At 42.1% G+C, this 121896-nt stretch overlaps 1 long non-coding RNA gene and 81 other non-coding genes across 82 annotated transcripts; all 82 read left to right on the top strand.

Moving 5' to 3' along the window:
• The first annotated feature begins 712 nt into the window (after positions 1–712).
• LOC117345867 lies at positions 713–3069 on the top strand. Its single transcript, XR_004536522.1, has 3 exons — positions 713–829; positions 1349–1492; positions 2641–3069. It is a non-coding gene; the product is annotated as an uncharacterized LOC117345867 (long non-coding RNA).
• An 18284-nt stretch (positions 3070–21353) lies between these two features.
• Positions 21354–21435, top strand: TRNAS-GCU. The gene has a single exon. It is a non-coding gene; the product is annotated as a tRNA-Ser (tRNA).
• An 851-nt stretch (positions 21436–22286) lies between these two features.
• TRNAT-AGU lies at positions 22287–22360 on the top strand. The gene has a single exon. It is a non-coding gene; the product is annotated as a tRNA-Thr (tRNA).
• A 585-nt stretch (positions 22361–22945) lies between these two features.
• On the top strand, positions 22946–23027 carry TRNAS-GCU. The gene has a single exon. It is a non-coding gene; the product is annotated as a tRNA-Ser (tRNA).
• An 850-nt stretch (positions 23028–23877) lies between these two features.
• TRNAT-AGU lies at positions 23878–23951 on the top strand. Its single transcript has one exon. It is a non-coding gene; the product is annotated as a tRNA-Thr (tRNA).
• Positions 23952–24538: 587 nt separating this feature from the next.
• TRNAS-GCU lies at positions 24539–24620 on the top strand. The gene has a single exon. It is a non-coding gene; the product is annotated as a tRNA-Ser (tRNA).
• An 848-nt stretch (positions 24621–25468) lies between these two features.
• On the top strand, positions 25469–25542 carry TRNAI-AAU. The gene has a single exon. It is a non-coding gene; the product is annotated as a tRNA-Ile (tRNA).
• Positions 25543–26128: 586 nt separating this feature from the next.
• TRNAS-GCU lies at positions 26129–26210 on the top strand. Its single transcript has one exon. It is a non-coding gene; the product is annotated as a tRNA-Ser (tRNA).
• Positions 26211–27058: 848 nt separating this feature from the next.
• Positions 27059–27132, top strand: TRNAT-AGU. The gene has a single exon. It is a non-coding gene; the product is annotated as a tRNA-Thr (tRNA).
• A 586-nt stretch (positions 27133–27718) lies between these two features.
• On the top strand, positions 27719–27800 carry TRNAS-GCU. Its single transcript has one exon. It is a non-coding gene; the product is annotated as a tRNA-Ser (tRNA).
• Positions 27801–28647: 847 nt separating this feature from the next.
• TRNAT-AGU lies at positions 28648–28721 on the top strand. Its single transcript has one exon. It is a non-coding gene; the product is annotated as a tRNA-Thr (tRNA).
• Positions 28722–29306: 585 nt separating this feature from the next.
• TRNAS-GCU lies at positions 29307–29388 on the top strand. Its single transcript has one exon. It is a non-coding gene; the product is annotated as a tRNA-Ser (tRNA).
• Positions 29389–30235: 847 nt separating this feature from the next.
• Positions 30236–30309, top strand: TRNAT-AGU. The gene has a single exon. It is a non-coding gene; the product is annotated as a tRNA-Thr (tRNA).
• A 584-nt stretch (positions 30310–30893) lies between these two features.
• TRNAS-GCU lies at positions 30894–30975 on the top strand. Its single transcript has one exon. It is a non-coding gene; the product is annotated as a tRNA-Ser (tRNA).
• A 733-nt stretch (positions 30976–31708) lies between these two features.
• Positions 31709–31782, top strand: TRNAT-AGU. Its single transcript has one exon. It is a non-coding gene; the product is annotated as a tRNA-Thr (tRNA).
• Positions 31783–32276: 494 nt separating this feature from the next.
• Positions 32277–32350, top strand: TRNAT-AGU. The gene has a single exon. It is a non-coding gene; the product is annotated as a tRNA-Thr (tRNA).
• A 586-nt stretch (positions 32351–32936) lies between these two features.
• TRNAS-GCU lies at positions 32937–33018 on the top strand. Its single transcript has one exon. It is a non-coding gene; the product is annotated as a tRNA-Ser (tRNA).
• A 2940-nt stretch (positions 33019–35958) lies between these two features.
• TRNAT-AGU lies at positions 35959–36033 on the top strand. Its single transcript has one exon. It is a non-coding gene; the product is annotated as a tRNA-Thr (tRNA).
• A 2859-nt stretch (positions 36034–38892) lies between these two features.
• Positions 38893–38965, top strand: TRNAT-AGU. Its single transcript has one exon. It is a non-coding gene; the product is annotated as a tRNA-Thr (tRNA).
• A 586-nt stretch (positions 38966–39551) lies between these two features.
• Positions 39552–39633, top strand: TRNAS-GCU. The gene has a single exon. It is a non-coding gene; the product is annotated as a tRNA-Ser (tRNA).
• Positions 39634–40491: 858 nt separating this feature from the next.
• On the top strand, positions 40492–40565 carry TRNAT-AGU. The gene has a single exon. It is a non-coding gene; the product is annotated as a tRNA-Thr (tRNA).
• A 584-nt stretch (positions 40566–41149) lies between these two features.
• TRNAS-GCU lies at positions 41150–41231 on the top strand. Its single transcript has one exon. It is a non-coding gene; the product is annotated as a tRNA-Ser (tRNA).
• An 857-nt stretch (positions 41232–42088) lies between these two features.
• TRNAT-AGU lies at positions 42089–42162 on the top strand. Its single transcript has one exon. It is a non-coding gene; the product is annotated as a tRNA-Thr (tRNA).
• Positions 42163–42750: 588 nt separating this feature from the next.
• On the top strand, positions 42751–42833 carry TRNAS-GCU. Its single transcript has one exon. It is a non-coding gene; the product is annotated as a tRNA-Ser (tRNA).
• An 853-nt stretch (positions 42834–43686) lies between these two features.
• Positions 43687–43760, top strand: TRNAT-AGU. The gene has a single exon. It is a non-coding gene; the product is annotated as a tRNA-Thr (tRNA).
• A 581-nt stretch (positions 43761–44341) lies between these two features.
• Positions 44342–44424, top strand: TRNAS-GCU. The gene has a single exon. It is a non-coding gene; the product is annotated as a tRNA-Ser (tRNA).
• Positions 44425–45936: 1512 nt separating this feature from the next.
• TRNAS-GCU lies at positions 45937–46018 on the top strand. The gene has a single exon. It is a non-coding gene; the product is annotated as a tRNA-Ser (tRNA).
• Positions 46019–46870: 852 nt separating this feature from the next.
• Positions 46871–46945, top strand: TRNAT-AGU. The gene has a single exon. It is a non-coding gene; the product is annotated as a tRNA-Thr (tRNA).
• Positions 46946–47531: 586 nt separating this feature from the next.
• Positions 47532–47613, top strand: TRNAS-GCU. The gene has a single exon. It is a non-coding gene; the product is annotated as a tRNA-Ser (tRNA).
• Positions 47614–48465: 852 nt separating this feature from the next.
• On the top strand, positions 48466–48539 carry TRNAT-AGU. Its single transcript has one exon. It is a non-coding gene; the product is annotated as a tRNA-Thr (tRNA).
• Positions 48540–49125: 586 nt separating this feature from the next.
• TRNAS-GCU lies at positions 49126–49207 on the top strand. Its single transcript has one exon. It is a non-coding gene; the product is annotated as a tRNA-Ser (tRNA).
• An 847-nt stretch (positions 49208–50054) lies between these two features.
• TRNAT-AGU lies at positions 50055–50128 on the top strand. Its single transcript has one exon. It is a non-coding gene; the product is annotated as a tRNA-Thr (tRNA).
• Positions 50129–50711: 583 nt separating this feature from the next.
• Positions 50712–50793, top strand: TRNAS-GCU. Its single transcript has one exon. It is a non-coding gene; the product is annotated as a tRNA-Ser (tRNA).
• An 848-nt stretch (positions 50794–51641) lies between these two features.
• TRNAT-AGU lies at positions 51642–51715 on the top strand. Its single transcript has one exon. It is a non-coding gene; the product is annotated as a tRNA-Thr (tRNA).
• Positions 51716–52301: 586 nt separating this feature from the next.
• TRNAS-GCU lies at positions 52302–52383 on the top strand. The gene has a single exon. It is a non-coding gene; the product is annotated as a tRNA-Ser (tRNA).
• A 2775-nt stretch (positions 52384–55158) lies between these two features.
• TRNAT-AGU lies at positions 55159–55232 on the top strand. The gene has a single exon. It is a non-coding gene; the product is annotated as a tRNA-Thr (tRNA).
• A 585-nt stretch (positions 55233–55817) lies between these two features.
• Positions 55818–55899, top strand: TRNAS-GCU. The gene has a single exon. It is a non-coding gene; the product is annotated as a tRNA-Ser (tRNA).
• Positions 55900–58840: 2941 nt separating this feature from the next.
• Positions 58841–58915, top strand: TRNAT-AGU. The gene has a single exon. It is a non-coding gene; the product is annotated as a tRNA-Thr (tRNA).
• A 2873-nt stretch (positions 58916–61788) lies between these two features.
• On the top strand, positions 61789–61862 carry TRNAT-AGU. The gene has a single exon. It is a non-coding gene; the product is annotated as a tRNA-Thr (tRNA).
• A 586-nt stretch (positions 61863–62448) lies between these two features.
• Positions 62449–62530, top strand: TRNAS-GCU. The gene has a single exon. It is a non-coding gene; the product is annotated as a tRNA-Ser (tRNA).
• Positions 62531–63383: 853 nt separating this feature from the next.
• Positions 63384–63457, top strand: TRNAT-AGU. The gene has a single exon. It is a non-coding gene; the product is annotated as a tRNA-Thr (tRNA).
• A 585-nt stretch (positions 63458–64042) lies between these two features.
• TRNAS-GCU lies at positions 64043–64124 on the top strand. The gene has a single exon. It is a non-coding gene; the product is annotated as a tRNA-Ser (tRNA).
• Positions 64125–64976: 852 nt separating this feature from the next.
• Positions 64977–65050, top strand: TRNAT-AGU. Its single transcript has one exon. It is a non-coding gene; the product is annotated as a tRNA-Thr (tRNA).
• A 585-nt stretch (positions 65051–65635) lies between these two features.
• TRNAS-GCU lies at positions 65636–65717 on the top strand. Its single transcript has one exon. It is a non-coding gene; the product is annotated as a tRNA-Ser (tRNA).
• An 853-nt stretch (positions 65718–66570) lies between these two features.
• TRNAT-AGU lies at positions 66571–66644 on the top strand. Its single transcript has one exon. It is a non-coding gene; the product is annotated as a tRNA-Thr (tRNA).
• A 586-nt stretch (positions 66645–67230) lies between these two features.
• Positions 67231–67313, top strand: TRNAS-GCU. The gene has a single exon. It is a non-coding gene; the product is annotated as a tRNA-Ser (tRNA).
• Positions 67314–68159: 846 nt separating this feature from the next.
• Positions 68160–68233, top strand: TRNAT-AGU. The gene has a single exon. It is a non-coding gene; the product is annotated as a tRNA-Thr (tRNA).
• Positions 68234–68815: 582 nt separating this feature from the next.
• On the top strand, positions 68816–68897 carry TRNAS-GCU. Its single transcript has one exon. It is a non-coding gene; the product is annotated as a tRNA-Ser (tRNA).
• An 851-nt stretch (positions 68898–69748) lies between these two features.
• Positions 69749–69822, top strand: TRNAT-AGU. Its single transcript has one exon. It is a non-coding gene; the product is annotated as a tRNA-Thr (tRNA).
• A 587-nt stretch (positions 69823–70409) lies between these two features.
• TRNAS-GCU lies at positions 70410–70491 on the top strand. The gene has a single exon. It is a non-coding gene; the product is annotated as a tRNA-Ser (tRNA).
• Positions 70492–71345: 854 nt separating this feature from the next.
• On the top strand, positions 71346–71419 carry TRNAT-AGU. The gene has a single exon. It is a non-coding gene; the product is annotated as a tRNA-Thr (tRNA).
• Positions 71420–72007: 588 nt separating this feature from the next.
• TRNAS-GCU lies at positions 72008–72089 on the top strand. The gene has a single exon. It is a non-coding gene; the product is annotated as a tRNA-Ser (tRNA).
• An 850-nt stretch (positions 72090–72939) lies between these two features.
• Positions 72940–73013, top strand: TRNAT-AGU. Its single transcript has one exon. It is a non-coding gene; the product is annotated as a tRNA-Thr (tRNA).
• Positions 73014–73599: 586 nt separating this feature from the next.
• On the top strand, positions 73600–73681 carry TRNAS-GCU. The gene has a single exon. It is a non-coding gene; the product is annotated as a tRNA-Ser (tRNA).
• An 850-nt stretch (positions 73682–74531) lies between these two features.
• TRNAT-AGU lies at positions 74532–74605 on the top strand. Its single transcript has one exon. It is a non-coding gene; the product is annotated as a tRNA-Thr (tRNA).
• Positions 74606–75193: 588 nt separating this feature from the next.
• On the top strand, positions 75194–75275 carry TRNAS-GCU. The gene has a single exon. It is a non-coding gene; the product is annotated as a tRNA-Ser (tRNA).
• A 2775-nt stretch (positions 75276–78050) lies between these two features.
• On the top strand, positions 78051–78124 carry TRNAT-AGU. Its single transcript has one exon. It is a non-coding gene; the product is annotated as a tRNA-Thr (tRNA).
• A 585-nt stretch (positions 78125–78709) lies between these two features.
• TRNAS-GCU lies at positions 78710–78791 on the top strand. Its single transcript has one exon. It is a non-coding gene; the product is annotated as a tRNA-Ser (tRNA).
• A 2941-nt stretch (positions 78792–81732) lies between these two features.
• On the top strand, positions 81733–81807 carry TRNAT-AGU. Its single transcript has one exon. It is a non-coding gene; the product is annotated as a tRNA-Thr (tRNA).
• Positions 81808–84666: 2859 nt separating this feature from the next.
• Positions 84667–84740, top strand: TRNAT-AGU. The gene has a single exon. It is a non-coding gene; the product is annotated as a tRNA-Thr (tRNA).
• A 586-nt stretch (positions 84741–85326) lies between these two features.
• On the top strand, positions 85327–85408 carry TRNAS-GCU. The gene has a single exon. It is a non-coding gene; the product is annotated as a tRNA-Ser (tRNA).
• An 850-nt stretch (positions 85409–86258) lies between these two features.
• On the top strand, positions 86259–86332 carry TRNAT-AGU. Its single transcript has one exon. It is a non-coding gene; the product is annotated as a tRNA-Thr (tRNA).
• A 585-nt stretch (positions 86333–86917) lies between these two features.
• TRNAS-GCU lies at positions 86918–86999 on the top strand. The gene has a single exon. It is a non-coding gene; the product is annotated as a tRNA-Ser (tRNA).
• An 851-nt stretch (positions 87000–87850) lies between these two features.
• On the top strand, positions 87851–87924 carry TRNAT-AGU. The gene has a single exon. It is a non-coding gene; the product is annotated as a tRNA-Thr (tRNA).
• Positions 87925–88509: 585 nt separating this feature from the next.
• On the top strand, positions 88510–88591 carry TRNAS-GCU. The gene has a single exon. It is a non-coding gene; the product is annotated as a tRNA-Ser (tRNA).
• An 851-nt stretch (positions 88592–89442) lies between these two features.
• Positions 89443–89516, top strand: TRNAT-AGU. Its single transcript has one exon. It is a non-coding gene; the product is annotated as a tRNA-Thr (tRNA).
• A 585-nt stretch (positions 89517–90101) lies between these two features.
• TRNAS-GCU lies at positions 90102–90183 on the top strand. Its single transcript has one exon. It is a non-coding gene; the product is annotated as a tRNA-Ser (tRNA).
• An 847-nt stretch (positions 90184–91030) lies between these two features.
• Positions 91031–91104, top strand: TRNAT-AGU. The gene has a single exon. It is a non-coding gene; the product is annotated as a tRNA-Thr (tRNA).
• Positions 91105–91689: 585 nt separating this feature from the next.
• TRNAS-GCU lies at positions 91690–91771 on the top strand. Its single transcript has one exon. It is a non-coding gene; the product is annotated as a tRNA-Ser (tRNA).
• An 849-nt stretch (positions 91772–92620) lies between these two features.
• On the top strand, positions 92621–92694 carry TRNAT-AGU. The gene has a single exon. It is a non-coding gene; the product is annotated as a tRNA-Thr (tRNA).
• A 796-nt stretch (positions 92695–93490) lies between these two features.
• TRNAS-GCU lies at positions 93491–93572 on the top strand. The gene has a single exon. It is a non-coding gene; the product is annotated as a tRNA-Ser (tRNA).
• Positions 93573–94423: 851 nt separating this feature from the next.
• TRNAT-AGU lies at positions 94424–94497 on the top strand. Its single transcript has one exon. It is a non-coding gene; the product is annotated as a tRNA-Thr (tRNA).
• A 585-nt stretch (positions 94498–95082) lies between these two features.
• On the top strand, positions 95083–95164 carry TRNAS-GCU. Its single transcript has one exon. It is a non-coding gene; the product is annotated as a tRNA-Ser (tRNA).
• An 847-nt stretch (positions 95165–96011) lies between these two features.
• On the top strand, positions 96012–96085 carry TRNAT-AGU. The gene has a single exon. It is a non-coding gene; the product is annotated as a tRNA-Thr (tRNA).
• A 586-nt stretch (positions 96086–96671) lies between these two features.
• Positions 96672–96753, top strand: TRNAS-GCU. Its single transcript has one exon. It is a non-coding gene; the product is annotated as a tRNA-Ser (tRNA).
• Positions 96754–97602: 849 nt separating this feature from the next.
• TRNAT-AGU lies at positions 97603–97676 on the top strand. The gene has a single exon. It is a non-coding gene; the product is annotated as a tRNA-Thr (tRNA).
• A 586-nt stretch (positions 97677–98262) lies between these two features.
• On the top strand, positions 98263–98344 carry TRNAS-ACU. The gene has a single exon. It is a non-coding gene; the product is annotated as a tRNA-Ser (tRNA).
• An 848-nt stretch (positions 98345–99192) lies between these two features.
• On the top strand, positions 99193–99266 carry TRNAT-AGU. The gene has a single exon. It is a non-coding gene; the product is annotated as a tRNA-Thr (tRNA).
• A 585-nt stretch (positions 99267–99851) lies between these two features.
• On the top strand, positions 99852–99933 carry TRNAS-GCU. The gene has a single exon. It is a non-coding gene; the product is annotated as a tRNA-Ser (tRNA).
• An 851-nt stretch (positions 99934–100784) lies between these two features.
• Positions 100785–100858, top strand: TRNAT-AGU. Its single transcript has one exon. It is a non-coding gene; the product is annotated as a tRNA-Thr (tRNA).
• A 585-nt stretch (positions 100859–101443) lies between these two features.
• Positions 101444–101525, top strand: TRNAS-GCU. Its single transcript has one exon. It is a non-coding gene; the product is annotated as a tRNA-Ser (tRNA).
• An 848-nt stretch (positions 101526–102373) lies between these two features.
• On the top strand, positions 102374–102447 carry TRNAT-AGU. Its single transcript has one exon. It is a non-coding gene; the product is annotated as a tRNA-Thr (tRNA).
• Positions 102448–121896: the final 19449 nt, after the last annotated feature.

Here is a 121896-nt window from a genome sequence, read left to right as displayed (position 1 = left end):
GGTTTTTTGACCTGTTCCTTGGGTTATTTGAGGCGCTGATTCAGAAAATTGTATTGGATAGACCGCATCAGATCTATTTTCTTAGGTGTGGTTATGGGATAGTAGAGATGCCTTAGGAATAGTAGAGCCAAATATGAACATTGGGCAAAAAGAGATTGGCATCTGAGAGAATATATAGTGGTTGGAGGACAAAATATAATCAACGAACCTTTGGTAATACAAGATAAAATCATACTGCCACTACTACATATAAAACTAGGCCTGTTGAAATAATTTGTAAAGGCTTTGAATAAAGACGGTTCATGCATTGAATACATAGCACATATGTTACCTGGACTTACCATGAAAAAACAAAAAAGCAGTAATTTTCGATGGTCCACAGATCAGACAACTTATAAATGACCCATATTTCATAACATCAGTGAATGAAATCGAATCATGTACCTGATCTTCATTTGTTCTTCTTGTGAAAATCTTTCTTGGCAACAAGAAGGCAGACAACTACACACAATTAGTAGAGGATATGCTCTTTCATTTCAACAGGCTTGGCTGTAACATGAGTGTTAAAGTCCATTATCTGCTCAGTCAGTTAGATCGCTTTCCAGAGAACCTTGGTGACTTAAGCGAAGAGCAAGGTGAAAGATTTCACCAAGACATAAATACAATGGAAGCCAGATACCAAGGAAGATGAGATGCACCCATGATGCCAGACTATTGTTGGAATTTGATGCTGGATTGTCCTGGCAGTTCCCACTCACGGAAGACTTACAAAAGGAGTTTCTTGTATGTCAAATGACTAGAAAGTTTGCATCATCAACTTGTGCTTTCGGTATGAAATAAGTAGATTTTCATATTGTACACTTTTCTTTTAATTTCTAAATATGTTTCCTCCATGCTTAAAAGATATTAATTTAAACACTACATTAAAATATCCCGATTTTTTAATGGGTGAGCAGAGTGAAGAGTGGTATATGGCACATGTTCTGAATCTCAAATACTAGAACTGATAGGAGAAAACTGGTACCATTTTTGGAATCAGCAGGTCAAATTTACCCAGAAACAGGTCTAACATTTGAGGCACCAAAATGAGTGCTGGCCAGTGTTATGTATGTAAACTTGTAACCTGTTCTGGGCTCTTATGGGAGGACAGGCTAAAATAAAATTGAATAAATAAATAAATAAAATATTTGTGACCATAATTGGCCATTATTAGAATTAGGATTTTGGACTAAATGGCTCTTTGCTCTGACCTCGTATGGCAATTCTTATTTTCTTATGTTCAGAATGATGTGCTCTCCTCTATTAAGCCTTCTCTTTAAAATGGAATTTGCTTTTTTTCCCTTTACAGATTGAAACTCAGATCAGTGATCACAAAGAGCCTATATATGAGAATCTGAAAAAATTATCAACAAGTTCAGATTTAGAAGACATGAAGGGAAATGCTGTTGCAAACTAGGAAAATATATCAATGAGAGAGGAACCGAGTCCTGAAGTAAGGATTTCATGAAAACTAATAATAATGAAGAAAATACCTAAAGTGAGGAGTAGTATCTATAAAGCAGTGTCTCACAAACTTTCCGGCCGGAGGCACACTAAATCCAGTGCCCTGGCCGGAAGGCACCTTGAAGTGCACGGAGGCCCATCTGGTTGCGACCTGCTTCAGTGGAGGGATACAGGAGGTGTGGGGAGAAGAGGAGATGCCAGCCAGGAGGAGAGTCATCTGTGCTGGCTGACTTCCTATAGGACATGCCTCACTGTGAGAGGCACATCCTGTAGGCAGTCAGCCGGCGTGGACGACTTTCTTCCTCGCTAGTGTGTCACGGCACACCTCAAATCTCAGGAGGCACACTGGTGTGCCTTGACACACAGTTTGTGATACACTGCTATAAAGGAAAACACATGAGTTACCAGATAGCTTCAGCTGACTCAGACAGACATGGATGTACTGAGAGTAAAAGCAGAAATGACTCAGCCTGCCCCCATTGACCTCCTTGAGACATTGCAAACAGGAATTCTAATTCATAACCCTCAACTTCAATACAATCTGAAAACTGATGAACTCTAATCTAAACTTTTAAATCTCTACCTCAGTTAGAAGCTGTACTTTTCAGTCCTAATGGGGTTGATACTGAAATCATTATATCTGGTCCATCTCAAAGAATTAAGCAGATGAAATATTACATTTTAAAAACTGAAACTGCCAAACACAGTTAACATTTGGCCAAAAACAGGAGGTCAGGGACGGGTGCTAGAGGCAGTGCTCAAAGTGTACAGGATGATGGCCATATTCAGTCACTATCCAGTTAAGTTAATCCATTTATGTCAGCTGCAGATATAACACAACTGTATAAAATGTGGATAAAAACATTATCTTTGAGCTGCTCCATTTGGTGCTGCTCAGATAAATATCTAGGTGAAAATCTAGTTCAAGATAACCAGATTTACCTTTAAGTGCGAAATAAAAAGAGACTTTTCCTGTATAATTGCTTTGTCTCTCTGTCGTCTAAAACCATTCAATTGACGGCATTCAAAATAGGTATATTTATTTTTGTTATATAACAAGCTATCAGCCTAAGGAAACACTGGACCCAGCAATACACTGTATAACAGGAATATAAACCAATCCTTCTTGTTTTACAGGAGACAATCTGATCTTCAAGGGAACCTGTGTGGCTACCTGCTAACAATGCTCCAACCTGCTTTGTAGAAAGGAATTGACTCCCATCTGCAGAACACTTGAAAATGCAGTGGGCATGCATCGCAGTATCTATGCAAAGACACCCCAAAATTAAGAAGATAAAATGATGAGACATTTAAGAACTGACAACAAAGGACTCAAAGAACTGGGCCTTGTAACAAATTATGAGCCTTAAAGTCAACTTCTAATTACCCAATAGCCGACATTTCCCCCACCCCCCAAATACCACCACCTTTTCCCCCTAGGTCAGTGGTCTCCATTGCAAGGCCTGTGAGCCAATGGTGGCCCTCCAAGACCTCTGTGGTGGCCTGTGGAGCCTATGCAGAATAATATCCCAACCCCCAGTCAGGATCCAACACTGCAGTCCTGCACTCTTCAGGCTATAGGCAGTGTGAATAAAGTAAACATGCTGCCTTCAACAGTCCCGGAAGCTTTCCCTCTGCTACAGCTTCCTATAGTGGGTATAGGAAGCTGTAGCAGAGTGAAAGCTTCCGGGGCCGCTGAAGGTAACACGTTTACTTCATTCATTCTGCCTGTGGCCTAAAGAGTGCAGAACTGCAGCACTGGAAACAAAAAGTGCTGGATCCTGACCAGGTCGAGGGAAGAGAGAAAGGGGAAGAAGATGGCAGACTTCTATGGGAAGAAAGATGAGGAGGAAAGGGGAAGGGCAGAGAGAGGGAGAAGATGGTTCACATGGATAGAGAGGAGGGGAAGGGCAGAGAGAGAGAGGGAGGAGATAGTGCACATCCCAATCCTGTTCCCTTTTTGCACAGATCTGCTGTTTCTGCCTTGTTTCGGTACCTTCCATCTGTTAGAATGCTTCTCTGTTCTAAAAACTCAACACTGAAGTAGCATCTCATATTAGGCACCAAATAGAGAATGGTTATCTTTATCTGACTTACAGCCTTTCTTCTGCAGATATCAAAGCAATTTACAATGCATTGAATTGTAGGCAGGTGCTCTAGGTAGTTTCCCTATCTGTCCCAGCAGGCTTACAATCTACCTATGGTACCTGGGACAATGGAGGCTTAAGCGACTTGCCCAGAATCACAAGGAGCAGCCCTGAGATTAAACCTGCAACCTCAGTGTGCTGAGGCGGCAGCTCTAATCACTGGGCCACGCCTCCACTCTGGGGGACATTGTGTTTCAAAAAACTATACAAAGTTTGTTTTATGCATAACTATCAAACTTTACAATAAGCCTACTCATGCTGGCCATTTCACCTAAACAATATCCCTGCAGTACCTCGTTCTACTGCCATCTCCAGTGTGAACTGGTCAGGTCTTGTCGCTCTTTGAAGTTACTGTACACTAGTCATTTTATTCAGTAAAGTGTGGTTTAAGTTACACACCATTGTGTGTTGTAGAGTTATTTCCCCTGAGCCTTCTCACTGAGGAGTGAAGTGTGAATGTTGACTGGGTACTCACAAGAGGGTGCTGAAAAATTCTCAGCCCAACAACCAACTTCCTAAATTCTGAGCATTATTTTGCCACTGTAGCTGAAAAAAGTGTTATCTTATTTCATTAAGTGCCAATTTGCAGAAACAAAATTCTATGTTTTGATAATGTTTCAGATCATTTATTGGGGTGGGCTTCATGGGGGATCATTCATGAAAGCTCTTCCGAGGTGGGGCCCAGTGGGATTCTTCAGGAGTAGGGCTCTCACCTCTTAGGAGGGGTACGGAACCACTTTGTGGGAATTTGGTCAAAGAAAGTCAAACAGCTTATTGCTCACTCACCATGCTGCTCTCCTTTATCGGACTCTTCTTCAACATAAACATATTTGCAGCAAATGCTAGAACTTCACACAAGAGGAGCCCAGTCCCTGCTTACAAATACAGGCAAGAAGGTACTCTGCTCAGAGTTTGCCACACACTCTACCTAAGAACTGAGCTCCCTCCCACCCTCCCTCTCCTCCTGAGGCAGCTCCATGCGCAAAAACACTGCATGTGGGGTTAGCTGCTAAAATGTCCCTGCACACGCTATATAAACTGACCCATTGATTTCTGGAAGCTGCTGCCCATTGTACCCAGGGTATCCATCAGTTAGGCCTGGGGGTGGGGGGTGAGAGGATGTCTACTATAGGAAGGGGTTCTATGATGTTTTCTGAGGTGGAGTGGCATTCCAGTTCAGGGGTTCTTGGGAGGGGGGGGGATGCTGCTGGGAGGGTAAGGTGGTTTTGTGTTCTCTCTCCAGCCTGTGTTCGAGGTGCCCAAGTTAGGGATGTCTGGGCCAGGGGTGCTCTGACATTCGGTACTCAGAGCGGGGGGGGGGGGGGGGAGGGGGTGTGACCTGATATGAGAGGGGCCTTAGTCATCAGGAGTAGGACATACCAAGTCAGTTAGATTTGCAGGGTAACTGTAATGAATAAGCATAAGATAGATTTGCTTAGAATGGAGGTAGTGTGTTTACATTTTTCTCATGCATATTCAATGTGGATATCCTGAAAACCTGACTGGCTGGGTGTGTCTCAAGGGTTGGGTTGAGAACCCCTGATATAGAGTGATAGTGGATACTTTGTGTAAATTTGTTTTGGACAAGTCAGACTCTTAATAATTCAGAATTTGTCTGATTTGCTTTACAATGCTTATTACCAGGGGATCCATGAGCTTAAAGCTTTTGCACCAGTTGTAAAACATGTTATGTTATTGTATGTTGAAGTGGTACATGAGACGACATCTGAAAATGAAAATATTTTTCTTTTACACTCTTGTTATGCCTGAATAATTTAAATAAACATGCCATTTCAATAAGTACATTTTAAAATGTGTTTTGTATTGCATAACATTTCAGCTCATTGCATATAAATAGTTTACTATAACTGGATTTTACTAAACGGCGCTAGAGGTTTTTAGCGTGGGCCGGTGAGGTAAATGCTCTGATGCTCATATGAGAGTCGGAGCATTTATCTCGCTGGCCAATGCTAAAAGACTCTAGCATCATTTAATAAAAGGAGCCCTATATTACATAACAAAATAGTGTTTACAGAGTAATGTAACAGAAAATATTTGGTTGCGGTGAAAAATTTTTGCTCACATAAACTCAGTTCTTAGAGAGAACATAAAGCCTTCCTTCTGACATGTTTGTATTTTATGTCAGAGGGACGACTTCTGGGTCAGCTGCTGGCAGCCTGAAGAGGAAGGGAGAGACTGCACAGGCTAGGGGATGGGAAGGAGGGAAAGTGAGAAGCTGCATGGGCTGGAGGGTGGGAAAGATAGAGGTTGCACGGGCTGTGGGGCAGGAAGGGAGGGAGGGAATGAGAGGGGCCCGCACACTTTGGGATCAGGCCCACCCAAAACTGAATGCCTGTCTTTGCTACTGGGCTAGTTATCAACTGTGATAGGTCCAAACACTCTAGGATGGTCACAAGATTATCTGTATGAATTTTGAAGTTACCTAATAGTAGGAAGGATGAAAAACCTAGGCACTTCTTAGATGTTAGATTACATAATGATGGAAGAATCCTGTTAGATATATTGGGAGGCTGGTATAATGAAAGAAACCCAGAGGTGGAATAATGGCTAAAGAAGGGAGGAGGATGAACTGAAATGAAGCGTCAAGTAATATATCACAGCAAAGCCACCAGATCTCTTTTTAACATTCATGAATGAAAAGAAAAGCTAGGAGACATCCCTTAGAGAGGTCTACGGTAATGCTCCAAAGGGCAGATCTAGGTGAGCTGTAGTAAGCCTAAGTAATAGGTCCTTAATTGATTGTGGACTGCCTAAAGCTTTATACTTCAGAAACAAACATTATTAGACCTGAACAAAATCCATATGACACTAGAGGCTATGGGGGTAATAATAATTTAAAAAAAAAAAAATCTAAAAAGTGTCCTAAGTGGCTACTTGGACGATCAAAATGTCTGATTGTCCAAGTACCCATAACCAAAGCTGGTTTTTAGACGTATCTAAAACCAACTTAGGCCTTTCCCCTGTCTCTAAACGCACAGAGAGAAAAGAGATGTGTTTAGAGGAGGGGAAAGGGTGGGCAGTGGGTGGGAGGTGGGCCGACCTACACCTAGGCGTACAACAGGTATAACCAATACAGTTTAGTCGGCACTTAGACCTTTTTCACTTAGACGAAATAAAACCAGGTCTAAGTGCCGAAAAACGGGCCGCTGAGCTGATGGCCGTTGGCGCCATCAGTTCAGCGGCCCGGCAACCTAACCATCGCGGCAGGAGAGATGCCTCATCTCCCCTACCGCGATGCCATCACTCTTCTACCTGACCTAAGGCTCCCGGGCCTATTCTGATTGGCCCAGGCGCCTTAGGCCCCACCAGTAGGCGTGGCTTTGGTTAGGCTGGGCCAATCCAGCCCCATTCGTCGGACTGCCTGCCGGACGGATGGGTTTGGCACCCGTCTGTCCGGCCAATTTACCTAAAGGTATGGGGAAGGGGGGTGGGGGGGTCATGGGGTCGGCTGGGGGGGTCGCGCGTCGGCTAGGAGGGGGGCCGATCGGGGGTTCTGGGGGGGGCAGATGTTGGGGAGAGGGGGGTTCATCGAGGGCAGGAGGACCTGGGATCCCTCCTGCCCGTAATGTAGTGGGGGGTGGGGGTAGAGGATCAGCTGGACCAGGAGGGCTTGGGCTCCCTCCTGGCCCAACGAGTTGGGGGGGGCACGATTGGCGGGGCAAGAGGGCTTGGGCTCCCTTTTGCCCCGATGGAGTCAGGGAGTCGGGGGGGCAAGAGGGCTTGGGCTCTCTCTTGCCCCGATGGAGTTGGGGAGTCAGGGGGGCAAGAGGGCTTGGGCTCCCTCTTGCCCTGATGGATTCGGTGAGTCGGGGGGGCAAGAGAGCTTGGGCTCTCTCTTGCCCTGATCAAGTCGGGGGGGTCGCGGCTGCCACAGGGCAAGAGGGCTTGGGCTCCATCTTGCCCCGATGTTGTCGGGAGGGGGGGTCGCGGTTTGACATGGCAGGAGGGCTTGGGCACCCTCCTGCCTGGATCGTTGTGAGGGGGGGGGGGGGGGGGTTCTGTAACCGGTGTTGTTTTTGACAGACACCGGTTACAGAAACCAGCTTTTAGGCGAAGGACTGGCTCCTCCCTCGCCTAAAAGCCCTTCTGTTGGATGTTTGTGGCTTAGGCGTTTGTTTGTTTCATTATGGCTAAAAAGTGTAGACGTGCTGTGTAGACGTGCTGTGGGGGTACTTTTAGACGTAGTAGAGATTGGGCGTTTAGGCAGAGGAAGGCCATAATCAAAACATGGACGTTTGTTTTGGTTATGGACACTTTCCCTGCTTCTGGGTTGAACGTTTAGGGACTTAGGCCAAAAGGGGACTTAGACGCTTTTTTTGATTTTGCCCCTCCACAAGTTCAAATTCAGAGCACTAACAAACTTAGCTACAAAACTGCTTTGCAAATATTTAAAGTAGAAATAGAAAGATTCGTCAGAACTTTATCCTTGAAAAAATACTTTTGAGGCAGTGAAGCACAAGATAGATCAATAGTAAAAAAGAAGTCATCATGGTCCCCTCCTGGACAACTGGATCCTTTACTTCAGACTTTTAAACAACTAGTGATCCAAGATGCATCCAGATTGAGATACAAAAAAAATAGAAACGTATAATTTGTCACAACAGGAACGAAAAGCTCTACTGGATTTACAAAATGACCAGTCAGTGGTCATTAGTAGAGCAGATAAAGGAGGAAGCATAGTCATCTGGAATAAACAAGATTGCGAAAGAGAGTTAAATCAACAGTTATCTGATAACACTACTTATATTCGCTTAGATCACAATCCCACAGCACAGTTAAAAGCACAAATATTAAGTTTAACACAAGCAGGTTTTGATGAAGGACATGTTACAAAACATGAGTTTCAGTACTTGAATACACAAAATGATACCATACCATGGATTTATTTAGTCCCTAAAATCCACAAAAGATTGGACAAACCCCCTGGACGCCCCATAATCTCATCCAGGAAATCAGTCTTAGAACCTCTTTCAACTTTTGCAAATTATTATCTTAAACCTCTAGTAGAAACTAGTGATTCTACATCAAAGATACCAGTCAGTTTCTATTATGGTTACAAATAGTGGAAATTCTAGATCAACCAATTATAATAGTCACGTTGGATATAGTTTCAAGTTTTCAAGTTTTATTCATTATTTGATTAATCGCCTATCGTAACTACTAAGCGATTTACATTTACAGAAAATACATGATAAAATTAACAGTAATATAATAAAAATCTAAAAATCATTTTAAAAATCATTTTTTAAAAAACAAGACAAATATAGACAGGAACCATTGGGATAGAGGGGGAAGAAATACAATTTAAAATAGGAAAGGAGGGGACGATAGGGTAAAAACATAGAATGGATGGGGAAACAAAATATTTATTTATAGCTGACTGAAGTGAAAGGGAGTTGTAAAGAGTAATTGGCATTTCACTATACACTTCTCTTCCTCAACATAGATGTTTAGAAATAGCACAAGTTCTAGAAGACCGACCTCGACCTACAGAATTTATATTATCTTTATTACAATTAACATTGACACAAAACTTTTTCACAGATGGCACTAATAAGTATTTACAAATAAAAGGAATGGCAATGGGTGCTACATGTGCCCCATCAATAGCATGTCTCTATATGAAACACTATGAAGAAACCTTTTTGAATATCCATCAATGGACTCAATATATCAAGGGATGGAAAAGATATATTGACGACGTGTTTATGATATGGCAAGGTCCCATTCACCAACTTACACAGTTTGTAGATTGGTTAAACACTAGAGAAAGCAATATACATTTTACCATGAATCAGAAGGAATTAATTTTTTTAGATACATGGATATCAATAAAACAAAACAGATTTGAATCCAAGTTGTATGTAAAACCAACAGATACGAGTTTACTACAATACAGCAGTTGTCATCCAACAGCCTTAAAAGATAGTCTACCAGTAGCACAATTTTTAAGGTATAGACAAATTTGCACTCACACAGAGGACTTCAAACAATCAGCAAAAAAATTAGTTAAAAATCTTAAAAATAGAGGCTATCCAAAAAAGACATTAAAGAAAACTTATCGCAGAGCAAAGAATAACCACTAAGAATGGCTCTTGCAACCACAAACTACGAAATATATAGCATCCAATAAAACCATCACAACAGATGCCATAGAAGAATATCAAACATGTGTTTTCAGATACAACACAGAGTATCCACAAATATCCAATATCATACACAATCATTGGAGGATAGTACAAAGAAGTCCTTGCTTTGAAAACATGAAGTTAAGATTAGCATACTCCAGATCACGCAACTTAAAAGAACAGTTAGGTTTAAAACCGGATGTTAGCATGCAAAAAGATTCTCATAAAGGGTATCATTCAACATGTGGTAAATGCCAAATATGCCTGTTAACTATACAAGGAACTTCTTTTGAGAACCCTTTAAATCATAAGATTTATTATTTAAGGCATCAAACTACTTGCAAAACCAATCATGTATATACATGATCAAATGCCCATGTTCAAAAATCTATATAGGAAAAACAACAAGACAATTTAAAATAAGGATGACTGAACATAAATCATGTTTAAACTTGAATAGAAAAGAAGCACCTCTAGCAGTACATTGCTTAACATACAATCACTCTTTTGAACAATTGAGATGTATGGTTATAAATAAAATTCCGGAATCCATTAGGGGAGAGGACAGGGGGAAAAAATTATTGCAAACTGAACAGAGATGGATAGATCGTTTACAAAGCGTACAACCTACAGGATTAAATATATCGGTAAATTGGCAGGTTTTTTTCTAAAATATATAAGCATCAACAGAAATCACAATTAGGATTACACTTCCACACATTTATAAACATAAATAAAAAAGCATATTTATTAGCCATTTCGGATTTCATACCTAGATCAGCGCTCGTTATGCAAGGCTCTTCAACATCGGAAAGTACTTCCCCCGGATACCGATCACACAGATAATATAAACACAGTCAAACAAAATTTAACAAATCAGCATTCAAAACAGCGTAACATTAAATGAAAAAACAATTGGTATACACGAGATCATATAAAACAAAAACATACACATGATCAAATAAAATAAAAGCGAGTATAGGGAAAAAAAGAAAAACAAGGGAAAATAAAAGTATCACTTCCTGGAAGGGGCGGCAGATATGACATCGAACGCCGTCAAAAACCAGAGCAAGCAATGCATAGAGGACTCAAAAATCATAAAAAGTTATAAGACTAGCAGAAAACCACCGGAGTTCACTTCAAACAGTAAGTAAATCAGTCAGACATAGAAAACCTTTGTAGTATGGCTAAGTAAGATACATAAGCATTGAGGCATAAAAGCAAAATCGTAAGTGAAACTTTAAGCAATATGGCATTTAAAATAAATATAGAGGACGGTTTCCTGAAGCCTTCTTAGATGATTAGAACAAGAGAGATTTTTATAAAAATAAGACATTAAATAAGGAACATAAAATATTTTGTTTCTTTGTGTTTAGAAAGACTCATACAATACATTGCTCAATTCTGAAGAAGCGCTTAGTTAGAAACAAGAGCAAAACGAAGATCTTCCGTCAAAGTCATTCAGTTGGACTAAAGCCAGTCAGTCGGGCGACATAACAAGTCAAAGTCAGCCAGTCGGACGACAAGTAACATCTGAGCTAAGTATTAAATAATATTATTGAACATAAAGAACAACAGTAATAATCAGAGGTCTATATAGTATATATATAAAAAAAGAAAAAGTGGATGGACTTAGATCAATGATAGTTCACCAGAAAGGTCAATATACCAAGATTAGTTCTGGTAATTGACAGTGAACACTTGAGATTCGCAGTCTCCACCTCTGATATTATATGATATGATAGAGTAAACATTCTTTTAAATGTACAAGATCCTCTTGATCTAAAGTTAGCCTTTGAACAGGAGACATTAGTAGATATACTAGCATAAACGATTGGAATCATTGCAAATAAGAAAAACATAGTGTGTTAGAGAAAGATTAATGAAATGGTGAATAAAAATATTGATTCTTGGGAAAATACAAAGGTCAAGTTACAAGCATCATACAATGCAACAAATATGAGACAAAAAAATATAAAACATTAACCCCACCTCATCTACCAAGCAGTGTCCAACATAATAATAATCCTGGTATTCTCAATCTTTGACTATTGTAATGCAATCTTGCTTCCAAAGTGCATGATTAAGCAGATTCAAATGTAAGAAACGCAACAGCGAGATTTCTGCTTGGAAAATCGAGGCTGATGAGTACCATCCTGCTACTGAAAGATCTACACTGGCTCCCGATCAATAGCAGGGTGAAATTCAAGATCTTGTTGCTGACACACAAGATTGTTCATCTCTCAGAACCACAATATCTAGCAGACAGACTATATCACCACACACCAGCACACACATTACACTTCATCCAAAACCTCCTGCTGGAAATGCCCTCCTTCACAGACATCAAATACAAAAGCATCAGGAATAGAATGGCTCCAAGGTGGTGGAATGCCCTTCCTAAGGAACAAAAATTAGTAAAGGACATTGGACAGTTCAAGAATGGAATTAAGACCATCCTCTTCACAGAATACTATCTCTTATAATAAAACGCTAAGCACGCATGCGCACTCTCACCGCCATGTTGCCTGATCTGTAGTTCCGTGCCAGCAGAGTGTGCATGCGGGCTTGCCGGCTCCGGCCAGACAAAGTTCATTTTTTAGTTCAAAGCTGCCGCCACGGCTCCTCTATCGAACTTCACCAGAGTCGGAGAAGACTTCCGATTCTGGTGGGGATCGAGAGAGGAGACGCAGCATCGGCTTTGAACTAAAAAATGAACTTTGTCTGGCCGGGCATCTGGGGTCTGCAATGCGATGGTGCGGGCGCACAGAAGGCAGACATTGTGTGAGCAGGGCGGGATGACCGACTCTCAAAATAGGCAGCTGCACACTGGCCACTTCAATGCTTCCTCCTTGGCTGCTCAACGAAACGTGACAAAATAATGAACAAGCAAACAGACCCACACGGAGGAAGGATAGACCTGTGAGGATGGTGGACCAGGTGTGAGTGTGTGGAGGGTCCATCAGGGTAAAGGGCTGGGGACGGGCAGCCTGCCCAAAGATTCAGTGCAGTGGCCAGGGAGGGGGTTGGGTTTGAATTGGTGCAGGCTCTGGTGTTGAGGTGTTTTTGGCAGAACAGGGAAGAGGGACAGGGGGAGCAGGGAAGAGGTGCTGCTGGACAGGAAAGTGGAGTGGGGAGGGAAATGCTGCTGGTGAGAAAAGGGGGCTCGGGCTGAAAGGGAACAGATGGGAGAAGGGGGCTGGTGGGAGGTAAAAATGGGTTTGGAGCTGGGACTGAAAATAGGGGACATGTGAGGGAAGGAGGCTTTACTAGCACCCGCTAATGTAACGGGCTAAAACACTAGTAGCCAATAATGCAACAAAGATAGTTGGCTAATCGCCACGAGAAATATTTATAGAACAAAGATAGTACAGATAACCAGATTTATCAGGAAGTTAGTACTGCCAAGATGAACATAGATCACGATACAAATACTAAGTGCGAACTGAAATAGGAGTATGGATGTACTGTATATATGTAACCAAACATGAGTCTCAATTAGCTTTAATAGGAACTAGAGTGGATAAATTAAACTCTTTTGTGTCTAGATTACAATCGTCAGCAACATCTAGTATTAAGGATAGTACATTTTTACACCTTCAAATGAAGAAAATATAATGAAATCAAAGAACCTTAGGTTCTTGAATTTTCCTATCACCCATTATTTAGCACCAATGGAGCTCCTGAGGATGTATATGAGAGATATTCTTCAATAAACACAAGTGGATTTTTTTTAATTCCTAATAATCTGTATTATATCCCCAGGGGCTCCAAATGTGTTGCTAAAGAAGGGGGAATAGACCAGATAATATCTCCTGATAGCTTGAATGTTTCTCAATTCTTGGAATCACAATACGAGTTCTCCAAAAAAATAACTGCTATAGATACTTCAAAAGACACTCCAGAAAAGCAGTAACAGTAAATGGGTTCTTAAAGGAGACCAACCTGCATACATAAGCACTTGAGCAGGGACAATAATTAAATAAATAAATTTAATATGTGAAACGGGGTGTCCTCAGTGTGTGAGGTCAGCGAAGGGAGAATGATCTCCAATACTTTACATAACAAGGCACAGATTAGCCAACCTCTGCCTGCACACCATCATTGGAAACCTCCCATGTGCTCAAAATAATTAATTGTGTAGAAACTTAAACAGTGATATAAAAATATTTTATTGATCACTCAAGTGCATAAATGCAGCAGGCTGTGCCGCTGAAAGAACCCCCCAGCCAACTCCTAAAAATAAACTCAGACTTAGCTTAGTTGTTCATCCGATGGTCTGTAGTCAAAAAAGGAAGGCAGCAATCCTACACATTCTAGTAACCAGGTTCAACAAAGCCCGGTTTCGGAGACACAAAGTCCCTTCATCAGGAACCCGTTGCCAATCAAGGAGGAGATGATTCAGAACCGTTGCCAAAATCAGCAAACAGTTGTAGAACAGAGCCAGCTGAGAGGAGGGCAGAGCTACCAAAGGGGAGCGCAAGCGGTGCTTAAAATCCAAAATGGATGACGTCAATCAGGTAAAGCAGCCAACCAGAGGCAAAAACAAATTAAGCCAATGGAAAAAGAGGCTACACGATGGTATTCCACTCGATACTGTCATTGAGGCCATATGGTTGAACTGTGTTAAGTTGAAAAATCTAAAATTGTTCTCGTAACTGAATACAGGCAGCCTTATCTCCTTTGAAGTCCCCGGGATCTGTTCCATGATGAACCATGAGAGATCATAAAAATCATGGCTCTTCTCCAGACAATGGGAAACCATGGGAGCAGACAGAGTAGCGGTGTTGAGTCTACTTTTATGTTCCAACAATCTTGTCTTAATCTTTCTGCTGGTATGCCCCACGTACAGCAATTCGCAAGGGCACACAATCACATAAATCATCCACTGAGACAAACAGGTAGTATGGTGTCTTAATGTGTATTCATGGTGGGTTTGTGGATGGTGCTGGCTAGAAATGGAAATAGAATTACGGCACATATTGCAATGACCACATGCTCTGTGACTCCCACAAATGGAGCTGTTATTTGGTAAAGTCTGGGTCAATAAATTACCTAGATTCTTAGGACGGGAGAAAGCTATGTGAGGAGGGTTCTTGAAAATGGAATGAAGATTCAAGATGTGGCAGTGTTTATTAACAATTTTTGACACCTTCTGAGCTTGATCGAAGAAAGAAATAACACAAATCTGTCAGTCAATAGTTGTCTTGCTTTGAGGGGTTAGCATAACGGGCTCTGCGATAAGCATTTTTAACAGCCCATTCCAGGTACCCTCTGGCTCTGAAACGTTGAGACATTAATTTGGCCTGCATTTTAAACTCCGAAGTGGTAGAGCATATACGATGAATCCTTAGGAATTGACTTACTAGCAAAGATTGTTTTAATTTGGTAGGATAGCAACTTGAATAGTGTAAATAGGTGTTGCAGTCAGTGATTTTCCTATAGACCGTGGTGGTTAGTTTGTGAGATGTCTTCATGACCACAGTGTCAAGGTAAGTAACAGAATAGCTATCGACTACCGCCGTAAATTTCAAGTGAACATCTAAGGAATTCAGCTATATTAAGAATTCCTGAAAATTTCCAGCAGAGTCAGACCCAAAAAAAAAACATTGTTGATGTACCTCAACCAAAGGGTAATGGATACAGCCCAATCAGAAGAATACAAATGCTTTTCCTCAAAAGCTGTAACGTAGAGGTTAGCAACAATGGGTGCCATAGCAGTGCCCATGGAAACTCCATAGGTTTGAAGATAGAATTCCCCTTGAACTTCAAAGAAGTTTTTTTGAAGAACCAAAGAAGATAAGGTCATCAGAAAAGATTTAGTTATTTGAGTATCAGCAGGTAAGGAAGACAGAGTACAGTCCACAATCCTAAGCGCTTCCTGTTGGGGGATGTTGCTATATAGGGCTTCCAGATCAAGAGTGATCAAAAGATTAGATTGTTGTACATGTACCGATTTAATACGATTTTAAAAATGGGTGGTATCCAAAACAAAAGATTTAAGGTTTAAGAAAATGATCCACCATTTTTGAAAGGGGTTCCAATACAGTACCCCAGAGGGACACAATGGGTCTCCCCGGGGGATTTTCAAGTATCTTATGTATTTTTGGAACAGTATAAAAAGTTGGAGTATGGCTGGAAACTTGAGTCAGGAATTTTGCCTCCCCTTTAGTAATCAAATTATCTGTGAGGGCAGCTTGAACCATATTCATAATGGTGGATTCAAGTTTGGTATACCATGCTGTATTGGAAATGTGAGATTGAATCTGAGCTAAATACTGGGCCTTGGTTTGAACTACCACAGCTCCGCCTTTATCAGCAGGTTTGATGATTAAATCAGAATCAGAACACAAAGTCTGTAAGGCTGTATGTTGATCACGGGTCATGTTAGAATACTTGCGGTGTCCATGAGTGATCCCTAGTTAGTCAATATCTCTCAATACCAGATCACGAAAGACCCTAATGTTAGGGTCCATTGGACCAGGGGGCACCCAGTGGGATTTTGCATGAAATAATGATATGTCCCTGTTAACCTCCTTGGTAGAAAAAAATAATTTAATTTGAAGGCTTCTAATGAACCGAGCCATATCTCTCTGCACAGTAAAACAAGTGCCGCAAAAAGGCTAACTGCCAGACAACCACTACAAATCATGAAGTGCACACATCAGGCAATAGAAACATAGAAACATAGAAACATAGAAATAGACAGCAGATAAGGGCCCACGGCCCATCTAGTCTGCCCACCTTAATGTCCCTCCCCTACCTTTGCCCTGTGAATAGATCCCATGTGCCGATCCCATTTGGCCTTAAAATCAGGCACGCTGCTGGCCTCAATCACCTGTAGTGGAAGACTATTCCAGCGATCAACCACTCTTTCAGTGAAAAAGAATTTCCTGGTGTCACCTCGTAGTTTCCCGCCCCTGATTTTCAACGAATGCCCTCTTGTTGTCGTGGGACCCTTGAAAAAGAAGATATCTTCCTCCGCCTCGATGCGGCCCGTAAGATACTTGAACGTCTCGATCATGTCCCCCCTCTCTCTGCGCTCCTCGAGCGAGTATAGCTGTAATTTGTCAAGCCGTTTTTCGTATGGTAGATCCTTGAGTCCCGAGACCATCCGGGTGGCCATTCTTTGCACCGACTCCAGTCTCAGCACATCCTTGCGATAATGCGGCCTCCAGAATTGCACACAGTATTCCAGGTGGGGCCTCACCATTGATCTATACAATGGCATAATGACTTCCGCCTTACGACTGACGAACCCCTTCGTATGCAGCCCATGATTTGTCTTGCCTTGGACGAAGCCTGCTCCACTTGATTGGCAGACTTCATGTCCTCACTGACGATTACCCCCAAGTCTCGTTCCGCTACCGTTTTTGCTAGGATCTCGCCATTAAGGGTATAAGACTTGCATGGATTCTGCCTGCCCAGGTGCATAACTTTGCATTTTTTGGCATTGAAGTTGAGTTGCCATGTCCTAGACCATCGCTCCAGTAGGAGTAGGTCGTGCATCATGTTGTCGGGCACTGAATCTTCGTCTGTTGTGCATTTGCCCACTACATTACTCAGTTTGGCGTCATCGGCGAATAATGTTATTTTACCTCGAAGCCCTTCTGCCAAGTCTCTTATAAAGATGTTGAATAGGATTGGGCCCAAGACTGAGCCCTGTGGTACTCCACTAATCACCTCCGTCATTTCGGAGGGGGTGCCGTTCACCACCACCCTTTGGAGCCTACCTCCAAGCCAGCTCCCAACCCATTTCGTCAATGTGTTACCTAATCCTATAGAACTCATCTTGCTCAGTAACCTGCGGTGTGGTACGCTATCGAATGCTTTGCTAAAGTCCAGGTATACGATGTCCAGGGACTCCCCAATATCCAGCTTCCCCGTTACCCAGTCAAAGAAGCTGATCAGGTTGGATTGGCAGGATCTCCCCTTAGTAAATCCATGTTGTCGGGGATACTGCAAACAAATGTCACCAAACCCTCATACAACCCTCTCCTCCCCCAACAAGTAAACCCTGCACATGGACACTGGATCACACGCATCCACAACCAATTTTAGTACCAATTTCATTACTTCTATAAAATCCCACCAGCAAATGTCCAGTGAACCATCTCCTAAAATCATCTTACAAACAAACCATACAGTACTAATAGAACATGCGGCTGTTCCTTATGAGAAAGGAGCAATGCACCTCTGCCACCCAAAATTGCAGAAAATGAGTCAAACAAAGCAGTTTGGCTCCCAGCACCTAGCCAGCGCCTTGCAGTTCCTCTTAACCCAGTCTGAGGACACAATCAAAGCCACCTAGAAAAAACATAAGGGCAGATAAAAACCAAAATGTCCAGCCAGTATACCCCTCCACAGCAACAATTAACTCCTCCTCTGTCCCAGAGAGTCCATGTGCCTATCCAATGCCTTCCCCAATTCAGAAACTATTTCATGCATCTACTACTCCTACACCTACTGAAATTCCAAAACTTTTTCCTGCATCTACCTCACCTTCTTTAACAACATAGTGCCATACAGTACTGCAGAGCCCAGCACTGCTGCACTGCATCTCCTGCCCTCTTACTCTGGATTTGCTTTCTAATAAAAGGGGAGTCATCTCATGTATAGTTAGGCACATAGGTATTTAAACATCACTATTATCTCCCTTCTCATGTCCTTCCTCAAAGTATACAGATGGAGATCATGAACTCAGTTCACATATGCCTATAGGACATAGACCTTGTAGTAGCCTTCCTTTGAACTGAACTTAAATGTACACAAAATTCACAAGGAGGTCTCACCAAAATTTTTAGAGAGGGGCAGCAAACTTCCATTGTCCTGCTGGCCATACTGATCCCCATGCACCCAAACATCTGCCTAGATTTTGCTAGCACTGTTACAACCTGGTTGCCTCCTGAAGCTCATCACATACAATCACACCAAACCCCCACTCCTCATTCGTACACCAAGGTCTTCACTCCTTAATCGCACCTTAAGGCCCTTTTGATTGAGAACCGTCAGCTGTATTATGTGTACCCTATGTAGTAGTTTCCCCATTTCGCCTTGATAAAGAGACCAAAACGCGTTGGCGTTGAGGGGATTTATTGCAAGGCTGAAAGCTAAGTATATTTAATCAAATAATCATGAATAATTAAAAGTAAATAGAAAAAGAAAAAGAGGAGGAGGAGGTACCACGGGGTAATACGAGGAATTAACCCTTTCAAACTATGCTGTTTGTAGGGCAATCTGATATCCCCAAGGACCTCTCATAATCATTATAAAACTTCACAATATATTATTGCTGACTCTGTGACTAAGAGTGTGTGATCGGTATCATAGGAATAAGCAGAGGATTTCCCCAAGCCATCTAAATAAGGCAATATGTACTTCTCTTTTAGGAAAGTATCTAAACCTTTTTTAAACCCTGCTAAGCTAGCTGATTTCATCTCATTCTCCAGCAATGAATTCCATAGATTAATCACATGTGTGAAGACATGTTTCTCTGGTTTGTTGTAAATCTAGTACTTAATAGAATCATTGCACACCCCCTAGTCCTAGTATTTTTGGAAAGAGTGAACAAGCGATTCACCTCAACCCTTTTCACTGCACTCCACTCAGTATTTCCTATACATGACACACAATGGGTTGTTACCCTTACAATAACTTTGTTCAGGTTTGCTCACCACTTACCTAGCTGATTCCCCACTAAAAACTTTTCCCTTTAATTTCTCCAGCACAAATAAAACAAACCTCAACTTTACTACAATGACCCCCTCCCTTTCCACAGAGACAGACACCAAGAAATCTATTTCACCCTAACACACCCACCCAGAAAAACACCACAAGTATGAATGTACCTGAAACACCAAGAACAGGTCATCTCCAGCTAAGCTAATGAATCAGGACAGCTGACACCATGCTGAATCGCCACAGAAAGAATGTCAGTCACAGGAAGACCCAAGAGACCCAGAAAGGCCACAGCACAAAAGGAAAATTAGGAAGATGGCCCCTATTGACACTCCAAACAAAATTTTAAATCACAATGCTGCAAAAATGGTGATGCCATACAATCATGCAGCCACTGAGCACACAACTATTGCAAAGGCATCTGCCAGTGCTCCTCAGCTCCCAGACACAGGAACACCAAATCCACAAAGGCGGCAAATCCACAACTCTGCCTAGCTGTAAAAACAAACACCCGAATGCAGCATCGGCACCTCCCAACTCCCTCCTTACCTCTAACACCAGAATTCAGCGTCAAAGCCGCAAACCTTTCCAGAAATGCCCAACTATGTGGCACACAGACCAGCCAGTCACTACCCTCATGAACTAAAGACCAACCACCAACCATCTCCCCCAAACTAGCCTACTAAGAAACAACCTGGCAAAATTACACCTCAACAGAAAGACCTCTCTGTGTCACACAAATATAACCCCAACAGGTAAGTCCCTCTCTCACACACCGTACATTAGCGAGCAAACACCTTTCACATCCCATCTCCCTCACAGCCAACCCACTCTACCCACAGCCGTGCAGACAACTCACCAAATGGCAGCCCAACGCTAACTGCTGCTCCACACAAGGGACTGTTGTGCTGCCAGGCTGTTAAACCTCCACAGAAGAGCCCAAACTGCCCCTCTCCATTGCAGCCTCTGCTTCCTCAGGCAACAAATCCAGCACCTGACAGACAAATAGCCTGCCCTGACTAAAATACAGACACAGAGAAGGTTAACAAGGCAACAAATTCCCTTACTCAAAATAAACCAAACTTCTTAACATTGAAAAAACAATGAAGAAGAATATTTTTAGTAAGAATTAATATACTCTGAAGAGAATAATCTTTTCCTTTAGAGACTACTCTACTTTTCCCCTTTCCTCACAGAATTCACTCCAGACTGCCAAATCCAACCAATCACGTAACTGCTCCACCTCATCACCTTGGAAACCTCCCTAATCATTTTTCTTTCTTTCAAGGTCTATTAATCCTTTCTTATCTCCTCTTATAAGCTTGTCAATCCTTATTCTACAGGCCCTTGACAATATCTCATATATTCCCCTCACCCTCTGCCCCCCTCCAATTTAACCCACACCATCATTCAATAAATATTACCAGCCGGTGACATCAGCTCAGCAAATATTATATCACATCAGATGAATCTGGTGTTCTTCTTTACTGTTAAAGCTTGGTTTCTTGAGTTTAAGTAGTGTCACAAGCGTGCCCTCCTAGTCCAGCCAAACAGAGGCATAAGAGTGAGATGTGACCGCTATAGAAGGGACCTGAATTTAGGATAGGCTCTATTCAATAGAAACAATGCTTCAAATAGAAGAAGGATAGCGCTGAAGTGATTGATGGAGAATGACAACTTTTCTACATCCAATCTTAGAGGAGAATTTGATACAACGGTAGCAGCAAAACTCTTTTTCATAAATGAGTGATTCTTCTGTGGAAGTTAAAAAAAAACTAAAAAACTTCCTCATAACGTGAAGATTGAAAGAGTTTGAGGGAAGAAAAAAAAAAAAGATTTGAAATACTTGGGAAAGTTTTGTCACTTTGAATAACAAGACAAGGTGGCCGAGTGGTTAAGGTGATGGACTGCTAATCCATTGTGCTCTGCATGCATGGGTTCAAATCCCATCCTTGTCGTTAAGGTTTTGGTTTTACCTAGGCCTTTCCGTAACAAAACAGCTTATTTCTATTCTTTCCACCATTACCATGCCATGAAGAAGATACAGCTGTGGTCTGACTGCCTAGGCCAGGTTTTGCTTTCAATCAGCAGAGTTAGGATTCTGTACATTAAACGCATCTTGTGCAACCTTATGCTTTATTGAGAAGGAATGTGCAAGTGCAGAGTCATGTATATCTTATCTTCCCTGCTTTGCATTCTGAAATCTCCATGTTTTTCTTACCATTTAGGGAAAGTCTATGTTCACATTTCCTGGATGCAGCATGCAACTGGGTGATATCATCATTTACTGCACAAGCGCCTCATTTCCAGTTGCAAGAAATTAAAGAAAAACAGAAATAAATACCCAGTAGTAGAGGAGGTAATTGAAGAACGGTTGAAAAATGATGCTTCAGAGGAATGAGGATTGGCAAAATACGACAGAAAGAAATGGACCTCGGAGAAATTGAATGCAAACGGGGGCCACAAGTGCGCTACAAAAATCATCAAGATAAAAGACAGATTCGATATGAATGTTCTTCTAGAAGAGAAAATAAAAAAAATCACAAGCAAGTGGAGGTTAGACGTGGAAGACTGCTGCCATAAGAGAACAATTGGACAGACTTAGATGTCTAATGGGATAATCTCAAACCACGCCATGAAAAGAAAAATATGAAGTATAGAAATGAGCCACAAAGAGTCCAGTTTGCAAGAGGAAAGAAAACCAGTTGAACAAACTGCCCAGGCTACGTGACCGGAAAGGTCACCATGTCATAGTTTCTGTCTATAGTTCACTGTAGGCTCATAACATAGACACATCTAGTGGGTGCATGGCACCATGGCTTAGTTGGTTAAAGCACCTGTCTAGTAAACAAGAGATCCTGGGTTCAACTCCCAGTGGTGCCTCATTTCTTCCACTTCAAAGTCCCATTTTCAAATGTTCCGTTAGTAGTACACAGCTGTTCAAGTTTATAAATCAAGTATGGAAAAACAGAGAAGAGTGTTGGCTTTGGAAACATTCACTTTAATTAAATCTCCAAAGAATGATTCTTTATAAAATACCGACACCCAACATGTGTACTCTTTTCTCTCCGGAGAATTCATTATTGATAAAGCTTGAGTTTAGGTAGTGTCACTCTCACAAGCGTGCCCTCCTAGTCCAGCCAAACAGAGGCATACGAGTGAGATGTGACCGCTATAGAAGGGACCTGAATTTAGGATAGGCTCTAATCGATAGAAACAATGCTTCAAACAGAAGAAGGATAGCGCTGAAGTGATTGATGGAGAATGACAACTTTTCTACATCCAATCTTAGAGAAGAATTTGATACAACGGTAGCAGCAAAACTCTTTTTCATAAATAAGTGATTCTTCTGAGGAAGTTTAAAAAAAACTAAAAAACTTACCCATAACGTGAAGATTGGAAGAGTTTGAGGGAAGAAAAAAAAAAGATTTGAAATACTTGGGAAAGTTTTGTCACTTAGATTTACAAGATAAGGTGGCCGAGTGGTTAAGGCGATGGACTGCTAATCCATTGTGCTCTGAATGCATGGGTTCAAATCCCAGCCTTGTCGTTAAGGTTTTGGTTTTACCTAGCCCTTTCCGTAACAAAACAGCTTATTTCTGTTCTTTCCACCGTTACGATGCCATGAAGAAGATACAGCTGTGGTCTGACTGCCTAGGCCAGGTTTTGCTTTCAATCAGCAGAGGTAGGATTCTGTACATAAACGCATCTTTTGCAACTTTATGCTTTATTGAGAAGGAATGTGCAATTGCAGAGTCATGTATATCTTATCTTCCCTGCTTTGCATTCTGAAATCTCCATGTTTTTCTTACCATTTAGGGAAAGTCTATGTTCACATTTCCTGGATGCAGCATGCAACTGGGTGATATCATCATTTACTGCACAAGCGCCTCATTTCCAGTTGCAAGAAATTAAAGAAAAACAGAAATAAATACCCAGTAGTAGAGGAGGTAATTGAAGAACGGTTGAAAAATGATGCTTCAGAGGAATGAGGATTGGCAAAATACGACAGAAAGAAATGGACCTCGGAGAAATTGAATGCAAACGGGGGCCACAAGTGCGCTACAAAAATCATCAAGATAAAAGACAGATTCGATATGAATGTTCTTCTAGAAGAGAAAATAAAAAAAATCACAAGCAAGTGGAGGTTAGACGTGGAAGACTGCTGCCATAAGAGAACAATTAGACAGACTTAGATGTCTAATGGGATAATCTCAAACCACGCCATGAAAAGAAAAATATGAAGTATAGAAATGAGCCACAAAGAGTCCAGTTTGCAAGAGGAAAGAAAACCAGTTGAACAAACTGCCCAGGCTACGTGACCGGAAAGGTCACCATGTCATAGTTTCTGTCTATAGTTCACTGTAGGCTCATAACATAGACACATCTAGTGGGTGCATGGCACCATGGCTTAGTTGGTTAAAGCACCTGTCTAGTAAACAGGAGATCCTGGGTTCAACTCCCAGTGTTGCCTCATTTCTTCCACTTCAAAGTCCCATTTTCAAATGTTCCGTTAGTAGTACACAGCTGTTCAAGTTTATAAATCAAGTATGGAAAAACAGAGAAGAGTGTTGGCTTTGGAAACATTCACTTTAATTAAATCTCCAAAGAATGATTCTTTATAAAATACCGACACCCAACATGTGTACTCTTTTCTCTCCAGAGAATTCATTATTGATAAAGCTTGAGTTTAGGTAGTGTCACTCTCACAAGCGTGCCCTCCTAGTCCAGCCAAACAGAGGCATACGAGTGAAATGTGACCGCTATAGAAGGGACCTGAATTTAGGATAGGCTCTAATCGATAGAAACAATGCCTCAAACAGAAGAAGGATAGCGCTGAAGTGATTGATGGAGAATGACAACTTTTCTACATCCAATCTTAGAGAAGAATTTGATACAACGGTAGCAGCAAAACTCTTTTTCATAAATGAGTGATTCTTCTGTGGAAGTTAAAACAAACAAAAAAAAAACTTCCCATAACGTGAAGATTGGAAGAATTTGAGGGAAGAAAAAAAATAAGATTAGAAATACTTGGGAAAGTTTTGTCACTTAGACTAACAAGACAAGGTGGCCGAGTGGTTAAGGTGTTGGACTGCTAATCCATTGTGCTCTGCATGCATGGGTTCAAATCCCATCCTTGTTGTTAAGGTTTTGGTTTTTCCTAGGCCTTTCCGTAACAAAACAGCTTATTTCTGTTCTTTCCACCATTACCATGCCATGAAGAAGATACAGCTGTGGTCTGACTGCCTAGGCCAGGTTTTGCTTTCAATCAGCAGAGGTAGGATTCTGTACATAAACGCATCTTTTGCAACTTTATGCTTTATTGAGAATGAATGTGCAATTGCAGAGTCATGTATATCTTATCTTCCCTGCTTTGCATTCTGAAATCTCCATGTTTTCTTACCATTTAGGAAAGTCTATGTTCACATTTCCTTGATGCATCATGCAACTGGGTGATATCATAATTTACTGCACAAGCGCCTCATTTCCAGTTGCAAGAAATTAAAGAAAAACAGAAATAAATACCCAGTAGTAGAGAAGGTAATTGAAGAACGGTTGAAAAATGGTGCTTCAGAGGAATGAGGATTGGCAAAATACGACAGAAAGAAATGGACCTCGGAGAAATTGAATGCAAACGGGGGCCACAAGTGCGCTACAAAAATCATCAAGATAAAAGACAGATTCGATATGAATGTTCTTCTAGAAGAGAAAATAAAAAAAATCACAAGCAAGTGGAGGTTAGACGTGGAAGACTGCTGCCATAAGAGAACAATTGGACAGACTTAGATGTCTAATGGGATAATCTCAAACCACGCCATGAAAAGAAAAATATGAAGTATAGAAATGAGCCACAAAGAGTCCAGTTTGCAAGAGGAAAGAAAACCAGTTGAACAAACTGCCCAGGCTTCGTGACCGGAAAGGTCACCATGTCATAGTTTCTGTCTATAGTTCACTGTAGGCTCATAACATAGACACATCTAGTGGGTGCATGGCACCATGGCTTAGTTGGATAAAGCACCTGTCTAATAAACAGGAGATCCTGGTTTCAACTCCCAGTGGTGCCTCATTTCTTCCACTTCAAAGTCCCATTTTCAAATGTTCCGTTAGTAGTACACAGCTGTTCAAGTTTATAAATCAAGTATGGAAAAACAGAGAAGAGTGTTGGCTTTGGAAACATTCACTTTAATTAAATCTCCAAAGAATGATTCTTTATAAAATACCGACACCCAACATGTGTACTCTTTTCTCTCCGGAGAATTCATTATTGATAAAGCTTGAGTTTAGGTAGTGTCACTCTCACAAGCGTGCCCTCCTAGTCCAGCCAAACAGAGGCATAAGAGTGAGATGTGACCGCTATAGAAGGGACCTGAATTTAGGATAGGCTCTAATCGATAGAAACAATGCTTCAAACAGAAGAAGGATAGCGCTGAAGTGATTGATGGAGAATGACAACTTTTCTACATCCAATCTTAGAGAAGAATTTGATACAACGGTAGCAGCAAAACTCTTTTTCATAAATGAGTGATTCTTCTGTGGAAGTTAAAACAAACAAAAAAAAACTTCCCATAACGTGAAGATTGGAAGAATTTGAGGGAAGAAAAAAAATAAGATTAGAAATACTTGGGAAAGTTTTGTCACTTAGACTAACAAGACAAGGTGGCTGAGTGGTTAAGGCGTTGGACTGCTAATCCATTGTGCTCTGCATGCATGGGTTCAAATCCCATCCTTGTTGTTAAGGTTTTGGTTTTTCCTAGGCCTTTCCGTAACAAAACAGCTTATTTCTGTTCTTTCCACCATTACCATGCCATGAAGAAGATACAGCTGTGGTCTGACTGCCTAGGCCAGGTTTTGCTTTCAATCAGCAGAGGTAGGATTCTGTACATAAACGCATCTTTTGCAACTTTATGCTTTATTGAGAATGAATGTGCAATTGCAGAGTCATGTATATCTTATCTTCCCTGCTTTGCATTCTGAAATCTCCATGTTTTCTTACCATTTAGGAAAGTCTATGTTCACATTTCCTTGATGCATCATGCAACTGGGTGATATCATAATTTACTGCACAAGCGCCTCATTTCCAGTTGCAAGAAATTAAAGAAAAACAGAAATAAATACCCAGTAGTAGAGAAGGTAATTGAAGAACGGTTGAAAAATGGTGCTTCAGAGGAATGAGGATTGGCAAAATACGACAGAAAGAAATGGACCTCAGAGAAATTGAATGCAAACGGGGGCCACAAGTGCGCTACAAAAATCATCAAGATAAAAGACAGATTCGATATGAATGTTCTTCTAGAAGAGAAAATAAAAAAAATCACAAGTAAGTGGAGGTTAGACGTGGAAGACTGCTGCCATAAGAGAACAATTGGACAGACTTAGATGTCTAATGGGATAATCTCAAACCACGCCATGAAAAGAAAAATATGAAGTACAGAAATGAGCCACAAAGAGTCCAGTTTGCAAGAGGAAAGAAAACCAGTTGAACAAACTGCCCAGGCTTCGTGACCGGAAAGGTCACCATGTCATAGTTTCTGTCTATAGTTCACTGTAGGCTCATAACATAGACACATCTAGTGGGTGCATGGCACCATGGCTTAGTTGGATAAAGCACCTGTCTAGTAAACAGGAGATTCTGGGTTCAACTCCCAGTGGTGCCTCATTTCTTCCACTTCAAAGTCCTATTTTCAAATGTTCCGTTAGTAGTACACAGCTGTTCAAGTTTATAAATCAAGTATGGAAAAACAGAGAAGAGTGTTGGCTTTGGAAACATTCACTTTAATTAAATCTCCAAAGAATGATTCTTTATAAAATACCGACACCCAACATGTGTACTCTTTTCTCTCCAGAGAATTCATTATTGATAAAGCTTGAGTTTAGGTAGTGTCACTCTCACAAGCGTGCCCTCCTAGTCCAGCCAAACAGAGGCATACGAGTGAGATGTGACCGCTATAGAAGGAACCTGAATTTAGGATAGGCTCTAATCGATAGAAACAATGCTTCAAATAGAAGAAGGATAGCGCTGAAGTGATTGATGGAGAATGACAACTTTTCTACATCCAATCTTAGAGGAGAATTTGATACAACGGTAGCAGCAAAACTCTTTTTCATAAATGAGTGATTCTTCTGTGGAAGTTAAAACAAACAAACAAAAACTTCCCATAACGTGAAGATTGGAAGAATTTGAGGGAAGAAAATAAATAAGATTAGAAATACTTGGGAAAGTTTTGTCACTTAGCCTAACAAGACAAGGTGGCCGAGTGGTTAAGGCGTTGGACTGCTAATCCATTGTGCTCTGCATGCATGGGTTCAAATCCCATCCTTGTCGTTAAGGTTTTGGTTTTTCCTAGGCCTTTCCGTAACAAAACAGCTTATTTCTGTTCTTTCCACCATTACCATGCCATGAAGAAGATACAGCTGTGGTCTGACTGCCTAGGCCAGGTTTTGCTTTCAATCAGCAGAGGTAGGATTCTGTACATAAACGCATCTTTTGCAACTTTATGCTTTATTGAGAAGGAATGTGCAATTGCAGAGTCATGTATATCTTATCTTCCCTGCTTTGCATTCTGAAATCTCTATGTTTTTCTTACCATTTAGGGAAAGTCTATGTTCACATTTCCTTGATGCATCATGCAACTGGGTGATATCATAATTTACTGCACAAGCGCCTCATTTCCAGTTGCAAGAAATTAAAGAAAAACAGAAATAAATACCCAGTAGTAGTGGAGGTTGAAGAACGGTTGAAAAATGGTGCTTCAGAGGAATGAGGATTGGCAAAATACGACAGAAAGAAATGGACCTCGGAGAAATTGAATGCAAACGGGGGCCACAAGTGCGCTACAAAAATCATCAAGATAAAAGACAGATTCGATATGAATGTTTTTCTAGAAGAGAAAATAAAAAAAATCACAAGCAAGTGGAGGTTAGACGTAGAAGACTGCTGCCATAAGAGAACAATTGGACAGACTTCGATGTCTAATGGGATAATCTCAAACCACGCCATGAAAAGAAAGATATGAAGTATAGAAATGAGCCACAAAGAGTCCAGTTTGCAAGAGGAAAGAAAACCAGTTGAACAAACTGCCCAGGCTACGTGACCGGAAAGGTCACCATGTCATAGTTTCTGTCTATAGTTCACTGTAGGCTCATAACATAGACCTATCTAGTGGGTGCATGGCACCATGGCTTAGTTGGTTAAAGCACCTGTCTAGTAAACAGGAGATCCTGGGTTCAACTTCCAGTGGTGCCTCATTTCTCCCACCTCAAAGTCCCCTTTTCAAATGTTCCGTGAGTAGTACACAGCTGTTCAAATTTATAAATCAAGTATGGAAAAACAGAGAAGAGTGTTGTCTTTGGAACATTCACTTTAATTAAATCTCCAAAGAATGATTCTTTATAAAATACCGACACCCAACATGTGTACTCTTTTCTCTCCGGAGAATTCATTATTGATAAAGCTTGAGTTTAGGTAGTGTCACTCTCACAAGCGTGCCCTCCTAGTCCAGCCAAACAGAGGCATAAGAGTGAGATGTGACCGCTATAGAAGGGACCTGAATTTAGGATAGGCTCTAATCGATAGAAACAATGCTTCAAACAGAAGAAGGATAGCGCTGAAGTGATTGATGGAGAATGACAACTTTTCTACATCCAATCTTAGAGAAGAATTTGATACAACGGTAGCAGCAAAACTCTTTTTCATAAATGAGTGATTCTTCTGTGGAAGTTAAAACAAACAAAAAAAAACTTCCCATAACGTGAAGATTGGAAGAATTTGAGGGAAGAAAAAAAATAAGATTAGAAATACTTGGGAAAGTTTTGTCACTTAGACTAACAAGACAAGGTGGCCGAGTGGTTAAGGCGTTGGACTGCTAATCCATTGTGCTCTGCATGCATGGGTTCAAATCCAATCTTTGTCGTTAAGGTTTTGGTTTTTCCTAGGCCTTTCCGTAACAAAACAGCTTATTTCTGTTCTTTCCACCATTACCATGCCATGAAGAAGATACAGCTGTGGTCTGACTGCCTAGGCCAGGTTTTGCTTTCAATCAGCAGAGGTAGGATTCTGTACATTAAACGCATCTTTTGCAACCTTATGCTTTATTGAGAAGGAATGTGCAATTGCAGAGTCATGTATATCTTATCTTCCCTGCTTTGCATTCTGAAATTTCCATGTTTTTCTTACCATTTATGGTAAGTCTATGTTCACATTTCCTGGATGCTGCACGCAACTGGGTAATATCATCATTTACTGCACAAGCGCCTCATTCCCTGCTGCAAGAAATTAAAGACAGAAATAAATACCCAGTAGTAGAGGAGGTAATTGAAGAACGGTTGAAAAATGGTGCTTCAGAGGAATGAGGATTCGCAAAATACGACCGAAGGAAAAGGACCTCAGAGAAATTGAATGCAAACGGGGGCCACAAGTGCGCTACAAAAATCATCAAGATAAAAGACAGATTCGATATGAATGTTCTTCTGGAAGAGAAAAAAAAAAAAATCACAAGCAAGTGGAGGTCAGACGTGGAAGACAGCTACCATAAGAGAACAATTGGACAGACTTAGATGTCTAATGGGATAATCTCAAACCACGCCATGAAAAGAAAGATATGAAGTATAGAAATGAGCCACAAAGAGTCCAGTTTGCAAGAGGAAAGAAAACCAGTTGAACAAACTGCCCAGGCTATTTGACCGGAAAGGTCACAATGTCATAGTTTCTGTCTATAGTTCACTGTAGGCTCATAACATAGACACATCTAGTGGGTTCATGGCACCATGGCTTAGTTGGTTAAAGCACCTGTCTAGTAAACAAGAGATCCTGGGTTCAACTCCCAGTGGTGCCTCATTTCTTCCACTTCAAAGTCCCATTTTCAAATGTTCCGTTAGTAGTACACAGCTGTTCAAGTTTATAAATCAAGTATGGAAAAACAGAGAAGAGTGTTGGCTTTGGAAACATTCACTTTAATTAAATCTCCAAAGAATGATTCTTTATAAAATACCGACACCCAACATGTGTACTCTTTTCTCTCCGGAGAATTCATTATTGATAAAGCTTGAGTTTAGGTAGTGTCACTCTCACAAGCGTGCCCTCCTAGTCCAGCCAAACAGAGGCATACGAGTGAGATGTGACCGCTATAGAAGGGACCTGAATTTAGGATAGGCTCTAATCGATAGAAACAATGCTTCAAACAGAAGAAGGATAGCGCTGAAGTGATTGATGGAGAATGATAACTTTTCTACATCCAATCTTAGAGGAGAATTTGATACAACGGTAGCAGCAAAACTCTTTTTCATAAATAAGTGATCTTCTGAGGAAGTTTAAAAAAAACTAAAAAACTTACCCATAACGTGAAGATTGGAAGAGTTTGAGGGAAGAAAAAAAAAAGATTTGAAATACTTGGGAAAGTTTTGTCACTTAGATTTACAAGACAAGGTGGCCGAGTGGTTAAGGTGATGGACTGCTAATCCATTGTGCTCTGCATGCATGGGTTCAAATCCCATCCTTGTCGTTAAGGTTTTGGTTTTACCTAGGCCTTTCCGTAACAAAACAGCTTATTTCTGTTCTTTCCACCGTTACGATGCCATGAAGAAGATACAGCTGTGGTCTGACTGCCTAGGCCAGGTTTTGCTTTCAATCAGCAGAGGTAGGATTCTGTACATAAACGCATCTTTTGCAACCTTATGCTTTATTGAGAAGGAATGTGCAATTGCAGAGTCATGTATATCTTATCTTCCCTGCTTTGCATTCTGAAATCTCCATGTTTTTCTTACCATTTAGGGAAAGTCTATGTTCACATTTCCTTGATGCATCATGCAACTGGGTGATATCATAATTTACTGCACAAGTGCCTCATTTCCAGTTGCAAGAAATTAAAGAAAAACAGAAATAAATACCCAGTAGTAGAGGAGGTAATTGAAGAACGGTTGAAAAATGGTGCTTCAGAGGAATGAGGATTGGCAAAATACGACAGAAAGAAATGGACCTCGGAGAAATTGAATGCAAACGGGGGCCACAAGTGCGCTACAAAAATCATCAAGATAAATGACAGATTCGATATGAATGTTCTTCTGGAAGAGAAAAAAAAAAAATCACAAGCAAGTGGAGGTCAGACGTGGAAGACTGCTGCCATAAGAGAACAATTGGACAGGCTTAGATGTCTCATGGGATAATCTCAAACCACGCCATGAAAGAAGATATGAAGTATAGAAATGAGCCACAAGAGTCCCATCTAGTGGGTGCATGGCACCATGGCTTAGTTGGTTAAAGCACCTGTCTAGTAAACAGGAGATCCTGGGTTCAACTCCCAGTGGTGCCTCATTTCTAAAGAAAAACAGAAATAAATACCCAGTAGTAGTGGAGGTAATTGAAGAACGGTTGAAAAATGGTGCTTCAGAGGAATGAGGATTGGCAAAATACGACAGAAAGAAATGGACCTCGGAGAAATTGAATGCAAACGGGGGCCACAAGTGCGCTACAAAAATCATCAAGATAAAAGACAGATTCGATATGAATGTTTTTCTAGAAGAGAAAATAAAAAAAATCACAAGCAAGTGGAGGTTAGACGTGGAAGACTGCTGCCATAAGAGAACAATTGGACAGACTTCGATGTCTAATGGGATAATCTCAAACCACGCCATGAAAAGAAAGATATGAAGTATAGAAATGAGCCACAAAGAGTCCAGTTTGCAAGAGGAAAGAAAACCAGTTGAACAAACTGCCCAGGCTACGTGACCGGAAAGGTCACCATGTCATAGTTTCTGTCTATAGTTCACTGTAGGCTCATAACATAGACCTATCTAGTGGGTGCATGGCACCATGGCTTAGTTGGTTAAAGCACCTGTCTAGTAAACAGGAGATCCTGGGTTTAACTCCCAGTGGTGCCTCATTTCTTCCACTTCAAAGTCCCATTTTCAAATGTTCCGTTAGTAGTACACAGCTGTTCAAGTTTATAAATCAAGTATGGAAAAACAGAGAAGAGTGTTGGCTTTGGAAACATTCACTTTAATTAAATCTCCAAAGAATGATTCTATATAAAATACCGACACCCAACATGTGTCCTCTTTTCTCTCCGGAGAATTCATTATTGATAAAGCTTGAGTTTAGGTAGTGTCACTCTCACAAGCGTGCCCTCCTAGTCCAGCCAAACAGAGGCATAAGAGTGAGATGTGACCACTATAGAAGGGACCTGAATTTAGGATAGGCTCTATTCGATAGAAACAATGCTTCAAATAGAAGAAGGATAGCGCTGAAGTGATTGATGGAGAATGACAACTTTTCTACATCCAATCTTAGAGGAGAATTTGATACAACGGTAGCAGCAAAACTCTTTTTCATAAATGAGTGATTCTTCTGTGGAAGTTAAAACAAACAAAAAAAAACTTCCCATAACGTGAAGATTGGAAGAATTTGAGGGAAGAAAAAAAATAAGATTAGAAATACTTGGGAAAGTTTTGTCACTTAAACTAACAAGACAAGGTGGCCGAGTGGTTAAGGCGATGGACTGCTAATCCATTGTGCTCTGCATGCATGGGTTCAAATCCCATCCTTGTCGTTAAGGTTTTGGTTTTACCTAGGCCTTTCCGTAACAAAACAGCTTATTTCTGTTCTTTCCACCATTACCATGCCATGAAGAAGATACAGCCGTGGTCTAACTGACTAGGCCAGGTTTTGCTTTCATCAGCAGAGGTAGGATTCTGTACATTAAACGCATCTTTTGCAACCTTATGCTTTATTGAGAAGGAATGTGCAATTGCAGAGTCATGTATATCTTATCTTCCCTGTTTTGCATTCTGAAATCTCCATGTTTTTCTTACCATTTATGGTAAGTCTATGTTCACATTTCCTGGATGCTGCACGCAACTGGGTAATATCATCATTTACTGCACAAGCGCCTCACTCCCTGCTGCAAGAAATTAAAGAAAGACAGAAATAAATACCCAGTAGTAGAGGAGGTAATTGAAGAACAGTTGAAAAATGGTGCTTAAGGGGAATGAGGATTGGCAAAATACGACAAAAGGAAAAGGACCTCGGAGAAATTGAATGCAAACGGGGGCCACAAGTGCGCTACAAAAATCGTCAAGATAAAAAGACAGATTCGATATGAATGTTCTTCTGGAAGAGATAAAAAAAAAGTCACAAGCAAGTGGAGGTCAGACGTGGAAGACTGCTGCCATAAGAGAACAATTGGACAGACTTAGATGTATCATGGGATAATCTCAAACCACGCCATGAAAAGAAAGATATGAAGTATAGAAATGAGCCACAAAGAGTCCAGTTTGCAAGAGGAAAGAAAACCAGTTGAACAAACTGCCCAGGCTGCGTGACCGGAAAGGTCACCATGTCATAGTTTCTGTCTATAGTTCACTGTAAGCTCATAACATAGACATATCATAGAAAGAAAATGGAGGAAAAAGAACCAAGATCAAACAAAAACCGATTGGGAAAAAATCAACAAACAATACAAAAATCTACTAAAAGATAAGAGGAAAAGCTACTATACTAATCTCATAGGCACGGAAACCCAAGATTCCAAAAAAATATTCCAAATCCTGAAAGAATTAACAGACACCAAACCATACACTACCTCCTCGAACACACCTCCACCATCACCCACCCTCTTAGCAGAACACTTCAAGAACAAAATCACCAACACCAGAGCCACACTCATCCTTAACCCATCCCATCAAAATCCAATCACAATCCACCCTACAGGAAAAGAGGCAATCGCAGCAGACAGAATTTGGACTCAATTCCCTAACATACAATGGTCAGAGTTCAACAAATGCTACAAAAAATACAGCCATGCCTCCTGTGACCTCAACCATTGCCCCTCATATCTCCTTACCACCTCTAGTGTAAAATTCCGCACCATAACTCTACAATGGATCCAATTCACGCTCACAGAAGGCACATTCCCTGCTGACCTCAGCGAAATTGTCATCACCCCAATCCAAAAAGACCCAAAAGCACCACAAAACCTCCCATCTAACTTCAGACCTATAGCCTCAATTCCGCTATATGTCAAAATTATAGAAGGCCTAGTAGCCAAACTACTCACCAATTACATAGAGGACCATAACCTACTCCACCCCATGCAATCAGGCTTCAGAACAAACTTCAGCACAGAGACACTACTAGGCTCCCTTATGGATACCGTCAGACAACAACTTAGTACAGGGAAAAAAATGCTACTCATACAACTGGACCTATCGGCGGCATTCGACCTAGTAGACCACAACATCCTTCTACAGATCTTAGATGCAATAGGCATCTCAGATAAAGTATACTCCTGGTTTGAAGGATTCCTAAAACTCAGAACCTACAGTGTAAAATCAAACAAAGAAAAGTCAGAATCCTGGTCAAACCCCTGCGGCGTACCACAAGGATCTCCACTATCCCCCACCCTCTTCAATCTCTACACTGCTTCTCTAGGAACGCATCTGGACAATCTAGGCATAACCTCCTATAGTTATGCGGATGACATCACCATCCTCGTCCCATATGACCATTCTAAACCTACCATGACAGACAAACTTCACCAAACACTTGAAGCAGTCACAACCTGGATGAAAAATCACAAACTTAAACTCAACCAAGACAAAACCAAATTCATCCTCCTAGAAAATGACAAGATCCAAACCACAACCAACCTAGACATAAACGCAACCAAATATCCCATCCAAACCACCATAAAACTACTAGGCATGACCATAGACAGATGCTGCACAATGCAACCGCAAATAAACAAAACAATTCAAAAATCTTTCGCAATCATGAGAAACCTGAGACAAGTCCGAAAATTCTTTGAAAGAACACAATTCCAACTTATAGTACAATCACTAATACTAGGTATATTGGACTACTGTAACATACTCTTCCTTCCATGTCCTGCAACTACGATAAAACAACTCCAAACAATCCAAAATACAGCTTTGAGACTCATCTTCTCATTGAAAAAACATGACCACATCACTGAAGCCTTCATCAACTCACACTGGCTCCCAATCCAAGAAAGAATCCATTTCAAATACTACTGCATATTATTTAAAACCCTACACGGAGACAGCCCATCATACCTGAACAATCGCCTCATCCAAGCACCCAGTACCAGACACAGAAAAACGCACTCCCCATTCATACCCCCCCCAATCAAAGAAGTAAAAAGAACAAAACTACACGACGGCCTCCTAGCCACTCAAGCCGCAAGACTGGACAACCAGATCTCCAACCTTCTGATGACCACCCCAGACTATAAGACATTCAGAAAAGAAATAAAAACCACACTTTTCAAGAAATTCCTGAAACAGCAATAACAACACGACCTCTAAATGCTCTTAAGATCTACAACTTACCTCTCTAGATAATCATTGTAATTCTGTCCTTTTTAAATTAACCTTTTGTAATCCGCCTTGAACCGCAAGGTAATGGCGGAATAGAAACCCCTAATGTAATGTAATGTAATGTAATGTAATGTAATATCTAGTGGGTACATGGCACCATGGCTTAGTTGGTTAAAGCACCTGTCTAGTAAACAGGAGATCCTGGGTTCAACTCCCAGTCAGTGTTCCCGCTAAGCTGCGCTGGCGTGCGTTGGCGCACAAAATATTACCTCGCAGCGCACAAGTTTATCGTCACAGCGCACACAGTGTAGAGCACAGTTCTTCAACCGCCGGTCCGCAAAAAAATCTTGCCGGTCCGCGAAGGATTCGGTCCCTGCCGCAACGAAAGGCCGGCGTCAGCTGACTTGCAACTTCCTGTTGCAGTCGCGGTGCCTGGACTCCTGCCTTCGCCGGGACTCCTGCCTTCCACCGCGTTTGCCTCCTGCCTTGTCTCCGCACCTCCAGACCAGCAGCGGCAGCTCTGTATATTTTTAACTTCGGCACAGAGCTGCCCCTAATCAATAGTTTAGCGCGGTTTCATGAGGCAGCTTCGGGGCCTTTGCTATGCCGGCCCGCTTCGATGATGCGATGTGGGCCGGCCTAGCAAAGGCCCCGAAGCTGCTTCATGAAACCGCGCTAAACTATTGATTAGGGGCAGCTCTGTGCCGAAGTTAAAAATATACAGAGCTGCCGCTGCTGGTCTGGATTCTTGGCCCACTGAAGGAGGGCAAAGAGCAGCTGTCCTGAAGGTTTCCCTTCCTCTCGCCTTTGCAGGTCCCTTTTTTCCACCTTTTTTTTTTTTCTTCTTCAAACGGCAACGGGCCCCAGCATCGACATCAATCAAGTAAGTTCCACTGTTCCTTGCAAGCGGTTCTGCTCGGCCAAAGCTTCCCCTCTGACATGAGCCACCTCAGGGGAAAGAAAGTGACCCGCAAAGGTAAGGGGAAGGGGGCAGATAATGGAAGTTGGAGGGGGGGAGAGAGAAGGAGCAGATGATGGAATGGAGGAGATGAGAGGGAGAAGGGGACAGATGATGGAAGTGAGAAGAAGGGAGAGAGAGCAGAAGGCAGATGGATGTCAGTTGAGAGGGGAGAGCAGATGCTGAATGGAAGTGGGGAAAGAACACATACTGGATGGAAGGAGATAAATAAAGGGGGAAGAAAATAGTAAGATAATGGAGGGGTGAGGGAAAGGGGTGACAAGCTTTCCCCACTCCCTTTGCAGCAAGGGAAGGAATGAGAGAGAGAGAGGAAGACATTGCACATGGGGGGTGGAGTAGAGAGGAAGAAATGCTGTGCAGTGGTGGGGAGAAAAAAAGAGTGCACTTTGTGTAGTTTAATTTTGTGATTACCATTGTGTATTATTAATAAGATTATATTGTATGTCTATGAAAAATGAATGGAAGAAATGGTGTATACAATTAGTGCTATTATTATGGGGGTGAGGTCAAGGGAGGAGCTTGGACAGGTCTGGGGTAGGGGTCTAAGGTGCAGCTTTTGGGCCTCCCAAACAAAAAAGCGTTCCGCTGCCTATGTATACTGTGTTCTTCAGTGGAGTCTGGCTGGTACTTGACAACAGTTTGGGGCCAGATACTAATCGGGTTAAATAGGGAGGATAGCTCTACCAGCATTGGATCCTTGTATCTAAACAGTTAAGACAGGTTAAATGATTAGTAAAATAGCCCTTCCATCTGCAATGAAACCTACTCATGCTTGAAATAGAATAGTTAATATCACCTGGCCGAAAAGAGACAGGGCTGAAGTTTATGTGGCTGAGAATACATATCAGTTTCATAAGCAAATCCCATGTGTTCTTTATGCCTTAGAGAGTTTCCCTTTGTAAATTTTCCTGTTACACTATACGGACTAGAGTATGTCCCCATGAACCTACAAATCTTAAATTCAGTTCCATAACTGGCCTGGAACTTAAGCTGGCCTGATGCCTTGACAACATATTTATTTGGCTCATAACTTGCTGGCGCCCGATATTTTTAGCTCACAGTGAAAAAAGTTTGCTCACAACACCCGCCCGCTTAGAGGGAACACTGCTCCCAGTGGTGCCTCATTTCTTCCACCTCAAAGTCCCATTTTCAAATGTTCTGTTAGTAGTACACAGCAGTTCAAGTTTATAAATCAAGTATGGAAAAACAGAGAAGAGTGTTGGCTTTGGAAACATTCACTTTAATAAATCTCCAAAGAATGATTCTTTATAAAATACCGACACCCAATATGTGTACTCTTTTCTCTCCGGAGAATTCATTATTGATAAAGCTTGAGTTTAGGTAGTGTCACTCTCACAAGCGTGCCCTCCTAGTCCAGCCAAACAGAGGCATACGAGTGAGATGTGACCGCTATAGAAGGAACCTGAATTTAGGATAGGCTCTATTCGATAGAAACAATGCTTCAAATAGAAGAAGGATAGCGCTGAAGTGATTGATGGAGAATGACAACTTTTCTACATCCAATCTTAGAGGAGAATTTGATACAACGGTAGCAGCAAAACTCTTTTTCATAAATGAGTGATTCTTCTGTGGAAGTTAAAACAAACAAACAAAAACTTCCCATAACGTGAAGATTGGAAGAATTTGAGGGAAGAAAAAAAATAAGATTAGAAATACTTGGGAAAGTTTTGTCACTTAGCCTAACAAGACAAGGTGGCCGAGTGGTTAAGGCGTTGGACTGCTAATCCATTGTGCTCTGAATGCATGGGTTCAAATCATCAAGATAAAAGACAGATTCGATATGAATGTTCTTCTAGAAGAGAAAATAAAAAAAATCACAAGCAAGTGGAAGGTCAGACGTGGAAGACTGCTGCCATAAGAGAACAATTGGACAGACTTCGATGTCTCATGGGATAATCTCAACCACGCCATGAAAAGAAAGATATGAAGTATAGAAATGAGCCACAAAGAGTCCAGTTTTGCAAGAGGGAAAGAAACCAGTTGAACCAAACTGCCCAGGCTACGTGACCGGAAAGGTCACCATGTCCTAGTTTCTGTCTATAGTTCACTGTAGGCTCATAACATAGACCTATCTAGTGGGTGCATGGCCACCATGGCTTAGTTGGTTAAAGCACCTGTCTAGTAAACAGGAGATCCTGGTTCAACTCCCAGTGGTGACTCATTTCTCCCACCTCAAAGTCCCCTTTTCAAATGTTCCGTGAGTAGTACACAGCTGTTCAAATTTATAATCAAGTATGGAAAAACAGAGAAGAGTGTTGTCTTTGGAACATTTCACTTTAATTAAATCTCCAAAGTATGATTCTTTATAAAATACCGACACCCAACATGTGTACTCTTTTCTCTCCGGAGAATTCATTATTGTATAAAGCTTGAGTTTAGGTAGTGTCACTCTCACAAGCGTGCCCTCCTAGTCCAGCCAAACAGAGGCATACGAGTGAGATGTGACCGCTATAGAAGGGACCTGAATTTAGGATAGGCTCTAATCGAATAGAAACAATGCTTCAAACAGAAGAAGGATAGCGCTGAAGTGATTGATGGAGAATGACAACTTTTCTACATCCAATCTTAGAGGAGAATTTGATACAACGGTAGCAGCAAAACTCTTTTTCATAAATGAGTGATTCTTCTGTGGAAGTTAAAACAAACAAAAAAAAAACTTCCATAACGTGAAGATTGGAAGAGTTTGAGGGAAGAAAAAAAAAAAGATTTGAAATACTGGGAAAGTTTTGTCAATTAGATTTACAAGATAAGGTGGCCGAGTGGTTAAGGCGATGGACTGCTAATCCATTGTGCTCTGCATGCATGGGTTCAAACCCCATCCTTGTCGTTAAGGTTTTGGTTTTACCTAGGCCTTTCCGTAACAAAACAGCTTATTTCTGTTCTTTCTCCACCATTACCATGCCATGAAGAAGATACAGCTGTGGTCTGACTGCCTAGGCCAGGTTTTGCTTTCAATCAGCAGAGGTAGGATTCTGTACATAAACGCATCTTTTGCAACTTTATGCTTTATTGAGAAGGAATGTGCAATTGCAGAGTCATGTATATCTTATCTTCCCTGCTTTTGCATTCTGAAATCTCCATGTTTTTCTTACCATTTATGGTAAAGTCTATGTTCACATTTCCTGATGCATGCACTGCAACTGGGTGATATCATCATTTACTGCACAAGCGCCTCACTCCCTGCTTGCAAGAAATTAAAGAAAGACAGAAATAAATACCCAGTAGTAGAGAGGTAATTGAAGAACAGGTTGAAAAATGGTGCTTAAGAGGAATGAGGATTGGCAAAATACGACAGAAAGGAAATGGACCTCAGGAGAAATTGAATGCAAACGGGGGCCACAAGTGCGCTACAAAAATCGTCAAGATAAAAAGACAGATTCGATATGAATGTTCTTCTGGAAGAGAATAAAAAAAAGTCACAAGCAAGTGGAGGTCAGACGTGGAAGACTGCTGCCATAAGAGAACAATTGGACAGACTTAGATGTATCATGGGATAATCTCAAACCACGCCATGAAAAGAAAGATATGAAGTATAGAAATGAGCCACAAAGAGTCCAGTTTGCAAGAGGAAAGAAAACCAGTTGAACAAACTGCCCAGGCTGCGTGACCGGAAAGGTCACCATGTCATAGTTTCTGTCTATAGTTCACTGTAAGCTCATAACATAGACATATCTAGTGGGTGCATGGCACCATGGCTTAGTTGGTTAAAGCACCTGTCTAGTAAACAGGAGATCCTGGGTTCAACTCCCAGTGGTGCCTCATTTCTTCCACCTCAAAGTCCCATTTTCAAATGTTCTGTTAGTAGTACACAGCAGTTCAAGTTTATAAATCAAGTATGGAAAAACAGAGAAGAGTGTTGGCTTTGGAAACATTCACTTTAATAAATCTAAAAAGAATGATTCTTTATAAAATACCGACACCCAACATGTGTACTCTTTTCTCTCCAGAGAATTCATTATTGATAAAGCTTGAGTTTAGGTAGTGTCACTCTCACAAGCGTGCCCTCCTAGTCCAGCCAAACAGAGGCATACGAGTGAGATGTGACCGCTATAGAAGGAACCTGAATTTAGGATAGGCTCTATTCGATAGAAACAATGCTTCAAATAGAAGAAGGATAGCGCTGAAGTGATTGATGGAGAATGACAACTTTTCTACATCCAATCTTAGAGGAGAATTTGATACAACGGTAGCAGCAAAACTCTTTTTCATAATGAGTGATTCTTCTGTGGAAGTTAAAACAAACAAACAAAAACTTCCCATAACGTGAAGATTGGAAGAATTTGAGGAAGAAAAATAATAAGATTAGAAATACTTGGGAAAGTTTTGTCACTTAGCCTAACAAGAACAAGGTGGCCGAGTGGTTAAGGCGTTGGACTGCTAATCCATTGTGCTCTGCATGCATGGGTTCAAATCCCATCCTTGTCGTTAAGGTTTTGGTTTTTCCTAGGCCTTTCCGTAACAAACAGCTTATTTCTGTTCTTTCCACCATTACCATGCCATGAAGAAGATACAGCTGTGGTCTGACTGCCTAGTCCAGGTTTTGCTTTCAATCAGCAGAGGTAGGATTCTGTACATTAAACGCATCTTTTGCAACCTTATGCTTTATTGAGAAGGAATGTGCAATTGCAGAGTCATGTATATCTTATCTTCCCTGCTTTGCATTCTGAAATCTCTATGTTTTTCTTACCATTTATGGGAAGTCTATGTTCACATTTCCTTGATGCATGCACTGCAACTGGGTATATCATAATTTACTGCACAAGCGCCTCACTTCCTGTCTGCAAGAAATTAAAGAAAGAACAGAAATAAATACCCAGTAGTAGTAGGAGGTAATTGAAGAACAGGTTGAAAAATGGTGCTTCAGAGGAATGAGGATTGGCAAAATACGACAGAAAGAAATGGACCTCGGAGAAATTGAATGCAAACGGGGGCCACAAGTGCGCTACAAAAATCATCAAGATAAAAAGACAGATTCGATATGAATGTTTCTTCTAGAAGAGAAATAAAAAAAAGTCACAAGCAAGTGGAGGTTAGACGTGGAAGACTGCTGCCATAAGAGAACAATTGGACAGACTTCGATGTCTAATGGGATAATCTCAAACCACGCCATGAAAGAAAGATATGAAGTATAGAAATGAGCCACAAAGAGTCCAGTTTGCAAGAGGAAAGAAAACCAGTTGAACAAACTGCCCAGGCTGCCGTGACCGGAAAGGTCACCATGTCATAGTTTCTGTCTATAGTTCACTGTAGGCTCATAACATAGACCTATCTAGTGGGTGCATGGCACCATGGCTTAGTTGGTTAAAGCACCTGTCTAGTAAACAGGAGATCCTGGGTTCAACTCCCAGTGGTGCCTCATTTCTCCCACCTCAAAGTCCCCTTTTCAAATGTTCTGTGAGTAGTACACAGCAGTTCAAAGTTTATAAATCAAGTATGGAAAAACAGAGAAGAGTGTTGTCTTTGGAAACATTCACTTTAATTAAATCTCCAAAGAATGATTCTTTATAAAATACCGACACCCAACATGTGTACTCTTTTCTCTCCGGAGAATTCATTATTGATAAAGCTTGAGTTTAGGTAGTGTCACTCTCACAAGCGTGCCCCTCCTAGTCCAGCCAAACAGAGGCATAAGAGTGAGATGTGACCGCTATAGAAGGGACCTGAATTTAGGATAGGCTCTAATCGATAGAAACAATGCTTCAAATAGAAGAAGGATAGCGCTGAAGTGATTGATGGAGAATGACAACTTTTCTACATCCAATCTTAGAGAAGAATTTGATACAACGGTAGCAGCAAAACTCTTTTTCATAAATGAGTGATTCTTCTGTGGAAGTTAAAACAAACAAACAAAAACTTCCCATAACGTGAAGATTGGAAGAATTTGAGGGAAGAAAAAAAATAAGATTAGAAATACTTGGGAAAGTTTTGTCACTTAGCCTAACAAGACAAGGTGGCCGAGTGGTTAAGGCGTTGGACTGCTAATCCATTGTGCTCTGCATGCATGGGTTCAAATCCCATCCTTTGTCGTTAAGGTTTTGGTTTTTCCTAGGCCTTTCCGTAACAAAACAGCTTATTTCTGTTCTTTCCACCATTACCATGCCATGAAGAAGATACAGCTGTGGTCTGACTGCCTAGTCCAGGTTTTGCTTTCAATCAGCAGAGGTAGGATTCTGTACATTAAACGCATCTTTTGCAACCTTATGCTTTATTGAGAAGGAATGTGCAATTGCAGAGTCATGTATATCTTATCTTCCCTGCTTTTGCATTCTGAAATCTCCATGTTTTTCTTACCATTTATGGTAAGTCTATGTTCACATTTCCTGGATGCTGCACGCAACTGGGTAATATCATCATTTACTGCACAAGCGCCTCACTCCCTGCTGCAAGAAATTAAAGAAAGACAGAAATAAATACCCAGTAGTAGAGGAGGTAATTGAAGAACAGTTGAAAAATGGTGCTTAAGAGGAATGAGGATTGGCAAAATACGACAAAAGGAAAAGGACCTCGAGAGAAATTGAATGCAAACGGGGGCCACAAGTGCGCTACAAAAATCGTCAAGATAAAAAGACAGATTCGATATGAATGTTCTTCTGGAAGAGATAAAAAAAAAGTCACAAGCAAGTGGAGGTCAGACGTGGAAGACTGCTGCCATAAGAGAACAATTGGACAGACTTAGATGTATCATGGGATAATCTCAAACCACGCCATGAAAAGAAAGATATGAAGTATAGAAATGAGCCACAAAGAGTCCAGTTTGCAAGAGGAAAGAAAACCAGTTGAACAAACTGCCCAGGCTGCGTGACCGGAAAGGTCACCATGTCATAGTTTCTGTCTATAGTTCACTGTAAGCTCATAACATAGACATATCTAGTGGGTGCATGGCACCATGGCTTAGTTGGGTAAAGCACCTGTCTAGTAAACAGGAGATCCTGGGTTCAACTCCCAGTGGTGTCTCATTTCTTCCACCTCAAAGTCCCATTTTCAATGTTCTGTTAGTAGTACACAGCAGTTCAAGTTTATAAATCAAGTATGGAAAAACAGAGAGATGTGTTGGCTTTGGAAACATTCACTTTAATAAATCTAAAAAGAATGATTCTTTATAAAATACCGACACCCAATATGTGTACTCTTTTCTCTCCGGAGAATTCATTATTGATAAAGCTTGAGTTTAGGTAGTGTCACTCTCACAAGCGTGCCCTCCTAGTCCAGCCAAACAGAGGCATACGAGTGAGATGTGACCGCTATAGAAGGAACCTGAATTTAGGATAGGCTCTATTCGATAGAAACAATGCTTCAAATAGAAGAAGGATAGCGCTGAAGTGATTGATGGAGAATGACAACTTTTCTACATCCAATCTTAGAGGAGAATTTGATACAACGGTAGCAGCAAAACTCTTTTTCATAAATGAGTGATTCTTCTGTGGAAGTTAAAAAACAAACAAAAACTTCCCATAACGTGAAGATTGGAAGAATTTGAGGGAAGAAAAAAATAAGATTAGAAATACTTGGGAAAGTTTTGTCACTTAGCTTAACAAGACAAGGTGGCCGAGTGGTTAAGGCGTATGGACTGCTAATCCATTGTGCTCTGCATGCATGGGTTCAAATCCCATCCTTGTCGTTAAGGTTTTGGTTTTTACCTAGGCCTTTCCGTAACAAAACAGCTTATTTCTGTTCTTTCCACCATTACCATGCCATGAAGAAGATACAGCTGTGGTCTGACTGCCTAGTCCAGGTTTTGCTTTCAATCAGCAGAGGTAGGATTCTGTACATTAAACGCATCTTTTGCAACCTTATGCTTTATTGAGAAGGAATGTGCAATTGCAGAGTCATGTATATCTTATCTTCCCTGCTTTGCATTCTGAAATTTCCATGTTTTTCTTTACCATTTATGGTAAAGTCTATGTTCACATTTCCTGGATGTTGCACGCAACTGGGTATATCATCATTTACTGCACAAGCGCCTCATTCCCTGCTGCAAGAAATTAAAGACAGAAATAAATACCCAGTAGTAGAGGAGGTAATTGAAGAACGGTTGAAAAAATGGTGCTTCAGAGGAATGAGGCTTCGCAAAATACGACCGAAGGAAAAGGACCTCAGAGAAATTGAATGCAAACGGGGGCCACAAGTGCGCTACAAAAATCATCAAGATAAAAGACAGATTCGATATGAATGTTCTTCTGGAAGAGAAAAAAAAAAAATCACAAGCAAGTGGAGGTCAGACGTGGAAGACAGCTACCATAAGAGAACAATTGGACAGACTTAGATGTCTAATGGGATAATCTCAAACCACGCCATGAAAAGAAAGATATGAAGTATAGAAATGAGCCACAAAGAGTCCAGTTTGCAAGAGGAAAGAAAACCAGTTGAACAAACTGCCCAGGCTATTTGACCGGAAAGGTCACAATGTCATAGTTTCTGTCTATAGTTCACTGTAGGCTCATAACATAGACACAGCTAGTGGGTGCATGGCACCATGGCTTAGTTGGTTAAAGCACCTGTCTAGTAAACAAGAGATCCTGGGTTCTAACTTCCAGTGGTGCCTCATTTCTTCCACTTCAAAGTCCCCATTTTCAAATGTTCCGTTAGTAGTACACAGCTGTTCAAGTTTATAAATCAAGTATGGAAAAACAGAGAAGAGTGTTGGCTTTGGAAACATTCACTTTAATTAAATCTCCAAAGAATGATTCTATATAAAATACCGACACCCAACATGTGTACTCTTTTCTCTCCGGAGAATTCATTATTGATAAAGCTTGAGTTTAGGTAGTGTCACTCTCACAAGCGTGCCCTCCTAGTCCAGCCAAACAGAGGCATACGAGTGAGATGTGACCGACTATAGAAGGGACCTGAATTTAGGATAGGCTCTAATCGATAGAAACAATGCTTCAAATAGAAGAAGGATAGCGCTGAAGTGATTGATGGAGAATGACAACTTTTCTACATCCAATCTTAGAGGAGAATTTGATACAACGGTAGCAGCAAAACTCTTTTTCATAAATGAGTGATCTTCTGTGGAAGTTTAAAACAAACAAAAAAAACTTCCCATAACGTGAAGATTGGAAGAATTTGAGGGAAGAAAAAAAATAAGATTTAGAAATACTTGGGAAAGTTTTGTCACTTAAACTAACAAGACAAGGTGGCCGAGTGGTTAAGGCGATGGACTGCTAATCCATTGTGCTCTGCATGCATGGGTTCAAATCCCATCCTTGTCGTTAAGGTTTTGGTTTTACCTAGGCCTTTCCGTAACAAAACAGCTTATTTCTGTTCTTTCCACCATTACCATGCCATGAAGAAGATACAGCCTGTGGTCTAACTGCTAGGCCAGGTTTTGCTTTCATCAGCAGAGGTAGGATTCTGTACATTAAACGCATCTTTTGCAACCTTATGCTTTATTGAGAAGGAATGTGCAATTGCAGAGTCATGTATATCTTATCTTCCCTGTTTTGCATTCTGAAATCTCCATGTTTTTCTTACCATTTATGGTAAGTCTATGTTCACATTTCCTGGATGCTGCACGCAACTGGGTAATATCATCATTTACTGCACAAGCGCCTCACTCCCTGCTGCAAGAAATTAAAGAAAGACAGAAATAAATACCCAGTAGTAGAGGAGGTAATTGAAGAACAGTTGAAAAATGGTGCTTAAGGGGAATGAGGATTGGCAAAATACGACAAAAGGAAAAGGACCTCGGAGAAATTGAATGCAAACGGGGGCCACAAGTGCGCTACAAAAATCGTCAAGATAAAAAGACAGATTCGATATGAATGTTCTTCTGGAAGAGATAAAAAAAAAAGTCACAAGCAAGTGGAGGTCAGACGTGGAAGACTGCTGCCATAAGAGAACAATTGGACAGGACTTAGATGTATCATGGGATAATCTCAAACCACGCCATGAAAAGAAAGATATGAAGTATAGAAATGAGCCACAAAGAGTCCAGTTTGCAAGAGGAAAGAAAACCAGTTGAACAAACTGCCCAGGCTGCGTGACCGGAAAGGTCACCATGTCATAGTTTCTGTCTATAGTTCACTGTAAGCTCATAACATAGACATATCTAGTGGGTGCATGGCACCATGGCTTAGTTGGTTAAAGCACCTGTCTAGTAAACAGGAGATCCCTGGGTTCAACTCCCAGTGGTGTCCTCATTTCTTCCACCTCAAAGTCCCATTTTCAAATGTTCTGTTAGTAGTACACAGCATGTTCAAGTTTATAAATCAAGTATGGAAAAACAGAGAAGAGTGTTGGCTTTGGAAACATTCACTTTAATAAATCTAAAAGAATGATTCTTTATAAAATACCGACACCCAATATGTGTACTCTTTTCTCTCCGGAGAATTCATTATTGATAAAGCTTGAGTTTAGGTAGTGTCACTCTCACAAGCGTGCCCTCCTAGTCCAGCCAAACAGAGGCATACGAGTGAGATGTGACCGCTATAGAAGGAACCTGAATTTAGGATAGGCTCTATTCGATAGAAACAATGCTTCAAATAGAAGAAGGATAGCGCTGAAGTGATTGATGGAGAATGACAACTTTTCTACATCCAATCTTAGAGGAGAATTTGATACAACGGTAGCAGCAAAACTCTTTTTCATAAATGAGTGATTCTTCTGTGGAAGTTAAAACAAACAAACAAAAACTTCCCATAACGTGAAGATTGGAAGAATTTGAGGGAAGAAAAAAAATAAGATTAGAAATACTTGGGAAAGTTTTGTCACTTAGCCTAACAAGACAAGGTGGCCGAGTGGTTAAGGCGTTGGACTGCTAATCCATTGTGCTCTGCATGCATGGGTTCAAATCCCATCCTTGTCGTTAAGGTTTTGGTTTTTCCTAGGCCTTTCCGTAACAAAACAGCTTATTTCTGTTCTTTCCACCATTACCATGCCATGAAGAAGATACAGCTGTGGTCTGACTGCCTAGTCCAGGTTTTGCTTTCAATCAGCAGAGGTAGGATTCTGTACATTAAACGCATCTTTTGCAACCTTATGCTTTATTGAGAAGGAATGTGCAATTGCAGAGTCATGTATATCTTATCTTCCCTGTTTTGCATTCTGAAATCTCCATGTTTTTTCTTACCATTTATGGTAAGTCTATGTTCACATTTCCTGGATGCTGCACGCAACTGGGTAATATCATCATTTACTGCACAAGCGCCTCACTCCCTGCTGCAAGAAATTAAAGAAAGACAGAAATAAATACCCAGTAGTAGAGGAGGTAATTGAAGAACAGTTGAAAAATGGTGCTTAAGAGGAATGAGGATTGGCAAAATACGACAAAAGGAAAAGGACCTCGGAGAAATTGAATGCAAACGGGGGCCACAAGTGCGCTACAAAAATCGTCAAGATAAAAAGACAGATTCGATATGAATGTTCTTCTGGAAGAGATAAAAAAAAAGTCACAAGCAAGTGGAGGTCAGACGTGGAAGACTGCTGCCATAAGAGAACAATTGGACAGACTTAGATGTATCATGGGATAATCTCAAACCACGCCATGAAAAGAAAAATATGAAGTATAGAAATGAGCCACAAAGAGTCCAGTTTGCAAGAGGAAAGAAAACCAGTTGAACAAACTGCCCAGGCTGCGTGACCGGAAAGGTCACCATGTCATAGTTTCTGTCTATAGTTCACTGTAAGCTCATAACATAGACATATCTAGTGGGTGCATGGCACCATGGCTTAGTTGGTTAAAGCACCTGTCTAGTAAACAGGAGATCCTGGGTTCAACTCCCAGTGGTGTCTCATTTCTTCCACCTCAAAGTCCCATTTTCAAATGTTCTGTTAGTAGTACACAGCAGTTCAAGTTTATAAATCAAGTATGGAAAAACAGAGAAGAGTGTTGGCTTTGGAAACATTCACTTTAATAAATCTAAAAAGAATGATTCTTTATAAAATACCGACACCCAATATGTGTACTCTTTTCTCTCCGGAGAATTCATTATTGATAAAGCTTGAGTTTAGGTAGTGTCACTCTCACAAGCGTGCCCTCCTAGTCCAGCCAAACAGAGGCATACGAGTGAGATGTGACCGCTATAGAAGGAACCTGAATTTAGGATAGGCTCTATTCGATAGAAACAATGCTTCAAATAGAAGAAGGATAGCGCTGAAGTGATTGATGGAGAATGACAACTTTTCTACATCCAATCTTAGAGGAGAATTTGATACAACGGTAGCAGCAAAACTCTTTTTCATAAATGAGTGATTCTTCTGTGGAAGTTAAAACAAACAAACAAAAAACTTCCCATAACGTGAAGATTGGAAGAATTTGAGGGAAGAAAAAAAATAAGATTAGAAATACTTGGGAAAGTTTTGTCACTTAGCCTAACAAGACAAGGTGGCCGAGCGGTTAAGGCGTTGGACTGCTAATCCATTGTGCTCTGCATGCATGGGTTCAAATCCCATCCTTGTCGTTAAGGTTTTGGTTTTTCCTAGGCCTTTCCGTAACAAAACAGCTTATTTCTGTTCTTTCCACCATTACCATGCCATGAAGAAGATACAGCTGTGGTCTGACTGCCTAGTCCAGGTTTTGCTTTCAATCAGCAGAGGTAGGATTCTGTACATTAAACGCATCTTTTGCAACCTTATGCTTTATTGAGAAGGAATGTGCAATTGCAGAGTCATGTATATCTTATCTTCCCTGCTTTGCATTCTGAAATTTCCATGTTTTTCTTACCATTTATGGTAAGTCTATGTTCACATTTCCTGGATGTTGCACGCAACTGGGTAATATCATCATTTACTGCACAAGCGCCTCATTCCCTGCTGCAAGAAATTAAAGACAGAAATAAATACCCAGTAGTAGAGGAGGTAATTGAAGAACGGTTGAAAAATGGTGCTTCAGAGGAATGAGGATTCGCAAAATACGACCGAAGGAAAAGGACCTCAGAGAAATTGAATGCAAACGGGGGCCACAAGTGCGCTACAAAAATCATCAAGATAAAAGACAGATTCGATATGAATGTTCTTCTGGAAGAGAAAAAAAAAAAAATCACAAGCAAGTGGAGGTCAGACGTGGAAGACAGCTACCATAAGAGAACAATTGGACAGACTTAGATGTCTAATGGGATAATCTCAAACCACGCCATGAAAAGAAAGATATGAAGTATAGAAATGAGCCACAAAGAGTCCAGTTTGCAAGAGGAAAGAAAACCAGTTGAACAAACTGCCCAGGCTATTTGACCGGAAAGGTCACAATGTCATAGTTTCTGTCTATAGTTCACTGTAGGCTCATAACATAGACACAGCTAGTGGGTGCATGGCACCATGGCTTAGTTGGTTAAAGCACCTGTCTAGTAAACAAGAGATCCTGGGTTCAACTCCCAGTGGTGCCTCATTTCTTCCACTTCAAAGTCCCATTTTCAAATGTTCCGTTAGTAGTACACAGCTGTTCAAGTTTATAAATCAAGTATGGAAAAACAGAGAAGAGTGTTGGCTTTGGAAACATTCACTTTAATTAAATCTCCAAAGAATGATTCTTTATAAAATACCGACACCCAACATGTGTACTCTTTTCTCTCCGGAGAATTCATTATTGATAAAGCTTGAGTTTAGGTAGTGTCACTCTCACAAGCGTGCCCTCCTAGTCCAGCCAAACAGAGGCATACGAGTGAGATGTGACCGCTATAGAAGGGACCTGAATTTAGGATAGGCTCTAATCGATAGAAACAATGCTTCAAACAGAAGAAGGATAGCGCTGAAGTGATTGATGGAGAATGATAACTTTTCTACATCCAATCTTAGAGGAGAATTTGATACAACGGTAGCAGAAAAACTCTTTTTCATAAATAAGTGATCTTCTGAGGAAGTTTAAAAAAAACTAAAAAACTTACCCATAACGTGAAGATTGGAAGAGTTTGAGGAAGAAAAAAAAAAGATTTGAAATACTTGGGAAAGTTTTGTCACTTAGATTTACAAGACAAGGTGGCCGAGTGGTTAAGGTGATGGACTGCTAATCCATTGTGCTCTGCATGCATGGGTTCAAATCCCATCCTTGTCGTTATGGTTTTGGTTTTACCTAGGCCTTTCCGTAACAAAACAGCTTATTTCTGTTCTTTCCACCGTTACGATGCCATGAAGAAGATACAGCTGTGGTCTGACTGCCTAGGCCAGGTTTTGCTTTCAATCAGCAGAGGTAGGATTCTGTACATAAACGCATCTTTTGCAACCTTATGCTTTATTGAGAAGGAATGTGCAATTGCAGAGTCATGTATATCTTATCTTCCTGCTTTGCATTCTGAAATCTCCATGTTTTTCTTACCATTTAGGGAAAGTCTATGTTCACATTTCCTTGATGCATCATGCAACTGGGTGATATCATAATTTACTGCACAAGTGCCTCATTTCCAGTTGCAAGAAATTAAAGAAAAACAGAAATAAATACCCAGTAGTAGAGGAGGTAATTGAAGAACGGTTGAAAAATGGTGCTTCAGAGGAATGAGGATTGGCAAAATACGACAGAAAGAAATGGACCTCGGAGAAATTGAATGCAAACGGGGGCCACAAGTGCGCTACAAAAATCATCAAGATAAATGACAGATTCGATATGAATGTTCTTCTGGAAGAGAAAAAAAAAAAATCACAAGCAAGTGGAGGTCAGACGTGGAAGACTGCTGCCATAAGAGAACAATTGGACAGGCTTAGATGTCTCATGGGATAATCTCAAACCACGCCATGAAAAGAAAGATATGAAGTATAGAAATGAGCCACAAAGAGTCCAGTTTGCAAGAGGAAAGAAAACCAGTTGAACAAACTGCCCAGGCTACGTGACCGGAAAGGTCACCATGTCATAGTTTCTGTCTATAGTTCACTGTAGGCTCATAACATAGACCTATCTAGTGGGTGCATGGCACCATGGCTTAGTTGGTTAAAGCACCTGTCTAGTAAACAGGAGATCCTGGGTTCAACTCCCAGTGGTGCCTCATTTCTCCCACCTCAAAGTCCCCTTTTCAAATGTTCCGTGAGTAGTACACAGCTGTTCAAATTTATAAATCAAGTATGGAAAAACAGAGAAGAGTGTTGTCTTTGGAACATTCACTTTAATTAAATCTCCAAAGAATGATTCTTTATAAAATACCGACACCCAACATGTGTACTCTTTTCTCTCCGGAGAATTCATTATTGATAAAGCTTGAGTTTAGGTAGTGTCACTCTCACAAGCGTGCCCTCCTAGTCCTGCCAAACAGAGGCATACGAGTGAGATGTGACCGCTATAGAAGGGACCTGAATTTAGGATAGGCTCTAATCGATAGAAACAATGCTTCAAACAGAAGAAGGATAGCGCTGAAGTGATTGATGGAGAATGACAACTTTTCTACATCCAATCTTAGAGGAGAATTTGATACAACGGTAGCAGCAAAACTCTTTTTCATAAATGAGTGATTCTTCTGTGGAAGTTAAAACAAACAAAAAAAAAACTTCCCATAACGTGAAGATTGGAAGAGTTTGAGGGAAGAAAAAAAAAAAGATTTGAAATACTTGGGAAAGTTTTGTCAATTAGATTTACAAGATAAGGTGGCCGAGTGGTTAAGGCGATGGACTGCTAATCCATTGTGCTCTGCATGCATGGGTTCAAACCCCATCCTTGTCGTTAAGGTTTTGGTTTTACCTAGGCCTTTCCGTAACAAAACAGCTTATTTCTGTTCTTTCCACCATTACCATGCCATGAAGAAGATACAGCTGTGGTCTGACTGCCTAGGCCAGGTTTTGCTTTCAATCAGCAGAGGTAGGATTCTGTACATAAACGCATCTTTTGCAACTTTATGCTTTATTGAGAAGGAATGTGCAATTGCAGAGTCATGTACCGTATTTTCACGCATATAACGCGCGCGTTATACGCATTTTTACCTACCGCGCATACCCCTCGCGCGTTATATGCGTGAGCGCGGTATACGAAAGTTTTAAAACATAGTTCCCACCCCGCCCGACTCACCCCCCCAGCAGGACCACTCGCACCCCACCCCGAACGACCACTCGCACGCGCTCCCACCCGCACCCGCATCCACGATCGGAGCAAGAGGGAGCCCAAGCCCTCTTGCCCGGCCGACTCCCCGACGTCCGATACACCCCCCCCCCCCCCGGCAGGACCACTCGCACCCCCACCCCGAAGGACCGCCGACTTCCCGACAATATCGGGCCAGAAGGGAGCCCAAACCCTCCTGGCCACGGCGACCCTCTAACCCCACCCCGCACTACATTACGGGCAGGAGGGATCCCAGGCCCTCCTGCCCTCGACGCAAACCCCCCTCCCCCCAACGACCGTCCCCCCCCCAAGAACCTCCGACCGCCCCCCCAGCCGACCCGCGACCCCCCTGGCCGACCCCCACGACCCCCCCACCCCCCTTCCCCGTACCTTTGGAAGTTGGCCGGACAGACGGGAGCCAAACCCGCCTGTCCGGCAGGCAGCCAACGAAGGAATGAGGCCGGATTGGCCCATCCGTCCTAAAGCTCCGCCTACTGGTGGGGCCTAAGGCGCGTGGGCCAATCAGAATAGGCCCTGGAGCCTTAGGTCCCACCTGGGGGCGCGGCCTGAGGCACATGGTCGGGTTGGGCCCATGTGCCTCAGGCCGCGCCCCCAGGTGGGACCTAAGGCTCCAGGGCCTATTCTGATTGGCCCACGCGCCTTAGGCCCCACCAGTAGGCGGAGCTTTAGGACGGATGGGCCAATCCGGCCTCATTCCTTCGTTGGTTGCCTGCCGGACAGGCGGGTTTGGCTCCCGTCTGTCCGGCCAACTTCCAAAGGTACGGGGAAGGGGGGTGGGGGGGGCGTGGGGGTCGGCCAGGGGGGTCGCGGGTCGGCTGGGGGGGCGGTCGGAGGTTCTTGGGGGGGGGACGGTCGTTGGGGGGGAGGGGGGTTTGCGTCGAGGGCAGGAGGGCCTGGGATCCCTCCTGCCCGTAATGTAGTGCGGGGTGGGGTTAGGGGGTCGCCGTGGCCAGGAGGGTTTGGGCTCCCTTCTGGCCCAACTACCAAAGGTACGGGGAAGGGGGGGTGGGGGCGTCGTGGGGGTCGCCAGGGGGGTCGCGGGTCGGCTGGGGGGGCGGTCGGAGGTTCTTGGGGGGGGGGACGGTCGTTGGGGGGGAGGGGGGTTTGCGTCGAGGGCAGGAGGGCCTGGGATCCCTCCTGCCCGTAATGTAGTGCGGGGTGGGGTTAGGGGGTCGCCGTGGCCAGGAGGGTTTGGGCTCCCTCCTGGCCCGATATTGTCGGGGAGTCGGCGGTCCTTCGGGGTGGGGGTGCGAATGGTCCTGCCGGGGGGGGGGGAGATGAATCGGACATCGGGGGGGGGGGTGAACGGAGAGGCGGGACAGCGCACGGAGAGGCGGGGCAGTGCACGGAAGTCAGGGGGGTGAAGGGAGAGTCGGGACAGCGCACGGAAAGTCAGGGCAGTGCATGGAAGTCAGGGGGGGGGTGAACGGAGAGTCGGGACAGCGCACGGAGAGGCGGGGCAGTGCACGGAAGTCAGGGGGGGTGAACGGAGAGTCGGGACAGCGCACGGAGAGGCGGGGCAGTGCACGGAAGTCAGGGGGGGTGAACGGAGAGTCGGGACAGCGCACGGAGAGGCGGGGCAGTGCACGGAAGTCAGGGGGGGTGAACGGAGAGTCGGGCAGCATGCGCGGTATAATCGTGAGCGCGTTATACCAAAGTTTTTGTGCTTATCATCGTGATTTCTGCGCGCTATACACGTGTGCGCGTTTTATACGGGTGCGTGTTATTTGCGTGAAAATACGGTATATCTTATCTTCCCTGCTTTGCATTCTGAAATCTCTATGTTTTTCTTACCATTTAGGGAAAGTCTATGTTCACATTTCCTTGATGCATCATGCAACTGGGTGATATCATAATTTACTGCACAAGCGCCTCATTTCCAGTTGCAAGAAATTAAAGAAAAACAGAAATAAATACCCAGTAGTAGTGGAGGTAATTGAAGAACGGTTGAAAAATGGTGCTTCAGAGGAATGAGGATTGGCAAAATACGACAGAAAGAAATGGACCTCGGAGAAATTGAATGCAAACGGGGGCCACAAGTGCGCTACAAAAATCATCAAGATAAAAGACAGATTCGATATGAATGTTTTTCTAGAAGAGAAAATAAAAAAAATCACAAGCAAGTGGAGGTTAGACGTGGAAGACTGCTGCCATAAGAGAACAATTGGACAGACTTCGATGTCTAATGGGATAATCTCAAACCACGCCATGAAAAGAAAGATATGAAGTATAGAAATGAGCCACAAAGAGTCCAGTTTGCAAGAGGAAAGAAAACCAGTTGAACAAACTGCCCAGGCTACGTGACCGGAAAGGTCACCATGTCATAGTTTCTGTCTATAGTTCACTGTAGGCTCATAACATAGACCTATCTAGTGGGTGCATGGCACCATGGCTTAGTTGGTTAAAGCACCTGTCTAGTAAACAGGAGATCCTGGGTTCAACTCCCAGTGGTGCCTCATTTCTCCCACCTCAAAGTCCCCTTTTCAAATGTTCTGTGAGTAGTACACAGCTGTTCAAATTTATAAATCAAGTATGGAAAAACAGAGAAGAGTGTTGTCTTTGGAACATTCACTTTAATTAAATCTCCAAAGAATGATTCTTTATAAAATACCGACACCCAACATGTGTACTCTTTTCTCTCCGGAGAATTCATTATTGATAAAGCTTGAGTTTAGGTAGTGTCACTCTCACAAGCGTGCCCTCCTAGTCCAGCCAAACAGAGGCATAAGAGTGAGATGTGACCGCTATAGAAGGGACCTGAATTTAGGATAGGCTCTAATCGATAGAAACAATGCTTCAAACAGAAGAAGGATAGCGCTGAAGTGATTGATGGAGAATGACAACTTTTCTACATCCAATCTTAGAGAAGAATTTGATACAACGGTAGCAGCAAAACTCTTTTTCATAAATGAGTGATTCTTCTGTGGAAGTTAAAACAAACAAAAAAAAACTTCCCATAACGTGAAGATTGGAAGAATTTGAGGGAAGAAAAAAAATAAGATTAGAAATACTTGGGAAAGTTTTGTCACTTAGCCTAACAAGACAAGGTGGCCGAGTGGTTAAGGCGTTGGATTGCTAATCCATTGTGCTCTGCATGCATGGGTTCAAATCCAATCTTTGTCGTTAAGGTTTTGGTTTTTCCTAGGCCTTTCCGTAACAAAACAGCTTATTTCTGTTCTTTCCACCATTACCATGCCATGAAGAAGATACAGCTGTGGTCTGACTGCCTAGGCCAGGTTTTGCTTTCAATCAGCAGAGGTAGGATTCTGTACATTAAACGCATCTTTTGCAACCTTATGCTTTATTGAGAAGGAATGTGCAATTGCAGAGTCATGTATATCTTATCTTCCCTGCTTTGCATTCTGAAATTTCCATGTTTTTCTTACCATTTATGGTAAGTCTATGTTCACATTTCCTGGATGCTGCACGCAACTGGGTAATATCATCATTTACTGCACAAGCGCCTCACTCCCTGCTGCAAGAAATTAAAGAAAGACAGAAATAAATACCCAGTAGTAGAGGAGGTAATTGAAGAACAGTTGAAAAATGGTGCTTAAGAGGAATGAGGATTGGCAAAATACGACAAAAGGAAAAGGACCTCGGAGAAATTGAATGCAAACGGGGGCCACAAGTGCGCTACAAAAATCGTCAAGATAAAAAGACAGATTCGATATGAATGTTCTTCTGGAAGAGATAAAAAAAAAGTCACAAGCAAGTGGAGGTCAGACGTGGAAGACTGCTGCCATAAGAGAACAATTGGACAGACTTAGATGTATCATGGGATAATCTCAAACCACGCCATGAAAAGAAAGATATGAAGTATAGAAATGAGCCACAAAGAGTCCAGTTTGCAAGAGGAAAGAAAACCAGTTGAACAAACTGCCCAGGCTGCGTGACCGGAAAGGTCACCATGTCATAGTTTCTGTCTATAGTTCACTGTAAGCTCATAACATAGACATATCATAGAAAGAAAATGGAGGAAAAAGAACCAAGATCAAACAAAAACCGATTGGGAAAAAATCAACAAACAATACAAAAATCTACTAAAAGATAAGAGGAAAAGCTACTATACTAATCTCATAGGCACGGAAACCCAAGATTCCAAAAAAATATTCCAAATCCTGAAAGAATTAACAGACACCAAACCATACACTACCTCCTCGAACACACCTCCACCATCACCCACCCTCTTAGCAGAACACTTCAAGAACAAAATCACCAACACCAGAGCCACACTCATCCTTAACCCATCCCATCAAAATCCAATCACAATCCACCCTACAGGAAAAGAGGCAATCGCAGCAGACAGAATTTGGACTCAATTCCCTAACATACAATGGTCAGAGTTCAACAAATGCTACAAAAAATACAGCCATGCCTCCTGTGACCTCAACCATTGCCCCTCATATCTCCTTACCACCTCTAGTGTAAAATTCCGCACCATAACTCTACAATGGATCCAATTCACGCTCACAGAAGGCACATTCCCTGCTGACCTCAGCGAAATTGTCATCACCCCAATCCAAAAAGACCCAAAAGCACCACAAAACCTCCCATCTAACTTCAGACCTATAGCCTCAATTCCGCTATATGTCAAAATTATAGAAGGCCTAGTAGCCAAACTACTCACCAATTACATAGAGGACCATAACCTACTCCACCCCATGCAATCAGGCTTCAGAACAAACTTCAGCACAGAGACACTACTAGGCTCCCTTATGGATACCGTCAGACAACAACTTAGTACAGGGAAAAAAATGCTACTCATACAACTGGACCTATCGGCGGCATTCGACCTAGTAGACCACAACATCCTTCTACAGATCTTAGATGCAATAGGCATCTCAGATAAAGTATACTCCTGGTTTGAAGGATTCCTAAAACTCAGAACCTACAGTGTAAAATCAAACAAAGAAAAGTCAGAATCCTGGTCAAACCCCTGCGGCGTACCACAAGGATCTCCACTATCCCCCACCCTCTTCAATCTCTACACTGCTTCTCTAGGAACGCATCTGGACAATCTAGGCATAACCTCCTATAGTTATGCGGATGACATCACCATCCTCGTCCCATATGACCATTCTAAACCTACCATGACAGACAAACTTCACCAAACACTTGAAGCAGTCACAACCTGGATGAAAAATCACAAACTTAAACTCAACCAAGACAAAACCAAATTCATCCTCCTAGAAAATGACAAGATCCAAACCACAACCAACCTAGACATAAACGCAACCAAATATCCCATCCAAACCACCATAAAACTACTAGGCATGACCATAGACAGATGCTGCACAATGCAACCGCAAATAAACAAAACAATTCAAAAATCTTTCGCAATCATGAGAAACCTGAGACAAGTCCGAAAATTCTTTGAAAGAACACAATTCCAACTTATAGTACAATCACTAATACTAGGTATATTGGACTACTGTAACATACTCTTCCTTCCATGTCCTGCAACTACGATAAAACAACTCCAAACAATCCAAAATACAGCTTTGAGACTCATCTTCTCATTGAAAAAACATGACCACATCACTGAAGCCTTCATCAACTCACACTGGCTCCCAATCCAAGAAAGAATCCATTTCAAATTCTACTGCATATTATTTAAAACCCTACACGGAGACAGCCCATCATACCTGAACAATCGCCTCATCCAAGCACCCAGTACCAGACACAGAAAAACGCACTCCCCATTCATACCCCCCCCAATCAAAGAAGTAAAAAGAACAAAACTACACGACGGCCTCCTAGCCACTCAAGCCGCAAGACTGGACAACCAGATCTCCAACCTTCTGATGACCACCCCAGACTATAAGACATTCAGAAAAGAAATAAAAACCACACTTTTCAAGAAATTCCTGAAACAGCAATAACAACACGACCTCTAAATGCTCTTAAGATCTACAACTTACCTCTCTAGATAATCATTGTAATTCTGTCCTTTTTAAATTAACCTTTTGTAATCCGCCTTGAACCGCAAGGTAATGGCGGAATAGAAACCCCTAATGTAATGTAATGTAATGTAATGTAATGTAATATCTAGTGGGTACATGGCACCATGGCTTAGTTGGTTAAAGCACCTGTCTAGTAAACAGGAGATCCTGGGTTCAACTCCCAGTCAGTGTTCCCGCTAAGCTGCGCTGGCGTGCGTTGGCGCACAAAATATTACCTCGCAGCGCACAAGTTTATCGTCACAGCGCACACAGTGTAGAGCACAGTTCTTCAACCGCCGGTCCGCAAAAAAATCTTGCCGGTCCGCGAAGGATTCGGTCCCTGCCGCAACGAAAGGCCGGCGTCAGCTGACTTGCAACTTCCTGTTGCAGTCGCGGTGCCTGGACTCCTGCCTTCGCCGGGACTCCTGCCTTCCACCGCGTTTGCCTCCTGCCTTGTCTCCGCACCTCCAGACCAGCAGCGGCAGCTCTGTATATTTTTAACTTCGGCACAGAGCTGCCCCTAATCAATAGTTTAGCGCGGTTTCATGAGGCAGCTTCGGGGCCTTTGCTATGCCGGCCCGCTTCGATGATGCGATGTGGGCCGGCCTAGCAAAGGCCCCGAAGCTGCTTCATGAAACCGCGCTAAACTATTGATTAGGGGCAGCTCTGTGCCGAAGTTAAAAATATACAGAGCTGCCGCTGCTGGTCTGGATTCTTGGCCCACTGAAGGAGGGCAAAGAGCAGCTGTCCTGAAGGTTTCCCTTCCTCTCGCCTTTGCAGGTCCCTTTTTTCCACCTTTTTTTTTTTTTCTTCTTCAAACGGCAACGGGCCCCAGCATCGACATCAATCAAGTAAGTTCCACTGTTCCTTGCAAGCGGTTCTGCTCGGCCAAAGCTTCCCCTCTGACATGAGCCACCTCAGGGGAAAGAAAGTGACCCGCAAAGGTAAGGGGAAGGGGGCAGATAATGGAAGTTGGAGAGGGGGGAGAGAGATAGGAGCAGATGATGGAATGGAAGGAGATGAGAGAGAGAATGGGACAGATGATGGAAGTGAGAAGAAGGGAGAGAGAGCAAGAAGGCAGATGGATGTCAGTTGAGAGGGAGAGAGCAGATGCTGAATGGAAAGTGGGAGGAAAGAACACATACTGGATGGAAGGAGATAAATAAAGGGGGAAAGAAAATAGTAAAGATAATGGAGGGGTGAGGGAAAGGGGTGACAAGCTTTCCCCACTCCCTTTGCAGCAGGGAAGGAATGAGAGAGAGAGAGGAAGACATTGCACATGGGGGGTGGAGTAGAGAGGAAGAAATGCTGTGCAGTGGTGGGGAGAAAAAAAGAGTGCACTTTGTGTAGTTTAATTTTGTGATTACCATTGTGTATTATTAATAAGATTATATTGTATGTCTATGAAAAATGAATGGAAGAAATGGTTGTATACAATTAGTGCTATTATTATTGGGGGTGAGGTCAAGGGAGGAGCTTGGACAGGTCTGGGGTAGGGGTCTAAGGTGCAGCTTTTGGGCCTCCCAAACAAAAAAGCGTTCCGCTGCCTATGTATACTGTGTTCTTCAGTGGAGTCTGGCTGGTACTTGACAACAGTTTTGGGGCCAGATACTAATCGGGTTAAATAGGGAGGATAGCTCTACCAGCATTGGATCCTTGTATCTAAAACAGTTAAGACAGGTTAAATGATTAGTAAAATAGCCCTTCCATCTGCAATGAAACCTACTCATGCTTGAAATAGAATAGTTAATATCACCTGGCCGAAAAGAGACAGGGCTGAAGTTTATGTGGCTGAGAATACATATCAGTTTCATAAGCAAATCCCATGTGTTCTTTATTGCCTTAGAGAGTTTCCCTTTGTAAATTTTCCTGTTACACTATACTGGACTAGAGTATGTCCCCATGAACCTACAAATCTTAAATTCAGTTCCATAACTGGCCTGGAACTTAAGCTGGCTGATGCCTTGACAACATATTTATTTGGCTCATAACTTGCTGGCGCCCGATATTTTTAGCTCACAGTGAAAAAGTTTGCTCACTACACCCGCCCGCTTTAGAGGGAACACTGCTCCCAGTGGTGCCTCATTTCTTCCACCTCAAAGTCCCATTTTCAAATGTTCTGTTAGTAGTACACAGCAGTTCAAGTTTATAAATCAAGTATGGAAAAACAGAGAAGAGTGTTGGCTTTGGAAACATTCACTTTAATAAATCTCCAAAGAATGATTCTTTATAAAATACCGACACCCAATATGTGTACTCTTTTCTCTCCGGAGAAATTCATTATTGATAAAGCTTGAGTTTAGGTAGTGTCACTCTCACAAGCGTGCCCTCCTAGTCCAGCCAAACAGAGGCATACGAGTGAGATGTGACCGCTATAGAAGGAACCTGAATTTAGGATAGGCTCTATTCGATAGAAACAATGCTTCAAATAGAAGAAGGATAGCGCTGAAGTGATTGATGGAGAATGACAACTTTTCTACATCCAATCTTAGAGGAGAATTTGATACAACGGTAGCAGCAAAACTCTTTTTCATAAATGAGTGATTCTTCTGTGGAAGTTAAAACAAACAAACAAAAACTTCCCATAACGTGAAGATTGGAAGAATTTGAGGGAAGAAAAAAAATAGATTAGAAATACTTGGGAAAGTTTTGTCACTTAGCCTAACAAGACAAGGTGGCCGAGTGGTTAAGGCGTTGGACTGCTAATCCATTGTGCTCTGAATGCATGGGTTCAAATCATCAAGATAAAAGACAGATTCGATATGAATGTTCTTCTAGAAGAGAAAATTAAAAAAAAATCACAAGCAAGTGGAAGTCAGACGTGGAAGACTGCTGCCATAAGAGAACAATTGGACAGACTTCGATGTCTAATGGGATAATCTCAAACCACGCCATGAAAAGAAAGATATGAAGTATAGAAATGAGCCACAAAGAGTCCAGTTTGCAAGAGGAAAGAAAACCAGTTGAACAAACTGCCCAGGCTACGTGACCGGAAAGGTCACCATGTCATAGTTTCTGTCTATAGTTCACTGTAGGCTCATAACATAGACACATCTAGTGTGTGTATGGCACCATGGCTTAGTTGGTTAAAGCACCTGTCTAGTAAACAGGAGATCCTGGGTTCAACTCCCAGTGGTGCCTCATTTCTCCCACCTCAAAGTCCCCTTTTCAAATGTTCCGTGAGTAGTACACAGCTGTTCAAATTTATAAATCAAGTATGGAAAAACAGAGAAGAGTGTTGTCTTTGGAAACATTCACTTTAATTAAATCTCCAAAGAATGATTCTTTATAAAATACCGACACCCAACATGTGTCCTCTTTTCTCTCCGGAGAATTCATTATTGATAAAGCTTGAGTTTAGGTAGTGTCACTCTCACAAGCGTGCCCTCCTAGTCCAGCCAAACAGAGGCATAAGAGTGAGATGTGACCACTATAGAAGGGACCTGAATTTAGGATAGGCTCTATTCGATAGAAACAATGCTTCAAATAGAAGAAGGATAGCGCTGAAGTGATTGATGGAGAATGACAACTTTTCTACATCCAATCTTAGAGGAGAATTTGATACAACGGTAGCAGCAAAACTCTTTTTCATAAATGAGTGATTCTTCTGTGGAAGTTAAAACAAACAAAAAAAAACTTCCCATAACGTGAAGATTGGAAGAATTTGAGGGAAGAAAAAAAATAAGATTAGAAATACTTGGGAAAGTTTTGTCACTTAAACTAACAAGACAAGGTGGCCGAGTGGTTAAGGCGATGGACTGCTAATCCATTGTGCTCTGCATGCATGGGTTCAAATCCCATCCTTGTCGTTAAGGTTTTGGTTTTACCCTAGGCCTTTCCGTAACAAAACAGCTTATTTCTGTTTCTTTCCACCATTACCATGCCATGAAGAAGATACAGCCGTGGTCTAACTGACTAGGCCAGGTTTTGCTTTCATCAGCAGAGGTAGGATTCTGTACATTAAACGCATCTTTTGCAACATTATGCTTTATTGAGAAGGAATGTGCAATTGCAGAGTCATGTATATCTTATCTTCCCTGTTTTGCATTCTGAAATCTCCATGTTTTTCTTACCATTTATGGTAAGTCTATGTTCACATTTCCTGGATGCTGCACGCAACTGGGTAATATCATCATTTACTGCACAAGCGCCTCACTCCCTGCTGCAAGAAATTAAAGAAAGACAGAAATAAATACCCAGTAGTAGAGGAGGTAATTGAAGAACAGTTGAAAAATGGTGCTTAAGAGGAATGAGGATTGGCAAAATACGACAAAAGGAAAAGGACCTCGGAGAAATTGAATGCAAACGGGGGCCACAAGTGCGCTACAAAAATCGTCAAGATAAAAAGACAGATTCGATATGAATGTTCTTCTGGAAGAGATAAAAAAAAAGTCACAAGCAAGTGGAGGTCAGACGTGGAAGACTGCTGCCATAAGAGAACAATTGGACAGACTTAGATGTATCATGGGATAATCTCAAACCACGCCATGAAAAAGAAAGATATGAAGTATAGAAATGAGCCACAAAGAGTCCAGTTTGCAAGAGGAAAGAAAACCAGTTGAACAAACTGCCCAGGCTGCGTGACCGGAAAGGTCACCATGTCATAGTTTCTGTCTATAGTTCACTGTAAGCTCATAACATAGACATATCTAGTGGGTGCATGGCACCATGGCTTAGTTGGTTAAAGCACCTGTCTAGTAAACAGGAGATCCTGGGTTCAACTCCCAGTGGTGTCCTCATTTCTTCCACCTCAAAGTCCCATTTTCAAATGTTCTGTTAGTAGTACACAGCAGTTCAAGTTTATAAATCAAGTATGGAAAAACAGAGAAGAGTGTTGGCTTTGGAAACATTCACTTTAATAAATCTAAAAGAATGATTCTTTATAAAATACCGACACCCAATATGTGTACTCTTTTCTCTCCGGAGAATTCATTATTGATAAAGCTTGAGTTTAGGTAGTGTCACTCTCACAAGCGTGCCCTCCTAGTCCAGCCAAACAGAGGCATACGAGTGAGATGTGACCGCTATAGAAGGAACCTGAATTTAGGATAGGCTCTATTCGATAGAAACAATGCTTCAAATAGAAGAAGGATAGCGCTGAAGTGATTGATGGAGAATGACAACTTTTCTACATCCAATCTTAGAGGAGAATTTGATACAACGGTAGCAGCAAAACTCTTTTTCATAAATGAGTGATTCTTCTGTGGAAGTTAAAACAAACAAACAAAAACTTCCCATAACGTGAAGATTGGAAGAATTTGAGGGAAGAAAAAAAATAAGATTAGAAATACTTGGGAAAGTTTTGTCACTTAGCCTAACAAGACAAGGTGGCCGAGTGGTTAAGGCGTTGGACTGCTAATCCATTGTGCTCTGCATGCATGGGTTCAAATCCCATCCTTGTCGTTAAGGTTTTGGTTTTCCTAGGCCTTTCCGTAACAAAACAGCTTATTTCTGTTCTTTCCACCATTACCATGCCATGAAGAAGATACAGCTGTGGTCTGACTGCCTAGTCCAGGTTTTGCTTTCAATCAGCAGAGGTAGGATTCTGTACATTAAACGCATCTTTTGCAACCTTATGCTTTATTGAGAAGGAATGTGCAATTGCAGAGTCATGTATATCTTATCTTCCCTGTTTTGCATTCTGAAATCTCCATGTTTTTCTTACCATTTATGGTAAGTCTATGTTCACATTTCCTGGATGCTGCACGCAACTGGGTAATATCATCATTTACTGCACAAGCGCCTCACTCCCTGCTGCAAGAAATTAAAGAAAAGACAGAAATAAATACCCCAGTAGTAGAGGAGGTAATTGAAGAACAGTTGAAAAATGGTGCTTAAGAGGAATGAGGATTGGCAAAATACGACAAAAGGAAAAGGACCTCGGAGAAATTGAATGCAAACGGGGGCCACAAGTGCGCTACAAAAATCGTCAAGATAAAAAGACAGATTCGATATGAATGTTCTTCTGGAAGAGATAAAAAAAAAGTCACAAGCAAGTGGAGGTCAGACGTGGAAGACTGCTGCCATAAGAGAACAATTGGACAGACTTAGATGTATCATGGGATAATCTCAAACCACGCCATGAAAAGAAAGATATGAAGTATAGAAATGAGCCACAAAGAGTCCAGTTTGCAAGAGGAAAGAAAACCAGTTGAACAAACTGCCCAGGCTGCGTGACCGGAAAGGTCACCATGTCATAGTTTCTGTCTATAGTTCACTGTAAGCTCATAACATAGACATATCTAGTGGGTGCATGGCACCATGGCTTAGTTGGTTAAAGCACCTGTCTAGTAAACAGGAGATCCTGGGTTCAACTCCCAGTGGTGTCTCATTTCTTCCACCTCAAAGTCCCATTTTCAAATGTTCTGTTAGTAGTACACAGCAGTTCAAGTTTATAAATCAAGTATGGAAAAACAGAGAAGAGTGTTGGCTTTGGAAACATTCACTTTAATAAATCTAAAAAGAATGATTCTTTATAAAATACCGACACCCAATATGTGTACTCTTTTCTCTCCGGAGAATTCATTATTGATAAAGCTTGAGTTTAGGTAGTGTCACTCTCACAAGCGTGCCCTCCTAGTCCAGCCAAACAGAGGCATACGAGTGAGATGTGACCGCTATAGAAGGAACCTGAATTTAGGATAGGCTCTATTCGATAGAAACAATGCTTCAAATAGAAGAAGGATAGCGCTGAAGTGATTGATGGAGAATGACAACTTTTCTACATCCAATCTTAGAGGAGAATTTGATACAACGGTAGCAGCAAAACTCTTTTTCATAAATGAGTGATTCTTCTGTGGAAGTTAAAACAAACAAACAAAAACTTCCCATAACGTGAAGATTGGAAGAATTTGAGGGAAGAAAAAAAATAAGATTAGAAATACTTGGGAAAGTTTTGTCACTTAGCCTAACAAGACAAGGTGGCCGAGTGGTTAAGGCGTTGGACTGCTAATCCATTGTGCTCTGCATGCATGGGTTCAAATCCCATCCTTGTCGTTAAGGTTTTGGTTTTTCCTAGGCCTTTCCGTAACAAAACAGCTTATTTCTGTTCTTTCCACCATTACCATGCCATGAAGAAGATACAGCTGTGGTCTGACTGCCTAGTCCAGGTTTTGCTTTCAATCAGCAGAGGTAGGATTCTGTACATTAAACGCATCTTTTGCAACCTTATGCTTTATTGAGAAGGAATGTGCAATTGCAGAGTCATGTATATCTTATCTTCCCTGTTTTGCATTCTGAAATCTCCATGTTTTTTCTTACCATTTATGGTAAGTCTATGTTCACATTTCCTGGATGCTGCACGCAACTGGGTAATATCATCATTTACTGCACAAGCGCCTCACTCCCTGCTGCAAGAAATTAAAGAAAGACAGAAATAAATACCCAGTAGTAGAGGAGGTAATTGAAGAACAGTTGAAAAATGGTGCTTAAGAGGAATGAGGATTGGCAAAATACGACAAAAGGAAAAGGACCTCGGAGAAATTGAATGCAAACGGGGGCCACAAGTGCGCTACAAAAATCGTCAAGATAAAAAGACAGATTCGATATGAATGTTCTTCTGGAAGAGATAAAAAAAAAAGTCACAAGCAAGTGGAGGTCAGACGTGGAAGACTGCTGCCATAAGAGAACAATTGGACAGACTTAGATGTATCATGGGATAATCTCAAACCACGCCATGAAAAGAAAGATATGAAGTATAGAAATGAGCCACAAAGAGTCCAGTTTGCAAGAGGAAAGAAAACCAGTTGAACAAACTGCCCAGGCTGCGTGACCGGAAAGGTCACCATGTCATAGTTTCTGTCTATAGTTCACTGTAAGCTCATAACATAGACATATCTAGTGGGTGCATGGCACCATGGCTTAGTTGGGTAAAGCACCTGTCTAGTAAACAGGAGATCCTGGGTTCAACTCCCAGTGGTGTCCTCATTTCTTCCACCTCAAAGTCCCATTTTCAAATGTTCTGTTAGTAGTACACAGCAGTTCAAGTTTATAAATCAAGTATGGAAAAACAGAGAAGAGTGTTGGCTTTGGAAACATTCACTTTAATAAATCTAAAAAGAATGATTCTTTATAAAATACCGACACCCAATATGTGTACTCTTTTCTCTCCGGAGAATTCATTATTGATAAAGCTTGAGTTTAGGTAGTGTCACTCTCACAAGCGTGCCCTCCTAGTCCAGCCAAACAGAGGCATACGAGTGAGATGTGACCGCTATAGAAGGAACCTGAATTTAGGATAGGCTCTATTCGATAGAAACAATGCTTCAAATAGAAGAAGGATAGCGCTGAAGTGATTGATGGAGAATGACAACTTTTCTACATCCAATCTTAGAGGAGAATTTGATACAACGGTAGCAGCAAAACTCTTTTTCATAAATGAGTGATTCTTCTGTGGAAGTTAAAACAAACAAACAAAAACTTCCCATAACGTGAAGATTGGAAGAATTTGAGGGAAGAAAAAAAATAAGATTAGAAATACTTGGGAAAGTTTTGTCACTTAGCCTAACAAGACAAGGTGGCCGAGTGGTTTAAGGCGTTGGACTGCTAATCCATTGTGCTCTGCATGCATGGGTTCAAATCCCATCCTTGTCGTTAAGGTTTTGGTTTTTCCTAGGCCTTTCCGTAACAAAACAGCTTATTTCTGTTCTTTCCACCATTACCATGCCATGAAGAAGATACAGCTGTGGTCTGACTGCCTAGTCCAGGTTTTGCTTTCAATCAGCAGAGGTAGGATTCTGTACATTAAACGCATCTTTTGCAACCTTATGCTTTATTGAGAAGGAATGTGCAATTGCAGAGTCATGTATATCTTATCTTCCCTGCTTTGCATTCTGAAATTTCCATGTTTTTCTTACCATTTATGGTAAGTCTATGTTCACATTTCCTGGATGTTGCACGCAACTGGGTAATATCATCATTTACTGCACAAGCGCCTCATTCCCTGCTGCAAGAAATTAAAGACAGAAATAAATACCCAGTAGTAGAGGAGGTAATTGAAGAACGGTTGAAAAATGGTGCTTCAGAGGAATGAGGATTCGCAAATACGACCGAAGGAAAAGGACCTCAGAGAAATTGAATGCAAACGGGGGCCACAAGTGCGCTACAAAAATCATCAAGATAAAAGACAGATTCGATATGAATGTTCTTCTGGAAGAGAAAAAAAAAAAAATCACAAGCAAGTGGAGGTCAGACGTGGAAGACAGCTACCATAAGAGAACAATTGGACAGACTTAGATGTCTAATGGGATAATCTCAAACCACGCCATGAAAAGAAAGATATGAAGTATAGAAATGAGCCACAAAGAGTCCAGTTTGCAAGAGGAAAGAAAACCAGTTGAACAAACTGCCCAGGCTATTTGACCGGAAAGGTCACAATGTCATAGTTTCTGTCTATAGTTCACTGTAGGCTCATAACATAGACACAGCTAGTGGGTGCATGGCACCATGGCTTAGTTGGTTAAAGCACCTGTCTAGTAAACAAGAGATCCTGGGTTCAACTTCCAGTGGTGCCTCATTTCTTCCACTTCAAAGTCCCATTTTCAAATGTTCCGTTAGTAGTACACAGCTGTTCAAGTTTATAATCAAGTATGGAAAAACAGAGAAGAGTGTTGGCTTTGGAAACATTCACTTTAATTAAATCTCCAAAGAATGATTCTTTATAAAATACCGACACCCAACATGTGTACTCTTTTCTCTCCGGAGAATTCATTATTGATAAAGCTTGAGTTTAGGTAGTGTCACTCTCACAAGCGTGCCCTCCTAGTCCAGCCAAACAGAGGCATACGAGTGAGATGTGACCGCTATAGAAGGGACCTGAATTTAGGATAGGCTCTAATCGATAGAAACAATGCTTCAAACAGAAGAAGGATAGCGCTGAAGTGATTGATGGAGAATGATAACTTTTCTACATCCAATCTTAGAGGAGAATTTGATACAACGGTAGCAGCAAAACTCTTTTTCATAAATAAGTGATCTTCTGAGGAAGTTTAAAAAAACTAAAAAACTTACCCATAACGTGAAGATTGGAAGAGTTTGAGGGAAGAAAAAAAAAAGATTTGAAATACTTGGGAAAGTTTTGTCACTTAGATTTACAAGACAAGGTGGCCGAGTGGTTAAGGTGATGGACTGCTAATCCATTGTGCTCTGCATGCATGGGTTCAAATCCCATCCTTGTCGTTATGGTTTTGGTTTTACCTAGGCCTTTCCGTAACAAAACAGCTTATTTCTGTTTCTTTCCACCGTTACGATGCCATGAAGAAGATACAGCTGTGGTCTGACTGCCTAGGCCAGGTTTTGCTTTCAATCAGCAGAGGTAGGATTCTGTACATAAACGCATCTTTTGCAACCTTATGCTTTATTGAGAAGGAATGTGCAATTGCAGAGTCATGTATATCTTATCTTCCCTGCTTTGCATTCTGAAATCTCCATGTTTTTCTTACCATTTAGGGAAAGTCTATGTTCACATTTCCTTGATGCATCATGCAACTGGGTGATATCATAATTTACTGCACAAGTGCCTCATTTCCAGTTGCAAGAAATTAAAGAAAAACAGAAATAAATACCCAGTAGTAGAGGAGGTAATTGAAGAACGGTTGAAAAATGGTGCTTCAGAGGAATGAGGATTGGCAAAATACGACAGAAAGAAATGGACCTCGGAGAAATTGAATGCAAACGGGGGCCACAAGTGCGCTACAAAAATCATCAAGATAAATGACAGATTCGATATGAATGTTCTTCTGGAAGAGAAAAAAAAAAAAATCACAAGCAAGTGGAGGTCAGACGTGGAAGACTGCTGCCATAAGAGAACAATTGGACAGGCTTAGATGTCTCATGGGATAATCTCAAACCACGCCATGAAAAGAAAGATATGAAGTATAGAAATGAGCCACAAAGAGTCCAGTTTGCAAGAGGAAAGAAAACCAGTTGAACAAACTGCCCAGGCTACGTGACCGGAAAGGTCACCATGTCATAGTTTCTGTCTATAGTTCACTGTAGGCTCATAACATAGACCTATCTAGTGGGTGCATGGCACCATGGCTTAGTTGGTTAAAGCACCTGTCTAGTAAACAGGAGATCCTGGGTTCAACTCCCAGTGGTGCCTCATTTCTTCCACTTCAAAGTCCCATTTTCAAATGTTCCGTTAGTAGTACACAGCTGTTCAAGTTTATAAATCAAGTATGAAAAAACAGAGAAGAGTGTTGGCTTTGGAAACATTCACTTTAATTAAATCTCCAAAGAATGATTCTTTATAAAATACCGACACCCAACATGTGTACTCTTTTCTCTCCGGAGAATTCATTATTGATAAAGCTTGAGTTTAGGTAGTGTCACTCTCACAAGCGTGCCCTCCTAGTCCAGCCAAACAGAGGCATAAGAGTGAGATGTGACCACTATAGAAGGGACCTGAATTTAGGATAGGCTCTATTCGATAGAAACAATGCTTCAAATAGAAGAAGGATAGCGCTGAAGTGATTGATGGAGAATGACAACTTTTCTACATCCAATCTTAGAGGAGAATTTGATACAACGGTAGCAGCAAAACTCTTTTTCATAAATGAGTGATTCTTCTGTGGAAGTTAAAACAAAACAAAAAAAAACTTCCCATAACGTGAAGATTGGAAGAATTTGAGGGAAGAAAAAAAATAAGATTAGAAATACTTGGGAAAGTTTTGTCACTTAGACTAACAAGACAAGGTGGCCGAGTGGTTAAGGCGATGGACTGCTAATCCATTGTGCTCTGCATGCATGGGTTCAAATCCCATCCTTGTCGTTAAGGTTTTGGTTTTACCTAGGCCTTTCCGTAACAAAACAGCTTATTTCTGTTTTTTCCACCATTACCATGCCATGAAGAAGATACAGCCGTGGTCTAACTGACTAGGCCAGGTTTTGCTTTCAATCAGCAGAGGTAGGATTCTGTACATAAACGCATCTTTTGCAACCTTATGCTTTATTGAGAAGGAATGTGCAATTGCAGAGTCATGTATATCTTATCTTCCCTGCTTTGCATTCTGAAATCTCCATGTTTTTCTTATCATTTAGGGTAAGTCTATGTTCACATTTCCTGGATGCAGTACGCAACTGGTTGATATCATCATTTACTGCACAAGCGCCTCATTCCCTGCTGCAAAAGAAATTAAAGAAAGACAGAAATAAATACCCTGTAGTAGAGGAAGTAATTGAAGAACGGTTGAAAAATGGTGCTTCAGAGGAATGAGGATTGGCAAAATACGACAGAAGGAAAAGGACCTCAGAGAAATTGAATGCAAACAGGGGCCACAAGTGCGCTGCAAAAATCATCAAGATAAAAGACAGATTCGATATGAATGTTCTTCTAGAAGAGAAAATAAAAAAAAGATCACAAGCAAGTGGAAGTCAGACGTGGAAGACTGCTGCCATAAGAGAACAATTGGACAGACTTCGATGTCTAATGGGATAATCTCAAACCACGCCATGAAAAGAAAGATATGAAGTATAGAAATGAGCCACAAAGAGTCCAGTTTGCAAGAGGAAAGAAAACCAGTTGAACAAACTGCCCAGGCTACGTGACCGGAAAGGTCACCATGTCATAGTTTCTGTCTATAGTTCACTGTAGGCTCATAACATAGACACATCTAGTGTGTGTATGGCACCATGGCTTAGTTGGTTAAAGCACCTGTCTAGTAAACAGGAGATCCTGGGTTCAACTCCCAGTGGTGCCTCATTTCTCCCACCTCAAAGTCCCCTTCTCAAATGTTCCGTGAGTAGTACACAGCTGTTCAAATTTATAAATCAAGTATGGAAAAACAGAGAAGAGTGTTGTCTTTGGAAACATTCACTTTAATTAAATCTCCAAAGAATGATTCTTTATAAAATACCGACACCCAATATGTGTCCTCTTTTCTCTCCGGAGAATTCATTATTGATAAAGCTTGAGTTTAGGTAGTGTCACTCTCACAAGCGTGCCCTCCTAGTCCAGCCAAACAGAGGCATACGAGTGAGATGTGACCGCTATAGAAGGGACCTGAATTTAGGATAGGCTCTAATCGATAGAAACAATGCTTCAAACAGAAGAAGGATAGCGCTGAAGTGATTGATGTAGAATGACAACTTTTCTACATCCAATCTTAGAGGAGAATTTGATACAACGGTAGCAGCAAAAACTCTTTTCATAAATGAGTGATTCTTCTGTGGAAGTTAAAACAAACAAAAAAAAAACTTCCCATAATGTGAAGATTGGAAGAGTTTGAGGGAAGAAAAAAAAAAAAGATTTGAAATACTTGGGAAAGTTTTGTCAATTAGATTAACAAGATAAGGTGGCCGAGTGGTTAAGGCGATGGACTGCTAATCCATTGTGCTCTGCATGCATGGGTTCAAACCCCATCCTTGTCGTTAAGGTTTTGGTTTTACCTAGGCCTTTCCGTAACAAAACAGCTTATTTCTGTTCTTTCCACCGTTATGATGCCATGAAGAAGATACAGCTGTGGTCTGACTGCCTAGGCCAGGTTTTGCTTTCAATCAGCAGAGGTAGGATTCTGTACATAAAAGCATCTTTTGCAACTTTATGCTTTATTGAGAAGGAATGTGCAATTGCAGAGTCATGTATATCTTATCTTCCCTGCTTTGCATTCTGAAATCTCCATGTTTTTCTTACCATTTAGGGAAAGTCTATGTTCACAGTTCCTTGATGCATCATGCAACTGGGTGATATCATAATTTACTGCACAAGCGCCTCATTTCCAGTTGCAAGAAATTAAAGAAAAACAGAAATAAATACCCAGTAGTAGAGGTGGTAATTGAAGAACGGTTGAAAAATGGTGCTTCAGAGGAATGAGGATTGGCAAAATACGACAGAAAGAAATGGACCTCGGAGAAATTGAATGCAAACGGGGGCCACAATTGCGCTACAAAAATCATCAAGATAAAAGACAGATTCGATATGAATGTTCTTCTAGAAGAGAAAATAAAAAAAATCACAAGCAAGTGGAGGTTAGACGTGGAAGACTGCTGCCATAAGAGAACAATTGGACAGACTTAGATGTCTAATGGGATAATCTCAAACCACGCCATGAAAAGAAAAATATGAAGTATAGAAATGAGCCACAAAGAGTCCAGTTTGCAAGAGGAAAGAAAACCAGTTGAACAAACTGCCCAGGCTTCGTGACCGGAAAGGTCACCATGTCATAGTTTCTGTCTATAGTTCACTGTAGGCTCATAACATAGACACATCTAGTGGGTGCATGGCACCATGGCTTAGTTGGATAAAGCACCTGTCTAGTAAACAGGAGATCCTGGGTTCAACTCCCAGTGGTGCCTCATTTCTTCCACTTCAAAGTCCTATTTTCAAATGTTCCGTTAGTAGTACACAGCTGTTCAAGTTTATAAATCAAGTATGGAAAAACAGAGAAGAGTGTTGGCTTTGGAAACATTCACTTTAATTAAATCTCCAAAGAATGATTCTTTATAAAATACCGACACCCAACATGTGTACTCTTTTCTCTCCAGAGAATTCATTATTGATAAAGCTTGAGTTTAGGTAGTGTCACTCTCACAAGCGTGCCCTCCTAGTCCAGCCAAACAGAGGCATACGAGTGAGATGTGACCGCTATAGAAGGAACCTGAATTTAGGATAGGCTCTAATCGATAGAAACAATGCTTCAAACAGAAGAAGGATAGCGCTGAAGTGATTGATAGAGAATGACAACTTTTCTACATCCAATCTTAGAGAAGAATTTGATACAACGGTAGCAGCAAAACTCTTTTTCATAAATGAGTGATTCTTCTGTGGAAGTTAAAACAAACAAAAAAAAACTTCCCATAACGTGAAGATTGGAAGAATTTGAGGGAAGAAAAAAAATAAGATTAGAAATACTTGGGAAAGTTTTGTCACTTAGCCTAACAAGGCAAGGTGGCCGAGTGGTTAAGGTGTTGGACTGCTAATCCATTGTGCTCTGCATGCATGGGTTCAAATCCCATCCTTGTCGTTAAGGTTTTGGTTTTTCCTAGGCCTTTCCGTAACAAAACAGCTTATTTCTGTTCTTTCCACCATTACCATGCCATGAAGAAGATACAGCTGTGGTCTGACTGCCTAGGCCAGGTTTTGCTTTCAATCAGCAGAGGTAGGATTCTGTACATAAACGCATCTTTTGCAACTTTATGCTTTATTGAGAAGGAATGTGCAATTGCAGAGTCATGTATATCTTATCTTCCCTGCTTTGCATTCTGAAATCTCTATGTTTTTCTTACCATTTAGGGAAAGTCTATGTTCACATTTCCTTGATGCATCATGCAACTGGGTGATATCATAATTTACTGCACAAGCGCCTCATTTCCAGTTGCAAGAAATTAAAGAAAAACAGAAATAAATACCCAGTAGTAGTGGAGGTAATTGAAGAACGGTTGAAAAATGGTGCTTCAGAGGAATGAGGATTGGCAAAATACGACAGAAAGAAATGGACCTCGGAGAAATTGAATGCAAACGGGGGCCACAAGTGCGCTACAAAAATCATCAAGATAAAAGACAGATTCGATATGAATGTTTTTTTAGAAGAGAAAATAAAAAAAATCACAAGCAAGTGGAGGTTAGACGTGGAAGACTGCTGCCATAAGAGAACAATTGGACAGACTTCGATGTCTAATGGGATAATCTCAAACCACGCCATGAAAAGAAAGATATGAAGTATAGAAATGAGCCACAAAGAGTCCAGTTTGCAAGAGGAAAGAAAACCAGTTGAACAAACTGCCCAGGCTACGTGACCGGAAAGGTCACCATGTCATAGTTTCTGTCTATAGTTCACTGTAGGCTCATAACATAGACCTATCTAGTGGGTGCATGGCACCATGGCTTAGTTGGTTAAAGCACCTGTCTAGTAAACAGGAGATCCTGGGTTCAACTCCCAGTGGTGCCTCATTTCTCCCACCTCAAAGTCCCCTTTTCAAATGTTCCGTGAGTAGTACACAGCTGTTCAAATTTATAAATCAAGTATGGAAAAACAGAGAAGAGTGTTGTCTTTGGAACATTCACTTTAATTAAATCTCCAAAGAATGATTCTTTATAAAATACCGACACCCAACATGTGTACTCTTTTCTCTCCGGAGAATTCATTATTGATAAAGCTTGAGTTTAGGTAGTGTCACTCTCACAAGCGTGCCCTCCTAGTCCAGCCAAACAGAGGCATACGAGTGAGATGTGACCGCTATAGAAGGGACCCTGAATTTAGGATAGGCTCTAATCGATAGAAACAATGCTTCAAACAGAAGAAGGATAGCGCTGAAGTGATTGATGGAGAATGACAACTTTTCTACATCCAATCTTAGAGGAGAATTTGATACAACGGTAGCAGCAAAACTCTTTTTCATAAATGAGTGATTCTTCTGTGGAAGTTAAAACAAACAAAAAAAAAAACTTCCCATAACGTGAAGATTGGAAGAGTTTGAGGGAAGAAAAAAAAAAAGATTTGAAATACTTGGGAAAGTTTTGTCAATTAGATTTACAAGATAAGGTGGCCGAGTGGTTAAGGCGATGGACTGCTAATCCATTGTGCTCTGCATGCATGGGTTCAAACCCCATCCTTGTCGTTAAGGTTTTGGTTTTACCTAGGCCTTTCCGTAACAAAACAGCTTATTTCTGTTCTTTCCACCATTACCATGCCATGAAGAAGATACAGCTGTGGTCTGACTGCCTAGGCCAGGTTTTGCTTTCAATCAGCAGAGGTAGGATTCTGTACATAAACGCATCTTTTGCAACTTTATGCTTTATTGAGAAGGAATGTGCAATTGCAGAGTCATGTACCGTATTTTCACGCATATAACGCGCGCGTTATACGCGTTTTTACCTACCGCGCATACCCCTCGCGCGTTATATGCGTGAGCGCGGTATACGAAAGTTTTAAAACATAGTTCCCACCCCGCCCGACTCACCCCCCCAGCAGGACCACTCGCACCCCCACCCCGAACGACCACTCGCACGCGCTCCCACCCGCACCCGCATCCACGATCGGAGCAAGAGGGAGCCCAAGCCCTCTTGCCCGGCCGACTCCCCGACGTCCGATACATCCCCCCCCCCCCCCGGCAGGACCACTCGCACCCCCACCCCGAAGGACCGCCGACTTCCCGACAATATCGGGCCAGAAGGGAGCCCAAACCCTCCTGGCCACGGCGACCCTCTAACCCCACCCCGCACTACATTACGGGCAGGAGGGATCCCAGGCCCTCCTGCCCTCGACGCAAACCCCCCTCCCCCCAACGACCGTCCCCCCCCCAAGAACCTCCGACCGCCCCCCCAGCCGACCCGCGACCCCCCTGGCCGACCCCCACGACCCCCCCACCCCCCTTCCCCGTACCTTTGGAAGTTGGCCGGACAGACGGGAGCCAAACCCGCCTGTCCGGCAGGCAGCCAACGAAGGAATGAGGCCGGATTGGCCCATCCGTCCTAAAGCTCCGCCTACTGGTGGGGCCTAAGGCGCGTGGGCCAATCAGAATAGGCCCTGGAGCCTTAGGTCCCACCTGGGGGCGCGGCCTGAGGCACATGGTCGGGTTGGGCCCATGTGCCTCAGGCCGCGCCCCCAGGTGGGACCTAAGGCTCCAGGGCCTATTCTGATTGGCCCACGCGCCTTAGGCCCCACCAGTAGGCGGAGCTTTAGGACGGATGGGCCAATCCGGCCTCATTCCTTCGTTGGCTGCCTGCCGGACAGGCGGGTTTGGCTCCCGTCTGTCCGGCCAACTTCCAAAGGTACGGGGAAGGGGGGTGGGGGGGTCGTGGGGGTCGGCCAGGGGGGTCGCGGGTCGGCTGGGGGGGCGGTCGGAGGTTCTTGGGGGGGGGACGGTCGTTGGGGGGGAGGGGGGTTTGCGTCGAGGGCAGGAGGGCCTGGGATCCCTCCTGCCCGTAATGTAGTGCGGGGTGGGGTTAGGGGGTCGCCGTGGCCAGGAGGGTTTGGGCTCCCTTCTGGCCCAACTACCAAAGGTACGGGGAAGGGGGGTGGGGGCGTCGTGGGGGTCGCCAGGGGGGGCGCGGGTCGGCGGGGGGGGCGGGCGGAGGTTCTTGGGGGGGGGGACGGTCGTTGGGGGGGAGGGGGGTTTGCGTCGAGGGCAGGAGGGCCTGGGATCCCTCCTGCCCGTAATGTAGTGCGGGGTGGGGTTAGGGGGTCGCCGTGGCCAGGAGGGTTTGGGCTCCCTCCTGGCCCGATATTGTCGGGGAGTCGGCGGTCCTTCGGGGTGGGGGTGCGAATGGTCCTGCCGGGGGGGGGGGAGATGAATCGGACATCGGGGGGGGGGGGAACGGAGAGTCGGGACAGCGCACGGAGAGGCGGGGCAGTGCACGGAAGTCAGGGGGGTGAAGGGAGAGTCGGGACAGCGCACGGAAAGTCAGGGCAGTGCATGGAAGTCAGGGGGGGGGTGAACGGAGAGTCGGGACAGCGCACGGAGAGGCGGGGCAGTGCACGGAAGTCAGGGGGGGTGAACGGAGAGTCGGGACAGCGCACGGAGAGGCGGGGCAGTGCACGGAAGTCAGGGGGGGTGAACGGAGAGTCGGGACAGCGCACGGAGAGGCGGGGCAGTGCACGGAAGTCAGGGGGGGTGAACGGAGAGTCGGGCAGCATGCGCGGTATAATCGTGAGCGCGTTATACCAAAGTTTTTGTGCTTATCATCGTGATTTCTGCGCGCTATACACGTGTGCGCGTTTTATACGGGTGCGTGTTATTTGCGTGAAAATACGGTATATCTTATCTTCCCTGCTTTGCATTCTGAAATCTCTATGTTTTTCTTACCATTTAGGGAAAGTCTATGTTCACATTTCCTTGATGCATCATGCAACTGGGTGATATCATAATTTACTGCACAAGCGCCTCATTTCCAGTTGCAAGAAATTAAAGAAAAACAGAAATAAATACCCAGTAGTAGTGGAGGTAATTGAAGAACGGTTGAAAAATGGTGCTTCAGAGGAATGAGGATTGGCAAAATACGACAGAAAGAAATGGACCTCGGAGAAATTGAATGCAAACGGGGGCCACAAGTGCGCTACAAAAATCATCAAGATAAAAGACAGATTCGATATGAATGTTTTTCTAGAAGAGAAAATAAAAAAAATCACAAGCAAGTGGAGGTTAGACGTGGAAGACTGCTGCCATAAGAGAACAATTGGACAGACTTCGATGTCTAATGGGATAATCTCAAACCACGCCATGAAAAGAAAGATATGAAGTATAGAAATGAGCCACAAAGAGTCCAGTTTGCAAGAGGAAAGAAAACCAGTTGAACAAACTGCCCAGGCTACGTGACCGGAAAGGTCACCATGTCATAGTTTCTGTCTATAGTTCACTGTAGGCTCATAACATAGACCTATCTAGTGGGTGCATGGCACCATGGCTTAGTTGGTTAAAGCACCTGTCTAGTAAACAGGAGATCCTGGGTTCAACTCCCAGTGGTGCCTCATTTCTCCCACCTCAAAGTCCCCTTTTCAAATGTTCTGTGAGTAGTACACAGCTGTTCAAATTTATAAATCAAGTATGGAAAAACAGAGAAGAGTGTTGTCTTTGGAACATTCACTTTAATTAAATCTCCAAAGAATGATTCTTTATAAAATACCGACACCCAACATGTGTACTCTTTTCTCTCCGGAGAATTCATTATTGATAAAGCTTGAGTTTAGGTAGTGTCACTCTCACAAGCGTGCCCTCCTAGTCCAGCCAAACAGAGGCATAAGAGTGAGATGTGACCGCTATAGAAGGGACCTGAATTTAGGATAGGCTCTAATCGATAGAAACAATGCTTCAAACAGAAGAAGGATAGCGCTGAAGTGATTGATGGAGAATGACAACTTTTCTACATCCAATCTTAGAGAAGAATTTGATACAACGGTAGCAGCAAAACTCTTTTTCATAAATGAGTGATTCTTCTGTGGAAGTTAAAACAAACAAAAAAAAACTTCCCATAACGTGAAGATTGGAAGAATTTGAGGGAAGAAAAAAAATAAGATTAGAAATACTTGGGAAAGTTTTGTCACTTAGACTAACAAGACAAGGTGGCCGAGTGGTTAAGGCGTTGGACTGCTAATCCATTGTGCTCTGCATGCATGGGTTCAAATCCAATCTTTGTCGTTAAGGTTTTGGTTTTTCCTAGGCCTTTCCGTAACAAAACAGCTTATTTCTGTTCTTTCCACCATTACCATGCCATGAAGAAGATACAGCTGTGGTCTGACTGCCTAGGCCAGGTTTTGCTTTCAATCAGCAGAGGTAGGATTCTGTACATTAAACGCATCTTTTGCAACCTTATGCTTTATTGAGAAGGAATGTGCAATTGCAGAGTCATGTATATCTTATCTTCCCTGCTTTGCATTCTGAAATTTCCATGTTTTTCTTACCATTTATGGTAAGTCTATGTTCACATTTCCTGGATGCTGCACGCAACTGGGTAATATCATCATTTACTGCACAAGCGCCTCACTCCCTGCTGCAAGAAATTAAAGAAAGACAGAAATAAATACCCAGTAGTAGAGGAGGTAATTGAAGAACAGTTGAAAAATGGTGCTTAAGAGGAATGAGGATTGGCAAAATACGACAAAAGGAAAAGGACCTCGGAGAAATTGAATGCAACGGGGGCCACAAGTGCGCTACAAAAATCGTCAAGATAAAAAGACAGATTCGATATGAATGTTCTTCTGGAAGAGATAAAAAAAAAGTCACAAGCAAGTGGAGGTCAGACGTGGAAGACTGCTGCCATAAGAGAACAATTGGACAGACTTAGATGTATCATGGGATAATCTCAAACCACGCCATGAAAAGAAAGATATGAAGTATAGAAATGAGCCACAAAGAGTCCAGTTTGCAAGAGGAAAGAAAACCAGTTGAACAAACTGCCCAGGCTGCGTGACCGGAAAGGTCACCATGTCATAGTTTCTGTCTATAGTTCACTGTAAGCTCATAACATAGACATATCATAGAAAGAAAATGGAGGAAAAAGAACCAAGATCAAACAAAAACCGATTGGGAAAAAAATCAACAAACAATACAAAAATCTACTAAAAGATAAGAGGAAAAGCTACTATACTAATCTCATAGGCACGGAAACCCAAGATTCCAAAAAAATATTCCAAATCCTGAAAGAATTAACAGACACCAAACCATACACTACCTCCTCGAACACACCTCCACCATCACCCACCCTCTTAGCAGAACACTTCAAGAACAAAATCACCAACACCAGAGCCACACTCATCCTTAACCCATCCCATCAAAATCCAATCACAATCCACCCTACAGGAAAAGAGGCAATCGCAGCAGACAGAATTTGGACTCAATTCCCTAACATACAATGGTCAGAGTTCAACAAATGCTACAAAAAATACAGCCATGCCTCCTGTGACCTCAACCATTGCCCCTCATATCTCCTTACCACCTCTAGTGTAAAATTCCGCACCATAACTCTACAATGGATCCAATTCACGCTCACAGAAGGCACATTCCCTGCTGACCTCAGCGAAATTGTCATCACCCCAATCCAAAAAGACCCAAAAGCACCACAAAACCTCCCATCTAACTTCAGACCTATAGCCTCAATTCCGCTATATGTCAAAATTATAGAAGGCCTAGTAGCCAAACTACTCACCAATTACATAGAGGACCATAACCTACTCCACCCCATGCAATCAGGCTTCAGAACAAACTTCAGCACAGAGACACTACTAGGCTCCCTTATGGATACCGTCAGACAACAACTTAGTACAGGGAAAAAAATGCTACTCATACAACTGGACCTATCGGCGGCATTCGACCTAGTAGACCACAACATCCTTCTACAGATCTTAGATGCAATAGGCATCTCAGATAAAGTATACTCCTGGTTTGAAGGATTCCTAAAACTCAGAACCTACAGTGTAAAATCAAACAAAGAAAAGTCAGAATCCTGGTCAAACCCCTGCGGCGTACCACAAGGATCTCCACTATCCCCCACCCTCTTCAATCTCTACACTGCTTCTCTAGGAACGCATCTGGACAATCTAGGCATAACCTCCTATAGTTATGCGGATGACATCACCATCCTCGTCCCATATGACCATTCTAAACCTACCATGACAGACAAACTTCACCAAACACTTGAAGCAGTCACAACCTGGATGAAAAATCACAAACTTAAACTCAACCAAGACAAAACCAAATTCATCCTCCTAGAAAATGACAAGATCCAAACCACAACCAACCTAGACATAAACGCAACCAAATATCCCATCCAAACCACCATAAAACTACTAGGCATGACCATAGACAGATGCTGCACAATGCAACCGCAAATAAACAAAACAATTCAAAAATCTTTCGCAATCATGAGAAACCTGAGACAAGTCCGAAAATTCTTTGAAAGAACACAATTCCAACTTATAGTACAATCACTAATACTAGGTATATTGGACTACTGTAACATACTCTTCCTTCCATGTCCTGCAACTACGATAAAACAACTCCAAACAATCCAAAATACAGCTTTGAGACTCATCTTCTCATTGAAAAAACATGACCACATCACTGAAGCCTTCATCAACTCACACTGGCTCCCAATCCAAGAAAGAATCCATTTCAAATTCTACTGCATATTATTTAAAACCCTACACGGAGACAGCCCATCATACCTGAACAATCGCCTCATCCAAGCACCCAGTACCAGACACAGAAAAACGCACTCCCCATTCATACCCCCCCCAATCAAAGAAGTAAAAAGAACAAAACTACACGACGGCCTCCTAGCCACTCAAGCCGCAAGACTGGACAACCAGATCTCCAACCTTCTGATGACCACCCCAGACTATAAGACATTCAGAAAAGAAATAAAAACCACACTTTTCAAGAAATTCCTGAAACAGCAATAACAACACGACCTCTAAATGCTCTTAAGATCTACAACTTACCTCTCTAGATAATCATTGTAATTCTGTCCTTTTTAAATTAACCTTTTGTAATCCGCCTTGAACCGCAAGGTAATGGCGGAATAGAAACCCCTAATGTAATGTAATGTAATGTAATGTAATGTAATATCTAGTGGGTACATGGCACCATGGCTTAGTTGGTTAAAGCACCTGTCTAGTAAACAGGAGATCCTGGGTTCAACTCCCAGTCAGTGTTCCCGCTAAGCTGCGCTGGCGTGCGTTGGCGCACAAAATATTACCTCGCAGCGCACAAGTTTATCGTCACAGCGCACACAGTGTAGAGCACAGTTCTTCAACCGCCGGTCCGCAAAAAAATCTTGCCGGTCCGCGAAGGATTCGGTCCCTGCCGCAACGAAAGGCCGGCGTCAGCTGACTTGCAACTTCCTGTTGCAGTCGCGGTGCCTGGACTCCTGCCTTCGCCGGGACTCCTGCCTTCCACCGCGTTTGCCTCCTGCCTTGTCTCCGCACCTCCAGACCAGCAGCGGCAGCTCTGTATATTTTTAACTTCGGCACAGAGCTGCCCCTAATCAATAGTTTAGCGCGGTTTCATGAGGCAGCTTCGGGGCCTTTGCTATGCCGGCCCGCTTCGATGATGCGATGTGGGCCGGCCTAGCAAAGGCCCCGAAGCTGCTTCATGAAACCGCGCTAAACTATTGATTAGGGGCAGCTCTGTGCCGAAGTTAAAAATATACAGAGCTGCCGCTGCTGGTCTGGATTCTTGGCCCACTGAAGGAGGGCAAAGAGCAGCTGTCCTGAAGGTTTCCCTTCCTCTCGCCTTTGCAGGTCCCTTTTTTCCACCTTTTTTTTTTTTCTTCTTCAAACGGCAACGGGCCCCAGCATCGACATCAATCAAGTAAGTTCCACTGTTCCTTGCAAGCGGTTCTGCTCGGCCAAAGCTTCCCCTCTGACATGAGCCACCTCAGGGGAAAGAAAGTGACCCGCAAAGGTAAGGGGAAGGGGGCAGATAATGGAAGTTGGAGGGGGGGAGAGAGAAGGAGCAGATGATGGAATGGAGGAGATGAGAGAGAGAAGGGGACAGATGATGGAAGTGAGAAGAAGGGAGAGAGAGCAGAAGGCAGATGGATGTCAGTTGAGAGGGGAGAGCAGATGCTGAATGGAAGTGGGGAAAGAACACATACTGGATGGAAGGAGATAAATAAAGGGGGAAGAAAATAGTAAGATAATGGAGGGGTGAGGGAAAGGGGTGACAAGCTTTCCCCACTCCCTTTGCAGCAAGGGAAGGAATGAGAGAGAGAGAGGAAGACATTGCACATGGGGGGTGGAGTAGAGAGGAAGAAATGCTGTGCAGTGGTGGGGAGAAAAAAAAGAGTGCACTTTGTGTAGTTTAATTTTGTGATTACCATTGTGTATTATTAATAAGATTATATTGTATGTCTATGAAAAATGAATGGAAGAAATGGTGTATACAATTAGTGCTATTATTATGGGGGTGAGGTCAAGGGAGGAGCTTGGACAGGTCTGGGGTAGGGGTCTAAGGTGCAGCTTTTGGGCCTCCCAAACAAAAAAGCGTTCCGCTGCCTATGTATACTGTGTTCTTCAGTGGAGTCTGGCTGGTACTTGACAACAGTTTGGGGCCAGATACTAATCGGGTTAAATAGGGAGGATAGCTCTACCAGCATTGGATCCTTGTATCTAAACAGTTAAGACAGGTTAAATGATTAGTAAAATAGCCCTTCCATCTGCAATGAAACCTACTCATGCTTGAAATAGAATAGTTAATATCACCTGGCCGAAAAGAGACAGGGCTGAAGTTTATGTGGCTGAGAATACATATCAGTTTCATAAGCAAATCCCATGTGTTCTTTATGCCTTAGAGAGTTTCCCTTTGTAAATTTTCCTGTTACACTATACGGACTAGAGTATGTCCCCATGAACCTACAAATCTTAAATTCAGTTCCATAACTGGCCTGGAACTTAAGCTGGCCTGATGCCTTGACAACATATTTATTTGGCTCATAACTTGCTGGCGCCCGATATTTTTAGCTCACAGTGAAAAAAGTTTGCTCACAACACCCGCCCGCTTAGAGGGAACACTGCTCCCAGTGGTGCCTCATTTCTTCCACCTCAAAGTCCCATTTTCAAATGTTCTGTTAGTAGTACACAGCAGTTCAAGTTTATAAATCAAGTATGGAAAAACAGAGAAGAGTGTTGGCTTTGGAAACATTCACTTTAATAAATCTCCAAAGAATGATTCTTTATAAAATACCGACACCCAATATGTGTACTCTTTTCTCTCCGGAGAATTCATTATTGATAAAGCTTGAGTTTAGGTAGTGTCACTCTCACAAGCGTGCCCTCCTAGTCCAGCCAAACAGAGGCATACGAGTGAGATGTGACCGCTATAGAAGGAACCTGAATTTAGGATAGGCTCTATTCGATAGAAACAATGCTTCAAATAGAAGAAGGATAGCGCTGAAGTGATTGATGGAGAATGACAACTTTTCTACATCCAATCTTAGAGGAGAATTTGATACAACGGTAGCAGCAAAACTCTTTTTCATAAATGAGTGATTCTTCTGTGGAAGTTAAAACAAACAAACAAAAACTTCCCATAACGTGAAGATTGGAAGAATTTGAGGGAAGAAAAAAAATAAGATTAGAAATACTTGGGAAAGTTTTGTCACTTAGCCTAACAAGACAAGGTGGCCGAGTGGTTAAGGCGTTGGACTGCTAATCCATTGTGCTCTGAATGCATGGGTTCAAATCATCAAGATAAAAGACAGATTCGATATGAATGTTCTTCTAGAAGAGAAAATTAAAAAAAAATCACAAGCAAGTGGAAGTCAGACGTGGAAGACTGCTGCCATAAGAGAACAATTGGACAGACTTCGATGTCTAATGGGATAATCTCAAACCACGCCATGAAAAGAAAGATATGAAGTATAGAAATGAGCCACAAAGAGTCCAGTTTGCAAGAGGAAAGAAAACCAGTTGAACAAACTGCCCAGGCTACGTGACCGGAAAGGTCACCATGTCATAGTTTCTGTCTATAGTTCACTGTAGGCTCATAACATAGACACATCTAGTGTGTGTATGGCACCATGGCTTAGTTGGTTAAAGCACCTGTCTAGTAAACAGGAGATCCTGGGTTCAACTCCCAGTGGTGCCTCATTTCTCCCACCTCAAAGTCCCCTTTTCAAATGTTCCGTGAGTAGTACACAGCTGTTCAAATTTATAAATCAAGTATGGAAAAACAGAGAAGAGTGTTGTCTTTGGAAACATTCACTTTAATTAAATCTCCAAAGAATGATTCTTTATAAAATACCGACACCCAACATGTGTCCTCTTTTCTCTCCGGAGAATTCATTATTGATAAAGCTTGAGTTTAGGTAGTGTCACTCTCACAAGCGTGCCCTCCTAGTCCAGCCAAACAGAGGCATAAGAGTGAGATGTGACCACTATAGAAGGGACCTGAATTTAGGATAGGCTCTATTCGATAGAAACAATGCTTCAAATAGAAGAAGGATAGCGCTGAAGTGATTGATGGAGAATGACAACTTTTCTACATCCAATCTTAGAGGAGAATTTGATACAACGGTAGCAGCAAAACTCTTTTTCATAAATGAGTGATTCTTCTGTGGAAGTTAAAACAAACAAAAAAAAACTTCCCATAACGTGAAGATTGGAAGAATTTGAGGGAAGAAAAAAAATAAGATTAGAAATACTTGGGAAAGTTTTGTCACTTAAACTAACAAGACAAGGTGGCCGAGTGGTTAAGGCGATGGACTGCTAATCCATTGTGCTCTGCATGCATGGGTTCAAATCCCATCCTTGTCGTTAAGGTTTTGGTTTTACCTAGGCCTTTCCGTAACAAAACAGCTTATTTCTGTTCTTTCCACCATTACCATGCCATGAAGAAGATACAGCCGTGGTCTAACTGACTAGGCCAGGTTTTGCTTTCATCAGCAGAGGTAGGATTCTGTACATTAAACGCATCTTTTGCAACATTATGCTTTATTGAGAAGGAATGTGCAATTGCAGAGTCATGTATATCTTATCTTCCCTGTTTTGCATTCTGAAATCTCCATGTTTTTCTTACCATTTATGGTAAGTCTATGTTCACATTTCCTGGATGCTGCACGCAACTGGGTAATATCATCATTTACTGCACAAGCGCCTCACTCCCTGCTGCAAGAAATTAAAGAAAGACAGAAATAAATACCCAGTAGTAGAGGAGGTAATTGAAGAACAGTTGAAAAATGGTGCTTAAGAGGAATGAGGATTGGCAAAATACGACAAAAGGAAAAGGACCTCGGAGAAATTGAATGCAAACGGGGGCCACAAGTGCGCTACAAAAATCGTCAAGATAAAAAGACAGATTCGATATGAATGTTCTTCTGGAAGAGATAAAAAAAAAGTCACAAGCAAGTGGAGGTCAGACGTGGAAGACTGCTGCCATAAGAGAACAATTGGACAGACTTAGATGTATCATGGGATAATCTCAAACCACGCCATGAAAAGAAAGATATGAAGTATAGAAATGAGCCACAAAGAGTCCAGTTTGCAAGAGGAAAGAAAACCAGTTGAACAAACTGCCCAGGCTGCGTGACCGGAAAGGTCACCATGTCATAGTTTCTGTCTATAGTTCACTGTAAGCTCATAACATAGACATATCTAGTGGGTGCATGGCACCATGGCTTAGTTGGTTAAAGCACCTGTCTAGTAAACAGGAGATCCTGGGTTCAACTCCCAGTGGTGTCTCATTTCTTCCACCTCAAAGTCCCATTTTCAAATGTTCTGTTAGTAGTACACAGCAGTTCAAGTTTATAAATCAAGTATGGAAAAACAGAGAAGAGTGTTGGCTTTGGAAACATTCACTTTAATAAATCTAAAAAGAATGATTCTTTATAAAATACCGACACCCAATATGTGTACTCTTTTCTCTCCGGAGAATTCATTATTGATAAAGCTTGAGTTTAGGTAGTGTCACTCTCACAAGCGTGCCCTCCTAGTCCAGCCAAACAGAGGCATACGAGTGAGATGTGACCGCTATAGAAGGAACCTGAATTTAGGATAGGCTCTATTCGATAGAAACAATGCTTCAAATAGAAGAAGGATAGCGCTGAAGTGATTGATGGAGAATGACAACTTTTCTACATCCAATCTTAGAGGAGAATTTGATACAACGGTAGCAGCAAAACTCTTTTTCATAAATGAGTGATTCTTCTGTGGAAGTTAAAACAAACAAACAAAAACTTCCCATAACGTGAAGATTGGAAGAATTTGAGGGAAGAAAAAAAATAAGATTAGAAATACTTGGGAAAGTTTTGTCACTTAGCCTAACAAGACAAGGTGGCCGAGTGGTTAAGGCGTTGGACTGCTAATCCATTGTGCTCTGCATGCATGGGTTCAAATCCCATCCTTGTCGTTAAGGTTTTGGTTTTTCCTAGGCCTTTCCGTAACAAAACAGCTTATTTCTGTTCTTTCCACCATTACCATGCCATGAAGAAGATACAGCTGTGGTCTGACTGCCTAGTCCAGGTTTTGCTTTCAATCAGCAGAGGTAGGATTCTGTACATTAAACGCATCTTTTGCAACCTTATGCTTTATTGAGAAGGAATGTGCAATTGCAGAGTCATGTATATCTTATCTTCCCTGTTTTGCATTCTGAAATCTCCATGTTTTTCTTACCATTTATGGTAAGTCTATGTTCACATTTCCTGGATGCTGCACGCAACTGGGTAATATCATCATTTACTGCACAAGCGCCTCACTCCCTGCTGCAAGAAATTAAAGAAAGACAGAAATAAATACCCAGTAGTAGAGGAGGTAATTGAAGAACAGTTGAAAAATGGTGCTTAAGAGGAATGAGGATTGGCAAAATACGACAAAAGGAAAAGGACCTCGGAGAAATTGAATGCAAACGGGGGCCACAAGTGCGCTACAAAAATCGTCAAGATAAAAAGACAGATTCGATATGAATGTTCTTCTGGAAGAGATAAAAAAAAAGTCACAAGCAAGTGGAGGTCAGACGTGGAAGACTGCTGCCATAAGAGAACAATTGGACAGACTTAGATGTATCATGGGATAATCTCAAACCACGCCATGAAAAGAAAGATATGAAGTATAGAAATGAGCCACAAAGAGTCCAGTTTGCAAGAGGAAAGAAAACCAGTTGAACAAACTGCCCAGGCTGCGTGACCGGAAAGGTCACCATGTCATAGTTTCTGTCTATAGTTCACTGTAAGCTCATAACATAGACATATCTAGTGGGTGCATGGCACCATGGCTTAGTTGGTTAAAGCACCTGTCTAGTAAACAGGAGATCCTGGGTTCAACTCCCAGTGGTGTCTCATTTCTTCCACCTCAAAGTCCCATTTTCAAATGTTCTGTTAGTAGTACACAGCAGTTCAAGTTTATAAATCAAGTATGGAAAAACAGAGAAGAGTGTTGGCTTTGGAAACATTCACTTTAATAAATCTAAAAAGAATGATTCTTTATAAAATACCGACACCCAATATGTGTACTCTTTTCTCTCCGGAGAATTCATTATTGATAAAGCTTGAGTTTAGGTAGTGTCACTCTCACAAGCGTGCCCTCCTAGTCCAGCCAAACAGAGGCATACGAGTGAGATGTGACCGCTATAGAAGGAACCTGAATTTAGGATAGGCTCTATTCGATAGAAACAATGCTTCAAATAGAAGAAGGATAGCGCTGAAGTGATTGATGGAGAATGACAACTTTTCTACATCCAATCTTAGAGGAGAATTTGATACAACGGTAGCAGCAAAACTCTTTTTCATAAATGAGTGATTCTTCTGTGGAAGTTAAAACAAACAAACAAAAACTTCCCATAACGTGAAGATTGGAAGAATTTGAGGGAAGAAAAAAAATAAGATTAGAAATACTTGGGAAAGTTTTGTCACTTAGCCTAACAAGACAAGGTGGCCGAGTGGTTAAGGCGTTGGACTGCTAATCCATTGTGCTCTGCATGCATGGGTTCAAATCCCATCCTTGTCGTTAAGGTTTTGGTTTTTCCTAGGCCTTTCCGTAACAAAACAGCTTATTTCTGTTCTTTCCACCATTACCATGCCATGAAGAAGATACAGCTGTGGTCTGACTGCCTAGTCCAGGTTTTGCTTTCAATCAGCAGAGGTAGGATTCTGTACATTAAACGCATCTTTTGCAACCTTATGCTTTATTGAGAAGGAATGTGCAATTGCAGAGTCATGTATATCTTATCTTCCCTGTTTTGCATTCTGAAATCTCCATGTTTTTCTTACCATTTATGGTAAGTCTATGTTCACATTTCCTGGATGCTGCACGCAACTGGGTAATATCATCATTTACTGCACAAGCGCCTCACTCCCTGCTGCAAGAAATTAAAGAAAGACAGAAATAAATACCCAGTAGTAGAGGAGGTAATTGAAGAACAGTTGAAAAATGGTGCTTAAGAGGAATGAGGATTGGCAAAATACGACAAAAGGAAAAGGACCTCGGAGAAATTGAATGCAAACGGGGGCCACAAGTGCGCTACAAAAATCGTCAAGATAAAAAGACAGATTCGATATGAATGTTCTTCTGGAAGAGATAAAAAAAAAGTCACAAGCAAGTGGAGGTCAGACGTGGAAGACTGCTGCCATAAGAGAACAATTGGACAGACTTAGATGTATCATGGGATAATCTCAAACCACGCCATGAAAAGAAAGATATGAAGTATAGAAATGAGCCACAAAGAGTCCAGTTTGCAAGAGGAAAGAAAACCAGTTGAACAAACTGCCCAGGCTGCGTGACCGGAAAGGTCACCATGTCATAGTTTCTGTCTATAGTTCACTGTAAGCTCATAACATAGACATATCTAGTGGGTGCATGGCACCATGGCTTAGTTGGGTAAAGCACCTGTCTAGTAAACAGGAGATCCTGGGTTCAACTCCCAGTGGTGTCTCATTTCTTCCACCTCAAAGTCCCATTTTCAAATGTTCTGTTAGTAGTACACAGCAGTTCAAGTTTATAAATCAAGTATGGAAAAACAGAGAAGAGTGTTGGCTTTGGAAACATTCACTTTAATAAATCTAAAAAGAATGATTCTTTATAAAATACCGACACCCAATATGTGTACTCTTTTCTCTCCGGAGAATTCATTATTGATAAAGCTTGAGTTTAGGTAGTGTCACTCTCACAAGCGTGCCCTCCTAGTCCAGCCAAACAGAGGCATACGAGTGAGATGTGACCGCTATAGAAGGAACCTGAATTTAGGATAGGCTCTATTCGATAGAAACAATGCTTCAAATAGAAGAAGGATAGCGCTGAAGTGATTGATGGAGAATGACAACTTTTCTACATCCAATCTTAGAGGAGAATTTGATACAACGGTAGCAGCAAAACTCTTTTTCATAAATGAGTGATTCTTCTGTGGAAGTTAAAACAAACAAACAAAAACTTCCCATAACGTGAAGATTGGAAGAATTTGAGGGAAGAAAAAAAATAAGATTAGAAATACTTGGGAAAGTTTTGTCACTTAGCCTAACAAGACAAGGTGGCTGAGTGGTTAAGGCGTTGGACTGCTAATCCATTGTGCTCTGCATGCATGGGTTCAAATCCCATCCTTGTCATTAAGGTTTTGGTTTTTCCTAGGCCTTTCCGTAACAAAACAGCTTATTTCTGTTCTTTCCACCATTACCATGCCATGAAGAAGATACAGCTGTGGTCTGACTGCCTAGTCCAGGTTTTGCTTTCAATCAGCAGAGGTAGGATTCTGTACATTAAACGCATCTTTTGCAACCTTATGCTTTATTGAGAAGGAATGTGCAATTGCAGAGTCATGTATATCTTATCTTCCCTGCTTTGCATTCTGAAATTTCCATGTTTTTCTTACCATTTATGGTAAGTCTATGTTCACATTTCCTGGATGTTGCACGCAACTGGGTAATATCATCATTTACTGCACAAGCGCCTCATTCCCTGCTGCAAGAAATTAAAGACAGAAATAAATACCCAGTAGTAGAGGAGGTAATTGAAGAACGGTTGAAAAATGGTGCTTCAGAGGAATGAGGATTCGCAAAATACGACCGAAGGAAAAGGACCTCAGAGAAATTGAATGCAAACGGGGGCCACAAGTGCGCTACAAAAATCATCAAGATAAAAGACAGATTCGATATGAATGTTCTTCTGGAAGAGAAAAAAAAAAAAATCACAAGCAAGTGGAGGTCAGACGTGGAAGACAGCTACCATAAGAGAACAATTGGACAGACTTAGATGTCTAATGGGATAATCTCAAACCACGCCATGAAAAGAAAGATATGAAGTATAGAAATGAGCCACAAAGAGTCCAGTTTGCAAGAGGAAAGAAAACCAGTTGAACAAACTGCCCAGGCTATTTGACCGGAAAGGTCACAATGTCATAGTTTCTGTCTATAGTTCACTGTAGGCTCATAACATAGACACAGCTAGTGGGTGCATGGCACCATGGCTTAGTTGGTTAAAGCACCTGTCTAGTAAACAAGAGATCCTGGGTTCAACTTCCAGTGGTGCCTCATTTCTTCCACTTCAAAGTCCCATTTTCAAATGTTCCGTTAGTAGTACACAGCTGTTCAAGTTTATAAATCAAGTATGGAAAAACAGAGAAGAGTGTTGGCTTTGGAAACATTCACTTTAATTAAATCTCCAAAGAATGATTCTTTATAAAATACCGACACCCAACATGTGTACTCTTTTCTCTCCGGAGAATTCATTATTGATAAAGCTTGAGTTTAGGTAGTGTCACTCTCACAAGCGTGCCCTCCTAGTCCAGCCAAACAGAGGCATACGAGTGAGATGTGACCGCTATAGAAGGGACCTGAATTTAGGATAGGCTCTAATCGATAGAAACAATGCTTCAAACAGAAGAAGGATAGCGCTGAAGTGATTGATGGAGAATGATAACTTTTCTACATCCAATCTTAGAGGAGAATTTGATACAACGGTAGCAGCAAAACTCTTTTTCATAAATAAGTGATCTTCTGAGGAAGTTTAAAAAAAACTAAAAAACTTACCCATAACGTGAAGATTGGAAGAGTTTGAGGGAAGAAAAAAAAAAAGATTTGAAATACTTGGGAAAGTTTTGTCACTTAGATTTACAAGACAAGGTGGCCGAGTGGTTAAGGTGATGGACTGCTAATCCATTGTGCTCTGCATGCATGGGTTCAAATCCCATCCTTGTCGTTATGGTTTTGGTTTTACCTAGGCCTTTCCGTAACAAAACAGCTTATTTCTGTTCTTTCCACCGTTACGATGCCATGAAGAAGATACAGCTGTGGTCTGACTGCCTAGGCCAGGTTTTGCTTTCAATCAGCAGAGGTAGGATTCTGTACATAAACGCATCTTTTGCAACCTTATGCTTTATTGAGAAGGAATGTGCAATTGCAGAGTCATGTATATCTTATCTTCCCTGCTTTGCATTCTGAAATCTCCATGTTTTTCTTACCATTTAGGGAAAGTCTATGTTCACATTTCCTTGATGCATCATGCAACTGGGTGATATCATAATTTACTGCACAAGTGCCTCATTTCCAGTTGCAAGAAATTAAAGAAAAACAGAAATAAATACCCAGTAGTAGAGGAGGTAATTGAAGAACGGTTGAAAAATGGTGCTTCAGAGGAATGAGGATTGGCAAAATACGACAGAAAGAAATGGACCTCGGAGAAATTGAATGCAAACGGGGGCCACAAGTGCGCTACAAAAATCATCAAGATAAATGACAGATTCGATATGAATGTTCTTCTGGAAGAGAAAAAAAAAAAATCACAAGCAAGTGGAGGTCAGACGTGGAAGACTGCTGCCATAAGAGAACAATTGGACAGGCTTAGATGTCTCATGGGATAATCTCAAACCACGCCATGAAAAGAAAGATATGAAGTATAGAAATGAGCCACAAAGAGTCCAGTTTGCAAGAGGAAAGAAAACCAGTTGAACAAACTGCCCAGGCTACGTGACCGGAAAGGTCACCATGTCATAGTTTCTGTCTATAGTTCACTGTAGGCTCATAACATAGACCTATCTAGTGGGTGCATGGCACCATGGCTTAGTTGGTTAAAGCACCTGTCTAGTAAACAGGAGATCCTGGGTTCAACTCCCAGTGATGCCTCATTTCTTCCACTTCAAAGTCCCATTTTCAAATGTTCCGTTAGTAGTACACAGCTGTTCAAGTTTATAAATCAAGTATGGAAAAACAGAGAAGAGTGTTGGCTTTGGAAACATTCACTTTAATTAAATCTCCAAAGAATGATTCTTTATAAAATACCGACACCCAACATGTGTACTCTTTTCTCTCCAGAGAATTCATTATTGATAAAGCTTGAGTTTAGGTAGTGTCACTCTCACAAGCGTGCCAAGTTCCAAGTTTCCAAGTTTATTAAATGTCTTGATTTATCGCCTATTCACATTTCTAGGCGATGTACAAATTAATTAATATATCATTTACAATAAATACAAACACAAAAAAGAAAAATTAAACCTTAAATGGGATTTAACTGACAATACTAAAACATAAGGAAAATTATTTAATTCGAGGGTTACATACAGTTATTATGTTTAAAAATTCAAGGGAAACAGCCAAACAGAGGCATACGAGTGAGATGTGACCGCTATAGAAGGAACCTGAATTTAGGATAGGCTCTAATCGATAGAAACAATGCTTCAAACAGAAGAAGGATAGCGCTGAAGTGATTGATGGAGAATGACAACTTTTCTACATCCAATCTTAGAGAAGAATTTGATACAACGGTAGCAGCAAAACTCTTTTTCATAAATGAGTGATTCTTCTGTGGAAGTTAAAACAAACAAAAAAAAACTTCCCATAACGTGAAGATTGGAAGAATTTGAGGGAAGAAAAAAAATAAGATTAGAAATACTTGGGAAAGTTTTGTCACTTAGCCTAACAAGACAAGGTGGCCGAGTGGTTAAGGCGTTGGATTGCTAATCCATTGTGCTCTGCATGCATGGGTTCAAATCCCATCCTTGTCGTTAAGGTTTTGGTTTTTCCTAGGCCTTTCCGTAACAAAACAGCTTATTTCTGTTCTTTCCACCATTACCATGCCATGAAGAAGATACAGCTGTGGTCTGACTGCCTAGGCCAGGTTTTGCTTTCAATCAGCAGAGGTAGGATTCTGTACATTAAACGCATCTTTTGCAACCTTATGCTTTATTGAGAAGGAATGTGCAATTGCAGAGTCATGTATATCTTATCTTCCCTGCTTTGCATTCTGAAATTTCCATGTTTTTCTTACCATTTATGGTAAGTCTATGTTCACATTTCCTGGATGCTGCACGCAACTGGGTAATATCATCATTTACTGCACAAGCGCCTCACTCCCTGCTGCAAGAAATTAAAGAAAGACAGAAATAAATACCCAGTAGTAGAGGAGGTAATTGAAGAACAGTTGAAAAATGGTGCTTAAGAGGAATGAGGATTGGCAAAATACGACAAAAGGAAAAGGACCTCGGAGAAATTGAATGCAAACGGGGGCCACAAGTGCGCTACAAAAATCGTCAAGATAAAAAGACAGATTCGATATGAATGTTCTTCTGGAAGAGATAAAAAAAAAGTCACAAGCAAGTGGAGGTCAGACGTGGAAGACTGCTGCCATAAGAGAACAATTGGACAGACTTAGATGTATCATGGGATAATCTCAAACCACGCCATGAAAAGAAAGATATGAAGTATAGAAATGAGCCACAAAGAGTCCAGTTTGCAAGAGGAAAGAAAACCAGTTGAACAAACTGCCCAGGCTACGTGACCGGAAAGGTCACCATGTCATAGTTTCTGTCTATAGTTCACTGTAAGCTCATAACATAGACATCTCTAGTGGGTGCATGGCACCATGGCTTAGTTGGTTAAAGCACCTGTCTAGTAAACAGGAGATCCTGGGTTCAACTCCCAGTGGTGCCTCATTTCTTCCACCTCAAAGTCCCATTTTCAAATGTTCTGTTAGTAGTACACAGCAGTTCAAGTTTATAAATCAAGTATGGAAAAACAGAGAAGAGTGTTGGCTTTGGAAACATTCACTTTAATAAATCTAAAAAGAATGATTCTTTATAAAATACCGACACCCAATATGTGTACTCTTTTCTCTCCGGAGAATTCATTATTGATAAAGCTTGAGTTTAGGTAGTGTCACTCTCACAAGCGTGCCCTCCTAGTCCAGCCAAACAGAGGCATACGAGTGAGATGTGACCGCTATAGAAGGAACCTGAATTTAGGATAGGCTCTAATCGATAGAAACAATGCTTCAAACAGAAGAAGGATAGCGCTGAAGTGATTGATGGAGAATGACAACTTTTCTACATCCAATCGTAGAGAAGAATTTGATACAACGGTAGCAGCAAAACTCTTTTTCATAAATAAGTGATTCTTCTGAGGAAGTTTAAAAAAAACTAAAAAACTTACCCATAACGTGAAGATTGGAAGAGTTTGAGGGAAGAAAAAAAAAAAGATTTGAAATACTTGAGAAAGTTTTGTCACTTAGGTTTACAAGACAAGGTGGCTGAGTGGTTAAGGTGATGGACTGCTAATCCATTGTGCTCTGCATGCATGGGTTCAAATCCCATCCTTGTCATTAAGGTTTTGGTTTTACCTAGGCCTTTCCGTAACAAAACAGCTTATTTCTGTTCTTTCCACCATTACCATGCCATAAAGAAGATACAGCTTCGATATGACTGCCTAGGCCAGGTTTTGCTTTCAATCAGCAGAGGTAGGATTCTGTACATAAACGCATCTTTTGCAACTTTATGCTTTATTGAGAATGAATGTGCAATTGCAGAGTCATGGATATCTTATCTTCCCTGCTTTGCATTCTGAAATTTCCATGTTTTTCTTACCATTTAGGGAAAGTCTATGTTCACATTTCCTTGATGCATCATGCAACTGGGTGATATCATAATTTACTGCACAAGCGCCTCACTCCCTGCTGCAAGAAATTAAAGAAAGACAGAAATAAATACCCAGTAGTAGAGGAGGTAATTGAAGAACGGTTGAAAAATGGTGCTTCAGAGGAATGAGGATTGGCAAAATACGACCGAAGGAAAAGGACCTCGGAGAAATTGAATGCAAACGGGAGCCACAAGTGCGCTACAAAAATCATCAAGATAAAAGACAGATTCGATATGAATATTCTTCTGGAAGAGAAAAAAAAAAATCAGAAGCAAGTGGAGGTCAGACGTGGAAGACTGCTGCCATAAGAGAACAATTGGACAGACTTAGATGTCTAATGGGATAATCTTAAACCAAGCCATGAAAAGAAAGATATGAAGTATAGAAATGAGCCACAAAGAGTCCAGTTTGCAAGAGGAAAGAAAACCAGTTGAACAAACTGCCCAGGCTACGTGACCGAAAGGTCACCATGTCATAGTTTCTGTCTATAGTTCACTGTAGGCTCATAACATAGACACATCTAGTGTGTGTAGGGCATCATGGCTTAGTTGGTTAAAGCACCTGTCTAGTAGACAAGAGATCCTGGGTTTAACTCCCAGTGGTGCCTCATTTCTTCCACCTCAAAGTCCCCTTTTCAAATGTTCCGTGAGTAGTACACAGCTGTTCAACTTTATAAATCAAGTATGGAAAAACAGAGAAGGGTGTTGTCTTTGGAAACATTCACTTTAATTAAATCTCCAAAGAATGATTCTTTATAAAATACCGATACCCAACATGTGTACTCTTTTCTCTCCGGAGAATTCATTATTGATAAAGCTTGAGTTTAGGTAGTGTCACTCTCACAAGCGTGCCCTCCTAGTCCAGCCAAACAGAGGCATAAGAGTGAGATGTGACCGCTATAGAAGGGACCTGAATTTAGGATAGGATCTAATCGATAGAAACAATGCTTCAAACAGAAGAAGGATAGCGCTGAAGTGATTGATGGAGAATGACAACTTTTCTACATCCAATCTTAGAGAAGAATTTGATACAACGGTAGCAGCAAAACTCTTTTTCATAAATGAGTGATTCTTCTGAGGAAGTTAAAACAAACAAAAAAAAACTTCCCATAACGTGAAGATTGGAAGAATTTGAGGGAAGAAAAAAAATAAGATTAGAAATACTTGGGAAAGTTTTGTCACTTAGCCTAACAAGACAAGGTGGCCGAGTGGTTAAGGCGTTGGACTGCTAATCCATTGTGCTCTGCATGCATGGGTTCAAATCCCATCCTTGTCGTTAAGGTTTTGGTTTTTCCTAGGCCTTTCCGTAACAAAACAGCTTATTTCTGTTCTTTCCACCATTACCATGCCATGAAGAAGATACAGCTGTGGTCTGACTGCCTAGCCCAGGTTTTGCTTTCAATCAGCAGAGGTAGGATTCTGTACATTAAACGCATCTTTTGCAACCTTATGCTTTATTGAGAAGGAATGTGCAATTGCAGAGTCATGTATATCTTATCTTCCCTGCTTTGCATTCTGAAATTTCCATGTTTTTCTTACCATTTATGGTAAGTCTATGTTCACATTTCCTGGATGCTGCACGCAACTGGGTAATATCATCATTTACTGCACAAGCGCCTCACTCCCTGCTGCAAGAAATTAAAGAAAGACAGAAATAAATACCCAGTAGTAGAGGAGGTAATTGAAGAACAGTTGAAAAATGGTGCTTAAGAGGAATGAGGATTGGCAAAATACGACATAAGGAAAAGGACCTCGGAGAAATTGAATGCAAACGGGGGCCATAAGTGCGCTACAAAAATCGTCAAGATAAAAGACAGATTCGATATGAATGTTCTTCTGGAAGAGAAAAAAAAAAGTCACAAGCAAGTGGAGGTCAGACGTGGAAGACTGCTGCCATAAGAGAACAATTGGACAGACTTAGATGTATCATGGGATAATCTCAAACCACGCCATGAAAAGAAAGATATGAAGTATAGAAATGAGCCACAAAGAGTCCAGTTTGCAAGAGGAAAGAAAACCAGTTGAACAAACTGCCCAGGCTACGTGACCGGAAAGGTCACCATGTCATAGTTTCTGTCTATAGTTCACTGTAAGCTCATAACATAGACATATCTGGTGGGTGCATGGCACCATGGCTTAGTTGGTTAAAGCACCTGTCTAGTAAACAGGAGATCCTGGGTTCAACTCCAAGTGGTGCCTCATTTCTCCCACCTCAAAGTCACCTTTTCAAATGTTCCGTGAGTAGTACACAGCTGTTCAAATTTTTAAATCAAGTATGGAAAAACAGAGAAGAGTGTTGTCTTTGGAAACATTCACTTTAATTAAATTTCCAAAGAATGATTCTTTATAAAATACCGACACCCAACATGTGTACTCTTTTCTCTCCAGAGAATTCATTATTGATAAAGCTTGAGTTTAGGTAGTATCACTCTCACAAGCGTGCCCTCCTAGTCCAGCCAAACAGAAACATACGAGTGAGATGTGACCGCTATAGAAGGGACCTGAATTTAGGATAGGCTCTAATCGATAGAAACAATGCTTCAAACAGAAGAAGGATAGCGCTGAAGTGATTGATGGAGAATGACAACTTTTCTACATCCAATCTTAGAGGAGAATTTGATACAACGGTAGCAGCAAAACTCTTTTTCATAAATAAGTGATTCTTCTGAGGAAGTTAAAAAAAAACTAAAAAATTTACCCATAACGTGAAGATTGGAAGAGTTTGAGGGAAGAAAAAAAAAAAGATTAGAAATACTTGGGAAAGTCTTGTCACTTAACCTAACAGGACAAGGTGGCTGAGTGGTTAAGGCGATGGACTACTAATCCATTGTGCTCTGCATGCATGGGTTCAAATCTCATTCTTGTCGTTAAGGTTTTGGTTTTACCTAGGCCTTTCCGTAACAAAACAGCTTATTTCTGTTCTTTCCACCATTACCATGCCATAAAGAAGATACAGCTTCGATATGACTGCCTAGGCCAGGTTTTGCTTTCAATCAGCAGAGTTAGGATTCTGTACATTAAACGCATCTTTTGCAACCTTATGCTTTATTGAGAAGGAATGTGCAATTGAAGAGTCATGTATATCTTATCTTCCCTGCTTTGCATTCTGAAATCTCCATGTTTTTCTTACCATTTAGGTTAAGTCTATGTTCACTTTTCCTGGATGCAGCACGCAACTGGGTGATATCATCATTTACTGCACAAGCGCCTCATTCCCTGCTGCAAGAAAATAAAGAAAGACAGAAATAAATACCCAGTAGTAGAGGAGGTAATTGAAGAACGGTTGAAAAATGGTGCTTCAGAGGAATGAGGATTGGCAAAATACGACAGAAGGAAAAGGACCTCGGAGAAATTGAATGCAAACGGGAGCCACAAGTGCACTACAAAAATCATCAAGATAAAAGACAGATTCGATATGAATATTCTTCTGGAAGAGAAAAAAAAAAATCAGAAGCAAGTGGAGGTCAGACGTGGAAGACTGCTGCCATAAGAGAACAATTGGACAGACTTAGATGTCTAATGGGATAATCTTAAACCAAGCCATGAAAAGAAAGATATGAAGTATAGAAATGAGCCACAAAGAGTCCAGTTTGCAAGAGGAAAGAAAACCAGTTGAACAAACTGCCCAGGCTACGTGACCGAAAGGTCACCATGTCATAGTTTCTGTCTATAGTTCACTGTAAGCTCATAACATAGACATATCTAGTGGGTGCATGGCACCATGGCTTAGTTGGTTAAAGCACCTGTCTAGTAAACAGGAGATCCTGGGTTCAACTCCCAGTGGTGTCTCATTTCTTCCACCTCAAAGTCCCATTTTCAAATGTTCTGTTAGTAGTACACAGCAGTTCAAGTTTATAAATCAAGTATGGAAAAACAGAGAAGAGTGTTGGCTTTGGAAACATTCACTTTAATAAATCTAAAAAGAATGATTCTTTATAAAATACCGACACCCAATATGTGTACTCTTTTCTCTCCGGAGAATTCATTATTGATAAAGCTTGAGTTTAGGTAGTGTCACTCTCACAAGCGTGCCCTCCTAGTCCAGCCAAACAGAGGCATACGAGTGAGATGTGACCGCTATAGAAGGAACCTGAATTTAGGATAGGCTCTATTCGATAGAAACAATGCTTCAAATAGAAGAAGGATAGCGCTGAAGTGATTGATGGAGAATGACAACTTTTCTACATCCAATCTTAGAGGAGAATTTGATACAACGGTAGCAGCAAAACTCTTTTTCATAAATGAGTGATTCTTCTGTGGAAGTTAAAACAAACAAACAAAAACTTCCCATAACGTGAAGATTGGAAGAATTTGAGGGAAGAAAAAAAATAAGATTAGAAATACTTGGGAAAGTTTTGTCACTTAGCCTAACAAGACAAGGTGGCCGAGTGGTTAAGGCGTTGGACTGCTAATCCATTGTGCTCTGCATGCATGGGTTCAAATCCCATCCTTGTCGTTAAGGTTTTGGTTTTTCCTAGGCCTTTCCGTAACAAAACAGCTTATTTCTGTTCTTTCCACCATTACCATGCCATGAAGAAGATACAGCTGTGGTCTGACTGCCTAGTCCAGGTTTTGCTTTCAATCAGCAGAGGTAGGATTCTGTACATTAAACGCATCTTTTGCAACCTTATGCTTTATTGAGAAGGAATGTGCAATTGCAGAGTCATGTATATCTTATCTTCCCTGTTTTGCATTCTGAAATCTCCATGTTTTTCTTACCATTTATGGTAAGTCTATGTTCACATTTCCTGGATGCTGCACGCAACTGGGTAATATCATCATTTACTGCACAAGCGCCTCACTCCCTGCTGCAAGAAATTAAAGAAAGACAGAAATAAATACCCAGTAGTAGAGGAGGTAATTGAAGAACAGTTGAAAAATGGTGCTTAAGAGGAATGAGGATTGGCAAAATACGACATAAGGAAAAGGACCTCGGAGAAATTGAATGCAAACGGGGGCCACAAGTGCGCTACAAAAATCATCAAGATAAAAAGACAGATTCAATATGAATGTTCTTCTGGAAGAGAAAAAAAAAAAGTCACAAGCAAGTGGAGGTCAGACGTGGAAGACTGCTGCCATAAGAGAACAATTGGACAGACTTAGATGTATCATGGGATAATCTCAAACCACGCCATGAAAAGAAAGATATGAAGTATAGAAATGAGCCACAAAGAGTCCAGTTTGCAAGAGGAAAGAAAACCAGTTGAACAAACTGCCCAGGCTGCGTGACCGGAAAGGTCACCATGTCATAGTTTCTGTCTATAGTTCACTGTAAGCTCATAACATAGACATATCTAGTGGGTGCATGGCACCATGGCTTAGTTGGGTAAAGCACCTGTCTAGTAAACAGGAGATCCTGGGTTCAACTCCCAGTGGTGTCTCATTTCTTCCACCTCAAAGTCCCATTTTCAAATGTTCTGTTAGTAGTACACAGCAGTTCAAGTTTATAAATCAAGTATGGAAAAACAGAGAAGAGTGTTGGCTTTGGAAACATTCACTTTAATAAATCTAAAAAGAATGATTCTTTATAAAATACCGACACCCAATATGTGTACTCTTTTCTCTCCGGAGAATTCATTATTGATAAAGCTTGAGTTTAGGTAGTGTCACTCTCACAAGCGTGCCCTCCTAGTCCAGCCAAACAGAGGCATACGAGTGAGATGTGACCGCTATAGAAGGAACCTGAATTTAGGATAGGCTCTATTCGATAGAAACAATGCTTCAAATAGAAGAAGGATAGCGCTGAAGTGATTGATGGAGAATGACAACTTTTCTACATCCAATCTTAGAGGAGAATTTGATACAACGGTAGCAGCAAAACTCTTTTTCATAAATGAGTGATTCTTCTGTGGAAGTTAAAACAAACAAACAAAAACTTCCCATAACGTGAAGATTGGAAGAATTTGAGGGAAGAAAAAAAATAAGATTAGAAATACTTGGGAAAGTTTTGTCACTTAGCCTAACAAGACAAGGTGGCTGAGTGGTTAAGGCGTTGGACTGCTAATCCATTGTGCTCTGCATGCATGGGTTCAAATCCCATCCTTGTCGTTAAGGTTTTGGTTTTTCCTAGGCCTTTCCGTAACAAAACAGCTTATTTCTGTTCTTTCCACCATTACCATGCCATGAAGAAGATACAGCTGTGGTCTGACTGCCTAGTCCAGGTTTTGCTTTCAATCAGCAGAGGTAGGATTCTGTACATTAAACGCATCTTTTGCAACCTTATGCTTTATTGAGAAGGAATGTGCAATTGCAGAGTCATGTATATCTTATCTTCCCTGCTTTGCATTCTGAAATTTCCATGTTTTTCTTACCATTTATGGTAAGTCTATGTTCACATTTCCTGGATGTTGCACGCAACTGGGTAATATCATCATTTACTGCACAAGCGCCTCATTCCCTGCTGCAAGAAATTAAAGACAGAAATAAATACCCAGTAGTAGAGGAGGTAATTGAAGAACGGTTGAAAAATGGTGCTTCAGAGGAATGAGGATTCGCAAAATACGACCGAAGGAAAAGGACCTCAGAGAAATTGAATGCAAACGGGGGCCACAAGTGCGCTACAAAAATCATCAAGATAAAAGACAGATTCGATATGAATGTTCTTCTGGAAGAGAAAAAAAAAAAAAATCACAAGCAATTGGAGGTCAGACGTGGAAGACTGCTGCCATAAGAGAACAATTGGACAGACGTAGATGTCTAATGGGATAATCTCAAACCACGCCATGAAAAGAAAGATATGAAGTATAGAAATGAGCCACAAAGAGTCCAATTTGCAAGAGGAAAGAAAACCAGTTGAACAAACTGCCCAGGCTACGTGACCGGAAAGGTCACCATGTCATGGTTTCTGTCTATAGTTCACTGTAGGCTCATAACATAGACGCCTCCAGGCTCTGTATGGCACCATGGCTTATTTGGTTAAAGCACTTGTTTAGTAAACAGGAGATCCTGGGTTTAACTTCCAGTGGTGCCTCAGTTCTCCCACCTCAAAGCCCCCTTTTCACATGTTCCTTCTGTAATATAGAGCTGTTCAGCTTCATAGATTAAGTATGGATAAACAGAGAAGAGTGGTGGCTTTAGAAACATTCAATATCATTAAATCTCCAAATAATGATTCTTTATAAAATACTGACTCCCCACATATGTACTCTTTTCTCTACGGAGAATTCATTATTGTTAAAGCTTGGTTTCTTGAGGTTACGTAGTGCTACGAAGGAGGCAGCTGGTCCATCTTTGATACCCAAAGCTAGAGATTCAAATTTTCTTTTAAGGAGCACATCTATCTTACGGTTCGGTGTGTTCTTCAGCATCATTCCACCCTCATTAGGAAGGGAGGTGTACTTGGTCACTTGTACTACTGCGGAAACTCTTTCTGCTGCACAAGCAGCTGTTGGAAGTCTTTAAGCCATAGGATAGAGCTTAGACATAGCTTTTATCATCTTTAGAGAACCAATCAGCCCCCTCCTCCTGCAGTGAGAGGCCTGAAGGGGAGGAGGGGGAAGACATCCCTCTTGCCATTTTTTATTTTTTTTGGAAGGAGAGTAGGGAAGAGGAGGTGCCGGTTTGCAAGGGCCTTGCAGGGATGGGGGGGTTAGTGTGGAGAGGGGTTCATAGTAGGCAGGAAGGAGTTGGCTTCCATCCTGCTTATTTTGGTTGGTGCGGGGACGGGGGGGGGAGGAGTTTCCATGGTGGCAGGAGGGAGTGGGAATCCCTCCTGTCTCGATTCTGTTTCCAGGGTGGATCATCGGGGGCAAGCATGGAATTTTTTTTTAATGGGGCTGATATTGTGCATGTATAACACACGTACATCTGTGTCATTAAAAAAAGAAAAGAAAAAAGTCCCAACAGTTGAGTGGCAGGAGGCTGGTTTGGGGCTTCTTCTGCCACTCAGCTGTTCGGGCTTACAGAAACTAGCTCTGTGCATGTGTCGAAGTCGCAGTCAGAGCAACTGGTCAGGTGGGATTAGGATGAACCGTGCAAATCATTTGCATGGAATCTTGTTGGAACATAAATCACTGTTTCAGAGTCGGCTAAAAATCAGCCAACAGCAACTCACACAGTCTTAACGACCATATCTTGTGCACCTAGCTCTCAGTCCATTGCTTTCTCATTCCTTTCTCAAAGTAGGGTAACCAGGAAGTCCGGACGGCTTTTCAAAACCCAGTACTTTGCCCAGGTTTTTAGAAGCCTCCTGTAAATCACATCGGGCAGGAAGAAATCTGCGCATGCATGGACTTCCTCCTGCCTGATGAGAGTAGGCAGCAGGGGCGTGGCTGGAGTGCGTCTAGGGCAGGATTGAGAGGTAGGACTGGTTCATAATGTGGCAGGGATGGGTGGAACTGGGTCAGCCTGGGGGAAGGTCTAGGCCAGGGGCGGTCCAGATTTTACTATAATAAAATCTAGCAACCCTATCACAAAGCCTCCCTTAGCACATCTCCTCCTCTTTGGTAGACCTAGGACAGGAAGTCTGTCTGCTGTTAGCTCATTAGTCAGATATTCTTTTGCCAGTCATTAGGCTTTAAGGGAAGGTGGGACCAGTAGCTTAGGAGACACCAGTCTTCTGTCTTTTTTACCCTGTGGGGCTGGCTAAGGAATGTATGATCAATGGTGTCTCCTAAGCTCAGTGGCGTACCTAGGGTATGTGGCACCCGGTGCCCATCATTTTTTGACACCCCCCCATGTAAAAAAATATTTTTTGTAATAACCATGAAAAATAAATGGTCATAATAGAAACAGGCACTGAAAATTTTATTTTATTGAACCTCATATATGTAACCATTAATCCAAACATAACATAAATTATGTCTGAATTGTCATGACATCAGAAGTACATATGGAGTAGTTGCAGGTGATGCTTGGGACAGTTCTGATTGTGTTAGTTCGGTTTTATGTGTTTTTTTAATAGAAGGGTTTTTATTTCTTTTTTGAAGGTTTTGTAGTTTGTGGTCGAGGTCAATAGGTTGTAGAGTTGGGGGTCGAGTGTTAGGAGGTTGTCGAACAGTTTTTTTTCTTTTGACGATTTTGGTTGGAGGATGTGTGAATGGTGCGTGAGTTCTCCTATGTCTGGTTGAAGTGGATTTAATTATTTAGCTGAAGAAATTAGTAAACCCCCCCCCCATTCCACACACATTAATTCTCTTCCATTTTTGTTCCCATTCTAAAAAACAGAAAAAAAATACATTAAAATAAGAAGTGAAAGCAAAGGCCCCTACAGATGAGAACATAACATAAGAATAGCCTAACTGGGTCAGACCAATAGAAACATAGAAAATGATGGCAGAAAAGGGCTATAGCCCACCAAGTCTGCCCATTCCAAATACCCAAATGGTCCATCATGCCCAGTAGCCCATTCTCATGGTAACCAATCCAGGTCACTAGTACCTGGTCAAAACCCAAAGAGTAGCAACATTCCATGCCACCGATCCAGGGCAAGCAGACACTTCCCCCATGTCTTAATAACAGACTATGGACTTTTCCTCCAGGAATTTGTCCAAACCTTTCTTAAAATCAGCAATGCTATCTGCTTTTACCATAATTTCTGGCCACTTCATTTTTAAGCTTAGATCTTTCCTTCCAAACAGAGACCTTGCTAGATGTCAATTACAGAAAGAATAAGGTAACTTCACAAGGACTTAGCTGTGCAGGAAATGTGAATCTCCTCATACACCCACCATATAGTGCAAAAATGTGCAAATGTGGTTTTTTCTTTCGATCACTACATAGCCTAATGCCACACAAGCAGGGCTGTTATAAACATATTCTGAAGGTCAATGCTAAGGTTAACAAAGTTTCCTTCCTTGGACCACAAGGAGATACTGACAAACCACTGGAAGAGATCCCTAAACAACTACCTAGGCACAATACCCAAAGACTCACTCAGTGTGTGAACCAGTTGAGTGGAGTGGACCAACTGGGGGTGGAAATGGGCCCGGAGTTTGCTCAGCAGAATTTCCCAGACCACCTCTTCCTCTCAACACATTGACATGCTGCCACCACCACCACCATTAGGAACACCTCACCGGGTAGGCCAGCAATGCTTATAAATTTTATAAAACATATTATTATATTTTCTTATAAAGCACATATTTTAACTGAACTCTCTGACATCCTCAGCCTTGCCATTCACAAAAATAGAAGGAAGAAAAGTTCCCGTTTCCTGCTGTCTCATGTCCCCGGCCTATATAATATTTTTCTTCTGCAGACCCTTCAAAAGTCTGACCAAATCCTTGTTTCACTTGCATTATACTGAGGATGCCATCTCTCTCCAATCCCAGGTCCTAAAGTCTAAGACAGTAGCGCAAATTAGTGCTGCTCGATTCAAGAAAAAAAAAAAAATTTTCGATTCGATTCAGCCAAGGTTTTTTGATTCAACTTTCCTGCCCAATTGGGTGTTTGTTTGGTTTTTTTTTTCAAACATCCTGGTGGTTTTATTTTATAGCTTTTTCACCCCCCTTTGGCTTCTCCTAACCACACTGGAGCTGTGGTGTAAATAAAATAAAGAAACAAAAATGACTTTTCCTCTCTGTTAAATCCTAGCTCACGTTTGCGGTCTAACACCAGCTCTGGTAGGATACACATTTCAAATCTGACATATTGTAATCACAAAACAGAAAATAAAATTAGTTTTTCTACCTTTTGTTGTCTTGTTATTTTTCAAATCTTGTTGGTCCAAGGCTCTGGTTGTCTTTTGATAATTTGCTCGCCAGGGTCTCTTTCTTCCTTTTTTCTGCATGGTAACCATCCATCTGCCATCTCTGTCCTCCCCGTTTCCCTTCCCTCCCCAGGAGGTCTGGCATCTATCCTTTTTTCGTCTCCCTCCACAGATCCATCTTTTCTTAACTACCCTTTCATCCAGCATCTCTCCCTTCATCCCCACCACCCCAGGGTCCACCATCTCTCCCTTTCTTTTCCCAACTACCCTCCTATCCAGTATCTCTATCCCCCCTCCACACCATCCCTTGTGTCCAACTTCTCTCCCTTTCTGTTCCTTCCCTCTCTAAAAACTATGGTCCATCATCTCTCTCCCTCTTCTCTATTTTCAGACCCATTATTTCTTCCCACCCAAAGTCCCTCCGTGTATTTCTACACCAGGGCCCCCCTCCCTGAAAGCCTGCCTCCCCCTTAAAGGTCTGCATCCCACTCCTGAAGGCCTGCACTCCCCACCGAAGGCCTGCACCCCCGCTTGAAGGCCTGCCTGTCTGTCCCCCTTGAAGGCCTGTCTGCCTGTCTGTCCCTCCCTTGAAGGCCTGCCTATCTGCCTGCCTGATCCCCTTGAAGGCCTATCCCCCCCTTGAAGGCCTGCACCCCCGAAGGCCTGTCCCCCCCCCTTGAAGGCCTGTCCCTCCCTTGAAAGCCTGCCTGCCTGTCTCCCCCTTGAAGGCCTGTCCCCCCTTTGAAGGCCTGCCTGTCTGTCTCCCCTTTGAAGGCCTGCCTGTCCCCCCCCTTGAAGGCCTGTCTGTCTGTCACCCCCCTCCCCTTGACTTCAGAAGAGGGGTGGGATTGCGGCAAGGAAGCAGCGCCGAAGCAGCTCAGGGATCGCTGACATCGCGATCCTGCTGCGGGTTGCTTCATAGGTGGTGCAGGGAGGCCAGGGGGGCGAGCGGTCCTTCGGAGGTGGGGGGGACTGAACGGCAAGGCCGGGAGTACCCCCTCAGGGCTTGCACCCGGGGCGGATCCCCCCCCTTTAGTACGCTACTGCCTAAGCTACTGGTCCTATTTTCTTTGAAGCTTATTGGCTAGGTGAGTAATGTCTGTGTGCTGCAGGGGGAGATGGGAGCAGTAGCTACAGAGACATCTCTGTCCTCTCCTTCCATTTCCCTTCCCTCCCCCCTGGAGGTCTGGCATCTTTCCTTATTTTCATTTCCATACACAGATCCACTTTTTCTCAACTACCCTTTAATCCAGCATCTCTCCCTCCTTCCCCACCACCCCAGGGTCCACCATCTCTCCCTTTCTTTTCCCAACTACCCTCCTATCCAGTATTTCTATCCCCCACTCCACACCATCCCTTGTGTCCAACTTCTCTTCCTTTCTGTTCCTTCCCTCCCTAAATCCCATTGTCTACTCTCTCTCTCCCTCTCCTCTGTTTCTAGACCCATTATTTCTTCTCCCCCCCCCCCAAAGTCCTGCATATGCACATCTCTTTGAACCCCCTTTCGTTCCCTCCCTTCGTGTACTTCTATACCAGGGCCCCCTTCCCCTGAAGGTCTGTCCCCTCCCTGAAGGCCTGCACTTCCCCCTGAAGGCCTGCATCCCACCCCTGAAAGCCTGCCTGCTTTTCTCCCCTGAAGGCCTGTGCCACCATCCCTAAAGGCTTGTCTCCCCCTTGAAGGCCTGTCCCCCCCCAAAGGCCTGCCTGTCCCTACCCCCACCCCAAAGGACTGCTCACCCCCTCCCCACCCCCCGTAACGCTGATGCCAAAGCACTACAGTAAGGAAAGGCTACAGATTGTTATACCCACTATAATTTGAATACTGTACTATGAATACAAAGAGCACAAGCTGTATTCTGAAACTATAGCAGGAAAGCAGCCCTTTAAGCAGTTGCAGACAGTCCCAGGCTACAGCAAAAAAACATTTATTATTATTTTTTTGCCTGTATGTTTGTTTCTGTTAAAATAAAGTAGAATAAAATGATCCTCCTCTGATCCTACCATTCCTCTCTTGCCATATACTATATACATTTTTTTTCTCTGTAGTTTCTGGTCTTAATTATAATCTCCCTTTAACAAACACAACAAAAATAATACATCTCCTAAGAAGCAAACCTGATGGGAAAAAGCAGTGAGCTGAAAGGCAGGGTAGCAGCCTCAGCTGGGCAAGACACTTCATTGCCCCGGATACTTTAGTTAGATGGTGAGCCTGCCGGGAGAGAGGGAAACTACTTTAGAGAGTTTATTATAGCTGCGGAGGAAAGGCAGAATATCAAATAAAAAGACACAATCAAGCTTCAAAAGATGTATACTTACACCGTGGGGGACGAGCCCATGTTGACATCTTCGGCTGCATCATAGAACTCCTCCGTGTCGCTGTCGGATGCCATTGGAGAGGGTCAAGGGAGAACCAGCAATATCACTCTTCCTTCCCCTCCCTCTCCTGGGCAGAATCTGAGTGCAAATCAAGTTCCCTCCAGTTGACAGGCCGCTGCAGGTAAAAGAAGAGAGAGCTGATCGCGTAGGTCCAGCGAGCGGCCCTCTCAGCAAAGTCTGGAATGGCTGTCACAGAGCAGCCGGGACCCTGCCCTCAGCCTCCGAAGCATTAAGAGTCTTCATGAACTGCGGTTCTTGGTTCCTACCAATCCCCTGGCCTTCCACGCACTATTTATGAGCAGCATGCAGAGAAGTTCACAGTGCAAGCGATCTTTGCAAACTGCTTCGGAGGCCAGGGGGTAAGCACCAGCGGGAAGCCTGAGGGGAAGCCGGACACCAGGAGGGAAGTCAGATACCAGCACTTCACAACTGACTCTCCCCCCTCACCCTCTAAAGCAGGAGGGGCCAAATAAAAAAGGGAATGGGGACTTGCATACCGCCTTGTGGTGGCTTTGTTGGGGCAGTCTCCATCAAAGGCTATACACTTAGTCCAGTGATTTTCCACTTTTTTTGTTCTATATTTTTCCAATGGAATGAAAAAAGTGGAACATCAGTGGCCAAAGTGTATAGCCCTCGATGGAGACTGCCCCAGCTTTATTAGTTGGGCTGAAAACTTTTCAGTGGCCCCTTGTTACAATATAATACAATACCTTGTAATCGGCAACATTCCATTACAATTGGTTCAGTGTGGCATACAGTATAAGCTAGTAATTTTCCAGAAATTTACTAAAATAGTATTAAATATAAAACAATTCATATGCAATATAATTTTCTAACTAATGGGCCCTTATACTGAGCTATACTAAGCTCTAAAGCAGTAAAAAAAATGGTCTCATGCAGGATGCACTAAAATGTTTTGTGTTAGTTTTCCCATCTGTATGCGCTGTATTTATATTTTGTATCTTTTTTTTTTTTTTTTGGTGGAGGCCGATTTTTTTTTGTTTTTAAATCGATTCGAATCGATTCACCCGAAGTGAATCGGTGAACCGATTCGAATCGTGAATTGGGCAGCACTACTGTGCAGTGCTGGAAAGAATATTGAGTCTCCTTAACACCCACAGAGCTGGCGCCAATGGCAAGATTACAGCTTCCCCACCATTTCCAAGATCTCTGTAAGTCTGAGCCAAACAGTGCCATAAGTTTGGATTGGTCTCACAGTTTCAAGTCTTATAAATCTTGAAATCATAAGATTAACCTGAACTTCCGGCACCATACAGCTCAGACTTACAGAGAGCCAGTCATACTAGAGAAGTAGGAAGCCCATTGTTTGTCCTACAGCTGAAGCCAGGTAAGGGAAAAGCCTAGGGGGGTATATGAGCCTGGGGGGTGGTAAATGAGAGAGAGCAAGCAAGTAGACTAGATGAAGGCTGTGGGTAGATGAGATAGAGATAGAGACAGAGAACGAGACTGGCTGGGAGGGGATGACACACTGTTGTAGCATATGCCAAAATAAAACAGTGTGTGCTTTTGTCCCTCCAAATGTTACAAAATATAAATTGTGGTTCCTGATAGAAAAAAAAGTTGGACAAGCCTGGAATAACCACTAAAGCTGCATGCAAATCAGTACACTGAAAGTGGTGAAACTATTTAGAGAATTATATCCAATGCAGTGAACTGTAATTTCTTCAATTTTTTATTTTATTTAAGGAACTACTGAACCATGACAGAGAGGAAAGAGATAATGTATTTACAGGAAAACATGCAAACTTTCAGCCCCCCCCCCCTTTTTTTTTTTAGTCTGGGTTATTTCTGACAGATAATATGAACACAGCTCTGCTGTTGAGAGCAAAGTTATTACAGGTACATTTGGCCTACTCTCTGTGTGGCTGGGGTTAGCCAACTAGACCAGTTTGGTTGTATCCTCATCCCGGGAATGCTTCTTAAGCCGCCCACTTTATGACCAACTAAAGTTTAGCTCTCTTCTGAATTTGATGATAGATTTAACCATCCAATTGAGAAAAACTTTTTAAAGCAGAGATGTTACCAAAACCTAACCAGTAAAAGCTTTTGAAAATTCCTTCTTTGTTCTGTGTATCTAATCACTTATTGACAAACACACTACAGCAGAACTACTCAATTCTGGCCTGGATTTTATTTAACTAAAATCTGGTAACCCTATTTGTCTGCTTTTTGAACCCTGATAAATAGAGAACTTCACTATAGGCATAGAGTGGGAAAAAGTTATTTTTCAGAACAAGGCCCAGATATTGTACTCAGGTGGCACAATGCTGAATCACTTTGTAATTTCTTAATTGCTCATGCCTAAAATGTATAGAAAATGTCTGTTACTTCCATAGAACTTTGCTATGTGACCAGGATAATCAAAACTTGCAATTTAACTATATAAAACATGAAAACACCAAATTTTCATCTTTTCATTCTTATAAAGCAGGGGTTGGGAACTCCGGTCCTCGAGAGCCGTATTCCAGTCGGGTTTTCAGGATTTCCTCAATGAATATGCATTGAAAGCAGTGCATGCACATAGATCTCTTGCATATTCATTGGGGAAATCCTGAAAACCCGACTGGAATACGGCTCTCGAGCACCGGAGTTCCCTACCCCTGGTATAAAGTCATAAAAAGTAATATATGAATCACAATTAACATGAATTTATATTGAAGTTAAACAAAGATGACCACAGAAGGTTTGGAAGTGAGCAATTTTTTGAGATTTGTGATTATATTATAAGTCACTTTCACAAATAAGCCCCCAGATGTCATCTCCCATCATGTTCTTATCATATTGTCCTTGGTAGCAGCGTTTGAAGTCCAGTATATCCCAGTGGAAGTGCTCACCTTGCTCCTCTGAGTATGCTCCCATGTTCTCTTTGAATTTCTCAATATGAACATCAAGAACATGGACTTTGAGAGGCATTTTACTGTAATTCTTTTTTTTTTTAATCTTTATTGATTTTCAAATATTGACAGTGCAATACACATGTAACTGAACATATAACAAATCAAGAAAAGCACTTTGAACTTACAAATATTCAAAAGCAATCATTTCCCCCCTTAATTAATCAAATATACAAATGAATATAATCTTCCAATAACCTAGTTTTAATTAAAATAGTAGTGCATTCCCACCCTGGATGTGTAAGGAAATCAAACAAAAATTGAAGAGAAATGACAACTATATAAAAGCAATAAAAGATGCCAATGGGCCCCACACCTAGGGCTCCTTTTATGAACGTGCGCTAGTGGTTTTAGCACACGCACCGGATTAGCGCGTGCTATAGCGTGCGCTAGCTGAAAATCTACCGCCTGCTCAAAAGGAGGCGGTAGCGGCTAGCGCATGGAGCAATTTAGCATACACTATTCCATGCGTTAAGGCCCTAGCGCACCTTCATAAAAGGAGCCCTAAGTTAAATACATTACTATGCCCCAAGATTTCAGCATTCATTTTTTCATATTTGTAGCTGGAGCATAAGTTCGCCCACCAGAAAGGAAAGTTAAGTCGATCATAGTTCTTCCAATTGCGTGTTATCATCTGCATGGCTAGTCCTGTCATAATTTTAAAAAAGCCAGCATTTATAATATTTTACTGTAATTCTTCACCAGATTCTCAATCAACTCAGCATAGTCTTTGGCCTTGTGATTGCCTCAGAAGCCCTGAACCACCGCAACAAAGTTGTTCCAAGCTGCTTTCAACATCCTAGTTAGCTTCTTGTGAAAGTCCTTGCACTCCAGCATCTTTATCTGTGGTCCGATGAACACACCAGCTTTAACCTTTGCCTCAAACATATTAGGAAAGATATTTTGAAGGTACTTGAAGGTCAGAATGGGATGATTCATCACAGCCATTTCATTGCGGCTGCAATGAAATGGCCACGCTGAATCATCTCTTTCCAAAGGGAGTGCTTGAGGAAGAGGTTACTTGTCAAAATCAGATTTACACTGTGAATTCTATTGCTTGTCTCCATGGAATAGAACAGAATTTATTTATTTAATTATTTTTTTTGGGGTGGGGGATTGCGGACAGAGAGGAGAGGGGGAAGGAAGAATTTTAGGGGCATAAGGGGACATCATCCCCCTAATGCTGCTGAATCATCCCCTTCCAGTGGGAGTGCTTGAGGGAGAAGTGACTTGCCAAAATCAGGCTCGCACTGTGAATTAGCTTAAAAAAGCAATAACAAAATTGATGACCAGTCTGTTTGAGGCAATTGGAATTGTCTGTAACCCGAAAGTGTGGTGTCTCTTCATTGACAGCTCATCCAGGATCATCAAAGCCATGCTGCTTCATAATAGGAACAAGATCCCAGTGGCGTACCTAGCATATGTAAAAAATAATAAACACTTTCAATAATAATTGATGCTATGATGTCCTATAATATGATATGAGGACAGCATAGGCTATTCACTAGCTGAAAAATGAAGGAAAAAGCCTCAGAAAAGGGCCCTCCCACCTCCACCGAAGTGGTTTGTTAAAGGTGGTTGAACGGTCACTTCATTGGCAAAAAACCTTCACTATAGTGAGAGCCTTATGTTGTACTTCACTTAATGAAAAAACAAAGATAGAAGAAAAACTTTTCAACTTATCTTCAACTGATCGGTGCACCAACGGTGGCCAGCATTTCACAAATCTGCTGAGTCAAGGTGTATCCTGACCGATCAGACTTTTCAAATGGGACGCCGAAAAAACCATCTCATGCATTAATTCCCTCATTTCCCTTTTCAATTTATTTTCTGCATCTGTCTAGATTACATTCTTACTACTCTCTCATCAATTTCCTTTTTTACTGTCTACCTACAGCTCGCCACCTCTTTCCCTCACCCCCTCCAGTATTTCACTAACTCAATCATTTCCCCCCATTATGTGCCCTCCTTTTATTTATCCCCTCCTTCCATCACGTGTCCTCTTTCTCTACCCTTCCATCTAGTATCTTCTCCTCTCTCTGACCACTTCCATCCAGCATCTGCTCCCCTCTTTCTCTCCTCCCATTTCCTTCCTGCATTTTCTCCTTTATCTCTCCCATCCGCACTTCCATCCAGCATACCTAGCATATGTTACACCCAGGGCCTATCGTTTTTTGACACACACTCCATCTGTATGAAAAACATGATTTTTAGTAACAATCCAAACGTCACACAAAAGTATACCTAGAAAAAGGCAGCATCTTACATACTGCAGTGAGCAGTACATCAATACACCCATTGTAAAACTAAACAAGCCAGACTAGTACAGATCAATCCTGCAGTCAATCCTAACAGAAAACCATCTTTCGAACCCACAAAACACAGAAAACACCTTCGCCTAGTATGGAATATGTAATCACAAACTAACCCCTCCCCCTTTTACAAAACTGTAGTGTGTTTTTTAGCCATGGTGGCAGAATTCTGAGCATCAAAGCTGCTACCATCACGGCTGGCGCTAAAAAGCTTTCAATAGTTTTGTAAAAGGGGGGATAAAATAGAAATACATAGACAAAGGTTAAATTGAACCAGCAAGAAGCTGGACTCTGCATACAATGCAACACCACAGAAACAGTGACACATGTCTCCTAAAGCAATAAATAAATAGAAAATTTTTTTCTACCTTTGTCTTCTCTTGTTTCTGCTTTCCTCATTTTCTTGTTACTCTCTTCCTTCCATCCACTGTCTGCCGTCTCTCTGCCCCTATATGGCATCTTCTCTCCTATGCCCCTTCCAGAAACTGTATGCCTCCCCCTTCCATCTCTCCTTTCACCCCCATTGGTATGGTATCTCTCTCCTCTCCTTTCCTCCCCCACAATCTATTTTTTTCCCTCATTTTCCTTTTCAATTTATTTTCTGCATCTGTCTAGATTACGTTCTTACTCCCTGTCATCAATTTCCTTTTTTACTGTCTACCTACAGCTCGTCACCTCTTTCCCTCACCCCCTCCAGTATTTCACTAACTCAATTCTTTTCCCACCATCATGTGCCCTCCTTTTATTTATCCCCTCCTTCCATCATGTGCCCTCTTTCTCTACCCCTTCCATCTAATACCTTCTCCTCTTTCTCTCCTCCCATTTCCTTCCTGCATTTGCTCCTTTATCTGTCCCATCTGCACTTCCATCCAGCATAGGCTCCCCCTCTATCCGCCACACTACCATCCAATGTCTGCCCTTTCTCTCTCCATCCACCCCTCTTCAATCAGCATCTGCCCCCTTTCTTTCCTTCCGATCCAATTCCATCCAGTATCCTTTCCTCTTATGCCTCTCTCCCCTTTCCCTGTATACCAATTCCATCAGTACCACCCTTCCATACCACCCTACCCCCTTTCTCTCCCTCCAACACTCTTCCATACCAGAAGTCCTGCTCCCTTCATGCAGCAAGGTCCCACGATGAGTACGTCTGCCGGCTCTGGTCCGGAAGAAGTAAGTTACGTCGGAGGGGGTGGACCCAGCAGTCGCAGTCATCGTGGGACATTGCCGCAACTCCCTGCGTCTGCCGGGTCCATTCCCTCAGACGTAACTTACTTCTTCCGGAGCAGAGCCGGCAGATGTACTCATCGCGGGACCTTCCTGCACCTCAGCGTGGCTGCCGACTCTGCTCCAGAGCAAGTGCATCGGAGGGGTTGCACTGGAAGCCGCGCTGAGGTGCAGGTCTTTCTCAACAGTAGGGCAGGATGTTCTGGACCCAGACCGCTATGCACCCCCCTAGGGCGTGCACCCTGGGTGGACCTCCCCCTCCCCCGCCCCCCTTGGTACGCCACTGTAAGTTTCTATTTCTTCCACTGGCACACTCAGTGCACCTTAAAGAGGATTACAAGAGCATCAAGACCTTACTAGGTGCCTTGAAATATGATGAGTTTGGCTGGGAGGTCATCGGAGACTTCAAAATCGTAGAATTCCAATGGTTTCCCAAGGCTGTTTTACCAAGTTTCCCTGCTATCTCTGCCTTTGGAACAACAGGGACTTAATTGACATTTCGGGAAATGTTAGTAAATGGTTTCAGGGTTTTCTAAAAAATAGATCCTACCAAGTATACAGTGCTGGTAAATACTCTTTCTCCTGGAGTAATCCTTGTGGGGTTCCACAAGGTTCTCCACTATAACTAACCTTGTTTAGCATTTACCTAGTTGCTTTAGATAACCTATTACAAAATCTGAAAGTGAAATTTTACATCTATGCCGAAGACATTACTATACGTATCCCAATGACGTCATTTACAGCAGATGTAAAACATCAGATTTCAGTGAAACCCACTCTAGATAAATATAAGAGTCGACTATTTATGATTATTACAGGTATAGCTATTCAATTGATAACGAGTAATTGGAAGAACCATGATAGAATAAGTTATACTTTTTGGTGGGTGAACGTGTGCACCGCTTATAGATACGAAAGAATTAATGCAGAGTGTAGGGGATTTAGTGGTGTATTTAATAAAGTTTGGAGCCCATTGACTAAATTTGTAAAATTATAATACTGTAATTTATATTTATCTTATCTTTCCTTTGTTCATTACCTTTACACATCCATGGGGGGTGGGGGGTTGGAGGGAGGGGAATAAATATTGATGGGGACATTTGGGTAACTTTATTCTTCATTTATATAATATAATATGTTATATTAAGTTATTATTATATGAAGGATTACTTAAAATCTTCAAAGATATATATATATATATATATATATATATAGTAACATAGTAGATGACGGAAGATAAAGACCCGAATGGTCCATCCAGTCTGCCCAACCTGATTCAATTTAAATTTTTAAATTTTTTTCTTCTTAGCTATTTCTGAGGCTCCAAAGCTTTACCCTGTACTGTGCTTGGGTTCCAACTGCCAATGTTACCTGTATAGATATTAGTGTAGCGCAGTTTGATAGAAGAGGCCATAAATATTTTTTTTTAATTAAACATTCTAAGAAATTTTATAGCAGAAACTTTTGCCATCCTAATGAGAAACAAAATGTACTTACTTTACAGAGTTTTTGGAACTTAGTCAAAGGACTTCTAAGGGCTCCTTTTACTAAGGTGCGCTAGCGTTTTTAGCGCATGCAGGATTTTAGCACACCCTAAACCTGCACTACGCTTCTAGAACTAACGCCAGCTCAATGCTGGCGTTAAGGTCTAGCACGCGTGGCAATATAGCGCGTGCTATTCCGCACGTTAAGGCCCTAACGCACCTTTATAAAAGGAGCCCAAGTTTACTCAGCTTGGAATCAATCTGCTGTGTTCTGTAAAAAAGATATATGTCAAAATATCAATGTCCTGGTCACAAAAGCAAAGTTTGAGGAAAATGACAACCATTTTCTTTACGTTTCTAGCATCCATAGGCAATTAAGAAAGAACACTTTCCCAGGAGCAAAATAAAAAGGTTACATAGTGATTTTATTAACTCTTTTATCTAAGACCATAAGAACATAAGCAGTGCCTCTGCTGGATCAGACCAGGGGTCATAGAAACATAGAAACATAGAAATAGACGGCAGATAAGGGCCCACGGCCCATCCAGTCTGCCCACCTTAATGTCCCTCCCCTACCTTTGCCCTGTGAATAGATCCCATGTGCCGATCCCATTTTGCCTTAAAATCAGGCACGCTGCTGGCCTCAATCACCTGTAGTGGAAGACTATTCCAGCGATCAACCACTCTTTCAGTGAAAAAGAATTTCCTGGTGTCACCTCGTAGTTTCCCGCCCCTGATTTTCAACGGATGCCCTCTTGTTGTCGTGGGACCCTTGAAAAAGAAGATATCTTCCTCCACCTCGATGCGGCCCGTAAGATACTTGAACGTCTCGATCATGTCTCCCCTCTCTCTGCGCTCCTCGAGCGAGTGTAGCTGTAATTTGTCAAGCCGTTTTTTGTATGGTAGATCCTTGAGTCCCGAGACCATCCGGGTGGCCATTCTTTGCACCGACTCCAGTCTCAGCACATCCTTGCGATAATGCGGCCTCCAGAATTGCACACAGTATTCCAGGTGGGGCCTCACCATGGATCTATACAATGGCATAATGACTTCCGCCTTACGACTGACGAAACCCCTTCGTATGCAGCCCATGATTTGTCTTGCCTTGGACGAAGCCTGCTCCACTTGATTGGCAGACTTCATGTCCTCACTGACGATTACCCCCAAGTCTCGTTCTGCTACCGTTTTTGCTAGGATCTCGCCATTAAGGGTATAAGACTTGCATGGATTCTGGCTGCCCAGGTGCATAACTTTGCATTTTTTGGCATTGAAGTTAAGTTGCCATGTCCTAGACCATTGCTCCAGTAGGAGTAGGTCGTGCATCATGTTGTCGGGCACTGAATCTTCGTCTGTTGTGCATTTGCCCACTACATTACTCAGTTTGGCGTCATCGGCGAATAATGTTATTTTACCTCGAAGCCCTTCTGCCAAGTCTCATAAAGATGTTGAATAGGATTGGGCCCAAGACTGAGCCCTGTGGTACTCCACTAATCACCTCCGTCATTTCGGAGGGGGTGCCGTTCACCACCACCCTTTGGAGCCTACCTCCAAGCCAGCTCCCAACCCATTTCATCAATGTGTTACCTAATCCTATAGAACTCATCTTGCTCAGTAACCTGCGGTGTGGTACGCTATCGAATGCTTTGCTAAAGTCCAGGTACACGATGTCCAGGGACTCCCCAATATCCAGCTTCCCCGTCACCCAGTCAAAGAAGCTGATCAGGTTGGATTGGCAGGATCTCCCCTTAGTAAATCCATGTTGTCGGGGATCCTGTAGATTCTCCTCATCCAGGATCTTATCTAATTGGTGTTTGATTAGAGTTTCCATTAGTTTGCTCACTATCGATGTTAGACTCACTGGTCTGTAGTTTGCTGTCTCCATCTTTGAGCCTTTCTTGTGGAGTGGAATGACGTTAGCCGTCCTCCAGTCCAACGGGACGCTGCCTGTACTAAGGGAGAGGTTGAAGAGCGTGGACAGTGGCTCCGCCAAGACTTCACTCAGCTCCCTAAGCACCCTGGGGTGCAAGTTGTCCGGCCCCATTGCTTTGTTAACCTTGAGCTTTGACAGCTCACCGTAGACACTGCTGGGTGTAAACTCAAAGTTACTAAACGGGTCAACTGAGCCAACCCTTGTCTGTAGCTGAGGGCCGAGCCCTGGCGCTTCTCGGGTGAAGACTGAGCAGAAGTATTCATTTAATAGTTGGGCTTTTTCCGAATCCTTTTCCACATAGTCTCCGTCTGGTTTCCTAAGACGTACAATCCCGCCTGAGTTTTTTCTTCTATCACCGATATACCTGAAGAAGGATTTATCTCCCTTCTGGATGTTCTTTGTTAGAGACTCCTCCATGAGGAATTTAGCCTCCCTGACTGCTGTTTTGACGGCTTTTGATTTGGCCAGGTAGTCTGCTCTAGAGACCTGCTTCCCTGATTGTTTGTAAGAGATGAATGCTTTTTTCTTCTCCTTGATCAGGTCTGATCCTACCCAGCAGTCTGCTCACACGGCGGCCCATCAGGTCCAGTGTATAGTGATCTCTATCTATACCCTTCTATCCCTTTTTTCTTCAGGAATTCATCAGAAAAAGGTTAGTCTTCATTCACCACTGATTTTGCACTTGTCTTCAAAACCTCAGTCATATGACTTTAACTTAATCATAAGTGTAAGGTTCTTCATGCATTGCTGTAGCCTTGCATCCTCTCCAAAAGGCAAAAAGAGTCTCACTTCCTCTTTCAATTATTATTATTGTCATCTTCCAGATCAGTTGCAGCAGAGAGCGCTTCTTTTAACAGACCTCGGCAATATCAAAATGAAAAGAGAGCAGGAAAAGAAAAGGTTAGTTCATTGAATTATTCAGCCAAGAGTTTTCTCTTGTTAGCATCTATTGTGCATCTTCAAGTATCAATGATCAACCTAAGTACGGTAAAATGCTATACCCTATAATAGCTTAGTGGCTTCTGTTTGGTGCCAAAGGTGTCTGATTGTTACACTGAGTTTTACCTAGGGATTGAGGTAGATATAAGGACCAGTTATAATTTAACAATAATAATTGTATACGATGTACGTCTAGCCCTAGGGAACTAAACTTATCCACCCAGGAGACCCTTCTACCCTGAAAGTGCAGCTCCATATCGACCCCTAAGTTAACAGAAGAGGCTGATGACTGAAACAATGGAGCAGTGTCAAAATTAGCCAATGAACCTCCTGGTAACCAGCTCCTTTTACAGCAGATTCATTCTTATTTATGTTAGGTTTTGATTGTACAGTGCATTTTAGAATATATATGCTTAAACACTGATTCTGCCTCTGTTCTTCCCATTGTCCACCCTCTGGTAGACTCCATGTTTTCTGAACATACACTTTTATAAACATGTACCCCCAGACAATTTAAAAGCACCTACTTTAGCATGTAAAACTCTCAAATCACTTATAAAATTACATACTCTTGCATTGAATTTGTCATGACAGTTCACAGTTCAGCTTTATTTAAGGAAACTGTGTCCAGAATAATTGAGGTTAAGAGGGGGGTCCCTCAGGGATCAGCCTTATCTGCAATTTTGTTCAATATCTATATGTCTTCTTTGGGGAGGGAGTTTCAGGAGATGGGAGTACAATATAGAATACTAGTCTTTAAGCCCGTTACATTAATGGGTAATAGAATAGATGTGTCTGTCTGTCTGTGTTTCTTTATCTCTCTCTCCTTGGCCGCTGTCTGTATCCTTCTGTCTCCCCCTCCCCCCCCGAGCAAAGCTGTCTGCCCCCAGCACCCACCTCCCCCCCAAATGTCTCTCCATGGCCCTATTCTGTCTTCCCCCCCCCAGAGCAAAGCTGTCTGTCCCCAGCACACCTCCCCCCAAAGCAGCCCCCTTTCCCTATCTCTCCATGGCCCCTTCTGTCTCCCCCAGCACACCCCTCCCCCCCAAATCAGCCCCCTATCCCTCTCCCTGTCTCTCCATGGCCCCTTCTGTGTTCCCCCCCAGAGCAAAGCTGTTTGCCCCAAGCACACCCCTCACCCCAAAGCAGCCCCCTTTCCCTCTCCCGCTGACTCTCTCTCTCTGGCCCCCTTTCTCTATCTGTCTTTCTGTCCCTCTCCCTGCCCCTATGTCTTTCTTTCTTTCTTTCTGTCTCCCTCCCTCCTGCTGTCTGTCTGTCATTTTTCCCCATTTCCCTGTGCAGCAGCATTTCCATCCCACTTCCCTATGCAGCAGCAACAGCATTTCCCTCCTATCCCCCCCTTTCCTGTGTAAAAGCAGTAACAGCATTTTCCCCCACTCCCCCTTTCCCTTCTCTTACCTTCTCTTCCCTGCTCCGTTCGTCTCCTCCCCCTTCTTTTACTGCCGTTGTCTATCCAGCCTGCTCCTGACCCTCCCACCGCCGAGAAACCTCGGGGCTCCAGCCGCGAAGGCAGCACTTTAAACACGCTGCTTCACGGCCTTCTACTGGCAATTTCCTCTGCCGCGCCTGTCTACGATGATGTCATCAGAGACGCGGCAGAGGAAATCGGCAGAGAAGGGCGCGAAGCAGCGTGTTTATAGTGCTGCCTACGCCGCTGGAGCCGGGAGGCGACGGAGAGGGCAGGGGGTGCTAGCAGCCAGCAGCCGCCGCTCCGCAGGTGGAGAGCAGGGAAGGGCGCACTTGTCTTGCCTCGCGTGAGGCCAGACCGTAAGCCGCGCATGCGCACTTCCTATGGGTTGCTAAAGCTCACGGAAAACGGACGCACGCATAGGAAGTGCGCATGCGCGGCTTACCGTTTTATTATATTAGATACGCTGATGGCATTGTTTTTTTCCCGATCAATGATGTTTCTGACATGCAACTCTGTCTACAAAGATATATGGAAATGATTGTGAAGTGGATGGATGAACACGATTTGAAGTTAAACATTAATAAAATGGAGGTAATGGTGGTAAAAAGCCAGAAAGACAATTTTGAGATTGAAAATGTAGTTGTGATGAGAGAGAAATTGCCAGTAAAAAAGGAGATGACTGTTTTGAGAGTGTGCCTGCATAACTGCCTCATGATGGGCAAGCACCTCATGATGGGCAAGCAAATTCTAAAAACCATCTGGCAGGGCTACATGCAATTGCAATTACTTTATAGATTGAAACCATTGTTGCTAATTTTCGATTTTCGTAGTGTTGTCCAAGCTTTAATCCTGAGTAGAGTGGACTATTGCAATTCTCTTTACTTGGGAGTTGCTAAAGGGAAACCGAGGACATTGAAGATGTTAATTAATTCTGCTGCTCGATTGATTATGGGGGTTCCAATGAGTGCTCATTGAAACGGTTGCATTGGTTGCCTATGCAGCAAAGAGTGCATTTTAAGATTCTTGCAATTATTCATCAGATACTGTACCATGTCTCTCCAAGGGTATTACAAGAAATTCATCAACCTAGAAGAAATTTAAGATCTGAAAATACAATGAAATTAAGTATGGAGGGCCAGATGTCTATTGTACATGGCAG

The sequence above is a fragment of the Geotrypetes seraphini genome, chromosome 11 (genome assembly GCF_902459505.1).
Source record: "Geotrypetes seraphini chromosome 11, aGeoSer1.1, whole genome shotgun sequence".
Taxonomy (NCBI): Eukaryota; Metazoa; Chordata; class Amphibia; order Gymnophiona; family Dermophiidae; genus Geotrypetes; species Geotrypetes seraphini.
Note: the sequence above shows the minus strand (reverse complement) of the source record. Positions and strands in the feature narration are given on the sequence as shown.